The sequence below is a fragment of the Cryptomeria japonica genome, chromosome 11 (genome assembly GCF_030272615.1).
Source record: "Cryptomeria japonica chromosome 11, Sugi_1.0, whole genome shotgun sequence".
Classification (NCBI taxonomy): Eukaryota; Viridiplantae; Streptophyta; class Pinopsida; order Cupressales; family Cupressaceae; genus Cryptomeria; species Cryptomeria japonica.
The window spans coordinates 451761327-451905505 of NC_081415.1; the positions used below are offsets into that span (position 1 = coordinate 451761327).

General features: G+C 37.7%; 1 protein-coding gene and 1 non-coding gene across 4 annotated transcripts; both read left to right on the top strand.

The window, feature by feature from the left end:
- Positions 1-1282: 1282 nt before the first annotated feature.
- Positions 1283-115634, top strand: LOC131041409 (uncharacterized). Of its 3 annotated transcripts, none has more exons than XM_057974482.2 (9): positions 1283-1782; positions 3857-4101; positions 44103-44187; positions 44303-44488; positions 44573-44743; positions 44863-45078; positions 114577-114748; positions 114944-115010; positions 115227-115634. In XM_057974482.2, exons 1-9 carry the CDS (start codon positions 1486-1488, stop codon positions 115318-115320), a joined length of 1533 nt encoding a protein of 510 aa, XP_057830465.2. In that variant the 5' UTR covers positions 1283-1485; the 3' UTR covers positions 115321-115634. The 3 variants fall into 3 exon arrangements, with proteins under 3 accessions (XP_057830465.2, XP_057830464.2, XP_057830466.1); XM_057974481.2 differs by having other exon boundaries at positions 1285-1782; positions 114839-115010; XM_057974483.2 differs by lacking the exon at positions 3857-4101 and having other exon boundaries at positions 1652-1782; positions 114839-115010.
- On the top strand, positions 82306-82377 carry TRNAA-AGC (transfer RNA alanine (anticodon AGC)). Its single transcript has one exon. It is a non-coding gene; the product is annotated as a tRNA-Ala (tRNA).
- Positions 115635-144179: the final 28545 nt, after the last annotated feature.

Below are 144179 nucleotides of genomic sequence, written 5' to 3' on the forward strand. Positions count from 1 at the left end.
ATCAAAAGAAAATTCAAACTCAAAGCTTCAATCCCAAATGAGATTCTTTTAGCTGCAATGGGTACCTTTCTTATTGAGCCCAATAATATGGTACATATCCCAAGTTATCTTACAAAAATGAGCGGATGGAGGCACATAGATGGCTTGAGGTTGTCATCAAAGAAGTCTTGAATGAGAGAAATAAGTTTAGATGAAACAAAATTTTAAGTGGACAAACACAAAGGGTGTCCACCTAAATATGTTTCCAAATAATAAAAAAGAAATAAAGGCTTTTATTATAGACATATTTTGTAAGTTTATGTGGGAAAATTCATTAGGGCGACAAAGAAAATATTATCTTGATGAATGTAACCCCACTTATGATCACCAACAAAAGATATATATGGGGGCAAATATATCTTGAATGATGAATATGCTTATAGCCCAATCAAGGACTAGCTCACATCATCTTCAATGTGAAATAGGTAGATGAAAGATGCCTAAAAAGAATGTAAGGAAAGAGTGTGTATTTTGTATGGTTGGGTTAATTGTTAGAAAAACAATTTATTCTTGAGTACAAAGCTTACTTTGACATTTAGACCAAATACTTAAATACATCAGTGATTGTTGTATAAAAGAAATTGTTCAATGAGAAGATTGTGAAAACACGAAGCTCATCATCAATTTTTTATAATTGTAGGTCAACAAGACAAAAAGCTAAAATGGTAAAGGTTTGTTGCCCCATAAACTATCTTTGGCTTCATAGATGTTAAATTTTTTTCTTTCCTTCATTCTATTTTAATAGTCACCATATAATCAAACAATTTATCATAGATGAAGAAGAAGACCAAATAAAGTGATTGTGGGATAATATGTTAGCCAAAAGAAATATTACTTTGAGAAATTTAACCCCCCTTTTGTCTATCAATCAACAAAAGGTCTATTTAAGAGGCAATATCCCTTAGAAAGAAAATATTCTCATACCCTGGCTGAGGATTAACTTGCATCATCTTCATCGTGACATAGGTAGATGGAAAAGTTCAAAAGAGAAGGTATGGAAAGAGAGAGTTTGTAGTCTTTTACACAACTAAGACAATACAAATAACAAAAAATATTTTATTTTAAAATGAAAAGCTTACAATGATATTTGAATTAAATACACAAATAATTTAAAAACATTTCATTTTAAGATCTATTCAAAATAAAATGATAAGAAAATGATTAAGAGATTAGAAATTACCAAATAGATAGAATAGAGTAGAATAAAATAGAATAGAATACAATAATAAAAGATCAACAACCAAAAATGGAGTCTGCTGCCCCATAGACTATTTTTTGAACTGTGGTCGATAAAATTCTTCTAGTCTATTTTAATCTCTTTAACTTTCGTTGTAGTTACAGATCCGAAGTACGCAAAGTAAAAATGAAAAAAAATTGAAACGGAGCGGCTACTGAAGATTTGGGTGTTGCAGGAGAAGGCGGTGTGATATTGTGATCACATACAGAATGACACAAAAGAGGAGACATAGCCATGCTGAGGAAGACAGTGAAAATCAAGCACCTGTCAAGGATGAAGACGAAGAAGAACAACATTCTAATAATAATAAGAGAAAGCGAGTATCGACCCCTGAACCTCAAGACGGCGGCCTTCTTCCATTGGCTGCTTATGGCGACGACGATGACGACGAGGATAACGACGAGGACGATGAGAGGGATGAAAATGGCGCACCTCTTCATCAGAGGAGCCAACGCCTCGTCGAAATTCGCAAAGATTGTCCATATTTGGATACTGTCAATAGACAGGTATGCGTGGTTTTATTCTAATTTGAGAGCTTCCCCTTTTTTCTTATGGAAAACTGTTATTTTTATGGTAAATGTTGGATGAGGCATGGGTTGTCTTTAGTATTCACCTTGGTGCCAGCCCAGGTTCAAAACTCAGTGAAATTTGTAAACCTAGGTCATGCTTGAATGTAGCCCACAAATCCACCACTTTCCCACCCTGCAGTTTGCATCACCAAATGAATTGATATTGAGATATAACTGATTCCTGAAAATTATATTATGTGCTGATGCAGTGCACAAATTTGAAATGCATACAATTGAAAAATTTTATGCTCCCCCATGTAAGGAAATTCATAAAATATAAGGAAATTTCAAATATTCATATGATATTGATATAGCATTCTTCATAGACATTATAGAACATTCTTCATAGACATTATAGAACCTTCTTGAGTATGGATAATTGAATCGGAATTATGATGTTCTTTATATATAAATATGAGCACTGTATACTCAAGGGAGGGATCTAGTATTAAAGTTTTCCTAAAGCCTTTAAGACTGCATGTTTTGTTGTCAAACTCATTAGCAAAGAGGAATGGTTAAGTAAAAAGATAATTAAGTAAAAAGATAACTGATTATGTTCTAGTTTGACCTTAGATGGGATTGTTCTATGAGTTGTTTGTGCAAATGCGTTTTTGCATTATGAAAATGATATATCCAGCCAACTATGACTCGTATTCAACAATCTAATGACTATAGCATGTCAATTTTGTCTATGGCAGTCCTTGTATACTAAACAAGTTCTCCAATGTATGAAATGAGACAATCCTTGATTGTGATTTTGACTGTGAAGACATAGAGATTTACAATAGGTGATATATATTTTGTGATCATAATTCATCATTGGTCTATTACTTGGTTAGACTTCGACTTTGATGGGGTCGAGGTGCAGCGCCCAAATTAACACCTTAGAAACCCCATAGATCTTCATGGAAAACACCATTTTCATATATTTTTTTATAAATCCTAGTGGACACGTCTTATACAAAACAAGGTTCTAAGTTTTTTTTAAAACGTGACTGAAATTGTCCTTAAGTATGTTAGGGGATGACTAGCCATTCTCGGGCCAGACCTCTCCTGGCAGTTCCCTAACGTACCTTGCAATTTTTTTGAAGTCCTCGGGATGTTTCTAAAATTTGGCACGGAAATGGGATGGGGAGGGGATGTTTCCTAGGCATCCCCAAGTCCCCAAAACGTCTCTTATAGGGGATGAGGGTAAAAAGACAAGGAACACGTCCCCAGGGAGCATTGGAAAATCCTTTTAAAGGGCTTCATTTTACATGTCATGCTATGCCATTCTGGGGTTTAAACCTCAGTTATCAAAGCAGTGAGCACTTCATCTTTTTGCAAAACTACAAGTCAACAGATACTTTTACATTGGATTTTGAGCTTTACCTTATCTTGCATTAGCTACAAAACAGTTTCTTCTGGAAGTTTTCTTTTTGTCTCTGCAAAATAATGAAGTAGTAATATTTACAGGACAGTCCAAAATAATTAATTAGTTTTACTCATTTCAGGAGCCCATTTCGGGTCATTATTCTTGACTTGACATCAGGACATGTGTGTGTATGTGTTGGATTAACATGGTAAAAATTGTAGGTACATAGGATATGGAGGAGAACGACTGTGGCTACCTATAATTGCTTTGGCAATCCAACACACTATGATTTATCCTTATAAGGGTTCAAGGAAAAGTACTTGAAATGTATACTATAGAAAAATTTATACAAAGAAAAAATTGGAGTAGACAAAAGTATTCCAGAAAATACTTTACACAGAAACAAGTTGTAGAAGCCTAAAAATATTTAAATGGTTGCAAAATGATACTGAACTCTCAAGATTAGAATTCAGCTTACAACACAAATAAAAGACAAACACGATCAAGACCAACCTTTGAAAATCAATCAGCTTCTGTAGGAAGTTTCACTCTGAAACAGTAGTTGATTTTCATTAGAAGTATTCTAGAATAGCTACCGAGACGTTTGGCTCAAGTGACCTCAGCTTTTGTGTTTACCACATGATTTCATGTTTGCAGGTTTTAGATTTTGATTTTGAGAAGTTCTGCTCAGTGTCTCTTTCAAACCTGAATGTCTACGCTTGCCTTGTATGTGGGAAGTACTATCAAGGCAGAGGTCGAAAATCCCATGCTTACACTCACAGTCTTGAAGCAGGTCACCATGTCTATATCAATCTCCGCACAGAAAAGGCGTATTGTCTTCCAGATGGATATGAAGTTAATGATCCTTCACTTGATGATATCCGACATGTCTTGAACCCAAGGTCAGTATAACAAGTTGTCTTCTTTATTCTGTGCTTTTGCCTTATGTTTGATTTTATGTAGTTTTTTTCACACACAGTTATTCTCTGTTTCTCTTTTTATATCATCCCTGTGTCATTTCGTATCAAATTGCTTTTCTGTGCCTGTAGAGTCTAATTTTTGGATTATATACATTATATTTTGATTCATAAATTGATTGGTAAGGCCCTAAAAAATTCTCCAAAAATAGGTCACCATTAACAGCAAATGCTTTCAGAACATATAATCTATGATACTGTAAGTCTGCAAAGAAAGGCTTTCCTTACAGCAAAGATGACAACTATAAACAGAAAACATAGAACATGCAAAGAAAACCAGCCAGAGACATTTCGAGATTTCAATCAACTTCACCTCTTTTTCTGCTTTCACGTCTGAATTAGTGGCATCACCTTTAACTTGAAGCACCCCTACCACCCTCACTAGCATTTTGACTGCTCTATGAGTCTGTTCCAGCTCTGTTTTTGCCATGTGCGAGGGGCAGAGGGACAAAAGAGAATTGCAGGCGGCGAAGCCTATCTCAGGAGCATATTCTTCACAACCATGAATCGGTCAACTTCTCTTAACAACACCTTAAATAGAGTTTCCTGTCTTTGGGAGAGAGGAAGGGGCACGAAACCCTAGAAATCCCAGCTTGCCACAGGAAGGGACTGTCCATTAAAAGCCATGGAATCGATCAAAGCTAAATCCAGACCTCCATGAAAGACCTCCTTGATGAAAAACTGAGAAGTGCTTTAACTAGTTCCTGGTCTTTGAGAAGGTCCAGAAATGTGCATGCGAACATGAGAGATATGACATAATTAACCCTAATCTTGAAAGCATCCTCTAGTAAATCCTTCCTCAGAATATTTTTTATCATGACCAAAACAACATCAGAGGGCAGTTCAAAAATCTTCCCTAAATGCAGGTCTGGGATATGCACATGGCATGACATTACCCTCTTGACTGCTGAAAGAAATAATTTTGGCTCTACATCTGCTGCTGAACAATCTATCAATAATCCAAAGAAAACCAAAGAGAAAGAAGTTCAAAGGTAATGAATGATCAACACATGCTCTTTACATAGAAGCCTATGCTTGTGCGTCTGGTGAAGTGGCAGCTCATGGCAACAATGAGTGGATATGCTAAATTACATTGATATTGGCTTCACATCCCAAACAGAGGAGACTCCTTTCCAGCACGAGGCATTGATATCCATGACATTTTCATCCTCTGTGTCAATGCCATAATAGGCAAGGAAATCAGCAACTTCGTTGGCCTCCCGACAGCAATGATTGAAAGAGAAGGAAACCAATGAATCTGACAAAGGCCAAGCCTCCCTTAAGATAATTTAATTCTCTAGTTTGAGGATCCTCAATTTTGAATATTATAGAAAATCACTACTGAGCTTACCTTTGATAAGCAGATGAGCATTACCACATTGAAAGGCCAAGTGAAGACCAAGAACTGAAGCTGCCGCTTCAGCCTCATTATTGGTTCCACATTTCGATTTGCAAGAAGCCACCCTGATGAGAGACTTAATGGAGTCCTAATGATGCTTCCTATGCTAGATGCCTCTGGATTACTTTGAGAGGCACCATCAAAGTTGAGCTTGAAGGAACCAGGGGGAGAGACCCCCTCATAACTGACCTTAAAGAAGAGGGAGGTTATCCTGGAGGCCCTTTGAACAGGGCAATTTTAGGAATTAAATATTAGCCACATCATATTTTCAGAAAAAAAATCCCTTGGTTTTTGGTTTTGAAATTTAACTGTAAAAGCAAAATATTTGGCTGTTGTTCTCTGCCTTTGTTTGGAGTACTAGAATCCTTTGACACATGGTCTAAATTATTTGCTGTTTCTCATTATTTGCGTTTTTTCTCAAGCTTTAGTGATATAGATATAGATTTGTTTATGCTCAAGTTTTGTGTGCCTTACCATGTATAATAAGTTTTATGTCTCAGTACCTATCATTTCTTTACATTCTCCTTCCCTTTTGCTGCTCTTATTTATTCTCTTTAGGTGCAGAGCCTTACTGCTGGTTAGATGAAATTGTGATTTGTTATTTAATTTGTATGCTATAATCTGTGTGTGTCTTATCTCCTTCTCTTGCCTGTGTTGATGCTATAGGTGTTGTTATTTAATTTGTATGCTATAGGTGTTGAAACTTGATACAATCCCATTCATTTGTTGCTATTTCTGGATTTGTTGTTAGCCTATCATTTTTGGACTCTCGTAGGCTAACATTCTGGATAGAGAGTCTCAGTGGCAGTTCCATTTCTTCAGTTCAGTCTTGGGTTCAGTTCCAGGGCCTTAGCAGTTGGTGTGTGGGCTTAGTTGCGGGACTTACTATTTTTAGTAAGTTAATTTGGTAGTTGTGCTATGTTTAGTCAGGGCACCTGGACACATGGGGGTTATTCAGTGTTGACCCCTGCTTCTGACGGTTTGTCAAAAGACTGAATATTGAGGGAGATATTAATATTTTGTGGTTAAGTTATTTATTTAACTAATGTGCTTATATTATAAAGTCATAAAGTGACTTTATTAATTTAAAAGGCCACTTAAATATCATAAAGTGATTTCTATTAAATCACTTAAATGATTTGGGCACCCAAGTTGAATATAAACTATGCAAAGTTAATTAAATACATTTTAATGTATTTAAAATGCATTTGGGCGTACTTATTGAAAATCATGCCATTTGGGGGTTATAAGGAAATTGGAAGCAATTCAAACTCCATTATTGATTATTTGACATTGCTTGTTATTTTCTCTGTGGATTGTCTGAGACAAGGGTTTCAGAGGGTTTGCTATTTAAGAACGTTCATTCTTCATGGATCTGTGATTCTGAGGCTGTGAAAGATCAGCTGAATTATTGCAAACTGAGAGGGCTTCACACAAAAGTTTTCAGGTGCTTCATCATAAGTTATTTGTGTTAGTTATCTGCAGATTTGGAATAAGGAAGGAGGCAATAGAGTTTAGAAGCCTCACTAGTAGCATTCTTTCAGTTCAATAACCAGCCGTACAGGATTCATTGCTGGCCATATCAATTTGGTTGGCACGTGGGGCTCTAGAAAAGAGGCGTTTTGCCTGGGAGGCTGGAACGCCTACCCAAAATGCATTTTGAATGTACAATCCCCAATGCCCAGTCCTTTCAAGCTATTCTATTTACTTTCTGGCTCAAAGAAATCATTTCCTGGACTTGTACAACCTTTTTGGTCAGTTTCCCAATTTTGGCTGGCAAACACCAAATTTCTTCATTTAAAATAAGCTAAGGACCCACGGGTATGCAATTAGTAGTAGGATTTATTGTGTTAGGTATCTTATTCATAATATAGTTGCAGTTGCTCTCAATTCTAGTTCTATTTGGTTTTATGTGCATTTCTTGTTGAAATAGTAGCTAGCTTAGATACCTATCTATTGTATTTTAATGTTGTCAATGACAATTAAAATACACATGTACTATCTATTATGTAAATCGAATTTTGGGCTGGACCCAATCATGTAGCGTGGAGAAAGTTAATTGTAACTTGTAACGTGGTGACACTAAATTGTTGCTTTGGGCTAGACCCAAACATATGTAATGTGTAGGCAATAAATGGAACTTAGGGCTGGGCCCAAACTCATGTAACGTGGTCATTATGCATTGTAAAACATGCCCCAAATTTGGGCGCTAAAATAAAATATGAAATTGTATCCTAGCCAACTTGAAGGAAATGTAAAAGATGAATCTTGTATATAACAAGATTCATCTTAGATCTCAATTCAATCAATCATCACTAAAGCAAATCTCTTAAATAGCGAATTCTGGTTATGCAACACAGCGACATACTTTACTCTTCAAAGTCAGCAAATTGTCTTCAGCGAAGAGTTCTTCCAAGTATAGCGAATTGATCTTCAATCTAGCAATTCAAGTCCTCAAGGTTGGTGATGTGATTCTTAAGGTCAGCGAACATCTTTATTGAAGGCAACGAATACTTCTTAGTGATAGCAGTCATCATTGAAGATCAACGAATCATTCTTGAAGGCTGTCAACATCACTCCAAGATCAGCGAACCTCATTTCTGGGACAGCAACAATTGTATTTCAGATAAGTTCATCACTTCAGCTTGCCCTAATTTAGTCACTGTGATTAGGTTGCTGTCAAACAGTGAATCTCATTGTAAAATTATGTTTTTGTTACATAATAAAGATCTGAGATTAGTGGCTGGGTTTTTCACCTCCAAGAGGGAGGTTTTCCCAGGGTATCTGCATGATTTGTATTTGTTCTTCATTGCATTCTGATCTCTGCTGTTTATTGTTTAAATCTGTTTGCTAAAATTAACATTTCTTGCCTGGCACATGTGTTATTTTCAGAGTTCCGTGACTCGCAGCGAGTCACGCGAGTTAGCAGGCCGGGTGACCCTTGCCGGGTCACAGTGACCCTGACCCGGGCTCAGATGGGTCAGGGGGCGTGACTCGCTTGACTCGTTGAGTCAGCAAGTCACTCCCTGACTCGCCGAGTCCAAGGGTCGTGACTCGACCGACGTCACTTAAAAAAGTGCAGTAAAAAAAACAAAAAAAAACATAACATTTTTTAATGATTTTTTTTGCCATTTCCCATTTGGGACATAATTGATAGAAGATGGCATAACCAGCTTCATAGGCCCATCCATGCAGCAACTTATTACCTCAATCCATCATTTCGTTTTCGTGCTGATTTCAAAGCGGATGAGGAGGTTCTTAGCGGGCTATATTCAGTAGTACAACGGATGGGCACTGATACCACAACTACACTGCTCGAGATGGATGCATTTAATAATGCAGTAGGGGCGATCTTTGCCAACCAATTGTGCAAAGAGGGTCGGACAAAATTGCAGCCAGGTAGAAAATTCTAAAGTTTATGACCTATGCATTTTAATTTTTCATTTTATAATCTTCCTTTAAAGTTGGAAATGAGACTAATGTTTTTTTCTTTTCCTTATCTCAGATAGATGGTGGCAAATGTTTGGGCCTTCAACCCCAGACCTTCAAAAAATTGCCATCCGCATATTGAGCCAGCCATGCAGCGCTTCTGGATGTGAGCGCAATTGGAGCATGTTCGAGCACATCCACTCGAAGAGGCGAAATAGATTGTCTGTGGAGAGGTTGAATGATTTGGTCTTTGTTCATTACAACCTCCGTCTCAGGACCAGACAGATTTTGGATGCTGACTCCTCTCCGATCACTCTAGAGGAAGTCGACCCCGAGTCCGATTGGTTCACTGAGTTCACCGATCCAGTTTTCACTGATGAGGACCTTGAGTGGGTTGACTAGGCAGACAGAGAGGCTGAGGATGTGGCTATGGCAGAGGAGGAGGATAGAGCACGATCAGGCACAACACCTATGGCTACTCAGACTGGCACATCACAGGCAGAGACTATGGCTACTCAGTCATCCAGGACCTACCTAGACGCCTTTCTAGGAGGCAGATAGACTAGGCTGAGCTAGAGTCTGAGCCATAGACTTGTTTTTGTTTACACTTTACAATTACATATATGTTTGGGAACATTTGAAGTCATGGATTTTATATACATTGGACAACATTTATAACTCTACATATCTATGTTTTCTAATTCCTTCAGCTACAATTTACATTTCTACGCATGTGATGGATGTATGTTTATGTATGTGATCAAATTAGCTTCTATTTGATGATGTTATATTGTCTTTAAGCTTAATTCAATAATGGGTGTATGAAACAAGTTTTAAATCGTTAAAAATCTCTAAATTTCAAGGGTTTTCTTATTTTGCCGAGTCGTTGCCGAGTCATTGCTGAGTCCGAGCCGAGTCACGAGCCAAGTCAGCCTTGCCGAGTCAGAGCCGAGTCCGAGTCTGGGAACTTTGGTTATTTTATACTTTAAATTTGTTCAAAAACCTTGAAAATCCAAAAACACAACAGTAATAGCATTTCAGGAGAGTTAGAACAAGCAGGGTTCTTACAATGGTATCAGAGCTCTGATCCTGCCTTCCTGGAGGGTTAGAATTTTTTATGCATCAACAACAGACTGGGCCTCACAGGTATTACACACGTAGGAGACCTGGTTTACAGGGTGATCCTGATCAAACTGAAGAAATACCCTTGGAAATTATGGGGGACAGGAATGATGGTGAGCCACACACAGAGGCTGTTAACAATGAGGACCAACACACCAGAGTTATTATGAGGGGTTTAGTAACAGGGCAGCGACAGGTGGCAAATGTGTTGTAGTAGTTGACTACAGCCATATAGCAGATCACTGTGCCAAGGGGGCATAATCAGAACCGGGAGGAAAATGGTAGTGTTGTTGGTCGCCCAAGGGCAAGAGTGACTACCACGCACACCTATGATAGGCCTACACGCCCAACCTTTGTTAGAAATGAACCTGAAGAAGAGGACATGGCTGAGGAGGAAGATGAGGTGGCCTTTACGGTTAACGTGACCACACTTCATGATGAATGGGATGCATTACCACCAAGAGTTAAGGAACATCTCAACTTTGACAGGTTTATGAGTTAGAAGAGGGAACATGACAAGAAGTGGAATTGGAATGACAGGAAACCTTGGAACAAAACTAATGATCTCAAATATGCAATCAACAAGCTCATACTTTCTACTTTTGATGGCAACGGTAGAGTTACAGCTAGAGCTTGGATTAGCAAGTTGATACCTTCTTGACCCTACGTCCTATGTCAGAAGAAGATCTATTAAGTTTGCAGCTTTGCATTTGGATGGGGTAGCTCATGACTGGTGGCACCATGGGATGGTTACTTTACATCATGACCTTATTACTACATACCAAGAATTCACTAATAGATTGGTTGAGCATTTTGATAAAAGAGATCCAGAGTTGTATTTTAGGGATTTAGCTCAGCTGAAACAAATGGGTAGCTTGGAATCTTACATTAGTGAATTTCAGAAGCTTTCAGTTATGGTAACTAACATCTTAGAGAGAAGGCTGGTCATTCTTTTTGTTGAAGGTCTTTATGAGCCTATGAAGGGTTGGATTAAGGCTTTTGATCCCCCTACCTTGCAAGAAGCCATGAGGAAGGCACGTAGCATGGAACTTACTACTCCTCGTAGTAGGTTCACTCCAAACAACCCAAAACTGCCCTCATCATTTAATGACAACAAGTCTGATCCAAAGAAATCAGAAAATGTGGACCAAAAGAAGTTTGCAGCACCTTTGGATAGGGAAACACTTAATGACTTGCGTAGAAGGAAATTGTGTTTTCATTGCGAAGGTCCTTATGATCAAAACCATGATTGTCCCCTCAAGTCTAAGGGTCAAAATAGGCATATGGAGTGGTTTTATGAGGGAGAAAACATGACTGATAACACAACCAGCAAGCTGATCAAGATGATTCAGAGACTGAAAATTTAGAGAAGGGAGTTGAAAATGAAGGGGAATTTGATCTACAGGAAGCTCATATGTCTAGCATGCAGGGAGAAGGTTCTTTTAGGTTGCGTGGACTCTTCGCTGGTCAAAGAGTCATTTCTCTACTTGATACAGGTGCAACTCATAATTTCATAGATGCACGGTTGGTGGAGAAGCGTGGGATTCAAACTCAAGAGTTTGAAGGTATAAGGGTGAAAGTTGCTGATGGTAATGTGCCGACTTGTGATAGAATGATTTCAGACTTACCCATGAAACTCGGTAATTATGAATTCAAAGCTGATTTTTATGTGGTCCTTGGCATGACATGGCTTCATGCAATAGGTGAATTTACACAACCTTAGAGATATGGAGATGAAATTCAAGGTTGATGGGACTAATCATGTTCTTAAAGCTATCAAGGCCAACAACTTAAAATTAATCACTCTTAAAAGAATGGAGAGACTTATCAGACATGACATGGTGGATTGGGTAGCAGAGTGTAAACTAATGCCTACTTATGAGGAGCAACATAAAACACCTTACCATTTAGATATTTAGGAGCTTAGAGTCAAGCATACAAAGGTGTTTAGTGACATACCTCCTGGTAGGCCTCCTGATAGAGGCATAGAGCACATCATTGAGCTTGAAGAGGGCACCGAGCCTATCATGATTACACCTTACAGGCACCCAAAGCGTTTGAAAGATGAAATTGAGAAAACCATCAAAGAACTTCTAGCAATGGGACACATCAGGCCGAGTAAGTCTCCTTTCGCTTCATCAATTGTTTTGGTGAAGAAGAAAGATGGCACACTTAGAATGTGCATTGATTATCGTATGCTGAATAGAAGGACGATAAAGAACATGTATCCCATTCCTCGCATCGATGAGTTGATAGATGAGCTTCACGAAGCTTGTTATTTCTCTAAGATTGACTTGAGGAGAGGTTATCATGAGATCATTGTCAGGGAGCAGGATATTGCGAAGACTGCATTCAGATGTCATTGTGGACACTATGAGTTTTTGGTTATGCCTTTTGGGTTAACCAACGCACCAGCCACCTTTCAGTCCACTATGAACAGGTTCTTCCAGTCTCAGTTGAGGAGATTTGTTCTGGTTTTCTTTGATGACATTTTGGTTTACAGCAGGACTTGGGAGGAACACCTGGTTCACTTGGATACTGTTTTAGGCATACTTGATAGGGAGTCTTTTTACGCCAAGGAGTCCAAGTGTGCTTTAGGTATGACAAAACTCTTGTATTTGGGTCACATAATCAGCAGAGAGCGAGTTCGCATGGATCCTGATAAGGTTTGTGCCATTGTTGATTGGCCTACGCCTGAGACTTTGACTCAACTCAGGGGATTTGTAGGTTTATGTGCCTTCTACCGTCGGTTTGTTAGTGGTTTCTCACAACATGCTGCACCACTTACTGATTTGACAAAGAAGGGTGCATTTGTTTGGACACCTCTAGCACAAGAGTGTTTTGAGAAGTTCAAGCAATTGATGACTACATGCCCAGTTCTAGCTTTACCAGATTTCACCAAACCTTTTGAGCTTCATTGTGATGCATGTGGAGAGGGTATTGGTGCAGTGATTATGCAGGATCGTCATCCTATAACTTTCGAGAGTAGGAAGCTTAGGGGTCCTGAGAGGAGCTATAGTATTTATGATAAGGAAATGTTGGCCATCATGCATGCAATGGCTAAGTTCAGGCAATACTTAGTTGGCAGCAATTTTTGTGTCAAAACTGATCATAATAGCTTGAAGCATTTCCTTGGACAACGAGATCTAAATGAGCATCAACAGGATTGGGTCAACAAGTTACAGTCTTATGATTTTGACATCTCCTATGTCAAAGGCACTCAGAACATTGTTGCTGATGCCTTATCTTGCCGTCCCCATTTGAGCTCCATGGCAGCAGTTTCCGAGGATTGGAAACACTTGATTATAGCTGAGTATGCCAAGAATTCATGGGCTTCTAGCATTATTGATGGGATAGTACAGGACAACAGGTACTCTCTTGTGAATGATCTTGTCATTTATAAAGAGAGAATATTTTTAGCCCCAGATTTAGATATGAGGAACACGGTATTGAGATCACTACATGATTCACCCATGGCTGGTCATCCTGGTTACTTTAAGACCTATAGGCAGGTACGGGAGATATTTACTTGGAAAGGTCTCAAATCTGATGTTCTCCAGCATGTCAGGGAGTGTTCTGTTTGTCAGCAGAACAAGTAGGAGCATACTTTCCCTGCTGGGTTACTTCAGCCACTTCCTATTCCTGAGAGGAAGTGGGAATGAGTGTCTATGGACTTTATTACGGGCTTGCTGAAAGCGCAAGGGAGAGACAACATTTATGTGGTAGTTGATCGGTTGACTAAGTATGCACATTTCTTCCCGATCACGATTACTTATTCAGCTGCACAGGTGGCCGATCTTTTCTTTCGTGAGGTATTCAGATTGCATGGGTTACCTCAGAGTATTGTAAGTGATAGAGACAGTAGGTTCATGGGTAACTTTTGGCAGGAGTTATTCAGACTATGCGGGACCAAGCTGACTCCGAGTACTAGCTACCACCCTCAGACTGATGGGCAAACAGAGATTGTCAACAAATGAGTGGAGGGATACCTGCGAAACTACATTTCTGGGCAGCAAAAGGCTTGCGTGAAGTGGTTACACCTTTGTGAGTATTGTTATAATTCCACTCACCACATGTCTATTCGGAGGACACCATTCAAAGCTTTGTATGGTTATGATGCTCCTAGTTTTCTGGATTTATTGTTGAGCGATTGCAAAGTACTGAGTGCTGGGGATCTATTGCAGGAAAACTAGGATATCATGAGCGCTCTTTGTGAGAACATTCAGAAGGCTCAGAATCAACAGAAGCAATATGCTCATCAGAGGAGGGTTGAGAGATCTTTTGAGATTGGGGATATGGTGTATCTGATGCTTCAGCCCTATAGACAATCCTGTCTTAGGAAGAAGGGCTTTGAGAAAATCAAGCCATGTTATTATGGGCCATTTAGGATTATCAGGCAAGTTGGCGAGGTGGCTTATGAGTTGGATTTACCGACAGATAGTAAGGTCCATAATGTTTTCCATGTTTTGCGCTTGAATAAGTCATTGGGACAACATATAGCTCCTTCAAACTTACCACCCTTGGATGATGAGGGGAAGTTGATTTAGTACCTGAGGCCGTCATAGAGACTAGAGAGCGTCACCTTCGGAGGCGGGTCATCAAGGAAATTTTGGTTAAGTGGAGAGATCTGCCAATAGAGGATGCTACTTGGGAAAGTGAGAGTATTTTACAGCATCCAGCATTGAGTTTGCTTGAGGACAAGCAAATTCAGGGAGGGCGGACTGTGATTTCCCCACCCTAGTCAGTCTCTGCGACTGATGGGTTAGCCTATCATTTTTGGACTCTCGTAGGCTAACATTCTGGATAGAGTCTCAGTGGCAATTCCACTTCTTTAGTTCGGTCTTGGGTTCAATTCCAGGGCCTTAGCAGTTGGTGTGTGGGCTTAGTTGCGGGACTTACTATTTTTAGTTAGTCAATCTGGCAGTTGTGCTATGTTTAGTCAGGGCACCTGGACACATGGGGGTTATTCAGCGTTGACCCCTGCTTCTGACGGTTCGTCAAAAGACTTAATATTGAGGGAGATATTAATATTTTAGTGGTTAAGTTATTTATTTAACTTATGTGCTTATATTATAAAGTCATAAAGTGACTTTTTTAATTTAAAAGGCCACTTAAATATCATAAAGTGATTTCTATTAAATCACTTCAATGATTTGGGCGCCCAAGTTGAATATAAACTATGCAAAGTTAATTAAATACATTTTAATGTATTTAAAATGTAGTTGGGCGTACTTATTGAAAATCGTGCCATTTGGGGGTTATAAGGAAATTGGAAGCAATTCAAACTCCATTATTGATTATTTGACATTGCTTGTTATTTTCTCTGTGGATTGTTTGAGACAAGGGTTTTAGAGGGTTTGCTATTGAAGAACGTTCATTCTTCATGGATCTGTGATTCTGAGGCTGTGAAAGATTAGCTGAATTATTGCAAACTGAGAGGGCTTCACACAAAAGTTTTCAGGTGCTTCATCAAAGGTTATTTGTGTTAGTTATTTGCAGATTTGGAATAAGGAAGGAGGCAATAGAGTTTAGAAGCCTCATTAGCAGCATTCTTTCAGTTCAATAACCAGCCGTACATGATTCATTTCTAGCCGTACCAATTTGGTTGGCACGTGGGGCTCCATAAAAGAGGCGTTTTGCCTGGGAGGCTGGAACGCCTACCTAAAGTGCATTTTGAATGCACAATCCCCAACGCCTAGTCCTTTCAAGCTATTCTACCTTCTTTCTGGCTTAGAGAAATCATTTCCTGGACTTGTACGGCCTTTTTGGTCAGTTTCCTAGTTTTGGCTGGCAAACACCAAATTTCTTCATTTAAAATAAGCTAAGGACCCACGGGTATGCAATTAGCAGTAGGATTTATTGTATCAGGTATCTTATTCATAATATAGTTGCAGTTGCTCTCAATTCTCGTTCTATTTGGTTTTATGTGCATTTCTTGCCTGGCACATGTGTTATTTTATACTTTAAATTTGTTCAAAAACCTTGAAAATCCAAAAACACAACAGCAATAGCATTTCAGGATAGTTAGAACCAGTAGGGTTCTTAAATTGTGTGTATTGAAAAATGATAATATGGTCAGTTTTGGGTTTTTTTTTGATAGGGTAAAATATATTTATTTGTGTTGAGGTTACTAATTCCTCCTTTAGTCACTCGATCCTTCTAGTATAATCAATTTGCTTATATATAAATTGCTGGGTGAAGATGCACAACAAATGATCTTTATAAATTACACAGCAATTGTAAGATCCTGACTTCACACGTATATTTTCTGCAGACCACAAACAGATATATATGTGTTAGAAGAGAATAGCATAACCCTCTATATCGTATACACTAAATTTACATCAGCCTCTCCTATGACGTATATGTTCGATCAGTATTGGTCTCTCACAGCCACACCCTAGCAATTGCCCCCGATAGAAGATAAATACTTGTTCAATTTCGGTGAGGGGTTGTGACCTCAATTGAGGTGGCATACCAAATGAGGGGGTGCGATGTGTAATCACCGATAGGCGAACAAGACATAATACGTGCTAACTAAACATAAATAATTAATGAAAGCAATGTGTATATTGGTGATTAGAATGATATATATATTATTAAATGTTGAAGGCCTTAAGGCCAATTTAACATTTAATTTTATCCGACTGAAGCTATAAATCATCAACACTCCCTCTTAGCTAGGGAGGATAAAAAATATTGGGAGCAATATACAAAAATTGTATGATGCTTATCTTGGGACCATAGTTTCAAGATGTGAATTGCCTCTGTCGGCGATTCTATTCACAAACTCTTGAGTGGATTGCCTCTGTCGGTGATTCTATCCATAAGCTCTTGTGTGGATTGCCTCTGTCGGCGATTCTATCCACAGGCTCTTGTGTGGATTGCCTCAGTCGGCGATTCTATCCATGAGCTCTCACGTGGATTGCCTCAGTCGACGATTCTATCCATGAGCTCTTGTGTGGATTGCCTCAATCGACGATTCTATCCATGAGCTCTCACTTGGATTGCCTCAGTCGGTGATTCTATCCACAAGCTCTTATGTGGATTGCCTCAGTCGGCGATTCTATCCATGAGCTCTTGTGTGTGGATTGCCTCAGTCGGCGATTCTATCCACAATCTTGAGTTATTGTAAGATCGTCACCTTCCAATAACTTCAAAAAAATACAAGTGGAAATCATTTGGAAGTTGTCACTTCCTTATGATTTACACAGGGCCCATAAAATAATTATTAGTATTAATAATAATAATCAATATTTACCATTTTACCTCAGAAGTGCTCAATCTTTATTAGTAAGCTCCCTCTCAATCACAAGGTAGCTTGAGTTTCTTCTAGAGAACATATTTTTCTGAACATACGTCTGAATTTCTGACTTAAGCAAGGGAAGCTTGTAGTTTAAGTTTGAGAGGACAAGTTCTTGCAATGTGGCCATATTTGTCACATATGAAACATTGTACTTTAGAGAAGTTTCTAGGCTTCTTGAATGATCGATTACCATATGTCTTTTTGTCCTTTTTCCTTTTCAAACTAGAGACTAGAACTTGAACATCTTCATCAACGGGTTTCATGATTCCTCTTGATATTAGGTTACACTCTTCTTGAATGCAGTCAGCTTTTAGTCTATCAAATTTGGGAACTTTGGATCGAGCACTAACTCCTTGTCTAAAGTTTTCCCATGAGATAGGGAGCCCATTTAGAGTTATCATAGTTAGCTCCTTATTATCATAAATGTGACCAATTGATGAGAGCTGGTTCCTTAATTCTGTTATCCTCCTAAAATATGAAGTGATAGTCTCTTCCTTACTCATTTTAATATTAGAAAGTTGATTTTTAAGTGTGAGGATTCTGCTTGTGTTGTTAATCTCAAACATGTCTTTCAAGGCTTTGAACATGTCATATGCAGAATCTAACCTTGTAATGATAGGTAGTAGATGACTCTTTACTCCATCTACTAATAACTCCATTGCTTTAATATTGTTCTTTTCCCACTGACTCTGTTCGTCTTTTCCATCAGGTTTAGAAGGATTCTCTATTATTGTTTTTAACTCATTCTTCCTTAGTACCAACATCATTCGTAGTTTCCATGAATCATAGTTTGAGGCACCTTCAAGTCTGTCTTCAAATCTGATTCCATTCGTCATTTTAAAATACAAATTTTCAAGGAGATATCAATCTGATCTTAATCGGATCTTCCTTCAGGCGGTTAGGCTTTATAGAAGGAAACTTGGCTTTGATACCATGTTGAGGTTATTAATTCCTCCTTTAGTCACTCGATCCTTCTAGTATAATCAATTTGCTTATATATAAATTGCTGGGTGAAGATGCACAACAAATGATCTTTATAAATTACACAACAATTGTAATATCCTGACTTCACACGTATATTTTCTGCAGACCACAAACAGATATATATGTGTTAGAAGAGAACAACATAACCCTCTATATCGTATACACTAAATTTACATCAGCCTCTCCTATGACGTATATGTCCGATCAGTATTGGTCTCTCACAACCACACCCTAGCAATTGCCCCCGATAGAAGATAAATACTCGTTCAATTTCGGTGAGGGGTTGTGACCTCAATCGGGGTGGCATACCAAATGAGGGGGTGCGATGTGTAATCACCGATAGGCAAACAAGACATAATACGTGCTAACTAAACATAAATAATTAATGAAAACAATGTGTATATTGGTGATTAGAATGATATGTATATTATTAAATGTTGAAGGCCTTAAGGCCAATTTAACATTTAATTTTATCTGACTGAAGCTATAAATCATCAACAATTTGTAAAGGACCACAGTTAAATATTTTTGGCAGTGTTATAGCTAACCGAGAGGGACCTCTAGGCCCACAACCGTAAACACGTACGAATAGTCTGAGACCACGTAGATTGTATTGCTTTTAGAAAACCAAGATCCAAACTAATTGCTAACTAGCATTTCTAATGTTGTCTTCTGAAGAGAAAATTAGCCAAAACTGGCCTCACAAGCCACACATGCTCAAAACAGAAAAAAAAAAAGAACTTAAAGTACTCGAAGCCCTAGGAACATATGAGGAATTTGAATGATTCTCATGTAGTGTTTCTCTTGCTTTTCAGTAATCCTTGTTTATGGTTCTAAACAGGATGTGCTATGAGTTAGCATGAATTTGAACTTTTTTGTGAAATTGGCAAAAGAATTGGAAATGTTCATCAGACTACCTCGAAGTGCAAGTCATTTCCAGGAGTTATCAAAATTGCGAGTCTTGAAGGCTGGCACAAGAAGAAGTGTCACATGGTGTAATGTGTTCAACTGCATGCATCATTTGAAAGCGAAATCAATCACCATAGTGGTGTAATATCCCCACAATTTTTTTTTGATAATTTCTAGTTACAACACAACAAGAACCCGTTGAGGTTAGCAAATGAAAATACAACAATACTGAAAATGCAACCCTTCCACTTTCTGATCACAAAGTGCCCAATATGGGAAGGTGAGAGCATACTGCGTTGAGGGGATTGTTAGCTTTGAATCATTGGAAATTATTACAATGTTTGGGCGGTAAGCCAGCCCCTTCCGCTTATTCAGCGGGATAATGAAAACACTGAAAATCACTTGGCGGTAAACCGGCCAAGGACAAGCTAAGAAACTGAAAAATGCAATCACTCAACTGCTTATCCAATGAGAGGACTAGGAATGAAATTAACAATCAACTCTACCACTTATGCAGCGGGGGGACAGTATTGCAAAATTCAGATATAGGCGGCAAGCCAGCCTCTTCCACTTTTTCAGTGGGTCTTGCTTTACAATCCAGAAATAGCTGTTAGTACTACTAACCAGCTTTACAATGAAGAGATATGAATCTTAGAATAGAGATGACACTGTCCACTGCTGATAAGTATTACCAAGCTCAACACACTCAACGAACTCACACACACCCATAGATAAATACCAAACTATTGATTCCCATTCTGAAAATGTAATTTGCAGCGCACATAACACGCAAAAGAATTGGAAATGTTCATCAGACTACCTCGAAGTGCAAGTCATTTCCAGGAGTTATCAAAATTGTGAGTCTTGAAGGCTGGCACAGGAAGAAGTGTCACATGGTGTAATGTGTTCAACTGCTTGCATCATCCGAAAGGGAAATCAATCGCCATAGTGGTTAGTGTCACATAGTAAGTTTAGAGACAGTAAGACAAAAACACAACTGGTGTCAAGTCCAGGATTCTTGACGAGTCACAGTAGAGACAGATCTGCTCTTTTTCTTTGTTTTGTCTGTGCTAGTAGTAAACATTCTTCATTTGTGTATCATAGACACCCCTTGTTTGGAAGATCTTTATGGGGTTACGAATGAAATGGATGAAGAAATCCAAGAGGCCATGTTGTGATTTTATCAATACAACAAATGGCACAACATTGTTATAAGCAAGTAGACAAATTCAATATTAGTTTACATACTTTGGCATACACAATACATTGAAAGATTTTATTACTTTGTTGCTCAACTCATTTGTATTCTTGGGTCATTTTTTTTTTCTGAATCCATCTTGCACATCTTGAACTAATAAAAAATCTGTTGTCACACATTTAAAAGAAACTTTCTCCTAAGGGTATCCAGGGTTAAGGGACCCTAGACCTAGAAGAAATTGTTGGTTAGATGCCAATTCCTAGACTAACCAAATTGGGAAAATAAAAATATGACACTAATTTCAAAAAAATCAAATTTAACTATCTAATTTGCCTCCCATATGGCAATCTCTGTTTTTTAGCTCCAAGCATATTCCCATAGCTAGAAAGTTAGCAAACATAGATTATAGTGGTTGTCATTAACCATCCATTACACTTTTTCTTCTTTTGTCATGTTAAATAGAGTCATTGAGATACCTTTTTTTGCAATGGAGGGAAAAGGATGAGCATATATTATCTTGTCCAAAGTTTCTGCTTCTGATTTACCAAAACATTGCCTTCACATTTCTTGTTTTTACATGTTTATATGCAATCTCAAATTTCTTTTTTTTTTCTCATCTTGATTTCTTGTTTGATATTGTTTATTTGTTATTCATTGCCTGGCCCATTTCTTTTTGGTTTCAATAATTCATTAATTACCATTGAGTCCCTTACATCTGAAGTTCTTGCCATCCATTTTCCTTAGCTATTCTTATTCCTATCAAGAGAGCTGTTCTTTTTGATTTATTATTTTTATTTAGCCTCAAGTGCATTGAAAATGTTGACAGAGTTGATCTGTTATCACCTCTAAAGATCCTTGCACCTTGTGATAAGCTTAGATATTTTCTTGCAGTGCCATCAGAGTTGAACTAAACCCAATCTTTGGGAGGTTTCTTCCACGTCTTAAGTTTTTTCAGTCTGTTCCACCAAAAACCTGTTATTGGGTGATTTAATAAGCTTCCATCTTTTTATAATTTCCTCATCTTGTTCAAATGGCTTATTTGATTTAGGCTTCCAAGTGGTGACCAAATTTTGATATTAATACCTCTATGTTCCCTCATATTCTTCCACACCATATTTTTTTTCTTCCTAAAATCTTTGGAGTTCCTTTCTTGTCGTAAGCTCCGAATTATAATGGTTGGACTTATCATCTCAATGGCCTCGTAATTCACATTCTAAAGCCTTGTTATCCATGAAAATATTCTTTTTCTTACTGATTTTATGCCAGCCCATCTTACTTTTAGGTTATTGAAGAATTTTCCTTAAACAGCCCATGCCATCTTAAAATGTAGAAACAAATGGTATCTATCTTCTTAGCTGCTCTTGCATAAAGGATATGTGAAATGGTTATGAAATCATCCATGGGTGAGAAAGCATTATATGTTAATGTAATTTTTAAAATTTTCAACCCTAAAAAGGAATTTGTCTTTTGAATTCAAAGCTTTGAGCCACATACCTGGCTACAAAATTCCTTCTGGATTTGGCCTTGTTCTATAGAAGCTGATCCTCTTCATCACATCTTATCTTTAAAAATATTTCCAGAACTGCAATTTTTTATTTCTATCAAAATGATGTGGCCATTTCAACTGCTTCTATTTTCATCTCTAATAACCTTGTCACCCCAAGTCCTTTCTACATAGATCTTTAGATCAACAAGCTCCTCATTCTGAGCCAAAGAAGCTTAACAGGTCCAGTTATCCTCTCAAAACGAAGACTTGTCACTTTCCATTACATTCCATCTCAAGTTCTTGAGTGCACTTCAAAAAAATTATATTCTAAATTTCAAATTTGTGGAACTTTAGTGAATGCATTAATATTTCCTTCACATTCACTAAAGTTCCATAAATTTCCAAGCATTTAAGGTACAGTGACAGTTCAAAGAGTAGGGACTGCATTCCTTAGAGCTTGCAGTGCATGTAAACTTTCCCATACAATATATTTTGATAAAAGATTAAATACAAAATATGATTGAACAGAACAAAAGCTGCCCTTTCTCGTCATGTGCCCTGACAACTGTAATTCTGCTGAAATTGTGTGCCTTGACAATTGTAACTTTGCAAATTGTGTGCCCTGGCAACCATAAGTCAGCACATTTTTATAATTTTCTCTTTGATTATAAATTAATTTTTTTTTTGGGGATTGTGGGGGACAACTAGGCATTCCCAAATAGAGGGATGTTCCCAGGGGATGTCTCACCTGCAGAGGGGGCATCCCTGGGATGTCCTTGTTTTAGGATAAAAAGGGGGATGATTTGTCCCCATCTCCATGTCACCAAGACATTCTAGTTCCCAGGAGCTACATAAAACCAGGGGTAACATGCCTTTAGGGACCATTTATTATGTATTAATATTAATTAAAAAAATAAAAAATTCCATCCTTGGAAACCCGTCCCCTATCTTGGAAACTTGGATAAACATTGCAAAAATTTCCATTCCTAAGAAGCATATAGAAGAGACTCTTGAGCGATCATCATATGCCTTCCACATGATCTTTTCTTTCAAAGCTAACTTCATGACCTTCATGGTTTGCAAACTCAAATCACCATTACATTTTGCAGGCATTATACTTATTTGAACCTACTACCAGACTTCTTCTTTGTTCCTTTGTTCTAGTACACAATAATTTTTTATATAATCATGGTAAAGCTTCAACTATTTTACTTGGCACTTGTAATAATGACACCATGTATATTGGAACTTCTTGTCAGCATGGCATGATTAATTGAATTTTGTCTGCTAAAGTAAACCATTCCCTTTTTGATGTTGATATTTTTCTTTCTGCTAAGGTTGTTAATACATAATAGCTTCGGTAAGATAAATGATTGAATGAGAGATAAATGAAGTCTCTCATTCAATCATTTATCATATCGTTAACTATGATAAAAACATCAAGCAATTAATTCATCCTTGATAGCGATTCTATATTTGCATATGAGCAATCTATTGATAATCACATGTTCATCTATCTAATGAATTCTATATTTAGATGAATATCAACTAAACATAAATAATGATCACACCGATTAATATATACTTAATTGAATATATATTATATCGGGTTGCATGTTATATTATATCGGGTTGCATATAATATTATATCGGGGTGCATATAAAGTATATCGTAATATATATCGGGTGGCAATGAATTAATCACCGATAGTTATCGGTTGTCAAGGCTAACACACCGATAACTATCGGCTGTTAGCATTGACAGCCACCGATATACTATCGGTCATTAGCGTTGGGTTAAATACACCGATAAACTTCGGTTGTGATCACCGATTTGCATTTACCGTAACATGCCTTTTGTTAGTATAAACAAAAAGGTACGATCAAGTAATGTTTTGATCGGTCATGACCGATCAAGGCATTGCTTGATCGTGCCTCCTTTGTCATATACTTATGATAAGTGGCATTCTTGAGATAGGACATAGAAAATATTAAATGCTCCTCTCATCTACCACAAGCAAGAAGATAGTTAGACATATACAATAAGAACTTAATAATACATATCAGATAATAGAAACATAACTTGCATATTGAATGTAAATTGAACATCTTTTACAAAGGTAAGCCATTTTTTTTTTAATGTTGATATTTTTACCTGATTTCAGTTTATCACTCCCTTCCAACTTTCCTTCATTCCTCCATGAGAGGCATTCGAAGGTAGATACTTGATAGTTCAGAACTTTCAAACTTTGTAATTCTTCAAATTCTTTCTTGTAGCTCCCTCAGTTCAAAGGTTTTTGTTTTTGAATTCTCCTTGCTAACTTTCCGACCTGCAACATTTTCATAATTCTCAAAGATTTTCTTTAAAGTTCTGTACTTTCTTAGCAGTTGGAGCCCCTGCAACGAGAGCATTATCGTGTGTGATGTTTTCACACATGGCTCCATTGTTGGGCGAATTTTATCTCTAGATAAGACGTTGATCCAAAAAGTTCCAGATAAACATGGTGATGAGCAAGAAATTCTACTAAGTGTTCATGGCAAAGATAAAATGTCTTGAATCATGACAAACTCCGTCCATCAAGGAAAGAAAATGTCTTGACACAAGGCAAAATCCGCCTTCCACATGAAGAAAACGTCCCGAGCGAAGGTGAACTCGGCCCATCAAGGAAAGAAAATGTCTTGAGACAAGGCAAATCCGCCTTCCACATGAAGACAATGTCTTGAGCCAAGGCAAACTCCGCCCATCAAGGAAAGAAAATGTCTTGACACAAGGCAAACTCTGCCCATCTCTTGTAAAAAATGTCTTGAAACATGGCAAAGTCCGCTTATCACTTGAAGAAAATATCTTGAGACATGGCAAAGTCCGCTTATCACTTGAAGAAAATGTCTTGAGACATGGCAAAGTCAACTCTAGCCTTGTAGAAAATGTCTTGAACCAAGGCAAAGTCCGCCCTCCACATGAAGAAAACGTCCTGAGTCAAGGCAAAGTCCACTCTCCACATGAAGAAAATGTCTCAAGACAAGGCAAAATCCGCCTTCCACATGAAGAAAATGTCTCAAGACAAGGCAAAGTCTGCTCTCCACATGAAGTAAACGTCTTAAGACAAGGTAAAATCCACCTTCCACATGAAGAAAACGTCTTGAGCCATGATGAAGTTCGCCCATCAAGGTGAAGAAACGTCTTGAGGTATGATGAAATCTGCCAAGCCTTATGCAAAGTGTCTTGGGACACGGTAAAGTCTGCCATCTCAAGATGAGAAATGTCTTGGCAACACATGAATTCTGCCCAGCACTTAGAAAAAAAAATGTCTTGGCAACACATGAATTCTGCCCAAACATTTAGAAAAAAATTCTCAACACATGCTAAGTTTGCCCAAGAAGAGAAAGTGTAGGGAAGATTCTTTGCCAACACATAAACAAGATAGAAGAAAAAATGGCCTAGTGTGAAATTTCGCCAAGGAAGAAGGAAGGAATATTCTTTGGGAATCTTCTAGAAGGATAAAGTCGCCATCTCTAGGAAAAGAAAAACAAGGAAGAAGATATTTGAAAGGGACTAGGTTCATTGAATCTACAAAAAAAACAGAAAGATGCTAAAGAAGTTCAAACTTCTTAGCCTTATATTCAATTCAACATTTCATTTCATTTACACTTCTTCTAAGTTCAAAATTGAGGAGCTCAAAGGGCAACAACAAGAGAATTCTTTGATTTTGTGAAGGAATTGGATCGACTTTTGGAAAGATTTCATCTTCTTTTAGAAATAGAAGCTGATTTTCCACCAATTTTTGAAGCTAAAGTACAAATTCTTAGTCCAAAGTTCGAGTTGTGGACTGATTTTTTTCATTAATTTTCTGTTTCCAAGGCGGATTTTCACATTGTTTTTACTAAGTGTTGAGCAGATTCTTTCATTTATAGTCTTATTACTTCATAGAATTCAAATTTATGACAGGCCGAAGGTTGGAAAGTTCTTGGCAACACATGAACTCCACCTAGGAAAGGTTGGAAAGTTTCTTGGTCACACATGAAGTCCACCCAAGGATGGCATAAACTTCCTCAATCACATGCAAAGTCCACCCAAGGAACGGGTAAAGAAAGTGGTAAAGTGTTGGCATTTTTGAAGGAAAAAGTCAGAATTTTGGCTAAGTATAAAGAGATGAGAAAAAATTCTAAAGTCAAGATGAAGTTCGCTGTGGAAAATTTAAAATTTTCTTATCAATACATAAGTCTGCCCTAGGTGGATAAATGAGAAGTTTGGCTAAGGATGAAAGCAAATGTGGAAAGCAAAGAGAAATTCGCCCAAGTTGAGAAGGAAAAATTTGGTAGACTAAAACAAGAAAAACAAAGGTTGAAATCAAAAGGGAATTCGCCTAGGTAAAGAAAGGAAAGTGAAAAAGGTAAAGCGAAATCAAAGGCAAAGGATAAAATTCGCCCAACTATTGAAAGAAAAATTGAAAGATGATTAAAACAAAAAGTGAAAAGCATGAGGAAATTCGCCTAAGGAAAAGGGTTTGAGAATTTTGACAAAGTAAATAAAAAAGAAATTTGCCTAAGTCTTGGAAGAGAAAGAATTTGGAAAATTTTGTTAAGTGTTGAAAAAGTTTAAAATTGCAAATTTCCAAGACATCTTCTAGGAGAATTTCAAAGCCAATTTCCACGCTTGAGGTCAAAGTTGGAGTAATTTAATAAAGAATTTTCCAAATTTACAAAACAACTTTCACTTCAATTTATACTTTTTAGGGGCAAATGCTTCAATTTCCAAAAAAATTGTAAGTTAAAATTAACCTTTGAAAATTTCTTTAAATTTTGCACTCCAGGATGGGAATAAACATACAACCCCCTCATTGTCTTTTTTAACTAAGAAAGTTTTTCATGATTTTCAGGAGGTAGATATTAGCTCAAGGAGGACTTTCAAGGAAAGTGCAAATGAAGTTTGCTAGCAAGGGAGCACAACCAAAATCTAAAATCTAAAGTGGAAGAGGGTTGGTGATACCAACCTTGTATTACGAAGTAATTGGTAAATATTAACAGAGATCAATAGATCTTTATATACAAGAAGAAAGACGATGTTTCCTTAGGAAACGATCGTGAAGAATAGAAACATTCTATTCTAGCTAACAACTAACTAAGTATTTACAAAATATTACAGTAGATAACCATTAACAATAAATAGAAACTATCTATTATCGTAATACCCTCCCTTAATGGTTAATCTATCCACTACACCAAGCTGTCCTCTGAATTTGACAAACTTATCTCGACCAAGTGGCTTGGTGAGAATGTCTACAGTCTAATCCGCTGTAGGAACATACTGCAAGTCTATGATAATGTCTTCAACCAGCTGCCGTATGTAATGAAAATGAACATCTACATGTTTGGTTCGTTCATGGAAGACTGGATTCCATGCTAACTTGATAACGCCATCGTTATCAACAAACAAGGTGGTCGGTCGTGCTGGTGACATCTGCATATCCCCAAGCATCCGACGAAGCCAGACAACTTCACAACCTGCCTTAACTGCCCCTCTGTATTCGACCTCTGTAGAGGAGAGAGAAACAACCTGCTGCTTCTCACTGGTCCATGTGACGGCATCGGATCCCAAACTAAACACATATCCAGAAGTTGACTTTTTATCGTCAACAGAGCCGACCCAATCTGAATCTGTGAATCCACAGAGTCTAGGATTAGAACTCCGAGAGTAGAGAATTCCATAAACAATAGTGCCCTTCACATAATGAAGCACACGCTTTGCGGCTATCCAATGATCAGCCTTGGGAGCTGTCATAAAGCGTGAAATGTAGCTGACTGCGAAGCTGATATCAGGTCTAGTAGCAAAGAGGTAGATGAGACTACCTACTAGTTGCCTGTATGTAGTATCATCAACGGGAGGAGAATCAGACTGGGTTGATAACTTCAGACCTTTCTCCATAGGTGTAGATGCAATCTTGCAATCCTGCATACGAAACTTGTCTAACAAAGCCCTAGCATATTTAGACTGAGAAATGAATATACCAGAAGGTTGCTGCCAAACCTCAACACCTAGGCAATAATGCATGAGCCCAAGGTCAATCATGTCAAAAGACTGGTATAAACTCTGTTTGATTCCCTGAATCAAAGATGCCGAACTGCCGGTGATGATCAAATCATCCACATAAATGACCAAAAGGATGATATCACTGTCAGTAGTTTTGATGTACAAGTTTGAGTCTAAAGAACTCCTCTTGAAGCTTTGATCATTGAGGTACTTATCAATTTTCATGTACCATGCCCTAGGGGCCTGCTTCAAACCATAGAGAGCTTTCACCAGTCTGAGAACCTGATGTTCTTTACCCGCAACCTTGAAACCTGGAGGCTGTGTCATGTAGACCTCTTCTTGTAGGTCACCATTTAGGAAAGCTCTCTTGGCATCCATCTGATGGACCTTCCAGCCAAACTGTGCTGCCATGGCTAGGACTAATCTGATAGTGCTCATCTTGGTTGTAGGAGCAAAGGTCTCCTCATAATCAATTCCCTGACGCTGAGAAAAACCCTTTGCAACTAAGCGAGCTTTGTACTTATCCAAAGTACCATCAGACTTGTATTTGATTTTGTAGACCCATTTGCAGCCAATGAGTTTCTTCCCTGGTGGAAGATTAGAAAGTTTCCAGGTGTGATTCTTCAACAGGCTTTGGTGTTCATATTGCATAGCATGTTCCCACTCTGGAATACCTTTGGCCTCAGAGTATGTTTGAGGTTCAAACACATTGTGAATGTTGGCCATGAGAGAAAAATTAACTGTCCCTACAGGTTTGCTCTTTTTCCAAGCAGTTCTCCCATCGATGAGCTCATCATCCCGAAGATCAGCAAGTGTCTTGGCCCACCATTTAGGCCGGAGAGGAGAAGGACCAACATTAGCATCAGGAGATGCTCTATGATCAGGTTCCTCATCAGAAGAATCCGGATCAAAATCAGGTGAAGCATCTACAAATCTGGGTGATCCTGCAGGAGAAGCCGGAGGTGTATGTACAGGAATCACCGGGATAACTGGAGCTACTGGAGCTGCAGGAGCCCTCCCATCAGGTGGACCTAATGGAAGTCTAACTCCCAAATCATGAGCCTTCATAGGCTGGTTTGCTGAATCAGGAACAGGAGAGACAAGCATGAAGGGTCCTCGCTGCTCATCAAAGACTACATCACGACTATACAAGAGACGAGATGTCTCAATGTTGATCAAGCGGTAGGCTTTGTGAAGACTACTGTATCCAGTAAGCATAAGTTTCTGGCTCTTGGCATCCAACTTGGTGCGTGAAGCATCAAGGATCCAAACATAAGCAAGGGAGCTGAAATCCTTCAGATGACTGATTTTGGGCTTGCGACCTGACCAGGCCTCTTCCAGAGTCTTGCCTTTGACCGCCACAGTGGGTGACCGATTCAAAAGGTAGACTGCAGTGTTAACTGCTTCTGCCCAAAATTGCTTCGGAACATGTTTGTGGTTGAGCATGGATCTAGCCATCTCAGTGATTGTTCTCTTCCGACGTTCAACTACACTGTTCTGTTGGGGTGTGTGGGGTGTGGTTAACTGGTGCTTAATGCCATGAATATCACAGAAGCTAGAGAATTTATTAGAACAAAATTCCCCCCCATTATCTGATCTAAGAGCAATAATAGATTTCCTAGACTCTTTTTCAACTAGAGGTTTAAACTTCTGAAATACAGTAAACGCTTCTGATTTCTTTGCAAGAAAATAGACCCACATTTTTCTACTGAAATCATCAACAAACAACAGAAAATACCTGGACCCAAGAACAGAAGGAGTAGCCATAGGGCCGCAAATATCAACATGAACAAGCTGAAGTACCTAAGAAGCTCGCCATGAATCGCCACTTTTGAAGGGTGTGCGATGTTGCGTCCTAGCCTGGCATGCATCACAAACTCCAAGCTGCTGAGTCTGAATCTCTGGCAATCCAAGGACAAGTGCATCCCGCGCAAGATAGCGCACATTTAAGTGCCCATATCGTTGATGCCAAAGTGTACTGAGAGAAGACTGCCGAGCAACCATAGGGAGGTCCTGAGAAACACCAGAATCTGCAAGTCTGAAAAGACCATGGTCCTCAAGACCAACTACAACAACTGACTGAGTCTCTCGATCAGTGATGGTGCACTGATGTGATCTGAAGGTGACATCCAACCATGGAGAGTGTTGCAGCATCTGACTGACTGAGAGTAGATTGAGTTCCATCCCTGGAACGTGGAAGATATTGAGGAAAATGAGATTCCTCCTAGCAGACTGAATCTAAATGTTGCCTTTGCCGACAACCATGTATTCTTCCCTGCCACCAAATTAACAGAATCTGAATAAGGCTGGTAATCAGTGAACCAGTCTCGACGGTGGGTAAAATGACGAGAGGCACCTGAATCAATATACTAGGCAAAGGATTTGACATGATCTGCAGATCTTTTAGCCATGAAGGCGTAAAAGGCAGATTCTGTCTGCTAAGTGTGCTCTGCACTGTTCGCTTTGGGCTGTGAACTAGATTGCTTAGCTTGGGCAGCTAAGCGCTTCCGACATTCAACCTTCATGTGACCATACTTGTGGCAGTAGTTGCATTGAATGTTCTTTTTCTTGGAGCCTTTTGATGCAGAAGCAGAGAGTTTCTGCTGAGAAGACTGTTGAGAATGAGACTTGCCCTTATCCTTGTGAAAAGAATTAGCAACAAAGGCTTGTTCTGTGGAGGTGGAGCTGGAACTGCTACCGAACTGTTGTGTCCATCGATCTTGCTGAAGCAGAAGTGTGCAGAGATCTGCGAACTTTAGATCAACACCAGTAGAAGTGATGTTGAGAGTTTCGATAAAATGAGCGTAGGACTTGGGTAAACTTTTAAGGGTGATTACCACAATGTCCTCTTCTTCCATCTTGCGTCCAATGGCAAGCAATTGATCATGGATTTCCTAAATCCTATTCAGGTGATCTTGGAGTGATTTCCGCTCATCCATGACAATAGAAAACAGAGTGTTTTTGAGAAAGAAGGCCTTGCTTTTATCAAAAGTCTCATGTAGGCCTTGCTTTTATCAAAAGTCTCATGTAGGGTTTTGAGATGCGCCCATATCTCTATAGCTGTTTTGTCGGATGGAATCTGAGGGAGCTGATCATTAGCTACGGATAATTTGAGAAGCATCACTGCTTCCCAATTATGCTGGTCATATGCAACCTGATCAGGACCAGTTGTAGTCGGACACTAAGTAGTACCCAAAACCACCTAATCAGGACCAGCTGTAGTAGGACACTGAGTAGTACCCAGAACCACTTGATCGTTGCCGCGATATTTGAAGATGGTTAGCATCCGCTGCTTCCACGTGCTATAGTTCCGACCATTGAACTTCTGATTTCCCTCGAGCAAAATATTCGTCAAAGATGCCATGGCACAAATTTTTGTGAAAAACTAAGAAGGCACGTACTTCGAGGCAAAATGTCGGAGGACCCAGAAAAAATGAAGAGGCATCCAAAAGAGAGCTTGAAAAACCCAAAAATAATATGCTGTCAGAATCTGGATCCGTTGGCTCGAAAATTGAGGCACCCAAAAAAACGGACGATAGCCCCAGTTGAGCTCTCGAAAAACCCACCACAAATCTGTGCTCAAATTTTTTTTTGACTGAATCTGGAGGGTCAAAACCCTAGCCGAAAGTCAGAAAACGCGGGTTTCACCAAGTTGCAGGTTGCAGAAAAAATGGCGGGTTTGTACTGTGCCAAAAAATGCCGAAAACCCTCGCCAGACAGACGCAAACAAGAAGAATCCTGTTGCACGGGATGAACACAGTCCTTAACAACCTCGAAAAAAAAAGAAGATTTAAAAAAAAAAATGGAAAAATTTCTTCACGAATTTTTGTTTGAAAAATTTGGAAAACAAAAAATTTCTGAAAATCTCCAGCAAAACCAAGAGGCCCAAAAAATCTCAGAAAAGAATTCACAAATTCTTTATTCAGGCTATGATACCATATTACGAAGTAATTGGTAAATATTTGCTTAATATTAATAGAAATCAATAGATCTTTATATACAAGAAGAAAGACGATATTTCCTTAGGAAACTATCGCGAAGAATAGAAACATTCTATTCTAGCTAACAACTAACTAAGTATTTACAGAATATTACAGTAGATAACCATTAACAATAAATAGAAACTATCTATTATCGTAATACCTTGATTATGTCGATTTCAAAGACAATCAAGGAAAGATTGAAGAGAGAAGTAGAAAAGAAAGAAGAATTAAAGAAAGAGAATGAGCAATTGAAATATTATCTCCAACACTTGATCAATCCTATTGCTCAAGGAAATGTAGCGGTTCCCCCGCCTTTGGCTCTTCCACAGAAAATAGTTGAAGACTTTGAAGAGATGAAGGTGATAGCTAAAGAAACTAAGGAATGGATGGCCGACATCAATAAAGAAGTTGTCACATTCGTGGAAGAATTGATATTAGCATATGGGCAAACTTCTTCATTGCTATCTAGAATTCAAGACATGGCAGATTGTGGCACCTGATGGAAGGATACTAGCATATCTCGCAGAGGTTGCTATCAAAGAAGCAATTTGAGAAAATGAAATGAACATGAAAAATCTGAAGGTCAAAGCTCAAGAGAATTTCTTCACTTTCACAGGACCGATCCTTAGGCAAAATTTGACTAAGGCATCCACCTTCTTTTCCATCAAAGACGTCTTTTATAAACAAGAACTAGATTGGGAGAATGCTTTTTCCACCTATGCTGATGACTTGGACGCGATTGAATTTAAGATAAACATGCTGCCACATGTTACAATGGAAGAGGTTAATCCTCTTGTGTCTAGGTTCATCGAATATGCTGCCACATAAAAGGGATAAGGGTGTATTCTTCTAGAAGAAAGCTTCCTGTGACACATGTCTTTCTTTTGTTTGCTCTTATTGGATAACTATTGTAAACCCTATTCAGGGTATCTATGTTTTGATCTCAGGCATTGATCTTTGTTTGATCTAGGCCTTTCGTTCATTTTCAAAACTCTATATAAACCCCTCTTCTCTCATTTGTATGGGAGGGATTGGTGAAATTGTTGCTTAAGACTATTAAGATAATAAAGTTCATTTGCATTGCTTTGAATCTCTATGTTATCTTGTAGTTGCATGGTTTCATATTTTCTTCAACATAGAATAGAATTTGCTTTATAAAAGTTAATTAAATGAATGCAAGATTTGATAGTATTGATTGGTGAAATCGTTGCTCATACTTTTGATGAACAAATGATTTTTGTTCATTGTGCAAAGTTAGCTTGAGCATATTCTGTGGATGTTTAACTTCTACCTTCAAATAAGTATTGTTCATTTTGATGGTACTATTCATGGTATGAAAATTCTAAGCACAACCCTTGAAGATTGCACCCACTTTGTTTAGTTGTTTAAGTTGGCGAACCAAAGTGTGGTTGAGTTTCACCCAATCACTACCGTCCCTTAAATTCCTAGGAATAGTATAGAATTCCTGAATCCTTTTCCTTTTTTTCCCTTTTTTTTTGAAATCCAAAATCGAAAATCCCAAAAATAATGCTGGAAGTTTTCATTGTGAATGGAATTACCAAGTCCCCCTTGAATTACCAGCAAACATCACCAAACGAGCTATATCCAACATTAAAGTCGCTCGTTCGCAGTGTGAACCTTGGAATCACCATATGATCTTCTTTGCAATCTTAGCATGCGCGGTGATTTTATTCAAGAGAGGATAGAGTGTCTTTTGGTCATTTTATTTTGTGTTCGATGTGTCATAAAATGCACACCAACATATTGGCACGTTGAAATGGGATACTAGATCCATTGAGGAGGTTATGCACAAACTTTTAAGTTTTATTCCTATATCTTTTCTTCTTTATCTTCCTTCCTAGAGCTTTTGCTTTTATAATAAATAGGCAGGGAGAGAGTGGATCTTGATGCCTTGATGCATGAAAATGCTCAGTAGGCAAGCTATCAACAATGATTGAAAATGCATCAATGCATATGCAACTTTCAATCTATGACACCAAATCCTTTGCAAACCCAAACTTCTTTAGTATTTTAATTTGAAATTCCAAATTTTCTGTCGTAAGGCTTTTTAACATATTTAGTTTTACCGTCATTCTTTCTGGACTACTTCGTGGACCTGATGAATGGTTTCATGAGTTAACAGTTTCTAGTCTAATATTTGTCTTCCTATGACAAACCCATGTTATTTTTTGATGATCTTGTGTAATTCTTTTTTGAACCAATTTTCCCTTTTTTTGCCAAAGTTTTGTAAATTGAATTGCATAAATAGATTGCTCTGAACTTGAAGGCTTTAAAATATGCAGCATCATCCTTTTTGGGGAATAAGACTACGACTATTATTCCTTCTTTTAGAGCTGACATTTTTCTTCTGAATTTTTTCAATTTCTTCTGTCATCTCTGAATCCACAATATTTCAAATTTTGTGGAAGAATCTGGACTTTGGGCTTTTTCTGCACCTAGACCTGCCTCATTTTGAAATGCAAGGTAGGTATGTATGATGACGATTTCACTTACAAACAATTTACCTTTGGTTGTCTTCTTCCAAATTTGGGATGTGTTTCAATACATAACATTTGAAAATGGGCACGAATCTGTTCTGTATCTTGGTCTTGTAATTGATCGCCAGGGAGTACATATTAACCTTAGGAAAGTCCCAGTTGAGATGTTTGTGAATTCCTATCTTTAGTCTATTTCTTTCTATACCCCATAAATCAATGTGTTTGAAATTCCAAAAGCTATAGCTGGGGGCATGGGTCACAGCATTGCTGTCAGTGCCATGTTTAACAACCCTTTGAAGCAGAAACAGATTCTTCACAATATGTCCTAGGATATGTTTGTAAGCCAGAAGTACACCCGCTATTCTATCATTTATGGTTCTTGAGATGTGCTTATCTCAAGCTAATAACTTTAGCCTTAGGCAGGCATGCAGTGTATTATGTGTTGGTGGCATTTGCCTGGCAAAGAAACTGAGCTTCAACTGGTCATCAATTACAGCTATTTTGGAATTCAGTAAAAATTCAGGTGCATTAACACATGAAATCAGTGCCCTGCCTATAATGATATTATCCTGTAATCAGTCATAAGAAAGGAACTTTGATCACTTTTCACCAGATTTTCTCAGTTGCAAACCAGCTTGTAGTTTCAGTAAGGGCATATGTTTCAGATGTAGCAATTATAAAGATTGGAAGAGCCCGTAGGAGTGGCGCAATTGGTTAAAGGCTTCCAATTTAGATTCATGAGGTTCTGGGATCAACTCCCACTTTAATTCAATTGATGGTGGTGGCTTACAGGCTTTCACCATCCCCGGGGATTAGTCTCGCCCCAACTCGCCCCATAGGGGTGCTGGGTTGGGTCACGGGGACATCCTGGGCCATCAAAAAAATAAAAATTAAAAAATTAAAAAAACTGTAAGAACATATGACCATTTAGCCCACAAGTTGGCTTATTTTTTCAGCCTTACAGCTATCAACGAGGAACATTTTTGGATTATAATTTGATTCTTATAATAGGCATATTGTACATATTTAATTACCTATGCATTCTAGCAGACACAACTCACAAGCTTCTGCTCACGGAGGCTTATTTTTCTTCATATGGTGAATTCATTGCTGTACACAGCAACTTTTAACATCTATGCCAATGTTTTTATTTGTCTTTCACAAGGAAGACTGCTATTATATCAGATTATTATATAAGCTCTCCCTGAAATCACTCAAAGATGTTGAAGTGGAACCTTAGCCTATATCAGCTCCTGTCAGAAACTAATCAAACCTGTGATTAATTTCCATGAATTCTAGTAGTACTTCACCTGCAGTACTGACACAAAAACACTTTGATGGATTCCTTCTGGTTTTATACATGATCGCTGGTGTTCAGTAATTCCAAGAAGACATAACTACTTTCAGCACGTTGCAGGCTGTTATTTACTATCAATTCAAACTGAATTTTTTGATCCTTAAGCCAGTTTGGGAATCATTGGGTTTTTAATTGACTGCAAACAATGTTTTCCTCTTCTGTTCATCCACTGACTGATGTTCAGATTGAGGTGCTTAAAGGAGCCTTGTATGCACCTTACAAATATCATCAGAATAACAAACAGCGGGACAATTGGCAACTGATGATTTAACAATAGTTACACTTGGGCACAATGTTGAAGGAGAATTCTCTTTTCAAAGTTTTTTATGGCTATCAACTCTTCTCATCATGTGAAGTTTCACTGGCCTTCTATGTGCCATAAACCTCATCTGAATTAAATGAGCTACTACTATTATAGAACACTCTACACAAATACATCACAAAAGTAAGGGATTCTCATCTAGACTTGGGCAACATGTGAATCCTACGTGAGAAGCACAGCATGCAGCATTGGACAAGACAGCCAACATCCACAGTTTGGCTTCATCTTCACCAACAATGTGTAGAAAAAGTAAGGGATTCTCATCTAGACTTGGGCAACATGTGAAGCCTACGTGAGAAGCACAGCGTGCAGCATTGGACAAGATAGCCAACATCCACAAAGTTTGGCTCCATCTTCACCAACAATGTGTAGATACAAGTACCACTGTAAATAGAATCCATGTTTTTGTGGCCCTTATGTGTAGTGCTTCGTGTTTGAAGTTCCAAAGAAGCAAACATCTGGAAAAAATCATGATTATACCCGATTAATTGGGAGTTGGGGGTTTTGCTGATTTTCCCCCCCCAAAAATTGGAATTAATCGGTCAACCTTGGTCAACCTTATTTTCCGAAAAAATTGTCAAAAAAACTGAGCAAAACGCGTAAAAAAACGCAGAAAAAAACACATAACCTAAATGGTGCGAAAACAATGGAAATTACCCTCCGCATTTTCTTTAAACGCAGCGCTTGTTTTTCATTTAACAGAGTCGAGGGCAGATGGAAATTTCTCTGTGCGAGTCGAGGGCAGACGGAATTTTCTCTGTGCAAGTCGAGGGCAGATGTAGGGATTCACAAATTTACCAGAGCTGACTGCAAGCTGTGATTCTCAAATTTCCCGAGCAGAGCCATATTTTCTTGGAGCCAAACCAAGTATTTTCTGGGTTACCCTATATTAGAGACTAAATTCATTTTTTGTAATATAGTCTATCACTTTTTTTGTAACATTAGAAAATGAATTTGGTCTATCACAAATAAAATATATTATTACAAATTAATATATTTTATTTGTGATAGACTAAATTAATTTTCTATAATATATGCATTATCTATTACAGTATCATTATCAATATTATAGTTAATACATATACAGAAAATTTATATAGATAGTCTATCACAAATATGACTGTATTATCTTACTGTAATATAGATAGACGAAATTCTCTATTACAGTAATATAGATTCTAGATAGACTAAATTATGACTGTATTGATTTACTGTAATAGACAATTCACAATACAGTCATATATTACTGTTATAATTTAGATAGACTAAATTACCTCAAATATTACTGTCATATATTACTGTATTTTATTTAGATAGCCATCTATTACAGTAATACAGTAATATATGACTGTAATAGATAGATATCTTATTTTATTTAGATAGTCATCTATTAATACATGATTGTAAATAAAATACAGTAATATAAATAGAGAATACAGTCATATGATATATTACAGTATCTAAAATAATACTGTATTATTTAAAAAATGCATATGACTGTATTATCTTACTGTAATATAGATAGACGAAATTCTCTATTACAGTAATATAGATTCTAGATATACTAAATTATGACTGTATTGATTTACTGTAATAGACAATTCACAATACAATCATATATTACTGTTATAATTTAGATAGACTAAATCACCTCATATATTACAGTCATATATTACTGTATTTAATTTAGATAGTCATCTATTACAGTAATACAGTAATATATGACTGTAATAGATAGATATCTTATTTTATTTAGATAGTCATCTATTAATAGATGATTGTAAATAAAATACAGTAATATAGATAGAGAATACAGTCATATGATATATTATAGTATCAAACTTCTGTATTATGCCGTAAATAAAATACACTAATATATGATAGCCTATATACAATTTTAGATATCAAATTGTTCTAAAAATTGTAAATAAACATCTCTTCTTTGCTTCACTTTGAAATTAAAGAATAATTTCTAGAGTATCATAAGTTTTCTATTATCTAGAATCTAGATCAATGTTTTTAATACCTACTACATCCACCTTCTATATTGCATTGCAAGATAATGAGAGAATCTATCATATCTTTTCTTCCCTTTCAGCTAAAAGTCATTGCTTGCCCTTGCCATTTCTAGTAAGATACACTTTGCCCATTGTATTGAAGAAAATTAAGGATATAAAGCCATCAAATTCTTTGAAGATGTATGATTGAGAGAAAAAAAAAAATCAAAATTCTTTGAAGATGTATGATTGAGAGAAAAAAAAAAATCATTACTCACCATGTCCACAACTGGGAATAAAATCCCTTGTTTGGACCAATATCAAACGCATGGTAACAGAAATAGACTAGATAGGAAAATTAAGCTTAAAAGTCAAGTGGAAGACTAAAATTAAACTTATGTGTGGGGTTGAAGTGAACCATACCCTAAATACAAGCAGGGGCATATCCCAAGGTGACGGAAGGCACCGACTTCTAGTCTATGCAATTCATTTTAGGCTGTTGCCAAACTACCTAGTGATAAACTTGACTAAAGCTCTCTGTAGTCAACAAAGTAGGCTCGAATAACTTATGAATATAAAGATATTCATCAATATGAATATAAACAATGAAAATCTATTTTCTACAATTCATGTGTTGAAGTGTCTATTTTATTTGACTACAATATCTCTATGCTATGGAAATGCCCTTAAATATTAAAAAAAAATAGTTTTTAATTGTTTTTCTGCAATTTTTACGTTTTTTTGTAAATCGGATTTTTTTCCCGATTTTTTCAAAATATCTTATACTTTTGTTTTGCTGATTAGTTCCCCAAACGATTAATGCTTCTTTGGTTTGAAACTGTCCACCCATTTGATTATACATGATATAGTTAATATCAACAAATCAAAAATATATGAGACATCCTATTTGAAGGGGTGTGTTGAAATTATGCGCGAGGATTCTATTTTAAAGTTACCATATCCATCGGCAGAAGATATTCTGCTGTACACGAGGACACACACCAACAAGAAGCAGTATAGTATTTCATGCCTAATAGGTAGAAATGGTGGCTTGTCTTTACAAACCAAGCCAATCTCTCAATCAGTTCTCAAGATGCACTTTTCCCATCTCAAAGAAAATTTGGGGACAGTTTCCATGAAAGCTAGGAGGAAATGGTGAAAACTCAAAAACTCTTCAACATTATATCTATATATACATTCTGTAGAATATGTATATTTCAATATTAACTTAATGTGCCACCTAGTTCATGCAAAACCCTCAACTAGATACATATGTAAAACCTAATCCAGAAATACTCCAGCAACAACCACTACTTATTTTTAATTTTATCCCAATATGCACATTTGAATTCAAATTCACTAGAGTGAAAGAACTTACTGGGCACACCTAGCATGCAAATCTGAATTCCCTGATGATCCTGATGACACTCTGCAGCTTGCAGAGCTGAATTCGTTTGATGGTCCTGATGACAATTTGTACCAAGAACTGTTCCATGAGGGTTTCCGTCTCCAAGATGATCTGGTTGTCAAACTTGTAAGTTTTTGTCTCCAAGCCCCAAAGCTGCTGTAAACAGTGTCACATTCTGGGATTAAAATTGAGTTTTGTTTTTAATTTTCAGGAGTCATTTCTCTTTGCCTCCCAGTACTTTTTATATTCCTTGCTTCCTGCATTCTTCAATTATAGGCAATCCAATTTTCAATCAATAGCAGTTAACTGACAAGTCCCTTCTTCAATTGGTGGAGTTAAACTGGCAAGCAAATCCCTCAAGTGATGGCAATCTCAAACTGTTAATTGAAAGGTGTCAAACCAACTCAGCTGCCTTATTCCATTATTCAACTTTCCTGACTGAAAGTAACTACCATCCTATCTAAGTGTATTTGTATGCTGCTAGTCTAGTCACTCAATGCTGTGGATTGGAAAGGTGAGATTGTGGTTTAAGTTCATATCAGTTTGAGGAAAATATTACTCACTTATTTTCCTATGCAGTTAACTGACAAGTTCCTCCCTCAATCGGCAGCAATTAACTGACAAGTCCATCCCTCAATTGGTGACAATCTGAAACTGTTAACTGACAGCTGTGAGACCAACTCAGCTGCCTTATTCCTTTATTCAACTTTCCTAACTGAAAGTAACTACCATCCTATCTAACTGGTACTCCTATGTCGCCAGTCTAGTCACACAATGCTACGGATTAGAAAGGGGACATTACAGTTTGAATTCATATCACTTTGAGTGAAATGCCATTTATTTATTCTCCTTCTATCCAATCTCACTTAGCACGGCTACCAAGCCTCCCTAGCTCATCCAACACATGCGCACGCACACACATGCATAGGTGGCCCAGCTACCTTGTAATGTAATTATTAAAGTACTTGAGGAAAATGTCATTATTGCCATCACTCATGGAGATTATCTTGAGATGACTTAAAATGTACACACACAGGCAATACCCGAGGAAAAATGTCATTATTGGAATTATTCATGTATTTTGTCTTGAGATGGCTAAAACTGCACACAGGTCAAATCCCATAAAATAAAAAATTGTAATTGAAAATACCTATGAAAGCCTTAACACAAATAAATGATTGGGTTGCACTTGGGTTAGTCCCACATTTGTCGTAATTGTGAGATAAAGGTAATTTATAAGACAACACATGCTCCAAAAGCTTTGCCAATGAGAAAGAAGCTAGAGGGTGGAAATCTCGAAGTGATGGATTGCATTTAATGTTCCTGCCCCCTACAAATAAATGCTTAGATGTGCTTGTGTGCTTAGTGTCCCTTACACCTCTTAATTATCATCAACAAACATGATAAAATATGTCATAAATGTAATGACTAGCCTTGAGGGCATCATTAGATTGATTAGACAATGAGTTTCTCGTACTCTTCTCAGATCGATATAGAGTACCAGATTCCATTTTCTGAATGAGGAAAGCTAGATACCATTGCATTTAGTTTCATAATGTAGGCAAGCCAGGAGTAATAATTTTATGAACTCCAAGAGATCTTTGCTCTCAGATTTTTGAAGAGGGTAAACTTTTGAGTAATGTGCAACCTGCCAAAGACAGCTCCACCATATGCTCTCCTTCTAGGTCATCCCCTTGGTGACATAATCAGGCTCTGCTGTGAGGATCATTCACTGTTTGGTTATTCTACAGAATGTTATGCTACTGCAGATGTTCATGCTCTCATTTGTGCCTTGCTGGTTGGTGTTGTAGCTTGGACTCTAGATTATTGTAATTTCATGTTTCATAGGACTAGCAGGTTTATCTTTTTTTGGTACACATGCTTTTTCACCCACTGTTCAACTGTTTTTTTCTCTTTTACAGGCAATCTTTTTATGCACCCCTTTACTACACATCTTAGCGGGTTGTGCTTTTTTGTTGCATTAGCCAACTTTGTTCATTTGTGGACACTAATATAATTCTTTCTTTTTTAACTCCTAAAGTATACAATATGTATAACATAAAAACATGGGCATGTATTCTCTTTAGTGTGTAATTCCATTACGTAGCTTCTCTCTTAGTTTTCATGGCAAAAATGTGGGTTCTCTGTCATATATTTTAACCCTCTTTTTATTTTTAAATTACCATAATACTTCCATCTCTTTCTTATCATTTTCAGGCTATAATAGAGTATTTATATGCTAAGCAATCTTATTTTCTAAAATTTATTATTTCCTCCTCTCAGATACATTTCTTAGGGGGTAAATTGTAAACATCTGTGGTGATTTGGCATGCTAAACTTTTCTTTGCACAAATTGGCCGTGTGTAGTTATTAGGAGTTCTAATGATCATGAATAACATTTTCGTAGTGGTATAAGAGTTAGTGCTTCATGTATAAGGACCAGGAGATTGGGCATCACTTGAGGTTGAACATTTAAATGATTAGTGTGATTATTTACCTCATTGAAATTCTTTGACCTATTGGTGTATGTTAAAATGTATTTATTGTTGAGGTGGTTGCATTTATATTTTGCAGCTTATTGTTTTTGTTAAGGGAATGTGACAGATTTTTTAATGTCCCCATTTTGAGATAGGATTTAATAATAAATAAATAATAATAATAAATTAAAACATAAAATAATAAAAAAATATAGTATAATATGTAATTAAGTTAATGAATGGTCAAAAGGCATGGAATGAAGAGTTGTAACTCTCAAAATGAGATATAAGAGGGAGAAGAGATCATTTCAAAGGGGGGAAGGAGGAGGAAGGAAAGGAATGAAGCATGGAAATCAAGGAAGGATTAATGGAGGAAGAAAGGAATGGGAAGTGGATAAGGTTGTGTCACTTTCAAAGGCAAGAATTATGAAGCGTTGTACTATTTCAAAGGGTGGAAATTGTGATAGTTTGTGTCTCTTGCCAAGGGGCAGGCATGATGAAGACACGTGACCACTCCCTCACATGGGAAGATATAAAGGGGAGAAGGTTCATTTGAGGAAGAGAGGGATGGGAGATCAATTTGGAGAATAATATATTATTCTCAAAGGCAGCAATGAGAAGTGGTGACTCAATTGTTATGAAAGGTGGTGCCTCACTTCCTATGAAACGTGGTGACTCTTCCCCCAATAAAGCATAAATGAGAAATCAGTCCAAGCATTCAAGGATCACTCACACCCTCATCAATCATCTGATCATCAATCACTTACTTGTCAACTCACCAATACCTCAAAACATCCAATCAAAGGAATTCATTGAATCAATCAATCAATCATACAAATAGCATTGGAGGATAGAGAGTGGATAACTACTGCGATATTAACTCATAGTTGTGCGATCATATATTCTGGTTGTTATATGATTTACGTGCATAACAGCTATGTTTATACCTGCATTCTCCTGATTAATATATACTGCTGCTTATGATTATTCATCATAGCATAATGCTACTATATATCTACTCCTGCATATTTATAAAAAATTATGTGCTGCCGATAAGATTGTATATATATGTTCTGAACATAGATCTGATTATGGATATTCTGTAGTTAACTTGCTTTACCTGAGACTTGTGTATATCTTCTTCTAATCTGAGTGCTTCATAGCCATGATAGACGATGAGGAGGTTATCACTTATCAGTAGGGGGAACGGTGTTGGGATCACCTTACAGGCATGCCACCTCATGGTATTTGGGTCTGTGAAGGATGGACTTTCTGGGCACCCTATGGTAAACCACTCTCATGATCTCTATCATGGTGAATGTCTGTCTTAAAGAATATGCAATCATAGGAAGTAGGATAGAAGTGACAAGATTGAGGGGAATAGTGATAGGACGCCTCACCAGGTATGCCGCCTCATATGAATGGCACGGGCCACATGAGGCCAAGGGGGACAAGGCCTTCCCTTGGGCCTGGGATAGAGGGTCTCTAAGGCACTCTGTCGAGTCATTCTATCTTAGCTTACCAATGGTTGAACCTTCTCAAAATAACGTTAAGCAATCTGTGGTTGGATTTATACATTAATATGTATATATATGTTGTTACTTCCTAAGTGAAGTTATCTATTTTGATGAGCTATTATTATGAAATAATCTTTAACTTGTTTGCAGGACCTTCACCAAAGAAAAAGGTATCTCTAAACCTGTTCTGTTTGATTAGAACTTGTGACCTAGGGTAGAGTTTAGGCACTTATAATTTAGGGACATTACAAATTTAACAGGTGTTTTTGTAGGATGTTTTCCTTAATGCGTGGTTGGTTGTTATTTTGCTTGCTTGATAAGCTATGTCTCAGAGCTTGCAATGAACAGACTGATTTTATTTGCGTTACTTACCTGGTTCTAAAATTGCTAGTTTTAGTTAACTCATTTGGATTTTATTCTGCAGATCAATTTTGACAAATTGTAGCTCTAGGAAATCAAGGATTGGTTGTTGGAATGATGTTACTAGCTCATGCTTGAAAATGCAGGTTCTCAAGGGACCAGGTCGAGCAACTTGATATAAACAAGCAATGGTCTAGGGCACTTGATGGATCAGATTATTTACCTGGCATGGTAACTTCAAGTCTTGTGGATTGGATTTGAGAAGCTAATATGTCAGACTTTAAGCCATTATTTTAGGAGGGCTTGGATCTTAAAAACAACTCTTTGTTAAATGAATTTATTTCAGGTGGGTCTCAACAACATCAAGGAAACTGATTTTGTCAATGTAACCATTCAATCACTAATGCGGGTTACTCCTCTAAGAAACTTTTTTCTTATTCCTGAAAATTATCAGAACTGCAAGTCACCTCTTGTTCATCGATTTGGAGAATTGACAAGGAAAATATGGCATGCACGGAATTTCAAGGGACAGGTATTTGGAGTTCATTTAGCAAATTAAATAACAAACAGCATAGCATACACGAATGACATGATTGTTTTATGGGTTTGTTTGCAGGTGAGTCCCCATGAATTTCTACAAGCAGTTATGGTAGCCAGTAAGAAGCGATTCCGCATTGGTGTGCAGTCAGATCCTGTGGAGTTCATGTCTTGGCTTTTAAATACCCTTCACTCAGACCTTGGAGGAACAAAAAAATCTAAGAGCAGCATCATTTACAAGTGCTTTCAGGTTCTTGAACTAATTAAGTATAGGCCTTTAATAAATTAATACAGAGATTTCATCAGGTTTAATTAAAAATAATAGTTTATTTGCTTGCATTCATTTGTATGATGTGTTTATTTGAGTAGGGTGAGTTAGAGGTAGTGAAAGAGATCCAAAACAAGAAAGGGAATGAGAAGAAAGACGACATGGAGCAACAACAAAAAGTAACTGGTGTTGAGGATAAAACAGGTCCAGAAAATGTGGTCAGAGAAGTCTGTAGAATGCCTTTCCTTATGCTTGGACTCGATCTTCCTCCTCCTCCTCTTTTTAAAGATGCAATGGAGAAGAATATCATTCCTCAGGTATTGTATGGTTTATAGAACACAATTCATTTGCTCACCTGGCACCTATTTAGTTTGGTAGTGTTCTGTGTAATGTTCAAGATTATTGTAATTTTTCATGTTCCTTCAACATTCAAACTACTCAATTGGGTCCGTTTGTGCCTATTCATGAGATACTCTTCAGCCTTTTGCTTTTAAGAATTCAGATTAAATTTTAGCATTTCATGCAAATTCTTCCAGTTCTTTACTGATGTATTTGTTCAAGCTTTTGGAAGCCTACTTAGAGATGACAAGTTTCTTATAAATTATCATACTGTTCTAAAAGACTAAAAATATCTAAGTGGCATTATGTGAACATACATCTTCAACTTTCAACATATCAAGGAAAAAACTTGAGAAGCACCTTAATCCTTGCATGTTCATATCATGAAAGATGAATTCTTCAATTTGTGTTTTACCATGGCCGCATGTCCAATGAAATAAAGATGATAAAAAAAAATTATATTAATTGTTCAAACTTGAATTTCTATATGATGCTCCACATTTCCTGGTTCTAGAAAACTACTTACGGATTCACTTACATGTAGGGATTCAACAAATGAATAGTTTGTTCAATGTGATATTTACATCACCACGCTTTTTGACATAGTGAGTTCAACCATCACCTAATGGACTAGATTCACTTCTACTCTCTAAGAAAAGTGACATACATATTTCTATGGTATGTATGTAGAGATCTATAAGTATACACCTTTAGGAATTAAGAGACTAAGCTTTAAGAAGACAAGAACAATGTGAAAAAGGAGATTGAGACATGATGGCACCCATAGGCTATAAAACTTTATTACTTTGACAAGTATTCTATAGTGGCATCAAGGAGTCTCATGTTGTTACTGTGTACATAAAAACTAAGACATGTTGACACATTAATTTTTTTTTAATAATTAATAAATATACTTTTAAAAAGATTTAATATTTACTGCACTTTTGAAAAAAAAAAACAAAAAAAAAAATTACCATTATAATGAATGGTGCCTTTTTCAAAAGTAAAGTTAAAATTACATACAAAAGTAGAATAGCTCTTCAAATAAAAAAAAAATGTAAAAAAAATAATAATTCTTAAATAGTTTTGAAGTAAAATAAAATAACTCTTAAACAAATAAAAGAATTCAAGATTGATGTCTCAACATTTTTTAGATTGATGTATTTAAGATATCTATACCAGTTGATAAACTTGATAATAAAATAATGGGGTTGGATGTATATACATAACATCAATATACATATTATAGGAGATTGACTTGGGACATATCCAAATGAGGATGACCTAAATAAGGCACTTATCTTAAAAAATACATTAGAAGGTCCTTAGACAAGATGACAAACCCTAACATTCTCCCTTGGAGCTTGATTAGGGAGTTGTTGTTGTAAGGTGTGTGCCCATGGTCTCCTTTTGTTGTGTAGCACAACGCTCGGGTTTGTGACATGGCTTAACTGCCTCTTGTGGATTCTGTAAGTCTAGTGGTTGTATCGGGCATTAACAGGTCGATCGTTTGGTGCAACGACAACCGTACTTCTAACAAGTGGTACCAGAGCCTGGGTCACAGGTTCAAACCCCCTCGCTTGCGCTGGGTGGAATTGTTGCAAGGTGTGTGCCCTTGGTCTCCTTGTGCTATGCAACACATCGCTTGGGTTTGTGACATGGCTTAACCACCTGTGGATTCTATAAGTCTAGTGGTTGTATCGGGCATTAACATGTCGATCTTTTGGCGCAACGGCAACCGTACTTCTAACAATTGTGTCATTTAGACATTTGAAGGAGACTCTTGAAGTTTAATTAAAGACCAAAGGTAAGTAGCTCTTTTCACAAATTCCTTCCAATGTTGTTTACCAAGCATACAATTTTCAAATACACCACTAGGAGGGCAATAGGGGGAAATATGTAGACCATTATTTTATTTGTTATGTTGTGCTCTATCCAATAGTTGATGTGACCCAATCAGTGATGTCAGAGTACTGATATCATTTGCTTTAGCAACTATAGCAATATAGCAAGAAGGAGGAAAAGCATAAAAAGCTAGATTGGTAACAACACAACCTTTGTGGGAAGAGAGGAAATAATTGCTCCCTATTTTCCCATCATTTTCTTTGAGATGCTCAATTTGAGAATGACAATCTATGTGAATAACAAAATCTTCCACAATAATTGCATATTTCCTTGAAAAATGACATCTACATTGCTCTTATTTTTTCTTGTTGAGAAGTACCTTGACCTTGATGTTTTTTCTCTTGCGTTTGTCTTTCTTCTTGTAGGTGATCTGGTCCTTGCGCTTTAGATCCTTGATGAACTTAATTTTAATATTTAGTAGGGAGCATGTAGATTAGTTGCCTTTTACTAAACTTTGGTTAGATAATTTTAGAATGATTTTGACCTCAAATCCAAAAATTAAAACAACATACCCTAAGTGAATTTTCTTCATCTTTTTAAAAATGTAAAGAAATGAGATAAATTCCAAAATTGCAGCTTGTAGAGCAAATTTATGAGAAAACATAAAAGTGCAATAATTTGATCATAAACAATCACACTCCATCATGTGGAACCCCAACTTCTTGAAAAAGTACTATAAAATTTGCAACAATTTGCAAGATATGCATGATTCTTTAAAATGGGTATCCTTGGAAAACACCCTTTAGATTGAGATGCCTTGAAAGAAAGTTCCACTTGCTTTGATGCCGTTTAGAAATTAATAAGTATTAATGCCAATTAATGAAGAGGCTAAGGTTAACAAGATAAGAACAATGTGAAAAAGGAAATGAAAGTATGTGATGATGCTTGTTAGATATAAAATTTCATTGATGAAAATTGATGATAAAATAATGGAGTTGGACGTCTACATTGAAAGGAAGCTAAGATAACAAAAACACTTCCTATGCTTATCTATGAGAGAAATGTACAAAAAATATGATCAGATAGTTTCTAGGAAAAAAAGATACACAAAAATCCTTTACATAGTGATATACCCCACAAAAACCCTTTCATGAAAAAATCTAGCTTTCCAATCCAAAACCATTTGTACTTTTTTTTTTGATCGGTAATAGAGTTTTTTTTATTAATAAAAAAGTATGCGATTACATATATAGATTTTTTTATACTATCCACCTTCACTTAATAACAGACCGCATCTAACCACCATGCCCTGCTACTAACTGCCCTTATAAATCACAACAGAATTCACTACAATGACTAAATTCAAAACCCTTAACAAGTTGCTTCACCTGGTAACCTCGATAGAGTATACAAAATTTACAGGGCATACGTATTGACACTATTGGACAAAATTTTTAAACAAAACCTTAAAAATTTCTTTGAAAATCATTTTTTCTTTTTTGACCCAAGAGGGCCATTTACCAATTAATCATCTGGGTTGAAACTTGGGTAGTCTCTGTCCCTCCTCGCTACCGTTTCACTAGCCAAGCCCATCTCCAACTCCTCTCACATGAAGTCCTTCAAACCCTCCCACTCTATTTGTGCCTCAGTGCGTCTCTTGTCCTTATTAGATGTTGCACTCCATCGAATGACGGGACATAAAAGTGGCTCGAGGTCTCCCACTTGCAACCATTCACCATTGAGCCAAAATTCTCACTCCCGACTATGGCATTGCTAGGAATGCATTCATACCATATGTCCATTCATCCTTGATGCATTGCTGCATTACCCAGTAAACATCCTCCTTGTCCCCATCTCCAAACCCCACACCATCACCATGGAAACTATGTCAATGTTGGTGTGATAGCTGTGTTCTTCTTCATAAACTCACCCAACAGTATGTCCATGATTTGCATGAACATGGGCTCATCAAACTTAAACAAGCTACTCATCCTCTTCTCCATCACGTTGCCAAGAAAGGCCAACTGTTGTTTTGGAGTGATCAAGGTAAAATTTGCCTGCATATGTTGCAAACCTGTGACACCCGTCGCTGTCTTCTGTCATTCTCTTCTCAAGAACACCCTACAAAATGAATGAGTTGGCACCTCTGTCGAATTTAACAACCCACCTGGCATTCCTCACTATTTGCCCTTCAATTTCCATGATGAAATTTGAAAATGACGACATACGATTTCCCTCAAAAATTGAGAAACAAATCTCGATAATCCTCCCAAATCTCGTCCTTCTGCCCCTCATTAAATGTGGATGCTAGATTGGATAGTGTCCGCCACAGTGTTCCCACCCCTTAGCATGTTGGTTATTTTGAAATCTTAAAAGAAATTAAATTATTTCTAATAATTTTAACATATTTATTCAATACCCATGCCCTTCAATTTCCATGATGAAATTTGAAAATGATGACATACGATTTCCCTCAAAAATTGAGAAACAAATCTCGATAATCCTCCCAAATCTCGTCCTTTTGCCCCTCATTAAATGTGGATGCCAGATTGGACAGTGTCCGCCACAATGTCCCCACCCCTCAACATGTGGGTTATTTTGAAATCTTAAAAGAAATAAAATTATTTCTAATAATTTTAACATATTTATTCAATACCCATGTGGTCACCTCCCCTTTAATAATTGCATTAATGATTATCAGAGAATCATTCTCCAGATGAAGCTTCACAACAACTATTTTTTTTCGCCATCCTGATGGCCAAGAGTGCGGCCTATGCTTGTGCTTCATTATTCAATCCCGTTGCCAACTTCTTGGCCCCCATAACAATAATACTATTAGTCCAATCTTGCACCACATACCCAGCTCTCGACGGACCCGGATTGCCCTTCGAGTCCCCATCAAAGTTCACCTTAATCCATTCTTCGTCTGGTTTGCTCCACTCAACATCCTCTTTCTCCTTTGCTTTTGGATTAACTTGAGTTGGCCCATTAACAGATTGACAAATATATACGGCCATCTAGATTGAATCAAACTGTCTTGCTTACTATAGGGAATCTTAGATGGATTAATTTGTGCTGCTACAACACTCACCAATTCTGAGATAACATTCTCGATTCTTCCATACATTCGAGAAAGTAGTTTCATTTTCTCCTGAAAAATCCATCTATTTCATTCTTTCCATATTTCCCATATCAAAGTGGATGGAGCGATTTGCCATATGCTGCAAAATGTCAACGTTTTTCGAGCTTTGAACAAGCTTTGGAATAACTCCTTCAAGGAAGATGGAAGTGGGAAGTGCCAACCAAGGTTATTTGTAGCAAATCTCCTCATTTGCAAACTCACAATGCAAGAATAAATGATTGATTGTTTCTTCATTTTTATTACACATTACACACTTGATTGTACCCAAAAAACCAATTTTTTGAAGCCTCTCTCCTATAAGGATCCTTCCCTTTAAAGCCAACCAAGAAAATGTAGATTAAATGGTAATTGCTTGATTATTCCTGAAATAATGATACGTACACATAACAATTACGGATACGATGTTTCTAAAAGAAACAATCGATCACATATGATAGAAAAGGAAACTAGCTAATCTAACTAAGATTACGCTAATATTACAATATTGACCATTAAAGCTATAATAACAAATTATTGTTCTAATACCCTCCCTTAATGGTTAATTTGTCAACTACACCAAGTTGCCCCCTAAATTTGACGAACTTATCCGGGCTCAGAGACTTGGTGAGATGTTTGCAGTTTGATCCTCAGTTGGAACATATTGTAAATCTACTGATCCGTCTTCAACTAGCTTTCGGATTAACTGACAATGAAGCTCAAAATTCTTGGTTCGTTCATGAAAGATTGGATTTTTGGCAAGTTTAAGCTCCCCTTGATTGTCACAATAGAGGGGTGAAGGCCTTGCTTGAGACATTTGCATGTCATAAAGCATCCTTCGAAGACAAATTGCCTCGCAAGCTGCTTTAATGGTTCCCTGATATTCTGCTTCGGTCGAGGAAAGAGCTACCTCTTGCCGGTCCATGTGACTGCACTTGTTCCTAGATTAAAGACATACCTAGATTTAAACTTCCTGTCATCAACAAAACCTGCTCAATCTGAGTCTGTGAAACCAATGAGTCTAGGATCTTTGTTTTTGTCATACAGAATACCAAAGTCAGAAGTGCCCTTTACATATCTCAACAGACGCTTCGCTGCAACCCAGTGATCAACTTTAGGAGTTGTTAGGAAGTGAGAGATGTAGCTCATTGCATAATTGATGTCAGGTCTAGTGGCGGTGAGATAAATGAGACTGCCCACTAGTTGGCTGAAGATTGATTCGTCCACCACAGGTGAATCTAAATCGGTTGACAACTTCAGCCCTTTTTCCATAGGTGTAGAGGCAGGTTTGCAATCCTGCATTCAAGACTTATCAAGCAGACTCTTGGCATACTTCGACTGAGAAATAAAGATACTGCCATCAGTTTGCCAAACCTCAATACCTAAACAATAATTCAGATTTCCCAAGTCTATCATGTCAAAGGACTGGCACAAACTCAGTTTGATCTGCTCAATCAAAAGTGTTGAACTACCAGTGATAATCAGATCATCAACTTTGATGACAAGTAGAAGAATATCACAACCAGTAGTTTTGACATACAGATTAGAATCAGAAGGACTCCTTTGAAAGCCTTGATCACTGAGGTACTTATCAATTTTTATCCACCAAGCCCGAGGAGCTTGTTTTAAGCCATACAGTGTTTTCACCTGTCTGCATACCTAGTGTTCTTTACAAGCAACCTTGAATCTTGGAGGCTGCGTCATATAGACTTCTTCCTACAACTCACCATTGAGGAATGCACTCTTGACCTCCATTTGATGGACTTTCCAACCAAACTAGGTTGACATGGCAATGACAAGCCGAATTGTACTCATTTTGGCTGTAGGAGCAAAAGTCTCCTCCTAGTTAATGCTTTCTTTCTGTGGGAACCCCCGAGCAACTAACTGAGCCTTGTACTTATCAAGGGTTCCATCAGCCTTAACTTTATACACCCATTTGCAGCCAATGGGCTTTTCCCAGGTGGAAGATCAGAGAGGACTTAAGTGTTGTTCTTTAGAAGACTACAATGTTTAGCTTCCATAGCTTGTTCCCACTCAGGTATACCTTTAGCCTCTGAATATGTTTGAGGCTCATAAACATTTGGAATGTTGGCCATGAGAGCAAAATTAACTGTATGCTGTTGTTTGCTCTTGTTTCTAGATGATCTACCCTCAATGAGCTTATCATCACAAAGTTCACCAATAGTCTTGGCCCACCACTTAGGCCGAAGAGTAGAAGTACCAACATCTAAAACAAGTGGATCAACATCACCAGGAATGTCAATAACAAAGTCATTAGGATGCTGCTAAGGATTCTCCTGGGGAAAGTCGGGTGGTGCAACAACACGTCGAGGAGACTCCACAACTTTAGAGTCAAAGTCTTCTGAATCCCTCCCATCAGGTGGAGCTAAGGGAAGATGAACACTGAAATCCTTAGCCTGCAGAGGCTGATCCTTAGGGCTCAAAACAGGAAAAGAGAGCTAAAAAGGCTCTTGTTCTTCATCAAAAATAACTTCTCGACTGAATGTGAGACGATCAATGTCTACATCAATCATCTGGTAAGCTTTGTGATTAGCACTGTACTCGGTGAACATGAGTTTGTGACTCTTAGAATCCAGATTTGTGTGCTTAGCATCTGGGATCCAAACATAAGTTGTAGAGCCAAAAACTTTCAGGTGGCTGATTTTGGGCTTCCTACTAGACCAGGCTTCCTCCGCAGTCTTCTTCTTCACGGCCCGTGTGGGAGACTACTTCATAAGATAGACGATAGTGTCGACTGCTTCTGCCCAAAATTGTTTTGGAACATTCTATGTTCCAACATTGACTGAGCCATTTTAGTTATTGTATAGTTTCTCCGCTCAACAACTCCGTTTTGCCGAGGGGTGTAAGGTGTGGTAAGCTGGTGCTTGATGTCGTGATGTGCACAAAAATTGGAGAAATCAGAAGTACACAATTTTCCCCCATTGTCTGACCTAAGAGTTATAATTTGTTGACCGAACTTTTTTTCTTCTAAGGCCTTAAACTTTTGAAACATACCAAAAACCTCTGATTTTTGTTTAAGAAAATACACCCAGATTTTGTGACTAAAATCATCAACAAATAACAAGAAATACATGGACCCAGTAACTGAAGGAGTGTTTATCGGACCATAAATGTTAGCATGAATCAATTGCAATACCTTAGAAGCTTGCAAAGAATCACCATCCGTAAATGGAGTTCGATGTTTCTTTCTAGCTTGACAAGCTATGCAAACTCCATGATTAGTCATCTAAATCTTAGGTAGACCAACAACCAGATCCTCTTGAACTAGCTGAGAGAGATAGTGTATGTTCAGATGCCCATATCGTTGATGTCGGAGATTGCTGATGGAAGAACTTTTCGCTGCCATGGCGTGCTCCTGACTATCAACAGTGTCAGCAAGTCTATAAAGACCATGATCCTCAATACCCACAACAACTGTAGCATGAGTTTCCTGATCAACAATACTACATTTATGTGAACTGAACTCCACATCAAGCCGGGGAGAGTGTCTCATAATCTGATTGACAAAGAGAAGGTTGAGTTCCATGCAGGGAACATAGTATACATTGAGGAAAATCAAATTCCTCCCACTAGAGTGAATCTGCACATTGCCCCTTCTGACAACAGTATACTTTTCCCCTCCTCCAAAGATCACAAATCAATGGAAGGCTGATATTTTGTGAACCAGTCATGTCGATGAGTGAAGTTTTGAGAAGCACTTGAATCAATATACCAAGCAAAGGACTTCACATGATCTATAGGTCTTTTAGCCATAAAGGTGTAAAAGGTAGATTCCTTCTGTTCAGTGTGCTCTACAACATTAGCTTTTGGCTGAGACCCTCCTTGCTTCTTCTATTTAGAAGCCAAGCGTTGCCGACAGTCTTTCTTCATGTGACCATACTTGTGGCAATAATTACACTGAATGTTCTTTTTCTTAGAGTTTTGGGATTGACTCGAGCCTTTTGGCTGAGAGGATTTAATAGAGAAAGCTTGCTTTGTGGAGGATGAACTAGCACCACTTCCAAACTGTTGTTTCCAACAATCCTGCTGTAGAAGTTTGTTGCGCAACTTTGGAAACTTCAAGTCAACATTAGTTGAAGTAATGTTGAGCGTCTCAATAAAGTGCTCATAAGACTTTGGTAGACTTTTTAGAGTCATGACTACCATGTCTTCTTCCTCCATCTTCTGACCAATCACCTCTAACTGATCATGGATGTTCTTGATGTTCGTGAGATGCTCTTGCAGAGACATCTTTTCAGGCATAATTATGGAGAACAACTGGTTCTTCAGAAATAATGCACGACTCTTGTCTGATGTTTCATGGAGATCCTTTAGATGAGTCTAGATCTTTGCAGCTGTCTTGCCGGATGACACTTGAGGCAGTTGATCATCAGTAACTGAAAGTTTGATAAGCATCACGACTTCCCGGTTGCGCTCATCAAATTTGTCTTGGTCTTGTCCAGCTATTGTCGGACGAGATTCCAAACCCAAATTGAGTGTATCAAGGTGGCGATATTAAAAAATGGTCATCATTTGCTGCTTCCATGTATTTTAATTTCTGCCGTTGAACCTTTGATTGCCTTCCAACATAATGTTGGTCAAAGCTGCCATCTTTCACGCTTTTTGAGGCACAAAAAGCGAGGTAAACTAAAGAGGCTGATAATCTGATTGCACGAAACCCGAGGCATGGATCCCATTGCATGAAAAACAAAGGTAGATTCAGGCACAAAATCCAAGGCAGAAAGGTTTGTTGGCACAAATTCCAATGCAAGTGCAAAACCCTAGGTTGAACAAAAAAACACTCAATGCAGAATGAGGGTATAAACCCGAGGGCACGAGAATAATCAAAACCCATAAATTTTTGGTAGCACTTAGGAAAAAATTGCAGAACCTAGTTTGCATAGAACCCTAGCCGCAAATCATAATTCCATATGAGGATTTAAAAAAAATAGGCGACAGTAGATAAACACAGAGGCCACAAATCTAAAGTAGAGAAAACCGAAACCCTAGGCATCATCAAAAAACCCGTCAAAAAAATGCAAAGACATGAACCCGGATTGCGGGTTGACAAGTAGTGACAAAACACGGGCAAAAGATGGACAGAACCCCTTTCGTTGCGCACAGAGACACGAGCAGTTGCGAAAAAATACGGGTGTCGCATGGATAAAAACAGAAGTCGTGCGGATTGTGTTGCGTGAACACGAATAGAGTTGTCGCGAACAAGAAAAAAAACCTATGCGAAAATGCGGCTCAAACCAGAAAATGACATGCGTGAACATCATAGATTGAGGTTGTGCGGGCCTCAGAAACGCTGTCGGGGTCTTTGCAACCAAAAGGAGGTCGATGCTAGAAGGAGATTCGCGCGAATTTGATATATACACTTGCGAATAGGTTGTGTCGAACAAAGAACAAAACCCTTAACACCAGAAGGAGATATAAAAACCTGCAAATAGAGTTTTCAAAATCTCACATGATTTTTCAGATCACTAATTACAGACAACGATACTAAAGAAATTCAAAAAAATTCTTAGGAGTAGCCCAAAAGTTTTTCCTGCTCTGATACCACGTAGATTAAATGGTAATTGCTTGATTATTCCTGAAAGAATGATATGTACATATAGCAATTATGGATACGATGTTTCTAAAAGAAATAGTCGATCATATATGATAGAAAAGGAAACTAGCTAATCTAATATCTAATTAAGATTACGCTAATATTACAATATCGACCATTAAAGATATAATAACAAACTATTATTCTAATACAAAATGACCTTGCTTTTGGCAAACATTTTTTTTCCAACATAGACTATATGGCCAACTCTCCTCAGACAAGGCCGATTCTAAAATATTGTAACCAACCTTGATCAAATACTTACCTTGTGATCCACACCAGGCAATCTCATCTTTCCACCCTGTGAGCATGACTTTCTGCCAATTTTTTTTGAAGCAGCATTGCAGTCTCTCTATCAAGATTTAAGTCTCCAACTGATTTCCACCTCCATGCTTCTCTGCCATTTACCTATATTTTTCCAAAAAATCTACCACTTTGGATCCCTATCGATCTTTTGTAATTTGTTTCAGATTATTAAACTTGTCATCCTCCCCCAAGGCCTAAAAATCTTTCCATGAATCTTCCCAAAAAACTAGTTGACAGTCATTCACCCAACATTCAAGTGATATGAACGACAATAATAGGGTGACAAGACATCACAAAGTTCTAGATTGCTGACCCTTGTGGGGGGTTCATTATGGTCAGAATATGTTCCTTCGACTGGCTATCAAGGTATTTTGCCTTCAAAGTCTTGACCCACATTTGGTTTGGATGCTATACATGCTCCATATAAGTTTAGCCCCCATAGCATCATTCATAATTTGCCAATTTTTCAATCCAGCACAACCAACTTGCCTTGGTTTACAAATTTTATCCCATGCAAGAAGAGGAATTTTATCATGATCATGATTGCCATTCCAGAAAAAATTCCGCATTTTTTGCTCGAGCACCTTAAGGATTTTAGATTGAATTCGAAGACACATCATTGAGTAAATTGGGATAGCCGAGATTATTGATTTCTACATAAGAATCTGCCCTGCAGGCGTAAGCCATTTACTCTTCCATCCATCCATTTTGTTAAGGCACCTATCTACTAAATTTTTCCATAGATTGGATCTGCATGCTCCAGCAAAGAGCGGGATACCCAGAAACTTACTTGGGAGAGCACCAAGCTTGATCTCTAAAATTCTTGCAATTTCCCTTTGCTTCTCCAATTTAGTATTTAAAATGTAAATCTCTGATTTCTTCCAATTAATACTTTGACCTGAAGCATGATTGTCGAAATCCAGAGTGGCTTTAACATGCCGAGCTTCTCTAAAGGAGGACTCTCCCATTAACAATATGCCATCCATGAACTGAAGATGGGTGGTTGGATCGAGGCCTCAGGCAATTTTCACCTCACCCCTCTGTGTTGATCCTAAATCCTTTTCTTAGAGATAATTCTACCCAAGACCTCTGCCATAATGTAATGTCCCCATTTGGGAATTTCCTTAATTTAATCCTGAAACAACAATCACAACTTAAGGTGAGAACTGTAAGACAAAAATTACCCAAACTGAAGATGTTTTATTATGATATTTAACTTAAAAATTTAAGAATAGTTCAAGGATAGGACTTATCTTGATAACTTTCTCTGATTTGTGTACTTGAGATATGTGCCTTAATGTTATACATTGCTTCTGCTCAACTGAACCTCCAAATTGGAGCCATAATAAAATAGATTCTTCATAACTTGTACAGTAGTTCTCCCTTTCAACCTGCTATCATTTGACCATAAATCATCTTCATTTGTTTATTCTATTGTCGTTGAAATTATAAATCTGCTATTTGGTCAACTCCAAGTCTCCTATAACTCTCCACAAATATGTTTCAATCTTAACCATCAAATCAGTCCATGAATCCTTCATAATCTGCTTCACCAAGTATTCATAGATCTGTTGAAGAATTTTTCATATATCTGCTCATTGATCCTTAATATAATCCTATTTTTAATGTCACCACAAAACTATCCTTTTATATGATATTATATTGAGGAATATCCATCTTCTAAATATATATTCTTTTATTTTACTTGCACATATTTCTCTGCCCTTTTTCCAATATTTTTAATTCCTCCTAAGTGGGTCCCATCCTATTTAGTGGAGCTGCTGCTAAAAACACAAAATAATTGTGGAATCTCCAAAATCTTTCCTAATTGATGCAATCACCATTTGAGCATCCTCTTACTATAAGAATCTGAATAATTATTGTTTGGGGCCCAGCAAGCACTTTTGGTAAACTTATTCTAATATTAATAAATCTGAATTCCCTTTGAAGTCCTCTTTCTCTAATTTTGATATCTATGTCAATAAAAGACTCCCCACGTGGTATACTTTCTATGCGTTGTCCTCCAACTCCCATTTACTTCCTCATTCTAGTCCCCTTATTGAACAGCTTGCAATTTAAGGACAATTACTTATATTTCCATTGTTCCACAGCCGTTGGGGACAGGGAGACGGGGGGACGCGGGGATGAGCTTCGGGGACGGGGGCACAAAGGGAAAAAGTTTCGGGGACGGGGGACTTGTGCCTGAGGGGGGGAAATGCATTTCCGTGGCACACTATTAATATTTCTTTATTTGCAATGTCTGATTTTGTAATGAACATGTCATTGGAAATGATTTAAATAATAATTGATAAAGATTATAGAAATCTTGATATGTCAATAATGTACTACATCAATGATTGCTTGCATAGGCTCCACCGTTGCATTAATATCTAATCACTTCTTTATTGCTATCTATCTCCAATCTATGTATTCTGATCCCGTAATGATGAATAGTAAAACAATCATCTTGGCTCGAACAAAGTTTCTTCCATATGCACACCTTATTCAATCTTCATGATGTTTGGTATGAATCTTTTATATCTCTGTTCTCATTATAGAATGCAGTTGGTAGTCAATCCTGTTGAAATTAATAGCTAAGATCGGATTATTAATTAAATAATAATTAAAACATATTGTAATAACCAAATCGATTACAATTATGTAACTTGTAATAAAATCTTTGGTCCCACTTAAGCGCATGAGCTAAGGATATTGTGCCGAGGTTAAATGCAATGTGTGGACCTATTCATGTAACTTGCAATGGAATTCAAACTTATTGCATTTTGGCGCCAAAGTGGTTATAGCCGACTAAGGCAAAATAAATTACTTGTACCCCCTATATAATCAATGCATTGTAATCCATTTTAACATACAACACAAGCATTTCATCTACAATCAGTGATCTGATCTGCAAGCGATTCCAAGGCATAGCGAATTCCTTCAAGGCTCAGCAAATTATGTTCTAAGTATAGCAAAATCCTTTGGTGGGCAGCGAATTGCATTCTAGGTGAGCGAATTCATCCTAAGGAGCCGATTATCTTCAGATTGAAAGCAAGGCAAACTCTTATCAGAATTCAAGATTCAGATAAGTCAAATTGTTCATACCCTAGGTGGGTGAATTTGTACTTGGCTATCATTTGACATTAATATAATCTGATTTGAATCTTGTTGCTGGGTTTTTCCTCCAAGATGGAGGTTTTCCTAGGGTATATGTGTTTCATGTGTTAATTTTGTGTTATGTTCTGATTTCTGTTCTTTAATTATTAATCTGGTTGCTAAAGTTAACATGGTATTAGAGCTTTAGGTTCATTCTAAGTAATCAGATTAACAGTAAGCTTTCACCTTCAGTTTGCTGTTTTATTTTCAAGATGGTGACAGGTCTGAAAGTAGAGGACAGACTTGATGGGGCTCTTAATTTTACCTCTTGGAAGGTTCGTGTTCTCCTGGCCCTTGAGGAGATTGATCTGCTGCAGTTTGTAGAAGATAAGGATTTGCCTGAGCCCTCAGATCCAGAAGAGTTAAAGTAGTTCAAGAAGAATGCTCTTAAGGCCAAGAAGTTCCTAATTGATTCTGTAAAGGATCATCTTGTCCCAATCATCTCCAAGCTACCTTCAGCTAGGGAGATGTTCAAACACTTAAAGGGAATGTATGAGATCAACAACATTAGCCGAGCACTTACCCTAAGGCAGCAACTACTTCAAGTCAAGATGAGTAAGGGATATTCAATAATGTTTTTCTTCATGAAAATTTCAGAATTGAAGGATCAACTCAGCTCCATTGGAAATGAAGTTGTGGACAAGGACATTGTCATGATTGCACTAAATGGACTACCTGATTCCTGAGATCCATTCATTCAAAGCATAAGCAGAAGATCTGAATTTCCCATATTTGATCGCCTTCGGTCTGATTGCATTCAAGAAGAATCACGCTTAGCTGCAAGAGGAGTGCTCAAGGGCACTCATGGAGGTGACCATCACATGCTTGCATCTCAATGTGTCAAAAGGAAGGGTGGTCATTGGAAGAAGAACAACTTCAAAAGAAATAGAGATTTCAGACCTCCTGTTGTTCATGATTCAAGGAAGAAGCCAAGGGATCTTTCACGTATCCGTTGCTTTAGATGTGATAAGTTTGGACACTATGCTAAATAATGTTAGAATCTGCCCAAGCAAGGAGAAGTGAACCTGAATGAAGTTGCAGATTCGAAGGATAACGAAGACTTCCTCTTTATTCTGCCTTATCCAGCAATGTGCCAACTGACAACAACACTTGGTTGATAGACAGTGGTGCATCCAGGCATATCACGGGATACCGGGAGCACCTCTCAGACTTAATGGAGAAAGAGTCCAACCTTCATGTGGTAATTGGTGATGATGCTCGGTATTCAGTAAGAGGTTTTGGCAATACTTCTTTAAATTTAGAATCTGGTATCTCCTTGCATCTTAGTGATATTTTATTTGTTCCTGGAATTAAAAGAATTTTTATCTCCATTTCTACTGTAGAAGATAAAGGTTATCAAGTAGCAATTTCTGAGGGTAGAGTACTTGCATGGCCTAAGAAATCTAGTTTTAAATCTGCTCGTGTTATTGGAAATAGATATGATAGTTTGTATAAGCTTTCAGTTCACCCTATTCAAGCACTCATTCATGAGGTTCCCGAATCTAGTGAGCTAGGGCACAGAAGGCTTGGTCACCTTCACTTCCAGGCACTTCCCTCACTTGAAAAGATGGTTAAAGGTATGCCTAAACTTAGTCATTTTCATGGTGATACTTGCAAAGGTTGTGCATTAGGTAAGAACACTAAAAGTCCATTCCATAAAAGTGAAAGTAGAGCCAAGGAAAAATTAGCACTTGTTCATTCTGACTTATGTGGACCTATGTCAGTTCTTTCTCCTAGTGGATTTCTATACTATGTTACATTTATAGATGATTTTTCTAGAAAGACTTGGATTTACTGTCTAAGATCTAAAGAATCTGATGAAGTACAAAGTAGGTTCAAAGAATTTAAGGCTCTAGTTGAAAATATATCTGGTAAAAAGATTAAAGTGTTAAGATCTGATAATGGAGGTGAATATACCTCAAGTAGTTTTCATGACTATTGTGTAGAGACAGGAATTAAGAGGGAGTTCTGTGTCCCCTACAATCCTCAACAAAATGGTGTGGCTGAAAGGAAGAATAGAGCCATTGTTGAAGCAGCTAAAGCTATGATTCATGATCAGGACCTGCAGACTTTCTCATGGGCCGAAGCATCTAAGACTGCAGTGTATATTCAGAACAGATGCCCTCATTGTGTCCTGAAGAACATGACTCCTGAAGAAGCCTTCACTGGAGTTAAACCTGATATCAGTCACCTAAGGATTTTTGGAAGTCCTGTCTATGTTCATGTGCCAAAAGAAAAGAGATCTAAGCTAGAGCCATCCGGGAAGAAAGGTATCCTTGTTGGATACAATGAGTCCTCCAAAGCATTTCGTGTCTACATTGCAGGTCAAAGGTACATTGAGGTAAGTAGGGATGTTACGTTTGAAGAAAATATTGCTTTTAAGAAATCTAAAGGTTCCCTTGTCAATAATGAAAGAGAAGTTAATGATAATCAAGATATGGATATTGATACTAACCCTGAGATTCAAAGGGAGTCCATTGAGCCTCCCAAACCTATTGATCATGGTGATCCTCTCGAGCCTTGGGATCCATTTGATGGATCTAGAGATATTGCAGTTAGCAAGAAAATACCACTTTGGGTTAGGAGCACAATTCAAGAAGCAGAAAAGTTTGCAGCTCCCCAAGGAACATTTAGAGAAAACCGAAGACCTCAGAAATTCTCAAACTATGTTGCAATGATGTGCAATATAATTGAGACTGAACCATCAAGCATAGAAGAAGCAATGAACCAACAAGCATGAAAACTAGCTATGGACGAAGAGTATCAATCTAAAATTCAAGAATGATGTCTGGGATATTGTGCCTAGACCTAAAGGTAAGTCTGTTGTTTTTACTAAATGGTTGTTTAAAATTAAACATGGTGCTGATGGTAGTATTGAGAAACATAAAGCTAGATTTGTAGCTCGTGGTTTTTCTCAAAAAGAAGGCATAGATTATGAAGAGACGTTTGCTCCTGTTGCTAGATACACTTCTATTAGAACTATTATAGCTATTGCTGCAGCTAAGGGTTGGAAGTTACATTAGATGGATGTAAAGACTGCTTTCCTTAATGGTGTCATTGAGGAAGAGGTCTATATTGAGCAACCAGAAGGATATGAGACTCACAATAGAGAATCTCATGTATGTAGATTGAAGAAATCTCTTTACGGCCTCAAGCAAGCTCCTCGAGCTTGGTATGAAAGAATTGATAAGTATTTGGTTAGTTTAGGGTTTTGTAAGAATGATGCTGATTCTAACCTTTACTTTAAAGCAAAGTTCCCAAACTCGGACTCGGCTTTGACTCGGCAAGGCTGACTCGGCTCGCGACTCAGCTCGGACTCAGCAAAATAAGAAAACCCTTGAAATTTAGAGATTTTAACGATTTAAAACTTGTTTCATACACCCATTATTGAATTAAGCTTAAAGACACTATAACATCATCAAATAGAAGCTAATTTGATCACATACATAAACTTACATCCATCACATGCCTAGAAATGTAAATTGTAGCTGAAGGAATTAGAAAACATAGATATATAGAGTTATAAATGTTGTCCAATGTAAATAAAATCCATGACTTCAAATTTTCCCAAACATATATGTAACTGTAAAGTGTAAACAAAAACAAGTCTGTGGCTCAGGCTCTGGCTCAGCCTCGTCTATCTACCTCCTAGAAAGGCGTCTAAGGTAGGTCCTGGATGACTGAGTAGCCATAGTGTTTGCCTGTGATGTACCAGTCTGAGTAGCCATAGTCTTTGAGTAGCCTGTGATGTGCTAGATTGAGTTATAAGAAAGGGAAATGGCAAAAAAAATCATTAAAAAATGTTATGTTTTTTTTTTTTTTTTTGACTGCACTTTTTTAAGTGACGTCGACCGGGTCATGACCGTCAGACTCGGCAAGATAGGCGAATCACGCCCCCCGACCCGTCCGAAGAGGTCACCCGATCCGTTGGCTCGCTCGACTCGCGTGACTCGCCGCGAGTCACGGAACTTTGCTTTAAAGTATTCAATGGTGAAATGCTAATTCTTGTTTTATATGTGGATGATTTATTTCTAACTGGTGAAGATAGTCTTATCATCAGATGTAAGAAAGAATTAGCCACTGAATTTGAAATGAAAGATCTAGGTTTAATGCATTACTTTCTAGGGTTAGAAGTATGGCAAAGATCTAATGAAATTATACTTAGTCAAGGAAAATACACCATTGATATATTGAAAAGATTTGGTATGCTGGATTGTAAACCCATGCTTACTCCTATGGAAACTAACTTGAAGAAATGGAGTTTATCTGTAGCTAACTCTGATTTTGCAGATCCATCGGAGTACAGGCAGTTGATTGGATCCTTGATGTATCTAGTTAACACTAGACCATATATCTATTATGCAGTGAGTGCCCTTAGCCAGTTCATGAACAAACCGAAACATGTTCATCTTGTTGTAGCCAAGCATATTCTAAGATATTTATGAGGCACAGTTGGCTACGGGTTGAAGTATCCAATCAACACTATCATTATCTTGGAAGGATACTTTGATTTTGATTGGGCAGGAAGTGTAACCGATAGGAAGAACACTTCAGGAATTTGTTTCAGTTTGGGTTTTGTCGTGATCTCCTGGGCCAGTAGGAAACAGTCTTCAATTGCATTGAGTACTGTGGGAGCTGAGTACATTGCGTCAAGTGTGGCGTCAAGAGAAGCAGTGTGGCTTCGCAAGCTTCTTGCTGGGTTGTTTGGACAACCTTGGGAACCCATAGTCATTCATTGTGACAATCAGAGTTGTATTAAAATGTTTGCTAATCCAGTGTTTCATGACAGGTCAAAACATGTGTAAACTCATTATCACTATGTTCGTGATATGGTACAAAGAGGTGCCATTCAGCTGAAATATGTCAGCACAGATGAGTAGATTGTAGATGTTCTCACCAAGCCTCTAGCTCATGTGAAGTCTGAGTACTTCAGAGAGAGACTTGGAGTTGTTGAGAATACAACTCTCGCTGAGAGGGAGTCTCAGTCTCAGTGATGCACTAAGTTGCATCTTCCACCCTTTGTGGGCAATGCAACGTGGAGTCACCCTCTGCGGGCAATGCAAGGTGACATTAAATCCTTCTTAGGAGAGAAGGTTGAGGTGAAAGACCTCCACCCTCTGCGGGTAATGCAAGGTGGATCCATCCTCTGCGGGCAATGCAAGATGGATTTCATGGAAAGGTCCATGATGTGTTATTACAATATATGGTTACTTGCTATAATTCTCCCTAACTAAGAGGGAGTGTTGAAATTTATAGCTAAGATTGGATTATTAATTAAATAATAATTAAAATATATTGTAATAACCAAATCGATTACAATCATGTAACTTGTAATAAAATCTTTGGTCCCACTTAAGTGCATGAGCTAAGGATATCGTGCTGAGGTTAAATGCAATGTGTGGACCTATTCATGTAACTTGCAATGAAATTCAAACTTATTGCATTTTGGTGCCAAAGTGGTTATAGCCGACTAAGGCAAAATAAATTACTTGTACCCCCTATATAATCAATGCATTGTAATCCATTTTAACATACAACACAAGCATTTCATCTACAATCAGCGATCTGATCTGCGAGCGATTCCAAGGCATAGCGAATTATGCTCTAAGTATAGCAAAATCCTTTGGTGGACAACAAACTGCATTCTAGCTGAGCAAATTCATCCTAAGGAGCCGATTATCTTCAGATTGAAAGCAAGGCAAACTCTTATCAGAATTCAAGATTCAGGTAAGTCAAATTATTCATGCCCTAGGTGTGCGAATTTGTACTTGGCTATCATTTGACATTAATATAATCTGATCTGAATCTTGTTGTTGGGTTTTTCCTCCAAGAGGGAGGTTTTCACAGGGTATATGTGTGTCATGTATTAATTTTGTGTTATGTTCTGATTTCTGTTCTTTAATTATTAATCTGATTGCTAAAATTAACAAATCCCTTCCTTTGACTCTCACTACGCTCATTCTTCTTCGAATTTAATCACTATATATATCCTTATCTTCCAAGAGTAAGTCATACTCTTTGGAATAGACATTTTATTGAAGAGGCATGTCTTCCCATTTAATCGCTGCCTTTATTAATATTTATTTATATTAAACCTTTAGCAAATTAATCACTGTATTATATTATATGAATTGCTGACTAAATCAGCATCTCGTTTGAATGCTGCTTGCCTTCATTGCACCAGCTCCCATTTTGTCTTATTCATAAAATCGTTGGATGTATATTTTTTTAAATCTTCACAAACTAAATTGCTGCTTTTAAAATATTAATTACTGCTCTTCATATCGCTGAGAACAGGGAATCACATCACTTCAATGAATAAGACTTTTGGGTCCGAATAAAAGCTTTGTCTTATTAAACATTGTGCTTAATCTTCCTTCAAACACTCAAATAGTGTATTAAGGTAGTGTAATGTCCCGTATGATATGATCGCTGCATCAGATAGGTTAAGTTGATAATACAACAGCTTCTAATTACTGATACTTATCATTAATAATCATTGCTCCCTTCATTAATCAGAGTGCTACCATTAATTCATACATCTTTTTCATTTTGGAACATCATTTGTCTTTAATCTACTTATTCACAACGATGCTTTTAATACATTTGTTGAATGTCTAATGAAACCACTGAATGTAGAATTACTTCCGCAAAGACATCAAGTCAATCATATGAGGATCATTGCGTTTTAGAACATAACCATTTTATTCATCCTTAGTGAAGTTATCTAATATGGTCTTGTCCAATGAATAAGTTTAAATCTTTAATTAAAACTTATTCAATAGTTTATTGAATCCTCTTATCTTCGATTTTGGAATGGGGACATCACAGTTTCCCCTCCTTGAAGATGCTTGCCCACAAGCATCCTTAAATTTTGTCACGAGGGCTTTTGACTTTGGAACCTTGTAATTAGATTGGTGAAGATTTGTAAAGATAACCTGTCACTACATTATGAACTATACATGCAGATATATACATACCCCATTGTAAGGATTAAGCAACCACATCATAAATAATATAAGCATGTTAGACTTTGGGAGGAAGAGACGGGATGGGTTTGCTGCGAGCCATTTTCCCATCAAGGCTTCATTTCCTTGAGCACTTGCCATCTTGTGAAGTTGAGGGGAGAATGTCAAACTCTATTGCATTTCAAGCCCACAACACAAGACTTGTGAAGTTGGGGGGAGAATGTCAACACTCTGTTGCATATCAGGCCCACAACACAAGATGTGTTTCATATTATCAATCTTTATGCATTTCCTCTTGTAGGATTGGGGGGAAGACGTAGTGGGTGACTTGACTCCTCAATTGTAAGTACCCGCTTTTGCATTACTTATGAGTCCCTCGCGACCCATCTCTTACTCTTCAGGCCCTTTCCCATAAGAGGATTACAAATAGTATTTAGCATGCATGTGAAAACACGAAGTATACATGTTAATGCATGAAGACACAAAGCATACACAAAGTATACACTTGTATTAATATGGAGCATACATTTGAAAACACGGAGCATACACAAGGTATATACTTGCATATATACAAACACAGAGTATACACATGAAAGACATGAAGGATACATAAATTCATTTTGTGAGATCCTTCTTATTGATTAGAATGATTCATTGATTTAACTTTTTTCCCTACAGGATGGTAGGATCATGCTCTGATACCACTGTAATGTCCCCATTTGGGAATTTCCTTAATTTAATCATGAAACAACAATCACAACTTAAGGTGAGAACTGTAATACAAAAATTACCCGAATTGAAGACGTTTTATTATGATATTTAACTTGAAATTTTAAGAATAGTTCAAGGATAGGACTTATCTTGATAACTTTCTCTGATTTGTGTACTTGAGATATGTGCCTTAATGTTATACATTGCTTCTGCTCAATTGAACCTCCAAATTGGAGCCATAATAAAATAGATTCTTCATAACTTGTGCAATAGTTCTCCCTTTCAAACTGCTATCATTTGACCATAAATCATCTTCATTTGTTTATTCTATTGTTGTTGAAATTATAAATCTGCTATTTGGTCAACTCCAAGTCTCCTCTAACTCTCCACAAATATGTTTCAATCTTAACCATCAAATCAGTCCATGAATTCTTCATAATCTGCTTCACCAAGTATTCATAGATCTGTTGAAGACTTTTTCATATTTTTGCTCATTGATCCTTAATATAATTGTATTTTTAATGTCACCACAAAAACTATCTTTTTATATGATAATATATTGAGGAATATCCATCTTCTAAATTCACAAGAACAAAAAAGCGAGGATTGCAAATTCAACTATGAACCCAATCCACCCACTTTTGACAAAAACCAAAAAGTTTTAGAACTTTCAGCAAGAAATTTCTGTCGTATGCTTAAAATCATCATTGCTTAACTAGAAATAATAAGGAAATCACGAATCCCTATTCTAGCTAATAATTCAAACAACATCAATAGAATAACACAATCAAAGCAATAAAGATGTAAAATATCAATTAAGACTCCCTATCCCATGACTGCATATAGCTTCCATTGTTCTTCTCTTCTTCGTGGTATGATGGTTCTCAGATATTACACTGGCAACCTGCAATTGACACAAAGATTCGAAGTTTGTGATTCTTCTTGATTGTTTGTGATTGTTAAAAATGGAGATTGAATGCTCAATTTATAGATTTTTGGGTGAGATTGATTGAGAGCTTGAATTCAAGTGAGCTCACATGCTGATTGAGAGGTGGAATTCAAGTGAGCTCGCATGCTGATTGATGAAGATGCATTTCCTATTCGAACAAGGATGATTGTGTTTGTTTAGCATTTTGTAATACACCAATTGAATTGGAGGTACAAAACATTTCATAGATAAGCGATCAATCGATCCTTAAGGTCCCTTGGAACATCCAAATTAACACACTTAGTGATTAGGATTTACAAATGGAGACGCAAAAAACTTGCCCATTGGTTCTTGAAACATTGATCTTCTTTTGCCCATGTGTGTGCAAATGAGTTAATTCCCGCTCTTGTGTTCACTAAAGATCCTTAGCATCCTATATGACTAGCTACGTGGATTATTTTAACTTCAAAAGCATCCCGAATAGAGCCTCGCTGCCCGCAAGCTTTTTGAACTCCGACGGGGTTATAGACTGTAATCTTTCGAATATTGCTGCATTGCCAGCAGACGTCCATAGCCCTTATGGAGTTACTCGCATGTTCCCATAGTCAAGCTTTTTGTTGCACTTTGTATGCGTGATATTTTGGTTATATATCATTGCTCTTTTGCCTTGAGATGAATATTTGGCATATCACCTTTTCTTTTTTTATTTTCTTTCGTTGACATGTAAGTAATGAAACCTACTTGGGTGTGACAATTACAGCGGTGCTGAAGTAGAATTTTATATTTTTCACTAGTCATATGATCAACTAGGTGTCTCAAATGAATTAGAGATTTTGTTAATTTGTTTGAGATATAGCAATTGATAGATTTTAGGTTAACAAGTCTCAATAGTGAAATCACTACCCAACCATAACTAAAGCGTCTTTACAGGGTAATGTTGAAAATGAATGACCTTAGGTCCTCAAAGACTTCATGTCCGAAAATCTAAGAAAGGAGACGACCCTTGTTTCTCTTGAATGCAAACAAATGATAAACTTGGACAGTTGCCTTGTTTTATTGATGCTGATATATGCGAATGCAGAAATTTTGCAAATGCAATGCATTTGAAAAAGAAACTATATGCAATGCAGTGCTTTGAATAAAATGAGATGCAATGCGGAAAGCAAAACCTAAACTAACACTGCCCTTAGATATAGTATCGTTTAAGGTGCATGATGTTCATAGGGTTAGGGAGTTTTGTGTATGTAGTTCATTAGTCTTTGTTTGAAGAGTTGGATAAAGATTACTTTTCCAATAGGATATAAAGACTCAACTGAGTGTACATGTTTGGCATCTCTAATGTTGATTTCCTTAGTTTTGGATTTTGTGGATCATTAGAGGGAAATCCAACTTTGGAACCCATGAATTCATCTATAGCCTTATCATTTTCAAAGCAATCCAACTGTGGTAGATTCTCTTGCCCCCAATCTATCAAGTATGGGTGTATGAGGCAAATAGATTCTGGTTCCGAAGTTGTGACCACATTGGCATGTGAAAATGGCACACATACAATCATTGATAAATTGTTCTCTGTAGTATGATCAGGATTGGTGATTTCATTGATAAGGAGTTCATAAAAAACTTGTGTAGAGGGATTGGGATTATGAGGGGGACTAGGAGAAATGGTAAGTTCATTTGAGAGGGAATCTTGTGAGGAACATGGAGGATTATGGTATGGAGATGAAGGGATGGAGGGATCTTAATGAGGATCTGGAGAAATAATGGGATCTTGCTTAGGACATGAAGGTGAAGGAATAATTTGATCTTGACTTGGAAAGGGATTATTAGGAAGGATGGAAGGGATGTCCTAGGATGTCTTGATCTTGCTTAGGAGGTGGATGTTGGATGGGACTTGAAAGGACACTTTGTTCTTGAGATAAAAGGATATCATTATGAATGGAATAGAAAAGAGCGAGGGGATCATCATAAGATTCTTGGTCGGTGGGATCTTGATCAAAAATTGGGTAGGATGGAAGGGTTTGTTCTTGATCTTTATTTGTTTCAAGACTCATTTCTTTTGATTTTGGATCATCCTCTTGACACGGGTAAGGAGTTTGGATATGCATGGGAGATTCTTGGAATGTTTCAACACATTGGTCTGATGAGAAAGGATTTTGAATGAGACTCTTTGAAGTGGGTTTTCTTGGAAATGGAATATATGATGGCATTGGATCTTGAATTTTTGAAGCATGGAAAGGACTAGCATCATGACTTGGATTAGATTGGATTTGTATTATGGATAGCCCTTGGGAGGTTCCGTTATTGGATAAAGATGGTGTGGACTTCTCTTGTGTGACTTCAGGGTATGAGGAAATGGTGGAAGATATGGAGGCTACTTGAGGTACAAAGTCTTGATGGGAAGAGTCATTGCTAGACATGGGCAGATGACCTTGTTGCATGATTGGTGACACATTGACCATGTTTGATTGATGTCCAAAGGGTGGCATGTTTGTCAATACACTTGCATTCGTTTGGGACACCCTTGGTGGTGTATTTGAAGACATAGGAGGATATTCACAGACATGTGATGTGATTGAAGGCAAAATTGACTGTGTGATTGTGTGTGACCTTGGTAGTGGTTGACTTGTTTGCACAATTTGTGGTGCGGAGAGTTGTGTTGTTTGATGTATTGGTTGTTGGACTTGCATTGTTGGGCTTGCATTGTTGGATGATGAAATGGTGGATATATATGATTGATTTGGGCTTTGATTGAATGGGATTTGATTTTGGTTGAAAGGGGTTTGAATGTTGGGGTTGATGTGATTGGTATGATTTATATGTGGGGTTGAAAGAAAAAGAAGGTTGACATGACTCTAATGTTGGTTTAACTGAAGTAGGAGCGATTTTATTGAAGAATGAAGGTTGACCTGTTTGAATGGTCTCACAAGAAAAAGAAGGTTGGCCTGATAATGATTCCCTCGTGGTTATCACTTCCCTCATCATTTTTTCTAACCAATCCCTATGGTTGTTAGGACTAGTCATGTCTTGTATTTGTTGTTGCAAAGTCCTAATTTGTTGAGCTAAAATCTCTATGGATGGTGACGGAATAGGAATGGAAGGGATGAATTCTTCACCTTCCCTACGAAATACGTAATGCCATTCCATGATGTTTGCTTGATTGGTTTGGACCTAAGATTGCAACAGAGAAGATGTTTTCTCCATTTCTCTGAATGTGACAATGTTTGATTTGTTGAACTTGACAAACTTGTTTGAGTTGAGGTTGAGTTTGATTGATCCTCTAATTGTGTTTTGGACGTTTGGGGTATGACCTTCTACGATGATAATGAGGACTATGCAAGGACTTTAATGCAAGGACTTATCCAAAGCAGTGTTCCATGGGCGTTGGGGACGGGGGGACGGGGGGACGAGGGGGACGCGTTTCCGGGACGGGGGGACCAAGGGCCTAAATTTGGGGATGGCGGGGGGACGGCGGCGGGGGGGGTGGCGGGGTGGTGGTGCTCATATATATACATATAGTACTTGAAAAACTAGTTTTGAAAAGATGTATAACAGTATAACAGTAGAAGAATTAGATTTCAAATTAAACTATAGGAAATACCAAGATTACTTAGATTAGTGATACGTAACTAATTGCTAAAAGTAAAAGTAAATAAAATTTGACAAATGAAATTGTCAAATTGGAGATTTCTCATTTCTATCATATGAATATCGAAAAAGGAAAACCAAAAATATGAATAACTGATGCCATTGCAAAGTCTATAATAATAAAGATGATTACATGATTCATCATTACAATGAGTAGCCAAATACAAATGCGTGTAGCAATAGCATTACAAAAGAGACTAGAGTCAAACACAAAATGACAAAACTGAAAACTCAAAATGTAGCTAATGGAGGCCTCTAATCATCTGCGAACTCCTCCTCACTGGAACTGCTGGACTCCTAAGGATCAAGGTCCCTCAAGCTCACACCAACTAGCCCTGCATCTGAAGTGGTAGGATCATCCTCATCAATCTGTGAAGGCTCCTCTGGCTCTACATCCCATCGTGCCGCTGGACTCTCCTTGTACACAAGTGTCTTGCGGTCCATGAGACGCAAAGCACTGTGTACAGCCACAAGCTTCTCTGCTCTCTTAGAGGTAAGTCTGTTCCTCTTAAGAGAGTGGATGAAGCTATATGTAGACCAGTTCCTCTCAGCAGCTGAAGAACTGGAAACCTGGGATGGCAGACGGATGGCTAGAGTGGTGGTCAAAGATTTTGGGCCATGACAATTCCACCATAAAAGTGGGTCCTCCTGTGCCATGTTGTCTATATCCATCTTTGCCGCATCTGAATAACCTCTAAGAGTGGCAAATCTTCCCCACTCAGTGCGCATTGTGCCGGCATCTCTGGAATCAAACATCTTCTCTATGCACCTAAAGAAACCCGCCTTCACCTCATCATCCTCAATCGGTGTCATTCTACCCGGTCTAGCCTTGTACCACTTAGGATTCAAGGCAAAGGCAGCCATATGCAAAGGAGTGTTCAACTTGTCCCATCTACTCTGAATGATAGGCCGGATTTGCTCATTGTAGAATGCTAGAGAGGGGTCCTTCACTCGCACAACAGCCCTCATCTGGTCAAGCATAGAGTCAATGCACTCATACACCTCTCCAAGGTTAGGTGCATCCCCATCCCCATATCTGATCACCTGAAATACTGGAGAAATGATGGAGACAATGTATTTCGCATCAGTCCAAAACACATCACTCTTCACTATCTCCTTCACCCTTCTCCCCTGCTCTGTCTTGGCCTCAGCCCACCTATTCCACTCATTAGTCATAACCATGAGTTGCAATGCCTCTTGCAACTCAATCATTCTCTCCAAGAGAATGAAATAGGATGCATATCTAGTCTCAACTGGTTTCAAGAACTCCTTCTTCGCGAAGGTCCTGAAGAGTGCATGTGAAGTGTGGTGGTTGCAGATAAACATCTGCACATCTCTCGCATCGGTGACCACTCCTCTAATCCAGTCAATCTTCCCCATGTCCTTGAGTGCATTGTTCATGGCATGCACACAACATGGGGTCCACCAAATGTGTCTATAGGCTGCCTCAACGAGTCTCCCTGCTGCTCTACACACATAGGCTGCATCTGTCACTACTTGGACCACATTTTGTGGCCCAACCTCCTCAATAGCCTGCCTGAGGACCTGAAACTGGAAATCAGCATCTTTACGATGCCCTGTACAATCAACTGCTCTAAGGAAGTATGGGCCCTCTGCACATGTGACCATGACGTTGATGAGTGGACGATGGCTAATGTTCGTCCACCAATCCATAACTATGCTGCACCCCGATGCCGCCCAACATGCCTTCATCTTCTCCATCAAAATATTGATCTTGGAATAGCTTTTATCCAAGATCGAGGTCCTCATTTTCGTCCCCCCTGGTGGCACATAAGATGGTCCTCCCTTGGCCACCATATCCATCATCTTCCTATAATAAGGAGACCGTGTAACATGAAATGGAATGCCATTGGCAAAGAAGAAATTGCCAATGGATTCATCTATCTCATCTCTCAGTTGCACATTAAACATATCAGCAATGGGGTTGCTCTGTGGTGTATGCAACTTACGTTTCCCAGCCCTGGCAGCAGTAGAAGTGGAAGTAGATGGAGATCCAAACATCATTCCTCCCGCCTGTGAAGCATGAGAAGTATGTCACACTGGCACATTCTGGCTGTCGTGAAGTGATGCCCTAGCAGACAAAGTAGTAGGCATTGAAATATTTGTGTCATCTGGAACCCCCCAAAGCCTGTTAAACTCAATTCTGTACTGTATATTTTTGGGTTCCTCCAAAAACTTACAATGTTTCACGCCTTTTCCTCTCCAAAACAAAAAGTGTGCATTCACCCTGCTAATGCTACCGAACCATTCTCTGTCACAAATATTGCACTTCCACTTCCTTGTTCCCCCACTTGAATGTGATGCAGTGCCTTGTACTGATATTTGTGAAGCAAACTGTTTTAGAGGAGACTTAGGATCAAAATGACCCCTAGCATATGGTGCCAACAACTCTGAAGGGCAACCTGTACTAGCTGGTGCACTTGCCATAGAACTAGATTGGGCTCCAGGATCAGCCCCATGGTCACCCCCCTCATTTTCAGGTTCGTATTCTGAATCATTCTCACTATGAGAATGGATTTCCATGTTATCTTCACTCGTGCCTTGGGAGCTCATTGTGAAATTTTCAAATTGACACTGCATTTCACAAAATAAAAATAAAAATAAAAATAAAATCAGCCTTGTTTAACAATATATTTTTAAATTTTTTTCCTATTCATCTCAAAATGAGATTTGATGTTGAATCTTGAGGGCAAAATGATGAATCATTTTGCCCTCAAAATTCAACATCAAATCTCATTTTGAGTCTTGAGATGAATAGGGAAAAAAAAACCAAAAATGACATAGAACAATGAAAATCAGAAAGTAAAACAAAAAAAAAACAAGTTGAAAAACCCTACCTTGTGCTTGAAAAATCTCTCCAAAATGTAGAAGAATCTTCTTCTTCCTCTTCTTCTTGCTTCTTCTAGCTCCTATCACGCTTGCATTCACTTTTCTCACCCCTTCAATCAATCTTCTTCAAGTATTTCCTCTTCTTCAAGTTGCTGGAAAAAAAATCAGTTTTCCAAAATGAGAGTGAAATCCAAAATAAACATGCTTTTGTGTTGTTTTGGGGGGTAGGGTGGGGCCCACGTCCAATTAGGGTTACCCCTTAACCCCCCCCAAAAAGCACATGTTATAAAAAAACTTAAAAACAATAAAAAACTGTCTTTAGTTCGCGTGGGAACGCGGGAGACGCCTGGGCATCTCCCCGTCCCTTGAGAGACGCCTGGATGTCTCTTGAGGGACGGGGAGACGCCCAGGCGTCTCCCACGGAGACGCCCAGACGTCTCCACGTCTCCCTGGGAGACGCGGAGACGCGGGGGACGTCCCGGCGGCGTTTGGGTGGCGGTGGCGGGACGGCGGGGGATGTCGCGTCCCCGTCCCCCCGTCCCCGAGACGTCTCTGACGGGGGGACGCGCCCAAAAAGGGGGGGGACGCGTCCCCGTGGTTCACTGATGCAAAGTAAGGACGTAAATGAGGACTATAATGAGGATGATATTGAGGACTATGCAAGGACTATAATGCAAGATTATGATGACTATGCAAGGAGTCATGTGAAGATTATGATGACTATGCAAGGAGTTACGTGAAGATTATGACGACTGTGCAAGGACTATATGCGAAGATTATGATGAATATGCAAGAAGTTATGTGAAGATTATGATGATTGTGCAAGGACTATATGCAAAGATTATGAGGACGCTAATGGGATACAAATGAGGACTTTATAAGGACTATGCAAGACTTTGCAAAGACTTGTGTAAAGATTACGACGACGTATATGGGAACTCTATGAGGACGATAATGAGGACTATGCAAGGACTTATGCAAAGTAAGGACACAAATGAGGACTATAATAAGGACAACAATGAGGACTATGCAAGGACTTATGCAAAGTAAGGATATAAATGGGGACTGTAATGAGGACGATAATGAGGACTATGCAAGGACTTATGCAAACTAAGGACGTAAATGGGGACTATAATGAGGACGATAATGAGGACTATGCAAGGACTTATGCAAAGTAAGGACATAAATGGGGACTATAATGAGGACTATGGAAGGACTTATGCAAAGTAAGGACGTAAATGGGGACTATAATGAGGACGATAATGAGGACTATGCAAAGTAAGGACATAAATGGGGACTATAATGAGGATGATAATGAGGACTATGCAAGGACTAAGGACTCTAAGAACACCTATGGTCACAAGTATGCAAAATTTTGGACTTTGTTGGATTGTCAAATGTTTCAAGGTAGACTTTGTTTCAAATAACTCTGTTTGTAGGACAAGTTTGTTTTTCAATTCTGAGAACACTGTCTGAAGATAAGTATAGCTCGATGAATTGTGTTCTGACAAACTTCGAGAAATCAAAGATATACAAGGTAGGGCCTAAAATAGCCCAAATACTGACTCAATACTAGTCTAGCACAATGATACATATAAAAACACATAAGACAATCTTAGGCCGAATAGTGGAAAACATTCAAAGAGGCCCTTACAATAAAATACCGAAACAAGATGAATAGCTAGAGAGTCTGGCAGCACTGGCTCCACTCCACGACACACACTTCTCGGGCATGCCAGTCTCTCTTACCTTCCGAAGATCTTATCACTGAGGGATTTCTGTCTCATAATGCAAGGTACATGAAGGGTATCTATGGGGTACGATCCGCACTCCTAGAATCAATGAATGTGGGATTTGGGCTACTAAGCTGGTTCTTATTGTAAGTTTCGAGGGGTCTCGATCCAACGACGGATTCTCAAAGAAAGCCACTTAAGGCTTTAGTTAAACTTATCGGTGCAGGGAAGACCCCCACATACGTCGAATTCACTCAACACTCCAGCTGCCTGACCAGTATATTTATATAGCGGCTCGGAAAACCTGCTCGAGAGTATGCTGGGAGAGATGATATCCCCAATGCATCCCAATTTGAAGTACCTCTGTGGGGTGTTGAAATCTCCAGTCAAAGATACCCCACTACTAAAAAGAAAAGTGGGTGTCGTTCTCACCTTTCCCTCTCTCCCAAGACCCTGAAGGCGGGTGGAAAGGTACTTAATGCAATAATAGGTCCACCAAAAACACAAAAAAGTTCGTTTTCCCTTAACTATCGCAATGTCTGATTTATTCTATTCATAAGTTAGATTCATGTCAATTTTAAAGCCCAAACTAAGGTGTGAGATACGAATGTGCATGTCTATTTTAAACACCAAAGTGAAGTGTGAGATCATGCATGTCAATTTTAATCCCAAAATCAATTTTAAGCACCAAGCTGAACTGTGAGATCATGCATGTCAATTTTAATCTCAAAATCAATTTTAAGCACCAAGCTGAAGTGTGAGATCATGCATGCCAATTTTAATCCCAAAATCAATTTTAAGCACCAAGCTAAAGTGTGAGATCATGCATGTCAATTTTAAACCCAAAATCAATTTTAAGCACCAAGCTGAAGTGTGAGATCATGCATGCCAATTTTAAACCCAAAATTCAAAAGTGATTTAGTTCTAAAGGATCCTGCAATCAAATTGTTAGTGGTTTTCAAAATAATCTGGGATGATCAAGCCTTATCTGTAATTTCGCCACACGCTGCAAACAAACAATTAGTAGCAGAAATAAAAATGACAACATTAAAAAAAAGTTTTTTTTTTTTAACCCCAAAATAAAATTACAAAGGAGAAACCCTTGATGAATTTCTGAGAGCTCTCCAAAAATATGAGAATTTTAGAAAAAGACATTAATTTGCATCCTGTAGAGCAGATTTATGGAAAAACATGAATTTTTAAAGATCTAGCTTTACGTTAAATATTTGACATCAAAATCAAAAGTGTAAAGAAGATACCCTCTGTGAAATTTCAAGAGCTTTCCAGAAATGTAATTGATTTGTGCCCAGAATTCAGAATTTATTAAAAAAATTAAAATGATCATATCTCGGTCAAAACAGATGGTACGAATCCGAATTTTTTATTGTAGGCGTGTCTCAGTGTTAATGTAGATTAGATTTCTTAGTAGATAAAATAGAGGTATCTTTTAATTTTATTGTCTCACAAATGATGATCTCACTAACCTATGAATCTTGCAGGTTGCTGCAAGTATAAGGGAAGATAGCATGTCCACAAAGTATGTTGATTTCCTAAGTATTGATAATACTTCAAGTGCTGTTGATTATATCACAAATATCGCTGTGTTGAGAATGAGATTGATCTTCCAAGGCTTGCACTAATAGATTGCGGTACTACCTTCATCAATCTGTTTGTGAATTATATATATCTAAATGTGGAGGCACATCGATGGATAGACATGTCTCCACACGTGTGGAGACATGTCTCTCCACCGATGTGCCTCCACATTTAATATTGCAAATACCTATTCATAATCGGTGGCATTAACAAACCGTTTATTATTACAAACAAATACCGATTCACAATTGATAGTTAACTATTCAGTTAACACAACCAATTCACAGTTGGTATGTTAAACTGAAGAATCAGTTAATCGATATACATTATCGATTAAGGTGAATCAATACACATTATCGATTTATGGTAAATCAAAGAAGATAGTCAATACACTCTATCAACAGGGTATGAACCATGCATGATCACAAATTTACACTTGGAAGATGATGATCGATATATGATCAGCCATTAGATCATTTAATCAGATTTAATTTATTCATGAAAAGAATATGTATGTATATTAATATACATAATAATATTACACTCAATGATTATTATTATTATGTATATTGGTATACATAGAGTGGAGACATGTCTCTCCACCGATATGTCTGTCCATTTAATATTGCAAATACCGATTCATAATCGGTGGCATTAACAAACCATTTATTATTACAAACAAATACCGATTCATAATCGGTGGCATTAACAATCAGTTTATTATTACAAACAAATACCGATTCACAATTGATAAGAATCAGTTAATCGATAATGTAGGTAAATCAATACACATTATCGATTTATGGTAAATTGAAGAAGATAGTCGATACACTCTATCGACAGGGTATGGACCATGCATGATCACAGATTTACACTTGGAAGATGATGATCGATATATGATCAGCCATTAGATCATTTAATCAGATATAATTTATTTATGAAAAGAATATGTATGTATATTAATATACATAATAATATTACACTCAATGATTATTACTATGTATATTGGTATACATATATGAATTATTCTAATGATGTAAGTCTCATTCATGATCATATTTATCTGACCGAAGCTATCATCTTTAACACTTCCTCTTAGTTAGGGAGGATAAAATCTATCCAAGAGTATAACACAATAGATCCATTAATTGTGAAGGAAGATATGGTATAACCAAGAATATCAAGTCACATGATATTCACCATATCTCACAAATATCCATATTTATGGTATGTGCACTTGACATCACGTCTCATGATGCCTACCATAATGGATATCAGATCATGGCATATCCACGGATATTAAGATTCATAATATCCACCATGATGATCTCTTGTAGAGTTATTATGGTTTATTTAATGACACCAAGTCTCATGATATCTACCATAATGTCTAAGAGATATTAACTATCATGATATGCCCGTGGATATCAAGTCACATGATATCCATCATGATAGTGAAATTGATCATTGTAAAGTCGTCACCTTACAATATCAACTATATACAAGTGTTCATTATTGAAAAGTCGTCACCTTTCAACAATGTCCACTAGGGGCCCATGAAGTCATGGAGTCACTCACATGACGATAAAAGAGTTTACACATTAAACATCTTTAAATATTAGTACAAATAAAAATAATTAGAGACTCAATCTCAAATTTAATTTACATTTTCAACCATACCAAGTTTATCCCGAAAGTGTTCAACCTTTATCTTGGAGAGTGGCTTGGTGAGGATGTCTGCTGTCTGATCACTTGTACTAATATACTCCAACTGAATCACATTCCTTTCTACCATGTTTCTAACATAGTGATAAGGAATCTCAATGTGTTTTGATTTATCATGAAACACTGGATTCATGAAAGCTTGATGCAACTTTGGTTGTCACAATGGATGATAGTAGGATTCAAGGGCTGTCCAAACAGTCCTACAAGCAATTTCCCAAGCCACATTGCTTCTCTTGCTCCCATGGAGGCTGCAATGTACTCAACTTTTGTATAACTCTGTGCAACTGAGGGTTGTTTTCTACTGATCCATGAGATCATTGCTGATCCTAAACTGAAGCAACATCCTGATGTTCTTTCTGTCAACCACACTTCCAGCCCAATCTGAGTCAGTGTATCCATGTAGATCTAGGTCTACATGTTTGTATCTAAGACCATATCCAATTGAGCCTCGAAGGTATCTCTAAATGTGTTTTGTTGCAACAAGATGTATCTCCTTTGGTTCACACATAAACCGGCTAAGTGCATTCACTGCATAACAAATATCAGGTCTAGTGCTGACCAAATACATCAAGGATTCAATTATCTGTCTGTAGAGAGTGGGATCTGCAAATTCTGAGTCTACTGCTGCTTCCTTCAATTTGTGCAAATTTTTTCCATAGGTGTAGACATGGGTATGCACTCCATCATTCCAAACCTCTTCAGAATGTCAATAGTATATTTTCCCTGATTTAGAGTGATGCCATCTGCCTGCTGCCAAACTTCTAATCTAAGGAAGTAATGTAGAATACCCAAATCCTTCATATCAAATTCTAAAGCTAAGTCCTTTTTACACTAGGTAATTAGGTGATCTCCTGTGATTAATAGGTCATCAACATATAAAATAAGAATTAACATATCACCATCAATTACCTTAAAGTAGAGGTTTGGATCTGCATCATTCTTGGAAAACCCTAATCCCAAGAGGTAGTGATCAATCCTTTCATATCAGGCTCTAGGGCCCTGTTTGATTCCATACAAGGCCTTCTTCAATCTACAAACATGTGATTCAGCCTTATGTATAACAAATCCTTAAGGTTGCTCTAGATAGACTTCCTTCTCAATCGTGCCATTTAGGAATGCAGTCTTCACATCCATTTGATGGATCTTCCATCCCTCTGATGCTGCAATAGCAATTACGGCTCTGACTGAAGTGTATCGGGCAACAGGGGCAAAAGTTTCTTCATAATCAATTCCTTCTTTATGAGAGAAACCTCTGGCAACAAACCGGGCTTTGTGTTTTTCAATGCTACCATCTGCAACATGTTTGATCTTGAAGAGCCATTTTGATGATACAACGAAGTTTTCTTTAGGCCTTGGTACGATGTCCCAGACATCATTTTTTACAATGGACTGATACTCTTCTGACATAGCATCTTTCCACACTTGATGATTGAGAGCTTCTTTAACACAGGATGGTTCTGAATTTATGACCTCACTCATCAAGGCAACATAACTAGAGAATCTGTGAGGTCTCTTGCTTTCCCTGAAGGTTCCCTTTGGTGTTGTATAATTCTTGGCTTCCTGAATCATCTTCCTAGCCCAAAGTGGTCTCTTTCGGTTTTCATTACTGGGTTCATTTAAGGGAGCAATTTGATCTTCACTATCAATTTCTTTAGGAGTCTCCCTCTGAATCTCAGGAGCATGATCCTCTTCCATATTGTTAGGATGATCTTGATCTTCTATCTCAAGAGAGCTTTTCGATTTCCTGAAAGCAATGTCTTCCTCAAAGATGACATCTCTGCTAAGTTCAATTAATCTTTGGCCAGGGATGTATATTCTATAGGCTTTAGATGTTTCAATATAGCCTACAAACATTCCTTTTCTGCCTGAGGGTTCTAATTTAGACCTCTTTTCTTTAGGTATATGTAAGTAGACCGAACAACCAAAGATTTTTAGATGACTTATATCAAGTTTGATGCCAATGAATGCTTCTTCAGGTGTTTTGTTATCTAGAAGTGAATGAGGGCATCTATTTTGGATGTAGACAGTTGTTCTAGAGGCTTCAGCCCAAAATGAAGTTTCTATGTTTTGATCATACATCATAGCTCTAGCAGCTTTTACTATGGTCCTATTCTTTCTTTCTACCACCCCATTTTGTTGGGGATTATAAGGTATAGTAAACTCCCTCCTAATCCCAGTACTTACACAAAACTCCTTAAAAATGTCTGAAGTATATTCCCCCCCATTGTCCGTCCTTAATGTTTTGATTTTCTTCTCTGACATGTTTTCTACAAGAGCTTTGAATTCCTTGAACCTCATAAGGATTTCTTCAGACTCTTTACATTTAAGAAAATATATCCAAGTTTTCCTAGAGATGTCATCTACAAATATTACATAGTACAAGAATCCTCCTATAGAGATTCCAGAGATGGGTCCACAGAAATCAAAATGAATTAGTTTTAATACATTTTTAGATTTGCTATCACTATTGTGGAAAGTTCCTTTTGTATTCTTTCCTAGGGAACAAACCTTGCATGTTCCTTCATGATTTTGATTTAGCTTAGGCAAACCAATCACCATTTTCTCTATGGAGGGTAGAGCACGAAAATGGAGATGCCCTAATCTTTTGTGCCAAATCTCGTTTGAATTTGAAGTCTCATGAATTAGGGCTTGAGTGGGAGTAGTGCATAGTTTGTAAAGGTATCCATGTCTAACTCCTATAGTATGAGCCTTCTTGATTGTGGAGTTCTTTGGCCATGCTAAAACTTTGCCTTCCATAAAGGTTATCCTATGTTGGTGTTAAGCCACACCCGGACCGACGATGGACTGGTCCAAGAGGGGCCAGTAGCTCAGTGGTAGAGCACTCCAGCAGCATATGGAAGGTCCTAGGTTCGAGTCCTAGCTGGTCCATGTCTCAACATGGTATCAGAGCCAGGTCTAGGCTAGGAGCCCCAAGCACACGAGAGGTGTGGCTTAAGGGGGGGTGTTGGTGTTAAGCCACACCCGGACCGATGATGGACTGGTCCAAGAGGGGCCAGTAGCTCAGTGGTAGAGCACTCCAGTAGCATATGGAAGGTCCTAGGTTCGAGTCCTAGCTGGTCCATGTCTCAACATCCTATACCCTTTGTCTTCAAGTGCAGAAATGGAGACTAGATTTCTTTTTATCCCTGGCATAAATAATACTACTGTGAGTTGAAGAGATATGCCTGATTTCGGATTTATGGTACAGGTTCCAATCCCTTTGACTGGGTAGTTAGAATCGTCCCCAATGGTTACTTCCTCATCAGAATTCTCCACCATAGTGTCTAGGTGTTCTCTGAATCCAGTGATATGACGCGAGGCTCCACTATCAATTACCCAGGTGTTGAGGCTGGTTGAGTCTTGGCTTGATAAGGCTGAATAGAAGACAAACTTCTCGGGTTCATTCTCCACGCTAGCCTTTTCAACTTCAACAATGGAGGCTTGTTATTTTGGCCTATCCGGACACTTCATGGCATAATGTCCATACTTATCACATCTGAAACGCTGCACTTGAGATATGTCCCTCCTCTTCTTGGAAGAGCCTTTTCTATAGGTGCCCCTATCCTTCTTCCTCTTGAAGTTCCTCTTCTTCCCTTTCTTGTGAGAGTGAGAGTTAAACACATGAATATCTTCATTGGTGGTATTTTGGTCAATCCCCTTGGTGATCAATCTAGATTCTGCTTGAATGCAATCTGTCTTCAATCGATCAAACTTGGGGAGCTTTGAACGTGCACTTATTCCTTGAATAAATGATTCCCATGATGTTGGGAGTCCATTTAGAGCCATCAATGTGAACTCCTTGTTGTCAATTAGATGAGCAATTGTGGAAAGTTGGTCCCTCAATTCAGTGATCCTCATAAAATATGATGTGACAGTTTCTCCCTTATTCATCTTCACATGATGGAGTTGTCTTTTCAACGTGAGAGCTCTGCTGGTATTGTTTATTTCATACATGTCTTCAAGTGATTTGAACATACAGTATGTTGTGTCATACTTTGAAATAACTGGAACTATATGGTCTCTAACGGCATCCACGATCACTTTCATGGCTTTTCCATTGTTCTTGTTCCATTGAATTTTCTCAACATCATCGTCTGGTTCAGGTATGTTTCCCTTTATAAATGAATCTAGTTCATTCTCCTTCAAGGTAAGCATGATCGTAAACTTCCATGATAGAAAGTGGGACGCTCCTTCAAGACGATCTTTGAATCTGACTCTGCTTGCCATTATGAAGAAAGGAATGTGATTTTTCCTAGGAGCAAAATGATAGTCTAGATAATCTACTATCTCAAATCTAATCGGATCTTCCTTGACCTTGCTCTGATACCATGTCAATGTAGATTAGATTTCTTAGTAGATAAAATAGAGGTATCTTTTAATTTTATTGTCTCACAAATGATGATCTCACTAACCTATGAATCTTGTAGGTTGCTGCAAGTATAAGGGAAGATAGTATGTCCACAAAGTATGTTGATTTCCCAAGTATTGATAATACTTCAAGTGCTGCTGATTATATCACAAATATCGCTATGTTGAGAATGAGATCGATCTTCCAAGGCTTGCGCTAATAGATTGCGGTACTACCTTCATCGATCTGTTTGTGAATTATATATATCTAAATGGGGAGGCACATCGATGGATAGACACGTGTGGAGACATGTCTCTCCACCGATATGTCTGTCCATTTAATATTGCAAATACCGATTCATAATCGGTGGCATTAACAAACTGTTTATTATTACAAACAAATACCGATTCATAATCGGTGGCGGCATTAACAAACCGTTTATTATCACAAAAAAATACCGATTCACAATTGATAGTTAACTATTCAGTTAACACAACCGAGTCACAATCGGTATGTTAAACTGAAGAATTAGTTAATCGATATATATTATTGATTAAGGTACATTATCAATTTATGGTAAATTGAAGAAGATAGTCGATACACTCTATCGACAGGGTATGGATCATGCATGATCACAGATTTACACTTGGAAGATGATGATCGATATATGATCAGCCATTAGATCATTTAATCAGATTTAATTTATTCATGAAAAAAATATGTATGTATATTAATATACATAATAATAATACACTCTGATTATTACTATGTATATTGGTTTATTTGCTCCAAAAATCAAAGGTTTATGAAAAAAATTAAAACTACCATATCTCACTCAAAAATGACGCTCTAAGGCTGATTTTTTTATTGTAGAACCGTGAGATGATCATTAACCTACAGTAAAAAAATCATGAAAAAATTCTCAATCGTTTGGAAGATATGATAAAATCTTTGAACAACCTGCAATCTTGTCTGGAACCTGATCTGCACAATGTTAGTCTTGAAATTTTTGAATAAAAACCAATTAAGATCAGAAAACCTTAGAATATGAATTTAAAAGAGAGGTTTAGTTGCAAGATCCAATACCTATACTTGCAGGCATACACAAAATTCCAAAGCAGAGCGCTGTTGATTCACGTTGGGTTCACCAAAATTTCGTATGCTTAAAATCATCACCGCTTAACTAGAAATAATAAGGAAATCATTAATCCCTATTCTAGCAAATAATTCGAACAACATCAATAGAATAACACAATCAAAGCAATAAGGATGTAAAATATCAATTAAGACTTCCTATCCCATGATTGCATATAGCTTCCATTGTTTCTTCTCTTCTTCATGGTATGATGACTCTCAAATATTGTGCTGACAACCTGCAATTGACACAAAGATTCGAAGTTCGTGATTCTTCTTGATTGTTTGTGATTGTTGAAAATGGAGATTGAATGCTCAATTTATAGATTTTTGGGTGAGATTAATTGAGAGGTGGAATTCAAGTGAGCTCACATGCCGATTGATAGTTAAATTGCTGATTTGGAGTTGGAACAGATGATTGAGAGGTGGAACTCAATTGATTGAATTGTTAATTGAATTGATTGAATAGATAAAAGAGTTAACTGATTGAGAAAAAACTATTTGGAAGATAGAAAAAGAATGATTGAAGGAGATTGATTGATGACAAAGAAAGCTTAATTTAGAAAAAGCTAATTGGAAGATAGAAAAAGAATGATTGGAGGGAATTAAAGAAATGATGTAATTAATCAATTGAAATAGATGGAATAGTTAACTGATTGAAAGCTTTTTGGAAAAAAACAAAGTGGAAGATAGAAATAGGAACTGATTTAATTAATTAATTTAGCATGTGCTTGCACTTTTACTTTGATTTTCAATTTAATCTTTGCATGATATTTAATTCAAATATTGAATTTATTTTAATTCAATTTGTTCTTTGAATATATTTAGAACTTGACTTTGATTTTTGAAATCATGCACATGTATTTGAAATTAGATGAATTTGGAAGAATATGAATTTGAATTTAGAGAATTAATGAAATTAGACAAATTAATGAAATTAGAAGAATTAATGAAATTAAATGAAATTAGAACTAATGAAATTAGAATTTGGGGATTTGGAACTAGAATTTGAAGAATTAATTAGTTAATTAAATAATTTAAAGAAACTAATTAATTATTTAGAAATTGAATTTAAATAAATAATAAATATTATTTAAATTAAAGGATTAAAATCACAATTAATTAAATAATAAATATTTAATTAATATCTAGAAAAGGGTTAATGATTAATTGATTAGAAATAGAATAATTAGTAAGATGATGAAGAAATATGAATTTAGAAGAATAAGATTAATTAAATAATTAAATAATTAATCAGTTAGAAGAATAATTAGTACATAATCAATGAGACATTTTTATGTGTCTACAATTTCTATCTACCTGATCATAAGCCTTTCTATGTCAAGCTTAACAAACATCCTTTCAATGCCAACCGCTCTGATCAAGTGGATCGCTTCATGAGCAATTATTATGCCTCCTACAATGGATCTATTAGGGTGAATCCACTATGTTCTTTAGAAATGGTCAAACTCACACCATGTTTAACCTTTTAGCCATAACCTTTGATATAGCTTTGTAAACTGTTTTTCACAAGGAGATTGGTTTGAGATCATCAAAGAATGTCACATTCTCTTTCTTAGGTATAAGAGCAATCATTGTATTGTTCATATTAAAATAATATCATATCTATTCTATAATGGTCATCTTAGTTGTCGACTTAGTTAGCTTTTTAATTCATTTACTGTTTTAAGTTCAACTATTGCTTCTTTTATTAGAATGATAGTTAGCTTTTTAGTTTTTAGCTTTTTTAAGCGTTTTAGCTTTTTAGCTTCATGTTGAAGCTTTAGTTGAACGGTTTGTTCTTTTTAGAACACCATCTTGTAATTCTCTTTATATATGTTGTATATTCATGAATAAAGCTTCCAATTATTTTTCATGGTAACAGAGTAGGAGCCGGTCATTTGGGTTTGACTCCCTCACGGGAGGGCTCAAGATTTTGGGAGTTTTTTTCAGATTCGAGGGTTTTTGAAATTCAAGGTTTTCTACCTGGAATTTATTTCCAGAAAGTTTTTCTGATTTTTTTTATTGGCTCGTCATTTTGTTTTCTTTGGAATTTTTGCAAGGTTTGATTTTCGTGGCCCGTTTTTGGCTGCGATTTTTTGGGTGGCAGTTTGTAAAGCGGTGCTTCTTAAAAAAAAAAATCGTGCCCTTTCGCGATTTTTTTTCGACCCTGTGCGACCTTGTTCGCGCAATGTTTTCTAAGCCAACTGTGTTTTTTGTCAGGATTTTTTTCTGAGTTTTTTCTACTCATGTGATGCGGGCTTTGTTGGTTACTTTCGCGACAACCATCCTTTGTGTGTTTTTCCAACACGATTTTTTGGGTTTCGCGACGTTTATATCGCGTTTTGTCTGCCTGCGTCCGACCCGCATATCTCTCACACGATCTTCTTTAGCCTGCACGCATTTGTCACACGATTTTTTTTCGTTTTATTCAGTTTTTAGACTCTCGCGTCAGCTTTGTTGGTTTTTTTTGGTGCGATTTTTTTTGCTCAGGAGCTGCAATTTTCAACGAGGGTTTGGTTTTATACAGTTGCATTTTGGTCACATTTTCTCTGTGACGGCTACGGATTTCCTTCTGCACGTCAAGTGTTTTTCTACTTTTTCCCGCCATTGATGTTGCTAGGGAGTCTTGTTCGGTTTGCATTTTGTTTTGTAGACATGTAGGTTTGTTCTTTTTGGGTTTTTCATAATTCTTTTTTCCTTAAAAAAATTAATTGGATGGTTTTTTAAAAATTTTCCTCAAAACTCAGAATTTTTTGTCTTTAAAAAAATTATTCTGCCTTTTGTTAATTTTTTCCACAAAAATTATCTTTTTGGGTTTTTTGATTTTTCTCCACAAAAAATCATGGGAGGGTTTTGCTTGATTTTTTCCTCAAAATTTAGGGTTTTTTCGTGCAACGTTTTAGGGTTTTCATGATTTTTTCCTCAAAAATTGTTCGCAGGGTTTATAATTTTTCCTTAAAAATTATCATCTGTAATTCGCAATGTTTGCGTTAGATTTTGGTTATTTGGGTTTTACCCTTTTTTTCCACAAAAAAGGATGATTTGTAAATCCATCTTTCAGGGTTTGATGATTTTTTTCCACAAAAATCGTGGTTTGTTGCAGTCAGTTTTGGGTCACACTTGGAGTTGCCGGGGTGAACATCTGCAACCGTGGTATCTTGTAGTGTGTTTTGGAGTTGTTGGAGTGAACAATGCTTAGTGCTCTTTTGCAAAAGTTTTTGCGTTTTTTTGACAAAATCGTGTTGTTGCTCTTTGGAGGGTTTGCTGAGTTTTCTTCAAAATCATGGTTTTAGGCTCAGTAATTCGCGTGTGAGGATTACATCAGGTTGGACAACTTTTGGTATTGTTGGTCATTAACAATTTCAGATCCTGGGAGGGTCTTCGTAGCAACGGAGTGTTGTTTGCATTGCATTTGTGATTAAAAGACCTGCAGTGTCTTTGGTAGGGTATTGAGTACGATGACCATTAGGGAGGGTATTAAAATAATAATATATCTATTCTATAATGGTCATCTTAGTTGTCGACTTAGTTAGCTTTTTAGTTCATTTAGTGTTTTAAGTTCAACTATTGCTTCTTTTCTTAGAACGCAAAGTTAGCTTTTTTAGCCTTTTTAAGCATTTTAGTTTTTTAGCTTCATGTTGAAGCTTTAGTTGAACAATTTGTTCTTTTTAGAACACCGTCTTGTAATTCTCTTTATATACATTGTATATTCGTGAATAAAGCATCCAATTTTTTTTCAGTTCATATCCTTCAACACAAAATTGTTAGCTCTTGATTCTTCCACAACACCCCAGAGTTCATCCTTGAAAATGTCCCAATTTTTTTGAAACAAACCCGCTGGAAAACCATCAAGACCAGTATCCTTTTCATCTTCCATTGGAAAAAGGGCAGATCAAACCTTCTCTAACTTGATTGGTTCTTGAAGCTGTTCATCCAATATCAAGCAAGGAATAATATCCAAAATGTCCTCATTTGGAGGTGGATTCCAACCATCCTCCATGGACAAGAGATTTTTGAAATATTTGATTGCCTCTTTGTTAATATCTTTTGCATTATCCAACCATGGGCTCTCAACTCTTCTAATGGCATGGATTTCTGTTTCTTGATCGCCTTGCTTTGACAGAGCTATGGTTTTTTTTTGTGTTAGGGTCACCCTCTTTTAGCCAACACTCTCTGGACTTCTGGCACCAAAAAATCTCTTCTTTGGCTGGAAATTTTGAATATTGTGAGTTTAGGGACTTTTCCTCGGCGAAATTAACTTCTTCCATACCCTTCTAAATGACCTTGTCATGCAACTTTTCCAATTTTTGTTCCAATTTAAAACTTTTTCGACAAAAAATTCTTTAAAATGCACTCTATTCCATTCCTTGAAACAAGACTTAATGCACTGAATGAAGGAAATGAAAGCATTCTTACCTTCTCTAGCAAGAGCATTTTGCCACCGTTGCACAATAAGGTCTCTGAGTCCTTCTGCTTGTAGCCACATCTTTTCAAACTTGAAGGGACATCTGATTGGAATTACATCATTTTGCAAAAGATGGGAGATCGGATAGTGGTTCGACCTCAAGAAAGGTAGGATATTGGCTTCAAAAACAAGTGGATGATCCTCCCAATTACTAGCCAGGAAGAAATGATCTAGCTTCTCAGCTATATTCAAAAAACCTTGTCTGTGATTAGTCCAAGTAAATGCTCCATTGTTATATTTGACTTCCAGTAGGCCATTACTTATGACAAAGTTCAGAAAATCCATTTGAGTTGTCCCACACCAACCCCTACCACCTTTTTTTTCCGTAGCTTCAAGGGTAGCATTGTAATCTCTATCGATAATCAACACCATATGTCCATATTCCTGAATGATACTTGAGAAGCGTTGCCAAACCTCCCTTTTTTGACCAATGCTCGTGGGACCATAGACATTTAAAAAATAAATCTCTCTAATGGTAGTGTTGGGGATAAGTTTGACAAACTGCCAATGTTTATCCTACAAAATCGATTGGGCCGTAACTGTAATTGGATTCCATAAAAAACCCAGGCCCCTTTCGCTTCAACAAAGAACCCTTTCCAAAACTTCAAACATATAAGAAATCTATCCGCCTCCTCATTCCTTAGTTTCATCTCTTGAAGCAAAACTATATCTAGCTATGTCTGATCAAAACATCGCTTGATTAGATGCCTCTTGTTAGAGGCATTGCAGCCCCTTGCATTCCATGGTATGGTTTTCATGGCTGCTTGGGAAGGGTAAAGCCCTTCCTAGATGTGAGTTTTCTTTGGCCTTTTGCACTCCTTGCAATTTTCAAATTCATTTTATTTGTCTTAGGTCCCCTAGATTTCTTCTCTCCAATTTTGGCTTTGTCAATATTAGATTTAGTTTGAATTACAGTTCTCTCTTCCAAATACCTTATGAATCCCCGAGTTCTAAAACATAATCATCATCTGAAAGAAGGATGTTGGAAATACCTCTAGATGCCATACCTAAAGTAGAGAGATCCGTCGCATCAAACCCATTTTGGAGAGTAGAGTCCTTAACTATTCTAGATTGGTTGATCGTTATCATCTGCCACCACCTCCATCCCAAAGCTATCCTTTGAATTTGTTAGATTCTCATTTGTCTGCTCTAAAGACTTCAACTCATCCCTCTCCAAAGTCTTAGAAGTTTGAGCTTCTATATCTAGTTGAATAGAGTTATAATAATCCTTTGCTTAAACTGCTGAAACTACATTCTCCTCGAGATTGTCTAAAATTACTCTCTCCCGTTCTAGACTAATTTTGGGTTTTGTCTCAGTCTCCTCTCTCATTGAGAAAATGCCAAAACATCTTGGTCATTTCCATCATTCAAAGGCTTGTCACCAAGGATCCCCACCTTCACAACACTATGGGGTTCCATTTGTACTTGGTTTTCCTTCAGGATATCTTCTAGCTCTTTCTCTTGCTCTTCATTAGGATGGGGTTCAATTTAATTTTCCACCACATGATCATTTGAAGGCCTCATATCCTTACCTAACAAAGATGTCTCTCCCAAATCTTTATTGATTTGAGCATCTATAGTTGGATTCTAATCGGCTTCTTTATTGAGATTTGCTAGTTTATTTATGAGGTGATCTTTCTCCAGTTCTTTCCCATTCTTATTTTTAACACAATCTTCAATAGAATGATCTAACTCTTTACAGGACTTGTAGTTTTCAACTATATCTTCCACCTCTACCTATTGCCACTAGATACCTTCACCCGCTCTTATTTAAATTGCTTCTGGAAGAGGAGGATGTGGTCTTCAATAAATACAAATCCTTGCATACATATTATAGTCCTTTTTTCCAGAGCCTCGCTTGCCTTTATAAATCATCCAATCTTGTTACCAATGATTTTTAGGGTTTCCAACTCCCAATATTCCTGTGGTAGTTTATAGAGGCAAATCCACACCGGATTCTCATCAATGGATGTCTTATAGGATCAAAGTTAGGAGCCCAGTCTTTGATAAAGAAGCCCATTCCCCCCCATTAGAAATGGGCAATTGTTTAAAATACATTGCTTTTCCCTAGCACTTTCACAAATAACCAAATAAAATCCAAACGGAAGGGTTTTTGAAACAAAATTCTTCCCCCATTGTTCATCACACCATTTACAAACTCAATCTCCAGCCCACTTCATAAATTTTTTTCTCTCAAAGCATTTCAACAGCATCTTGCCATTCTTCATTATCTATCTAAAGAGAAACTACTCTACCTTGAGCGGTTTCGACACTCGCTTGATCCTCTATTTTCACACCAGCCTAATCTTTTAGTTTCCACTCTTTGCCTTCCAATTTGTTAAAACCTCCTCCTAATCTAGAGAAATTTTTCGAAAACCTCCACCGATTTTGAGAGCACTGAGCGCGCTTAGATTTATCTCGCCGTTTTACCAGGAGGGGTGTATGCCTTCCATTTGTTTGATCTTCCCAAGCCCGCCCTGGAGGGCGCCAAACAGGGTTGTGTTATCTTTGATTCGGTCGCCTGCCAAGAAATTGAGCCGTTCGGCAATGCTTGAAACCCTGAAACACTATCTTCCTTCCCCGGGACACCATTAGTTTCTAAATCATTTGTACTTTTAATAGCAACAATTGTTAGAATATAATTCTAGGCTCAAGTCTTCACATGAGATAATACCGACAATAAATTTGGAGAGTTTCCAGTAGCATAATAGTACGACTACCTACAAAAATAGCATATAGAAAATCTCCATCTCAAGCACCCAATCAATAGAAGGGGAACACACTACAAATCTTAGATGGTTTTCAAAAACCATGATCCAATCCCATAACCCAAAAATGGCATCAAACCAAGGGCACAAATTCCCCATGATGAGTCAACATGCTATTTTTAATAGATGCTCTCATCTTGTGATAGTTCGTCATAACTTTGTCAAAACCAACCCACCAACTTGTGCGCTTCATTTTGGTTCCATTATCTCCATGCAAAGATGCTTTGTGACACATCATAACATGTGTCATAAGTTGGTCAACATGTCAAGTCAACAATGTAACTCCTCTCGTACATGCCCTTGTATGCATCATAGATGCTCGTACATTTCTTACACACTCTTTCATTGTCATAGAGGCTCTCACTATATTAAGGCATACACATTGCATAATAACCAAGTCATAGAAGGACACCCTTTTCCACGAGGGCTTATTAATAATTAATAAATGAATAATAAATAGATCTGTAGGATTACAAGGTGTATGACACATCTATCTTAACATTCTTCCATTTGTCGTATGGCTTGCAAGAGCAAAAGGGAACACCAACACTATCAACTATCTGCTAGGGGCCACAAGACTCATAGATTCACTCCACCACTTTGACTTCTCCATGCTCATAGGTTTTGTCAATGCATCCACAACATTCACTAGAGTGCCAATCTTTTCAACCATCACCTTCCAATTCTCCACCATGTAATGAACAAAATGATATTGTACATTGATGTGCTTTGTTCATTTGTGAAAAGTTTGGTTTTCCATTTATGTGGTGGTAGATAGATTTTCTAAAATGGCACATTTAATTTTATGCAAGTTTTATTGTGAGTTAGATTTTTATTATACTTAAGGAAAAATAAGAAAAAAATAAAAAAAGGGGCATTACAAATTGTATCAGAGCTGTATCTTGCTAGCTTGTGAGTCTTCCTTCATATGCAATTTAGTGACAGAGCCAACAGATATTATCAAAGAGAACTAAGAAAAACTCAAAATTTTAAGGACAAAGTGACTGAAAAACTTTTAGATTCCGAGACAGCAGAAGTAAAAATGGTTAGGGAGAATGACAACTATGATTTTGCAAATACAATAGATAAAAAATTTGACCTTATGATAGATATGATGAGGCAATGTTACATAAGATGAATAATGCAAAAAATTCCAATATTTAAGATAGTGGGGAAGCTTCTAAGCTTAACGATAATGAGCATAAAAGTCTTAACATAAAGAATCAAGATTGGGTCTGTGGATAGATCCCTTCATCCCACTTTCATTCAAAGGTGAGAAGAAGATTCCATTGAAGAAACACATAATTCAATGCAAGATGATATCACTGCTTGTTATGTAGGATATAGAAATCTCCCAAGAGAAATTCAAGAAGAATTGTCTCTCACGAATTATATAAATATGAAGAGAGGAAGAAATGGACCAAGAATGAAGCCTAGATCCCAACCAAGACAAAATGAACATCAACAAGCTTTGGTCAAGTTTACATTATCCAGGTTTGACGGATCTAATAGGTGTACTGTTCGTGCATGTGTGCAGAAATTAGATACATACATATCAATGAAACCAATGATTGAGGACTGTGCCATCAAATTTGTGACATTACACTTGGAAGGATCAGCTCATGAATGGTGGTACCATGGGTTGGTTACCCAAGGTCATAGACTAATAGACACATATGAATCCTACAAAAGGTTAATTTAAGATAGAAAGGATCCGGAAGTCCATTTTAGAGAATTGACACAATTAAAACAAAAGAAGATAGTGGAGAAAAATGTAAAAGAATTCTAAAGATCATTGGTAATGGTATCCGATGTTTTGGGAAGAAGTTTAACTGTCCTTTTTATCAAAGGACCAATTGAACCTCTTAGAGGTTTAATTAAGGTATTTGACCCATTAACCCTTCAAGAGGCCATTAAAAGAGCTTTGAATCAGAAATTTCCATAGCTAATAAAATAAGAGCCTGCAATGCTAGTGACAATAAGATTGATGAGTGGCCAATGTTTGATATTGGTCCACCCATCCATGATTATGGAACATCCATCCCTCACCCATGTTTGTCTCATATTTTCCATCAAAACGCTCATCTTGGAGTTCTCTCTATCAAGAAGGGTGGTGGCTTAGTCTCTCCAAATGGAACAAATGAGGGACCAGATCCTATGACGTCTTTGAACATTTTTTTAAAATATGATGAACGTGAGACATGTAATAGTATAGCATGAGCATAAAGAAACTTAGCACCAGAGGCTTCAGCCTTATCTCATGCTTGTATAATCAGCAGCATTAGTTTCTCTCTTAGTCTTCTTTGTCTTTTCTCTAGTATAAGTGGCACCCTCTCCCTCTTGAGAAGCATCTTCCGTTGACACACTAGGCTGCAAATTTTCCATTGAAGTTCCTTTACTTAGTGCTTCCCCCTCCATATGCAATTTAGTTGCCTCAATTTTCTCAGTTTGAGTTATTTTTTTTTGCAACCTTTCGCCCCTTGACCAGTTATCCACAAAAGATGGCGATAGACTCTAGTATAGCTGCCCCTATATTGTTTGTGGCACAAATGCCACTCCCATACTCTACTACCCCCTGATTTTTTTTTTCCTTACCTTCTTAGTTACTGGTCCTGGTTCAGATTCAGATTCGGGTTCAAGATTCAGGTATGTGGGTTCGTTCAAATTTTTTTGGGGTGGGTTCAGGTTTGCTTTGAGTTCGTCCGTACAAAAACATATAAAAATAAAAAATAAGAAATATATACATATATGCAGCAGCAAATAAGTTCATAATACACCACTATCAACTATGGTAATAGTAAAGTAACATAGCAAAATACACCATCATATATATTAATGTTTTAGTCCAAATAACATAGCAAAATGCCAAAATACACCACCATATCAATGTTTCAATTCAAAAATAATAATGTCAACATTAACAATCAGCCATCACTGATCAAATATCATCAAAAGTCATCGAACATATCATCATCCTCTTGCTGTAGCAAATTCACAAATGCACAAATGAGATATCTTTCACCTTTTTGGCCTTTTTAGTGGTGTATTTTTAGGGTTGGAGGGTCGAGTTGATCAAAATGGACCAAAAAAGAACTTTAAAAAAAAAAAAAATGTCTTAAATCTGTCAAATTCTTCTCGGGTTCTGCCGCTGAGGTCAAAATTCGCTGCAAATTCTTCCAAATTCTCCCCGGGTCCTTCACAACAAACCCATAGGCAAACTGCAGGACCCTGGGTGTATTTGGCCCGGACCGCATCCGGACTAGCATTTGGGCCACAACAGACCAAGACCTTGGGCTACCAGGGAAGAATTTGGCAACTTAGCTTATCTTTGTCAACTCGTGTAGCAAAATTGTAATAGAGGTTTTTGGGGGTTGAATCAGCCTTTTGCATAGGTTTTGAGGATTTGGGAAGGACATTCAAATGGGTTTGAGGTTGAACTTGCTGCCCCTGCTACATTCACACTCCCTAAAGACCCCCCAGTGGCTGCCCTACTTCTAGGTCTAGTTCTTTGAGTTATTGTGATGTCCCCCTTTTGGAGGACACTAAATCTTGCCCAATATACTTGTAGAATTATTGCAGGTTATGTATTTTCAGTCTGCTGTGGTAATTTGGACAGATTCAATTGGATGTTGTTTCCCTCTTTAAATGCACAGGTCTGCTATTTATATTAATCTGATTTGCTGCCTATACTCAGATATATATGTGTGAATGAGAATCCTTTCTATTCCATCAGGTTGATTCTCTAGTTATTTATTTAATGTTTCCTCTCCTTTTCCTTCGATGCCTGCTTTATTATTGTTTGCAGATTTGTATTGATGTTCTGATCTCTTTGATAAATGTTCATATCATTCTTCCAGATTTTCTTATTATTTTGGTTTAGATCTGCTCCTAAATCTGTTTTTATCGCTTCAGATATTCTGTTTTATTCCATGGATCCTTCCTTCTCAAATGAAAACTTCTCCACTTTATATCCTCCAATGTGAGGGAGAGTCACACCTCTTCTTAAAGGTCACAAACTTTCACAATTACCACCCTTCGAACGGGTCACAACCTTTCATCAGTGCTGCCCCTTTGAAAGAATCACTTCCTTAATTCCTTTGATCCCTTCTTTCTTCCTTTTTTCCATTTTTTTTCAATTGAAGTTCTCCTCTCCCTTTTATATCTTATGTTTTGAGGGACTCACAACTTTTCATTTCATGCTTTTTGACCATTCATTAAACTTAACTAAATTTTAATTATATTAATTTTATTTTTATTCTTTTATATTTTAATTTATTATTATTATCTATTACTAAATCTTATTTCAATAACGGGACATAACAGTCCGCCCTTCCCAAAATTGCTTGTCCTCAAGCAATGTAGGTTTCTAAGAACTGAATAAATGAACCCTTGGAGATTGGTATTTCTTCTTTAATTTGGTTGACTCAACCCTTGCACCATACTATGGATATATTTGTATTAAAGCATGGGTGATCTTAACATATATTAAGATGGGGATTAGAAGCATGACACACATCTATGACCTCAAGTGCAACTTATATCTTTCTAGTTATTCACATATCTAATACATATCAAGTATGAATCAAACATGAAGCATACACATTAAAACACGAAGTACACACATGAATATACGCAAACACGGAGCATACACATGAATATATGCAATCATGGAGTATACAAGCAAATACACATGTTGTTAGATCCTTCCTTTTTTTCTTGAGCCAAAAAGTGGGCCTAACCCCATCTTTCCTCTTGAGCTAGAAAGTGGGCCTAACCCTGATCTTTCTGGTCCTATTCCAATTTGAGCCAGAAAGTGGGCCTAACCCCAATCCTTCTGCACCTAATCCATTTCGAGTGAGATGGTGGGCCTAACCCCAATCCTTCTGCTCCTAATCCATGTCGAGTCAGAAAGTGGGCCTATCCCCAATCCTTCTACTCCTAATCCATTTCATGTCAGAAAGTGGGCCTAACCCCAATCTTTTTGCTCTTGTATGCTCATTGATGTGTCGTAAACTTTCTCCAATATGCTTCAAACATTTGCTTAATATGTCACATAAATCTTGAGGATGTAAGGGTGCCATAATTACTAGATTGGCTCCTCCACAAAGCTCCATTTATTAATTGTCCCTTCTTCTCTTGCTTGGATGCTTTTAAGATCTTTCCCATCGTGCGTTGTTTTCTTACTTGGATTTCCTTTTGTTTCACCATCGACTATTGCCTTTATATTATGTATTTGGCTTTCTTTCTTCCTCTTTCAATAGCCCCTAAAGCTTGATGACTTAATTGCATTAACTAATTTCCCTCAGGCTGGCAGGAACATGCTTTGATACCACTTGTAATGTCCCCCTTTCGGAGGACACTAAATCTTGCCCAATATACTTGTAGAATTATTGCAAGTTATGTATTTTCAGTCTGCTGTGGTAATTTGGACAGATTGAATTCGATTTTGTTTCCCTCTTTAAATGCACAGGTCTGCCATTTATATGAATCTGATCTGCTGCCTATATTAAGATATATATGTGTGTGAATGAGAATCCTTTCTATTCCATCAGGTCTGATTCTCTAGTTATTTATTTAATGTTTCCTCTCCTTTTCCTTCGATGCCTGCTTTATTATTGTTTGCAGATTTGTATTCATGTTCTGATCTCTTTGATAAATGTTCATATCATTCTTCCAGATTTTCTTATAATTTCTGCTCCTAGATCTGTTTTTAACGCTTCAGATATTTTGTTCTATTCCATGGATCCTTCCTTGTCAAATGAAAACTTCTCCACTTTATATCCTCCAGTGTGAGGGAGAGTCACACCTCTTCTTAAAGGTCACAAACTTTCACAATTACCACCCTTCGAAAGGGTCAAAACCTTTCATCAGTGCTGCCCCTTTGAAAGAATCACTTCCTTAATTCCTTTGCTCCGTTCTTTCTTCCTTTTTTCCTTTTTTTAATCAATTGAAGTTCTCTTCTCTCCCTTTTATATCTCATGTTTGAGGGAGTCGCAACTTTTCATTTCATGCCTTTTAACCATTCATTAAACTTAACTAAATTTTAATTATAATAATTTTTATTTTTATTCTTTTATATTTTAATATATTATTATTATTTATTTATAAATCCTATTTCAACAAGGGTACATTACAGTTATTTCTTCCATTTCAACTTCATCATTCTCACTATCAGTACTCCCACTACTACTCCTAGTGCTGCTCATGATTTTATTTGCATAAGAATGTCAAAGAGAGCTGCAAGTTCAAAAAAAAACCCACAATGCCCTCCCTCTGTGTTGGAAAACTTGAAATAAAAGAAAACAAATACAAAATGAAAAATTACCTCTATTGAAGTAGATTTGATGTGCTAATCTCCCCTGTCAACTACTGTTCATTCCTTGACCAGCTCCTCCTCCTTCTCTTGCTGCTCTTCTCCAACTTTGCAAATGTTAAAATGAATTGTCTTTTTCTCCTTTTTGGTTGTTTTAAGCTTAGATCAGGTTTTCTATTTTTTTTATTGTTGTTTAGTGGTCTTGGTGGGTCCGTCCAGGTCTTCAAAAGAATAAAAAACTTTGCTTTTTTTTTTTGGTTTTGGTGTTTAAAACCATTGTTTGACTCTAGGGGACTACTAGATGTTCCTGGGACAGTTGGGGGATGCCTAGTGGATGTTTGGCCATCCCCTACAGCCCAACATTGTGAAAGATGCCAACTAGGGATTGGCACAAATCTGATTGGTTTGTCTCAAATGAATCTTTGACCAGCGATATAATTTTTTGGTTTTGATGAGGTTCTTTTGGTTTTAATGCGTTTTTGAGGTTCTTCAATGATAGAATGAATAATGCAATTTTGGAAATCAATACAAGAACAACTTACAACTACTGAAATTAAATTTCAGAATGTCTGATTTATTAACAGCAACTAACAAATGCCAAGAATAAATGAATTTCAACACTAACATGCCAAATTGGCCTACTAGGGGTCCGACGCCTTGCCTGGAGGGCTTCTTTATTGACTTTATTGAATGGAAATGCTGCTACAGGAGCTTCTAACGTGCACCAACTGCTCCAACATGTTTTATTCCTCTAAACAATAATTTTCAAAAACAACTGAAGGGATGAATAGTTGATCTGGAGCTTATTCTGAAATCTTGCCAGGAGAGATCACCAAAATTGCTTCCTTTTCCCCTCTAATTTGTTGATATCATTCAAATATGCTGGGGTTTCACCAAATAGACCACCAAAATGCCTTAGTTACCTCCTAACAATGATTTCGAAAGCAATAGCTGCTCCAAAACCCTCCTTATTTATTTATTTGCAACCCTAGGCTCCCAAGGATGGTGCGGCTAGCCTAGGAATAGTACGACTGGCTGTAGAAACCATTTATTTTGCTGGAAATGATGGTAAACCACCCAGATCTGAGAATTAAGCTTTATTGATGCTGATCAATCATCAAAACCTCTGAATTTGGCCCTCTAAGACCCAATTTGAGGCTTTCCTTGAATGCTGAAATGCTAGAAATGGTTGGGGTATTGTCCAACCAACCCTGGATTGAAGGTTTTCGTCCTCAATCAGAAATCCACAAGCTGTACCTGCTATGGCAGACTGCTGCAGAGAAGAAAGAATGAATGATTTCCAAAAAACATAACCCCAAACTTGCATGTACAAGCTTCTTAAGCCTCCAATCCCTAATTCGACCCCTAGAAGCATCAATATAAGATTCCAATGTAATCTTTTCTCCCTCCATAAGTTCGATGGGTACGAGGGTCAGCTCATCATTAAAATTTGGCCACCTTTTAAATTACTTTTCACCTAGGAAGATGTGCCAAGGGGTGAATTATAAAGTTTTATTAAAACATCTTTTAAATTAACGTTTTCTTTTTTTAGAAAAAGTGAGTTTTAATAGCAACTAGAGAAGTGGGGACATTATAGTCCTCCCATCCCGGGATTGCTTGTCCTCAAGCAACCGAAGAGCTGGATGTTGTAAAATAGCTTCACCTTCCCAAGTGGCATCCTCTATGGGCAAATCCTTTCATCTAACCAAGTATTCCTTGATCACTTTGTTCAGTAAAGTCCTCTCACGCTTATCTAGGATCTCAGTTGGTACCATAACCAACTTCCCCTCCTCATTCAAGGGTGGTAACAATGATGAAGTCACTGTGCCTTGTCCAATTGCCTTCTTAAGGCAAGATACATGGAAGACGTTATGAATCTTGCTCTTTGGCGGTAGCTCAATCTCATATGCCACTTCTCCAACTCTCCTCAACACACGGTATGGTCCATAAAATCGGGGCTTGAGCTTCTTTGCCCCACTCATCTTCAAAGAACTTTCCCAGTAAGGTTGGAGGTGCAGGAACACCATATCTCCAATCTCAAATGACCTCTCAATCCTATGGCGATCAACATATAGCTTCTGCTGATTCTAGGCTCGCTGAATGTTCTCCTTAAGTGCCTTAAGAATGTCTTGGCTCTCCTGAAGCCAACCCTGTGCCAATGGTGCTCTACTATCTTCGAGTGCCAAATCCATAAATGTCATAGCATCATAACCATATAGAGCCCGGAAAGGTGACATATCAATAGACATGTGATGTGTCGTGTTGTAGCAGAACTCTCCTAAATACAACCAACGAATCCAAGAACGCTGCTGTCCTGACACATAGTTGCGTAGATACCCCTCAATCCATTTATTCACAAACTCAGTCTGACCATCAGTTTGAGGGTGGTAGTTGGTGCTTGGAGTCAACTCTGTGCCAGTGAGTCTAAACAATTCCTGCCAAAAAGAACTCATGAACCTGCTGTCACGGTCACTAACAATGGACTTTGGAAGACCATGAAGCCAAAATACCTCGAAAAATACATCAACAACCTGTGAAGCTGTATAATCTGCTGCTATGTGAAAGAAATGAGCTTATTTAGTGAACCTGTCCACTACCATGTATATGCAATCTTTCCCTTGCACCTTGGGAAGTCCAGTGATGAAATCCATCGAAATACCTGTCCATTTTTGCTTTGGAATGGGTAAAGGTTGCAGTAGACCAGCAGGGTATGTATTTTCAGTTTTGTTTTGTTGGCAAGTAATACATTCCCTTACATGCTGTAAAACATCATCTTTGAGGCCCTTCCAGGTGAACCTCTCTCTAATCTGCCTGTAGGTCTTGCCATACCCCTGGCGTCTTGCTACAGGAGTGTCATGGTAAGCATGTAAAATCTGATTTTTAAGTTTAGATTCCGGAACCAAATATATTCTTCCCTTATAGTAAATCACATCATCCACAACCGTGTATCTATCATCCTGAATGATTCCGTCCATAATTTCACAAGCATGCTTATTTTTGGAATATTCTACCAAAAGTTGAGATTTCCAATCAGCTGAAATCTCACTCTGAACAAAGCACAACAATAGATGGTTTCCTAGATAATGTATCAACAACAACATTCTTTTTCCCCTTGACATATTCAATGTCGAAATCATATGCTTGGATCTTACTGACCCATTTTTGTTGCTTCTCATTGAGATCCTTTTGTTCTAAAAAGTACTTTAGGCTGTTATGATCAGTTTTAACAATAAATTTCCTTCCAACCAAGTACTGTATGAATTTTGTGAGTGCATGCATGATAGCCAACATTTCTTTATCATATGTAGAGTATAATTTCTCATTGTCTTTCAATTTCCTACTCTCGTATACAATAGGATGATGATTTTGCATGAGTACGACACCCACACCCTCTCCTGAAGCATCGCATTCAAGCACAAAAGGCTGGGTGAAATCAGGAAGTGCCAACACAGGACAAGTGCTCATCACCTGCTTAAGCCTATCAAACACCCCCTATGCCTCCCGAGTCCATCTAAAAGCCCCTTTCCTGGTGAGATCCATCAAAGGTTCTGCAAGCTGAGAATAACCTCTAACAAACCTCCTGTAATAAGCACATAGCCCAAGAAAACCATGCAACTCTGAAATGTTCCTGGGAGGTGGCCAGTCAAGATTGGCCTGGATCTTTTCTTGATGAACTTTAACTCCATCCACACCTATCACATGATCCAGGTATAAAATCTCTGTGAGCCCAAATTCACATTTGGACATTTTAGCATACAAGGACTATGATTCCATAATGCTCAACACCTCATCTAAGTGCCTCAAATGTTCCTCCCATGATCTGTTGTAAATCATGATATCATCAAAGAATTGTAAATCAAATTTACGCAAATGCTTATTGAATATGTGGTTCATGCATGACTGAAATGTAGCTGGGGCATTAGTGAGACCAAAAGGCATCACTAAGAAATCATAGTGATCGTAATGGCACGTGAAAGTTGTTTTGTGAATGTCTGACTCTTGCACCTTAATCTGATGATACCCCGATCGAAGTTCAATCTTCGAAAAATAAACTGTGCGATGAAGCTCATCCAATAGCTCATCAATGCGTGGAATGGGATACTGATTCTTAATGGTTTTCTTGTTGAGTGCATGGTAGTCAATACACATGCGTAGGGTCCCATCCTTCTTCACCATTACTACTGAAGAAACAAAGGGACTAGAACTCGGTCTAATGAATCCCATGTCCAGAAGTTCTCTGATGGTCTTCTCCATCTCGTCTCTGTAGGCCTTAGGATGGCGGTATGGAGTGGTCATGACCGACTTTGCTCCCTCTTCTAGCTCTATCACATGCTCAAAGCCTCTATCAGGCGGTACACCAAGTGGTATATCACCAAACACCACCCCATGCTTATCTAAAATCTGCTAAATATCTATATGATAAGTTTTGCCATCCTGAGATGAAGGTGCCTTAGATGAGATAAAGCACTGTGTAGCCCAAAGGATGTCTCGGTGGCTGATAATAGTCTCCATCCTGCAAGAAGAAACCTCCTTGGGGCCTCCATCTGACAATGCCCTCAATATTCTCTTCTTACCATCAGCTAGAAACTCCAACTGCATCCTGGGGTGATCTATGATATATCTGCCAATTCCTTGTAACCACTGCATACCAATAACTGCATCATAATCCTCTAATGGCAGAACATAAAAATCATCTGTCAATGTGTAGTCTCCCATTTGGATACTGAGCTGAGGAGTCCTCCTAGTACATCCCAACACTGCACCATTTGCAACCTTCACTCCAAATCCTGAAAATTCCTTTGACTGCAACCCACATTTTTCTACTAGGTGCTGATATCAATAAATTCATGGGTTGCTCTAGCATCTACCAAACACACTACATGCTGCCCTTGAATAGTCCCCTTCAGTCTGAAGGCGTGGAACTTAGGATAGCTAGAAAGTGTGGCCATAGTGACATTGGCCATAGGCTAAGCATCCATAGAATCTAGCTCAATTTGTGGTGGCTCATTATGTACCTCCTCATCATCAATGTCCCGTATGTGTTCATCCTCCACGTCTGAGCTCACCTCAATGAGATGGGCTTTGCCTTTGGCAAGGCATTTGTGACCCGGTTCTGAAGGCTCCTTGCAAGTAAAACACAACTTCTTTCTTCTCAATTCATTCCTAGATTCCTGATCAATCTTAGGAGAAGATGTGTTTCCCTTCTGCGGAGTAAATGTCTTTTAGAAGGGTTTGGAGTTCCTGGGAAAGTTTTTGTTTTGCTGAAATGTGGAGGGTGGAGGTGAGGTATCCAAGTCTAATGTAATCTGTATAGCTTCCTGTAGATTCTTTGGCTTCAAAGCCTTGACTAAACCACAGAGTCTCTCATGTAGACCCTCAATGAAAAGCATTACTACCCTCCTATCGGGTATCTCAGGCACCATCACTGCTACACGTTGAAACTCATTAATGTAAGACTCCACATGTCCTGTCTGCTTCAGTAGAGCTAAGTCCCTGTAATATAGTTCCACATCCTTCCTGTCAAACTTGGCAATCAGTCTTTCTGTGAACTCTGCGTATGGATGAGTAAGGGCATGATTCCAAGTGACTAATCCATGGTGCCACCAATCCTATGCAACACCCTCCAAATGCAGGACAACAAACTGAATGGCTTCATCTTCAGCCATAGGTTTCAAGGATAAGTATATGTCCAACTTATGGACCCATGCTCGTGCACTAATGGAGCCACTGCCATCAAATGTGGATAAAGTAAGCTTATCTGTAGCTTTCTTCAAATCATTATTCTACTGCTGTCTGGGCCATCGGTCATTTTGTCCCCTCATAGAATCTCTGCGCTGCATACAATATTGATGCAAAGGTGTTATCTTGTCATTCAAACCTCATAACAAGAGTGAGTCGCCTTGCAAAATTTTTAGTTGAGTCTTTGTCTTGTTAAAAATTCATTGGTTCAGTCCCTAATCCTCTTGTAAATTATTTCTAAATCCTTAGCATTAAGTTTCAATAGTTGTTTGAACCTCATGAACCCCTTGAACCATGTTGAATAGAGTTCATAGTGTTCATTTAGGTACCGCAGGTTCTAAGTTGTGTATAAGACATTTTCGGGCTAACATTCATATCAAGTGTTTTGCAGCAACTCTATTTCACGATCGCGGATGATGTTTCATATACTCTTTCTCTAGACTGTGAACCATTTGAACCTAGTTCAAACAGTTCAGGGATGTTCAAACAGTTTAGAGAAGTTCAAACAGTTTAGTGATGTTCAATTTGTTCGATGAAGTTCAAGGTTCAAGCTCTGCAGGTTTGATTTTATGACAATCATATAGACCCGCACACAGTAGCTCATATCTTTTTACTCAGACATTATTTCTAAAATCGCTCCGGTCAGAATGGAGGAAACTAGGTTTCAGCCAACATAATCAAAATTGAGGAAGATCCAACGGTGGAAACAAAAGTTATGGCCCCCGTACCGAGACAGACTTTGACTGTCACAAATATTTTCAGCCCGCCCAGCATATTGAATATTTTCATTTTGGTTTAAAATATTCAAGTGCCACCTATCCAAATATTATTATAAACTTTAGAGAATTATATTTTTAATGTTTATAAGTATTTTATGTTATAAAAAAAGAGTAATGGGGAAAGTGAAAAGCGTAAGTGAAAAGGTTTTTCAAGATTCGGTTATAAAACCGAATAATGATCTCATGTAGCTATTTATGGCAAAATGATTGAAAGAGCAAGGGTTATTCTTCTTTTTCTTTTCTTCCAGCAGCCTGTGGGTTAGGGAGATTAGATTTTTATTTGTAAGGGAGGAGTTGAAGCTTTTCTAAGCAATGCTTTGTACAGAAAATATCAATCTTTGAGTTGATTTCCAGACATGAATAAAAATGTAGATGATATCTTCAATCTTTGTGTTGTTGATATTCTTCTCATGACTGTAGCTGGTCTTTGAGCCTTTGTAGTTATTTGTTAATGTCTTTTCTGTTATAATCAATTGTGTATGTGGATTTATTACAAGTCTGTGTGCTTGAAAGTAAGCCATATTGGAGCAACGACTTTCTCTCTTGGTTTTTAGTCTAAATGCTATCCATAAGTGCAGAAAATTAAACTTTGATTTAATGGTCTTCATTTATATCTGTTTTGTAAGTCTTTGGCATTCATTTTCATGGCTATGGATGAATGTTATTTTCCTTTATTGCTTTCTGGTTAAAAGCATCTTAGCAATTTAATTCATTGTAAATCTTCTAAGAGGGAGCTGTACCTCTCATTTCAGAGGAAGATTATCACTTCAATGATAATCTATCTAACTGTTAGTACTTTTTGTCCTTCATTCTGGGTATTTTGAGTTTATTTGTATAGTTATCTTCGAAGGACAAATCTGTTCACTAACAAAAGGGAAAGCATCTCTGACATGTGCCGGAAGTCGAGCCCACTCATCGCTGGCAGCCATAACTGAATCTTGAAAAGTCACTCCATTTTGTGGATCAGCCAATGGTGGTTCATCTCTAGGAGTGAACCGAGGAAGCATAGGTCTATCGATTGTCCTATTATGTGTCATGTCTCTCCGTGGTGAAATAGATGCACTTCCCAAGGAAGATGGAGCCCTACTGCTGCCACGACTCTCTACAACTGAAACTAATCTGCTATGACTTCTGCGCCTAACCCTGTGATTTCCCAAATCCATCCTATCCAGTGTGTCTTGTAACCTGTTAATAGCCTAGACAATTCTCGGCTGTGCATCAACCAAGCTCCTCATAATCTCATCAGGATCCGAGCGCTCCTGTCTTCCCTCATCCCTGTTATTCTCTTGATCAGCCTTATTATTCTCTGCTGGTTGTTCAGTAACAAAGTTCAAATCCACCTGAGGTCTTCTGTGTGTGTAAAATCTACAAGTGCCAAATCTGCCCTGATGCATAGAATCACTCCGGTGACCCCCAAGCTGGTAGGATCATTGCTCTGATACCATTGAAAGATGCCAACTAGGGATTGGCACAAATTTGATTGGTTTGTCTCAACTGAATCTTTGACCAACGATATAATTTTTTGGTTTTGATGAGGTTCTTTTGGTTTTAATGTGTTTTTGGGGTTCTTGAATGATAGAATGAATAATGCAATTTTGGAAGTCAATACTAGAACAACTTACAACTACTGAAATTAAATTTCAGAATGTCTGATTTATTAACAGCAACTAACAAATGTTAAGAATAAATAAATTTCAACACTAACATGCCAAATTGGCCTACTAGGGGTCCGATGCCTTGCCTGGAGGGCTTCTTCATTGATTTTATTGAATGAAAATGCTGCTACAGGAGCTTCCAATGTGCACCAACTGCTCCAACATGTTTTATTCCTCTAAACAATAATTATTAAAAACAACTGAAGGGATGAATAGTTGATCTGGAGCTTATTCTGAAATCTTGCCAAGAGAGATCACCAAAATTGCTTCCTTTTCCCCTCTAATTTGCTGATATCATTCAAATATGTCGAGGTTTCACCAAATAGACCACCAAAATGCCTTAGTTACCTCCTAACAATGATTTCGCAAGCAATAGCTGCTTCAAAACCCTCCTTATTTATTTATTTGCAACCCTAGGCTCCCAAGGATGGTACGACTGGCTGTAGAAACCATTTATTTTGCTGGAAATGATGGTAAACCGCCCTGATATGAGAAATAAGCTTTATTGATGCTGATCAATCATCAAAACCTCTGAATTTGGCCCTCTAAGACCCAATTTGAGGCTTTCCTTGAATGCTGAAATGCTAGAAATGGTTGGGGTATCGTCCAACCAACTCTGGATTGAAGGTTTTCGTCCTCAATCAGAAATCCACAAGCTGTACCTGCTATGGCAGACTGCTGCAGAGAAGAAAGAATGAATGATTTCCAAAAAATATAACCCCAAACTTGCACGTACAAGCTTCTTAAGCCTCCAATCCCTAATTCGAGCCCTAGAAGCATCAATAGAAGATTCCAATGGAATCTTTTCTTCCTCCATAAGTTCGATGGGTATGAGGGTCAGCTCATCATTAAAATTTGGCCACCTTTTAAAATTACTTTTCACCTTGGAAGATGTGCCAAGGGATGAATTATAAAGTCTTGTTAAAACATCTTTTAAAAAAAGTGAGTTTTATAACTTTATATTATAAAGTTATATTATTAAGTCCACCAAAGCAAGAAAATGACTAAGTGTGGGTTCCCTTTGGCTAACCAATCATCTCCAAACACTGAACATTCACCTGTGGAGATGGATGACAGGTGAATTTACGCATCTGGATAGCAACTAGAGAAGTGGGGACATTGCACAACGTCCCCAATGGAAAAAAGGAAATGGTTCAATTTTGTTTTTTTCAGTGTTCCACGGGGACACGTCCCCCCCCTTTTTGGGCGCGTCCCCCCGTCAGGGACGTCTCGGGGATGGGGGGACGGGGACGCGATGTCCCCCGCCGTCTTGCCACCACCACCCAATCGCTGCCGGGACGTAGAGACGTCTTCGCATCTCCCAGGGAGATGCGGAGACGTCTCCTCGGAGACGTCTGGGCGTCTCCTCGGAGACGCCTGGGCGTCTCCTTGAGAGACGCCTGGGCGTCTCCTGCGTTCCCATGCCTAAACAAGGGAGTTGTGGAGACGTCTCCTCGGAGACGTCTGGGCGTCTCCTTGAGAGACGCCTGGGCGTCTCCTTGAGAGACGCCTGGGCGTCTCCCACGTTCCCACGCCTAAACAAACCGAAAAAGCAGGGAGATGCGGAGACGTCTCCTCGGAGACGTCTGGGCGTCTCCTTGAGAGACGCCTGGGCGTCTCCCGCGTTCCCACGCCTAAACAAGGGAGATGCGGAGACGTCTCCTCGGAGACGTCTGGGCGTCTCCTTGAGAGACGCCTGGGCGTCTCCCGCATTCCCACGCCTAAACAAACCGAAAAAGCCATATTTTAAAAAACATGTGCCTTTTGAGGGGATTAAGGGGTAACCCTAATTGGACGTGGGCCCCACCCAACCCCCGAAAGCAACACAAAAGCATGTTTCTTTTAGATTTAACTCTCATTTTGGTAAACTGATTTTTTTTTCCATCAAGCTAAAGAGGAGGAAAAACTTGAAGAAGACTGATTGAAGGGGTGAGAAAAGCTGATTGCAAGCGTGATAGGAGCTAGAAGAAGCAAGAAGAAGAGGAAGAAGAAGATTCTTCTACATTTTGGAGAGATTTTTCAAGCACAAGGTAGGGTTTTTCAACTTTTTCTTGTTTTTTTTTTGTTTTATTTTCTGATTTTCATTGTTCTATGTCATTTTTAGATTTTTTTTCCCTGTTCATCTCAAGACTCAAAATGAGATTTGATGTTGAATCTTGAGGGCAAAATGATTCATCATTTTGCCCTCAAGATTCAACATCAAATCTCATTTTGAGATGAATAGGAAAAAAATTTAAAAATATATTGTTAAACTAGGCTGATTTTATTTTTATTTTATTTTGTGAAATGTAAATCATTTTGCCTTCAAGATTCAACATCAAATCTCATTTTGAGATGAATAGGAAAAAAATTTAAAAATATATTGTTAAACTAGGCTGATTTTATTTTTATTTTATTTTGTGAAATGTAGTGTCAATTTCACAATGAGCTCCCAAGGCATGAGTGAAGATGACATGGAAATCCATTCTCATAGTGAGAATGATTCAGAATATGAACCTGAAAATGAGGGGGGTGACCATGGGGCTGATCCTGGAGCCCAATCTAGTTCTATGGCAAGTGCACCAGCTAGTACAGGTTGCCCTTTAGAGTTGTTGGCACCATATGCCAGGGGTCATTTTGATCCTAAGTCTCCTCTAAAACAGTTTGCTTCACGAATATCAGTACAAGGCACTGCATCACATTCAAGTGGGGGAACAAGGAAGTGGAAGTGCAATATTTGTGGCACAGAATGGTTCGGTAGCATTAGTAGGGTGAATGCACACTTTCTGTTTTGGAGAGGAAAAGGCGTGAAACATTGTAAGTTTTTGGAGGAAGCCAAAAATATACAGTACATAATTGAGTTTAACAGGCTTTGGGGGGTTCCAAATGACACAAATATTTCAATGCCTACTACTTTGTCTGCTAGGGCAGCACTTCAGGGCAACCTGAATGTGCCACATACTTCTCATGCTTCGCAGACGGGAGGAATGATGTTTGGATCTCCATCCACTTCCACTTTTGCCGCCAGGGCTGGGAAACGTAAGTTGCAGACACCACAAAGCAACCCCATTGCTGATATGTTTAATGTGCACCTGAGAGATGAGATAGATGAATCCATTGGCAAGTTCTTCTTTGCCAATGGCATTCCATTTCATGTTACACGGTCTCCTTATTATAGGGAGATGATGGCTATGGTGGCCAAGGGAGGACCATCTTATGTGCCACCAGGGGAGACGAAAATGAGGACCTCGATCTTGGATAAAAGCTATTCCAAGGTCAATATTTTGATGGAGAAGATGAAGGCATGTTGAGTGGCATCGGGGTGCAGCATAGTTATGGATGGGTGGATGGACATTAGCCATCGTCCACTCATCAACGTCATGGTCACATGTGCAGAGGGCCCATACTTCCTTAGAGCAGTTGATTGTACAGGGCATCGTAAAGATGCTGATTTCCAGTTTCAGGTCCTCAGGCAGGCTATTGAGGAGGTTGGGCCACAAAATGTGGTCCAAGTAGTGACAGATGCAGCCCATGAGTGTAGAGCAGCAGGGAGACTCATTGAGGCAGCCTATAGACACATTTGGTGGACCCATGTTGTGTGCATGCCATGAACAATGCACTCAAGGACATGGGGAAGATAGATTGGATTAGAGGAGTGGTCACCGATGCGAGAGATGTGCAGATGTTTATCTGCAACCACCACACTTCACATGCACTCTTCAGGACCTTCGCGAAGAAGGAGGTTTTGAAACCAGTTGAGACTAGATATGCATCCTATTTCATTCTCTTGGAGAGAATGATTGAGTTGCAAGAGGCATTGCAACTCATGGTTATGACTAATGAGTGGAATAGGTGGGCTGAGGCCAAGACAAAGCAGGGGAGAAGGGTGAAGGAGATAGTGAAGAGTGATGTGTTTTGGACTGATGCGAAATACATTGTCTCTATCATTTCTCCAGTATTCCAGGTGATTAGATATGGGGATGGGGATGCACCTAACCTTGGAGAGGTGTATGAGTGCATTGACTCTATGCTTGACCAGATGAGGGCTGCTGTGCGAGTGAAGGACCCCTCTTTAGTATTCTACAATGAGCAAATCCAGCCTATCATTCAACGTAGATGGGACAAGTTGAACACTCCTTTGCATATGGCTGCCTTTGCCTTGAATCCTAAGTGGTACAAGGCTAGACCGGGTAGACTGACACCGATTGAGGATGATGAGGTGAAGGCGGGTTTCTTTAGGTGCATAGAGAAGATGTTTGATTCCAGAGATGCCGGCACAATGCGCACTGAGTGGGGAAGATTTGCCACTCTTAGAGGTTATTCAGATGCGGCAAAGATGGATATAGACAACATGGCACAGGAGGACCCACTTTTATGGTGGAATTGTCATGGCCCAAAATCTTTGACCACCACTCTAGCCATCCGTCTGCCATCCCAGGTTTCCAGTTCTTCAGCTGCTGAGAGGAACTGGTCTACATATAGCTTCATCCACTCTCTTAAGAGGAACAGACTTACCTCTAAGAGAGCAGAGAAGCTTGTGGCTGTACACAGTGCTTTGCGTCTCATGGACCGCAAGACACTTGTGTACAAGGAGAGTCCAGCGGCACGATGGGATGTAGAGCCAGAGGAGCCTTCACAGATTGATGAGGATGATCCTACCACTTCAGATGCAGGGCTAGTTGGTGTGAGCTTGAGGGACCTTGATCCTTAGGAGTCCAGCAGTTCCAGTGAGGAGGAGTTCGCAGATGATTAGAGGCCTCCATTAGCTACATTTTGAGTTTTCAGTTTTGTCATTTTGTGTTTGACTCTAGTCTCTTTTGTAATGCTATTGCTACACGTATTTGTATTTGGCTACTCATTGTAATGATGAATCATGTAATCATCTTTATTATTATAGACTTTGCAATGGCATTAGATATTCGTATTTTACTATTTTCGTTTCCCTTTTTCGATATTCATATGATAGAAATGAGAAATCTCCAATTTGACAATTTCATTTGTCAAATTTTATTTACTTTTAGCAATTAGTTACGTATTACTAATCTAAGTAATCTTGGTATTTCCTATAGTTTCATTTGAAATCTAATTCTTATACTGTTATACATCTTTTCAAAACTAGTTTTTCAAGTACTATATGTATATGTATAAGTATATGAGCACCACCACCCCGACACCCCCCCCGCCGCCGTCCCCCCGCCGTCCCCAAATTTAGACCCTTGGTCCCCCCGTCCCGTCCCCGCGTCCCCCCGTCCCCGACGCCCGTGGAACACTGGTTTTTTTTGCACAAAAATGGGCAGGGTATGTTCAGGAACTGTCCCCACATCCCCATATCATCCCAAGTACTGGTATGGGGGTACCAAGCTTGGGGATGCGTTCCCGTGGAACATAGATAAAATTATCATGGGTTGCAAAACTCATGAAGCATTCCAATTGATGTGTTTGATGTAGGAGCATTCGGGTCTCCCATAAATCCCACTCACCCAAAAATGTGTTCATTAAAATTTTTGTATTCGTATGGTTGGATTATTTGCTATCATGTGTTGTGGCTAGTTGTTGGGTGTTTGTGGTCATGTGATTCCCTTTTTTTTCTGTAGTTCCAAGTGGGAACTTTCCTGTGTAGCATTCTTTTGATCACAATCCCGATTGTTTGCTAGGCCTGCATCTTTACAGTATTTCAAGATTAAAAAAAGAATTGTTCAAAGTGAGGTCTGAGGTTTTCAAGCTGTAGTTTTTCATTACATTATGCAACCTTCCATAGGCAAGAAAGCAAAAAACAAATACAATAGCTTGCAACTAAATAAAGCTTCTGGTTTAGCCATAACAATTTGCCTATTATTAGGCAAATCAGAGAGGTATATTGCTTACCATTTCTAACTTTATGTCATCTAATATATGGGAGAGATTTTTCTATGTCAAACTTTATAAGTATACATGCATAGTCAAAAAACAGACTGCTTCAAAGTGAGTTGCGAGGGTGTGTGCAAAACTAACCAATATTATTTCCAATCCTCTTCCAATTATTCTGCTCAAAATTCTCTTGAGTAGGATATAATGGATTTCAAATAGAAACACAGGTATTAAGATTCTCTATAGATTCCAAAACAGCACAGGATGCTTCATGGATAGGCCTGCACTTTTTAAAGACCATATTCATTGGAACTTGAATTAGCATCTTGTCTGTTTTTTAAGACAACAAAACAGTGATAATAGCTTCTTTGTTTATAATAACCTCAATCGGTGCAAGATGTTTTCAGTTATAGGCAATTCCCACCTTGAAGCTTTTAGGATTGGAGGAAAGATGCATAAACTCACATACCAAAGTCCTTGACATAAACCTTCAGAAAAAGTTACCAAACTTGGCAAAGTAGGTGTAAAAATGATGGCACTTGCTTGGAAAATACTCAACAAATTGTTGGCGAGCTTGGGAAATAAAACAATTAAACTATTCCACATTCTATGTAAGAATGATGTTTATCATTTTATGATTTCAAGGAGAATAGTCATAGCAAGCATTACACAAGCCACTTGTGAAGAGTATTGTGATTATGCTTCAGAGTGAGTATTTCACCTCTTCAAATCGAATTCCTATCCTAGGAACTGTATTGTATTGCTGCAGTGATGATAGGATAACATATGGAAGTTTTGAAGGTGCAATGAAAAAACTCTTCTCTTGAGGGAGGAAACATGCTAATTGTACTATGTACATGATGATTTGAAGGTGCAATGAAAAAACTCTCTCTTGAGGGAGGAAACATGCTAATTGTAGGAGGAGGAGCACTGTTGAAAGACCCTATACCCTCTGAGCAGAGATCTAGAAGACCAAGAAAATAATATTTAGAGATCAAGAAGAAAATAACTGTACATTTCTGTTGCAGTGGAAGACAGTTCATCCTGGAGGTGAGCAGCACTAACTGCAACAAAAAGATGAATGTCAAGTGAAGGCAAGTATTTTCAGTAGTTCAAGTATGATATGATATATTGTTGATGAGGGAGGAATGCAATAAAAAAGCACCCAACAAGAAATACAGGGAATCTATCACTTTTTGCAGCATTTCACATAATTTCATAAACTGTGACAAAGGCAATTCTGATATTGTATGTATTATGGTAGGAGATTTATTTTCATAAACAGTGACTAAGGCAATGCTGATATTGTATGTATTATGGTAGGAGATTTAGGCAGGCACAGTGTCCCCAACTAATTTCAATTGATTACAGCAGATGTTAGCAACAATCTGGTGCCTATTGTGATTTGTAATAACGATTTTTTTTTTTCAATAATTTACATTAAAAGAAATCAGGTATGTGGGCTAAGCAAAAGTTTGAACCTATCCAATATAATTCATGTTTGATGCTCACAAACTTTGTCTACACTGCAAGGATGTGAGCTGCAAGCAATCTTTATGAATATCCGTTTCCTATTCATCTACCTGCAATTTGAGTGTATGTCTTGTCATTTGTCTTTTCAAAGCTAGCATTTAAAATTTAAACAAGCTCATCTTCTTGCTTCTGCAATATATGTAGTAGAAATCCAAGCTTCTTTCTTCTGTTTTTAGCGGTGACATGCCATGTCCTCCACCTTGATTGGTCTATGCTTTCATTTATGATCTCCTTATATTCCTTATAGCATAATCTTTGTTTGTCTGGCACTACTAGAACAGTTGGTCAAAATTGTCGGATGTCTGCTGTTTACAGTGAGACCTAGGTACAAAGCATGCTTTAGACATTTGGGCCTTTGGCCATCTTGGTTGTAGTCTTCAATCCTCTATGAGTGGTTTCCAGCTTGATGTGAAAAATTGGGATAAGCTAATTACCCATGATCAGAAAATATATATGGTAGGAATCTATAAGCTTTTCCAATTCTTCTGGTTGGATAGAATACACTTTTGGTTCTGCCATTCAAGCCTTCCATGTTTAAGGTACTCAGATTTTTTTCTGATTTTTGAAGGTTTTATATTTTGGGAAAAACATACTATTAAATGCATAGTAAATTAAAAAAATGTATAGAATGTTACCTTTGAAAATCACACTATATTTAGTATTCCTAGGTACATTGTATGTTTAAAACAATTTGTAATGGGTCCTTGCTATGTATCAGGTTCCTCTTTTCAACATACTAAAGAAATTTGATGGTGAATCTGTTACTGAAGTAGTCCGTCCCCAAATTGCCAGGATGAGATATCGGGTCACCAGGCTGCCACAATATCTTATCTTACATATGCGACGATTTACAAAGAACAATTTTTTTGTGGAAAAGAACCCTACTCTTGGTGAATATCTTGAAACTTAAAATTTATTAATATATGCTGTTCTTTAGGGTGCTCGCTAACAGATTTATATGATGCGTTTTTTTTGCCCAGTGAACTTTCCTGTAAAAAATCTTGAATTGAAGGATTATATTCCTTTGCCTGCCCCAAAAAGTAATGAAAAATTACGGTCTAAGTATGACCTCATTGCAAATACAGTTCATGATGGGAAGCCTGGTGAAGGTTCTTACCGAGTGTTTGTACAGAGAAAGTCAGAAGAAGGCTGGTAAGGGTGTATCTGTGTCAACTGATCTTGTATTTAATTATTGCTTTTATTTGGTATGCAAACAATGGCAACACAGCCTGCTAGGTTTGAGCCTTGATCTCTCCAAATCTCTGCAATAAAAGCTCTTAACTTCTTGATGATCAAATTAATGTACTATATGCAATCATTTCACAAGCATTGATTGCTGGATTCCATATTATTTGTGTTCTTCTACAGGTACGAAATGCAGGATCTTCATGTTGCTGAGACTCTACCTCAGATGGTTGCACTCTCTGAAGCATACACACAAATTTATGAACAACAGCAGTAAGGACTGTTTGAAGTCTTTATCATACATGCACGCTGATGTTTTAGGGGATTCCTTGCATCAATTGTAAGATGAATTCAATTTTTCTGAGAATTCTTCTGGCATAATATTCTCTCTTTGATTCTCGTGCACTTTCATCCTGACCTCTGGCATTTTCGTCTCATATCCTTTATATGATTATCTTAACTGAATCATTCAGCCATATCCATAAATCTGTTTTTGTAATTTTGTATTGAGGCAAATATTGTATTATTTCACATGATTGCCAAAAATATATTTAATTTTGTTGAAATAAAGATGAAGTTTTCTTTGAACATTGATTGCTTTATTTTCACATATGGGAAAATAAATCTGATTCTCTGGCCAAAATTATGAGGAATTAAAATAAAGATAGATATGGTGTTTTCAGTAGGAATTTACTTCCCAATACTGAAATGCATTATTGAATAAAAGCAATTAACATATAAAAAGAATCAAGGCCACAGGTAGGCCGTCTAAGCATCTTCTTACTTCGACCTGGTATCGCATTTGCCCCTAGGCCTGTGCTTACAACTCTTGATGTCCTTGCTTCTTAGAATTGTAAACAGTCTTGCGCTTAATATGTATTATTCCTAGGAATGCTATTTACTATTTAACTATATCACAAGCTGCAAGGTGGCTATGAACATTGACTAATTCCATTCTAATGTTAGCTTTAAATATCTTCTGTTCAATTAATATAGATAAATTTTTTTAGGGTGATCCAGGATTGATTGATAATGGAAACTACAAATATGGTGCGGGAGGAGTGCAAAGAAGAATGATGGGAGGAGCGAAGGGAGAAGCAAAGAGATGGATTCAGAGTGGGAAAATGGGTGGAAGAACAGATTGGAAATTTCCGATCGAGGAACTGTGGGCAAGATTCGGACAGAGGCAGCAGAGAGATGATGGGAGATCTTGGTGTGATATGACTCTTGAAGGGCTGGCTGATCTAAGGATTTTTGGACCCTGATCAAGAGATACTTTGTGGAGAGCAGAGGATCGAGGAAACCCACACTAGGGAGAGGATCGAGGAAACCCACACTAGGGAGAGGATCGACTGATGTGGCAACGTGGCTACAATTACTTCCATCAATTCCCAAACCAGAATTATAGGAGACCGGACAACCAAAGCTAGGGTAGGGTGAATGATCTATCGAGAAATCAAGGGTTATGACATGGAAATGTGAGATCACTTGATTGATCTGAGGACTAGCGACATAATAGAATGGGAAGATTTGATCACAAGCCCTCGATGAATTTCTAGAAGCCCTAGTATGGTTGGCATTGGCAAAAGAATAATAGATGGCAAAGGCTCCACAATAATGGTATTCGAAGGGAGGTGGATACACGAATGGGCAAAGGGATGATGACGGAAGGAGACAGCGTATGAAGGCATATGTGGGGCTATCTCAATGGGCAAAAGAAGATGCAAGGACATTCTGATTACAAAGGTAAACCTTCAACCCTTGGAAAATGTATCTCTTTATTTTGGGAGGATAGTTTTGTAGGGAAAGCTATTGAAAGATTAAAAAAGACAAGTTTCTTCATTAGGTGGGCTGGGGGGTGGCCTTCGATGGAGAAATTGAGGAGATGGTGTGAGTGCAACTAGGGATCTAATGCCAAGTTGAAATCACTCCCAAATGGATTCTTTCTAGTGGAATGTCCGTCAGACTTAGTTAAGTGGAAACTAATGAACTATGAACCATATATGATGGATGGAATTGAGATCTATATGAAAGAATGGATTCCAAACTTCAACCCCTAGAGGCAGGTGATTGAGGCGGTTCTGGTGTGGATTAGATTGTATAATCTCCCATTTGAATATTGGGAAGCAGAAACCCTAAAGATAGTTGGGGAGAAATTGGGGCAATTCATCATGGTAGATGTGAATTTGGAGGATAGAGATTTTGGAGTTTATGCAAGATTGTGCATCAGATTGATGCCCTTCGCCCATCTTCCAAACGAATTGGAAATTCACACGAATCAAGGGATGTAGAGACAGAAGATTGAAAGGGAATATAGTTTGGTGATATGTGAAAAGTGCAAGGCGAAATGTCATGAGGAAAGGATTGCAAGAGACAATTGGACTTCGCCTCTTGTGGGTAAGTAAGAGTATGAGGGAGCTATCGTCTCATGAGAGGAAGAGGAGAAGAATACTGGAAGGGGAAAAATCAAAGGAGTGGTAGTCTAATGGGATGGAATCTAGTGGAAAAGAAGAAGGGGCTAATAATGAGATTGGGATCAACATTGGCTACCCTATGCTACTTGAGAGCAATTGGCTGCCTTCTGATGGAGTTAAAGGATGTAAAGTGCAAAACAAGGGTGTTAGAATAGATATAGTAGATGGTGCTAACAACCCAAAGGGAAGCAAGAGTGATTACCATAATGAAATTGTTGATGAGGTATTGGGGAGACCTTCCAACAAGCATTTGTAGAAGGGGCTTTGAAAGTAGGATTAGATCAGATTCAAGAAGTTGGATGGGATGACAACAAAGACAAAGAATTAGCATAACTTCTAGAGAAAGGATTCAACCTACAATTTGACAGTTCTGATAGTTCAGAGGACCTAGATGGGAACAAAGATCTGGAAATGGATTGGGGGAGTGAGTTTGAGGAGGAAGGTAATACTTTGGAAGAAAGAACTATAGAGAAAAGTCAGAAAGTAAGATTATCAAACAAGAAGTTGGAGGTAGTTGGCAATGCTAGGGGTTAGTGGAAATTGAAAAACAGGAAGGAGATATTCCTTCCCGAGGAACAACAAGGTTCCTTACTTGGAATGTTAGGGGCATTAATGCCCTAACATATGGTGTATGATCAAGCACCAAATTGACCAAACCAAAGTTGATCTGATCATGTTGCAGGAAACAAAATGGAGCTTAGAAGAAAGTGAGAAGAGATTAAGTTTTTGGAGACATTTGGATGAATCCTTTGTTGGTGCCACTAGTGCCTTTGAAGGTCTTGGCCTTCTGTTGAATTTGATCATACTAAAAGGGGAAGTAGTAGATTCAAATCAGAATCAACATTTGTTCAAGATGACAAATTTATAGGGGAATGTGAGCTTTTTTATCTTAATGTCTATGGTCCAATTTTGACTATCAATAAGAGGGATATGTGGCTTCAACTCCCTAGCAAATTGTAGGGGTTGAGTGGTGAGAAAGTGGTCGTTGTTGGGGACTTCAATGCCACCTTGAATAACTCAGAGAGATGGGGTGGGGTGCTTCACGTCACACAAGTTCAACTAGATTTTCTATTGTTTGTGGAATACAATAACTTAAGGGATGCCCAACCAAAAAAATGGCATATTCACATGGACCAACAAAAGGAAAGGATTCATAACAATTGTAGAGAGTGTGAATAAATTTTTGATCTCAAGTGGCTTGGAATTCTTGAAGATTATTCTGGAGACCATCATTCTCTCCTTGTTAGGATTAGATCTCTTCCATGTACAACTTCAGCTTTTCCCTGACAAGGATCCTTACAGATGCCCATTTAAATTTGAGAATATGTCGCTGCGAGACCCCAACATAGTGGACTTGATTATTACCTAGTGGAATGAAGTCAATTTGGGCAACAACTATAAACTATATGTTCTCTCAAAAAAAAAGTTACATATGAAGAATAAAATGAAAAAGTGGAACAAGATGCATTTCAAAGACATCTTTGTAGAAAGAGAGGATTGGAAAGGAATGGGAAAGTGATTAAGGAGGGTATGAGTGCGGTATGACTAAATTAGGAACTTTCAGAGGTGTTATCCAAAGAGGAGATATTTTGGTGGCAAAATTCTAGGGGGTTTGGCTATAAGAAGGGGACAAAAAATACAATTTATTTTCATAAAACAACCATAGCTAACAGGATTAGGAACAAGATCTATGAGATTAGGAAAGAAAATGAGGGAATGGCTCTTACCTCAGATGAAATCAATTAGGAAGCAATCACCTTTTTTGAAACACTATTGAACAAGGAAGAAGTGACAAGTAAAGCCAATAAGGACAAGATTTTGGGAAGCATCTTGAGGATCAGTAAACTTGAGTAGATTTATACAAGACAATCACAATAGAAGAGGTTAAAATGGTGACCTTCAAGTTGAACCCAGACAAAGCCCCTAGTTTGGATGGCTTTCTGGCTAGTTTCTTTCAAAATTTTTGTGATATTGTTGGTCAGGATGTTTTCAAGGCGATCGAGGAGTTAAATGTAAGATGTCAATGTCAAGGGCCCTAAATCACACCTTCTTGGCTTTGATCTTTAAGAAAAAAGATAATCCATGAGTGAGTACAAACCTATTGCATTGTGCAATACATTTTATAAGATAGTTACAAAACTAATGGCTAAAAGATTGAAGAAAGTTTTGGAGGATGCCATATCTGTAGAATAGAGCCGGTTTTTCTACTGGAAGATCTATAATAGAAGGCATCATCATTTCTCATGAAGTGATCCATTCGACAAGAAAGACAAGGTCAACAAATATGGTAGTGAAGTTGGATATTCTAGCCTATTATATGGTGGACAAACAATTTCTACTCGATGTAATGAGAATATTTGTGTTTGATGAGAAATGGATACAATGGGTCAACAAATATGTCTTGACCCCCAGATTCTCTATTCTTGTCAATGGCTCATCACAAGGGCATTTTGCCATTAAAAGAGGTCTGAGACGAGGGGATCCTTTGTCCCCATTTCTGTTTATCATCATGGTGGATGCGCTTGACACAAATATCAAAAGACTTAGAGATGATGGGTTGTGGTCTAGTATGGAGGTGGCTCCTAGTGTTTTAGCAGTAACACATCATCAATTCACGAATGACACCATACTATTCGGCAATGCGAATAGAAGGGAGGCAAGGGTGATGAGATTGTTGTTGACATCATATTGTGTGGCCTCCGGTTAGAGAATCAATTGGAAAAACTCAAAGTTTTGTTTCTCAACATTTTACCAAGCCTATAGAGGGACATTGCCAAAATTTTGGAGCTCAAGGTTGCGAACTTTCTTGGTCGCTTTCTAGGTATGCCTTTGTTTGGGGGAATAAACAAGAAGTGCTAAATAGCTCTAAGAACAAATTGGGATCTTGGTAACGAAAATAACTTACCTCAGTTGAGAGACTAATGATGTTAAAATCAATCTTATCAGCCATCCCAATTTATTCTATGTCATGCATGGGGATTCCAAAGTCAATCGAGGAAATTTTGATTGAAATCAATCTTATTGACCATCCCAATTTATTCTATGTCATGCATGGGGATTCCAAAGTTAGTTGAGGAAATTTTGATTCAACTTATGAGAAGATTCTTCTAGAGTGGGACAAGGGATCAAAACAAATTTTCTCTAACTTCATGGGATAGGATTTGCTTGCCAAAGGAGGTTGGAGGCGCAGGGATGAGACATATGAAAGCTCGTTTGGGCCATGCTCACAAAAGAAAACTAGACTTGGATCAAGAACCCCAGGAGAAAATATCTTGACTCTGATCAACCAGTCAAAATCATCACAATTAGAGACCCCCCAAGAGACTCAACAATTTGGAACTTTATTTTGGATAGTAGAGAGATCATCACCAAGAATGTAACCTAGGAAGTAAGAAACTAGAATAATGCTTCCTTTTGGGCTAACTCTTGGGATGGTTTCCCCTCTTGATCATAAATCAGGATTTGGCGATGATCAAGGAAGCAACTTGTAAAGCTTGGGGATATAAGGTTAGAGATTATATTGTCTCATATGAAGGGAGAGTGAGGAAGTGGAATTAGAAACCACTACATGACATTGATGCTCCAAAAGACCAAAAAGAAAAAATTAGAAAAATATTGGACCAAAGGTCACTTGCTCTCGCTAGTGATGAGGATGCGATCAGATGGAGTGGTTAGAAATTTGGGGAATATAAGCGAAGTTAGGATACAAAATCAAATATGTTGCTTTGAGTAGACAAAGTAGCCTCTGCATCTGCTCTGGAACAAGAAGCTTCTGCCCAAAGATGGTGGTTTTTTCTAGATGACAATTTAAAAAAGTCCTCATGGAAGACAGGCTTAGGAAGTTTGGTATTGTGGGCTTGGGCAAGTGTGGCTCTGAAGAAAGTATTGATCACCTCCTCCTCTCTTGCACTTATGTTGAATATTGTTGGAAATTCTTCATGGATAAATTCAATTGGCATAGCCCCATGCCTTAGGATTTCAAGGAGTGGTTTCAAATGTGGTTGAATCTAAAGGAAAAAGTGTTATTTGGGGGCATATGGGTTATTCTCTTTTCAAGTATTATATGGGAGATTTGGAAGGAAAGAAATAGGAGGATTTTTTAGGACAAAGAAATGAGTAAGGAATCTCTCTTGGCAAATATTGAAGTGTTGGTAGTTGAATGATGTAATGCAACAACTCGCAATGTAAAACTATGCAAGAACCTCTTCACTAATTGGGATGTTGAAGTAATGAAGGTTTTCACTGGGCTGAAGTACCCTTTGTAAAAGGGACAAGGAAGGTTGATTTTCCTTTCAATCCCCAGGATGGTATTGTCTGGAGAGCTTGATCCAAGGTGGGTGAAGATAAACTTTGATGGAGCCTCTAAGGGCAACCCTAGGATGAGCAAGGCTGGCTGCATAGCTAGAGTCCACAAGGGTGCAATTTTAAACTAGAGATCAGTTAATTTGGGAGTGACTACCAACAATGAGGCAAAATTTAGGGCAACGCTAATAGGATTTGGGATCTCAATGTTTCTTAGGTGCATTTGGAGGGAGACTCATTGATTACTATTAACGCAATTAGGCAACGAAAAATTCCTATTTGAAAGCTACAAAATTTCCCATGTATATAGGGAAGGTAACACAGTGAAAAATGAGTTGGCCAAATTGGTCGTTGATCAATCTTGACCTACAAAAGGGTGTGTTTAGTATTGGCAAGATAATGGCAATTGCTTGCGTGGCATCCACTCTAACATGTGGACTTGATGGATGGGACAGTTTCATTCGATCATCATGTTTGGATCAGTTGGGCTCGATTTGGTGATGTACACCATCAGATTTGTAAACACCAATATCCTATTTTCTCTTGCAAAGCAAGACACATGGCTTATGGCTATGAATGATGGATGATGTATGTATTGATAAACTATAAGGTGGTTCTTTGGTGTTAGCTTGAGTGATTTCCTAGCGAGTTGGGGGACAAGACTGAAAGGACAATAACTTTTAAGAATTGAGGTGTTCAAGGATTGCTTTTTTATCATGCTAAACCTTTGGGTTGACACCTTCATAATGATCCAAGTTATGATTTTTTTAGTTAGAAGTGTGTAAGTGCTTTTAAATATTGGTTTCAACTATATGCAATGCATTCGTTTCTGTTTTCCTTTGCTCGATAATTGTGGAAGTGAGGTGTTTGTAAGATGGACAAGCTTATCCATTTGGTGTCCAAGAAAAGACAGATGGTCTTTCTTGGAGAAATCTTGGAGAAGAGGATAAAATGCATTTTCAAGTTTAGTCATGACCTAGTCATCCATGTGAAAATGGTTCTTGGCGAGCAATTTATGAAGATCAACCATCACCATCGTCTGAATAAAAATATTTTTGCCATGTTTTTAGCCACCCTCCTTAATGTAGGGGAATCTAAGGAGATGGGTAACTCTTTATGCCTTGATCAAATAGAGAGGGGGTTTTTGGGTGAGATGGCTGTCATTTTGGAGAATGTGGAGGAAGGCAAGGGGATATCACTCCCTAAGGATTACTATGTTGTTCATTGCCAAGGTTGTGAAATTGAAAGGTTTTTGGTTATCACCTCGGTGGTGCCTGCCTCAATTCCACATAGAAGGCTTGCGGTTGAGAGGAGTGTCCTACTTTTGTAGCAGATTATTGAGTTGGTGCCGAATGACGGGGATGGATGGTTTCATAGGTACTGGAAGGAAGAAGGTTTGGTCGAAATTGAGGATGAGGATGAAGGGTTTGGGTTAGAAATCAAAGAAGAGCCAACACAATTTTATACTGTTGATGTCGTTGAAGTGTAATTGGAGGAACATGCTGCCTACGAGCCCTTGTGTCTAGTGTAAGTCTCGTACAATGCGGTAAAGCGACTTGGGGTAGTCTCTACTGGTTTCTTTGTATTTGTGTTTTTTTCATAGTTTGCTTTTCTCTTTTGATGCTGATGAAAGTTGGCCTATTGCTTGTTAGTAATAGATATAATCGTTTGTTGCATTGGTTTAAAGATATCTAATGGGAGGTTTGGTCTGTCTCTATTTTGTTCTAGAGACATTTTGGGTAGTGTTGGTTTCTGTTAGGATTTTCGTGCTAGTTTGGGGTAGTTGGAATGACCAAACAGACGATCTTTCTAAGATTGATGTAATATTTTTATTACTTTAATATAATTGGCTTCAACTCCTTAGTTGCTTTTGATTGATAAAATAATAATAATTGAAACTACAAATTTCATTGATATTTGAATGTCATTACACAAAAGTGATTTATCAATTCATAAATATCAACGACAAAAGGACCTTCTATGAGCATGTAACATGATGGGCCTCAACCATTTGAATATAATTTAGATTAAGATATTTTATAATTTAAAAGCTCAAGTCTATGGCTGATATTCTATGCTTGTTCTAACCTTCACTAGCTATTTTTGCCTCTTTTGTTTATGCTCTTATTTCCTAAAATGATATTGTACTTCCTTTATATAGGTGGTTGTAGAATGATATGTGCCTGATGAAAACATTGTACATTTATCTAAGCAAATGCAATAAGGATCAGTGCTCCCAATATTTAAATGATTTGATCTACAATCAGCCTTAGGACAGGGTGCTTCACCTTTGGCTTTTTGTAGCATCTTGGTTCAATAGTATAATTTTGTACATGACCCCTCTCGGGGATCAAATTCAAAATAAGGGATTTTGTTGCAAGTGCAAAATAAGGTTCTAATAAATATTGTATGATTTGGTATAGGTCCTCAAGATGAGTAACATAGATGTGGTGATCAAATTTTCATGAAATTTGTATGTTAAATATAAATGCTTTATAAGGCTTGTGTTCTTGACCACACCTTAAAATATGCAAGTGAGAAGAACTTTGTCATGAAATACAAATGATTGTGCTTTTGGTGATAGATATGAAGGTTGAACAAACAAATACAAATTGTATGAGATGTGTAATGAATTTCCCACTCTTGATTATAAAACAACTAGCAAAAATTGAAAATATCTACAAAATAAATAAATGTTAAAAGAAAATATTTTTGGTTGATACATGATTGCTTGTAGGCTTGAGATGTCATTGCATGTATATTTTAGGTAATTTAAAGATGATTCCCTAACTAAGGTTAAATAGAGAGAAACAAAAAAGGTTCATCTTAGTTGAAGATATCCACATGGACTATTGAATAGGCCTTGCTATCTAGTTTACTAAATATTCTTCATACTTTATATTTCTAGTGATTCTTCTAAATATATTGTTCATGATTACTTCATTTTATCTATTTACATTGTTAGTGTTGACTTTCTCCATTTTGTTTGTACTATGTTTTCTATTTATTGCCCTTCATAATACTCATATAAATCTACAATGTTAAATACTGGCGATCAAGGTCTTTCGGTAACTCCACTTGATATGTATTTGTTGGATTGGACTTTTTAATGATTTTATAAGGCCCAAAATTCTTCTTTTTCAATTTATTATATGTTCTAACATCAAATATCTCTTTTCTTAAATATACCACTACTTCATCTTGTACCTCATATATTGGGTATTCCATCATTTCTATCGTAGGATTGTTTGTTTTATTTGTTAGTGTGAGTATGTTTGTTAGAATAATTCGGAATGTTTGTTAAAAAAAAATTAAAACTGCGAATGTCATTTAGAGCACTCTGTTCACTGTCATCACTTGTATATATACCCTTATGATAATGAATTGATTATTTGATTGCTCTGCAATATCTAATTTGGTATCAGAGCATCATTCGTTTCCCGTGCTTGCTCTTTAGTGATACGATGGATTCAAGTGGAGAGGAGTGGCGATGGATTGGTTCAACTCGATTGCTGGAGTGTTGGGTATATGAAGCCCAACAGTCACATGGCTGTTTGTCTTCCCCAGAAGACTCTTCATTTCATATTTGATATGTTTATATAAATGGTTGTGTGTAGCCCATACATAATGTACTATGTAATTGGATACTGGTTAATAAGAATTCTCCCTGCGTTTCTGGTGGACGTAGCCACTTAATGGTGAACCACATTAATCTTGTGTCTTGAGTTCTTTGTTGTGTCTATTATTCTTTCTGTTGTTTTTTGTTCATTATTATGTGTTTTCTCTGCTTGTTTTTAAACCAACAATTGGTATCAGAGCCACGATTAGCTTGAGCAGAGATGGGATCTGATTGGATAGTTGATCCTAGAGTTGGGTGCTTTTATGTTATCAATAAACAGGTTGAAGTTTCAGATGATGAGGCCGAATCAGTCATCGAAAAATTTCTTGGAAGTCTAGACTCGGTAGAGAGTGATGTCCAAGTGGAGGTTGAAACCAAATGTCATTGGTGGGATGGCTGGAAAAAGGAGGAGACTTTGGCTGAAGAAGAAGAGGGTTTGTTGTATTCGCTGTTTGAAGAAGAGACTGGTTTGTTTCCCTTCCAAGATGAGGAGGATGCCTCCCGGGGTGAGGAGGATGTAGTCTCGAATCTAGCGAATGAGGATGACCCTGAAGAAGAACAAGCAGATTGCAAAAGTGATGATTTATTGTTGCAGATTGCAGCAGTGGAGGCAGAGTGGAATGCATTGATTGCAGGTATTGCACAAGTTTCTGCACAAAATACAACAAATTCATTTAGTGAGGGAATCGTGAGAATTGGGAGTGACGTTTGTATGCTATTCACACCTGTACGAAAGTTTTATATTCGGGAATTAAAATATGATAATGGTGATCTAGATATTCTATTACGAGGGAGCACAAAAGCAAGAGACTTTGATGGAGGAGTGTATTATGCATCTGTTGATAGTAGTGTTCCTGATTATGGATTACCGGATGAAGTAGTTAGAGAACGTATTTTTAACTCTGATCTGACTTGGAGAAGATTAATTCGCAGTGTTCATGAACAGAGTTTGGCGATATTAAAATCTTCTCAAGAGTTGGTTGTAGTATGAGCCTTGGAATGTAGATGCAAGGAATGTTACAGGCTGTGCCGGTTGGACTTCATGGGGGAGATTGTTGGGTATATGAAGCCCAACAGTCACATGGCTGTTTGTCTTCCCCAGAAGACTCTTCATTTCATATTTGATATGTTTGTATAAATGGTTGTGTGCAGCGCATACATAATGTACTATGTAATTGGATACTGGTTAATAAGAATTCTCCCTGCGTTTCTGGTGGATGTAGCCACTTAGTGGTGAACCACATTAATCTTGTGTCTTGAGTTCTTTGTTGTGTCTATTATTCTTTCTGCTGTTTTTTGTTCATTATTATGTGTTTTCTCTGCTCGTTTTAAAACCAACATGGAGGACCAAGATGATCCCTGCCATCTATCAGCGGAAGCAAAGACAAGGCTATCACTGCTAATGCATTCTTGCTTCAGGTGAATCGCTTCTATGCATCATGAAGGGCCGATCTTCTATGTCTCAATGAAGAGAGATTGCTGCTATAGCCACGTGAGCTGAATTAGTGTGCGCTTGTATACTCATGAGTTTTTGACATATTTTCTCAGCTTGGCCTTGTTTTGGGCATATTCACATTGGAGCATTTGCAAATTGAAGATCGATTATTTCCAGCCCAAATAAATTTGTTTGACAGGTGATCGAGCACATTCATTGCCTCTCTTTGCCATTAACACAACATTGATTCAACTCAACATTTAGGGTGCGATAATCATTTTGTAACTAGTGATTCCTTTTTCAGAAGGGTAGATTCGATATAAAAGGTTTTCTTGCACTTTCATGTGATCGTTTTTTCTCCACCATAGCTTGTGAATATGTTTGAGTGCATCAGCATATTGTGCACATATTTATGAAGGCATTGTGTGTTTACATTTGCCACCGAGCTTTGGCTAAAGAGGATCAAATTAGATTATTCAAAAAAAAAGGAAAACAGTTGATGAGGGCTTGGACGATCCAACCATTAGCAGATGAAGTCCGGTTTCATGAGATGTTTCATGTAGGCTATCAAGGGCTTCCTTGTGGTCATCTTGCTCCTTTCTGCAAGAGGTTCATCGTTTCACATTCATTATATCTAGTCTTTCCTTTTACATTAGATAATGCATTTTTCAATTATAATGTTTTAAGACTAGCCTCAAAGCTTCAATAGATGCCATCAATTTAGGGGGAACACTCATGCATTAATTTTGTTCTTATATTATCCTCTCTTCTATCATAAATCATTGATTTGAATAATGAGATTTAAGACAAAATAACATTTGTATCAAGTTGTCAAAATGGCGAGCAGTTCTCCAAAATTTCTTCTTCTCGACTTTCAGTTGTTGCGCAAAAATAACTATTCCGCGTGGAAAACCAGACTCAAAACTCAACTTGAGTTTGAGGAAGTTTGGGATGTGGTGAGAAGCACCACAACATGACATAAGATAGATGTCGATGACCAGAAGAAATTTTATCAAGCTGATAGAAAGGCAAAATTGATCATCTTGTTCAGCATGACTGATGAAGTTCAGAGTTTCATCTGAGACTCGTCCACAACCAAAGATGCATGGGACAAGCTCCAAAAGGTGTATGAGGCAAAGAATTTAAATCAGATCTTGAATTTGTAGAGTCAACTACATAGCCTAAAGATGAAGAATGGAGAACAATTGGAATCCTTTCTCAAAAGGATTGCAGAGTTGAGAGATTCCTTACAAGCATTGGGAGAAAAGACTGAATATGCAATTTTGGTGCCTATTGTTCTATTGGGCGCTAGCTTCTAAATATAAAGTTTTTGTGACAACTTTGAATGTCACAGAGACGACCCACCTTTGAGAAGTTAGTGAATCTACTTCAAAAAGAAAAATCTAAGGCATGAACATGAGGAGGAGGATCATGCCATGACCACTCATCATAAAGGCAAGAAGTCTATGAAGCAATCTAGTGGACCACCCAAATTTGGTAATTCATCCAGACCTCAGAAGAAGTGTCCAATATGTGAAAGAGTTGGACTTGATGTGAAAAATTGTTGGTACAACTCCTTCAACAAAGGCTCATCCAACAAAACACATCCAAAGAAGCCCTTTCAAGGTGGAAAACATCAATGGGAGCAGAGGACCAAACAAAAGCAACAAAAAAATGTTGTTGAAGCAGATGATTCTCCAAATGAGGAATGTGTGCTATCAACCCACACTTCAGAAGATGGTTCACAATCCACCTCTATGTGGTATGTGGACTCAGGTGCTACAAAGCACATGACTGGACAGAAGGAGTGGTTTCACACATTGAAACCCCATCACGGTATAGTAACTCTTGGAGGTGATACCACCCATGACATGAAAGGTATTGGTGACATCTCTTTGACGTTTGACATTAATCATTGCAGGATTACCAATGTCTTGTACGTGCCAAGACTAACCAAAAATCTCCTTTCTATTAATCAATTTCTTGATCACAACCTTTGGATTGAGTTTGATAGCTATCAAGATAAAAAGATTTGTCTTATCAAGGATTAGTCTAAAAATGAAAAGATTGTTGCCAGTGCTATTGAGATTGGCAAAATGTTTAGGTTTGATACAATTGCTAATAATCAAGCCTTACTGACTAAGGAAAATGATCTTGCTCTGATTTAGCATCATAGATTTGGTCATTTAAGCACTAGTTATCTACTAAAACTTAGTCAAAAAAGCATGGTCAAAGGGCTTCCGTCAATTGAGAAGTTTAGTGCTATTTGTTCTAGTTATATTGCTAGAAAACAACACAGAGCACCCTTCTATCCCAGTAAGCATTGTGCAAGCCAACCTTTGCAGTTGGTGCATACCAATCAGTGTGGTCCCATGGTCCCTGGTCACAATGGATACAGGTACTTTCAACTTTTTGTTGATATCATACAAGAAAATATGGGTATATTGCTTGTAGCATAAAGATGAAGCTCTTTCATATTTCAAAGAGTTTTGCACTCAGGTGGAGAAAGATACGAATCACTGTATTTGTGCCCTCTGCTCAGATCGAGGGGGGAATACACCAGCACAAAGTTCTTCACAAATCTGAAGGAAAATGGGATCCAATGTCAACTGACTACAACATACACACCTCAACATAATGATGTTGCAGGACAAAGAAATCACATCATCGTGGAGATGGTCCAAAGCATGTTGAAAGATTCCTTAATTAGAGCATGCCTATTGGGGTAAAGTTGTTCACACATCAGTTTATCTTTTGAAATGTGCACCGACCAAAGCCCTTAATGACATTACTCCAGAAGAAGCATGGATAGGGGTAAAGCCTTCTATCTCACATCTTCGTGCTTTTGGATGCACTGCCTATATGCACATTCCTAAACAAAAGAGGAAGAAACTAGATGAAAAACATTGCAATGTATTCTTCTCGGATGTAGTACTTGTAACGTCCTAAATTGTACCCCCTTACAATTTTGGCTGCATTTGGGTCCTCACTTTAGCGTTTGCGCCCCTAGTCCCAATGAGGACCTGATTTTGCTCATATCATGCAAATTTGACTTCATATTGACCTTGTACATCATTCAAACCCTTTGTCCAGGCCCCTAAATTGGGTAGGACCAGGGCATGGCACCTTGGTCCTCCTAATTAGGGCCTTGCTTTGGGCCCCTTGGTCATTTCAAAAGTTGAGTGAGTTTTCTAGTCTCGTATCGGCCCATGTCAGAAAATTAATATGTTTTTTGACTAGCAAGTATACAAGGAGGCTTTCCCCTTTCTTTTTGACAATCCACACACATGAAATTCAATTCGACATCAAGCATTCAAGCATTCAAGTCAAGTGAGCAAGCAGTTAGTCTTCCTTCAAGCATAGGAGCAACAATAAGGTCAAGATTCAAGCATTGGAGTTGACATTCATGTTCCATGTTGTTGAAGACTTTGTAATACCCTAATTTCGTGTGGAGACAAACAAAACTTCACAAGGAGGTATATCATTCGCATTTTCAATCATTATTCAGCACCTCCCTCAAAAGGAGAACATTTCCATTACTGCAATTCAATTATCTTTCATTTCTATTTCATGGTTAATTCCAAAACTGGGGTTTGACTTAGGCAAACCCCTTTCCCCTTCTTTTTGTGTGTAGAAAGTAGGTACAGAGCTGTGATCTTCAAAATAAGCATTATTTATAGTGACAAATCGATCCCCCATTGGAGTGCGAAAAGTTCGGAGAACTAGGACAACCGATGACACAATCTCAAAATTTTGGGACCTTTTTTCTGGGAACAGGTCCAAATCCGCTTGCATTGCTCAAATCCAAGTTTGTGGCTCAATCTCATGACTATAGCTTACTGTTTATGCATTTATACTTCAATTTCTAGTACTTTTACCCTAATTTCAGCAATTCAACTTACAAAGGAGGGTTTATTAATTCACATCATCAACCCCCCCAATCTAATTAGAATTCTCGGTCCTAATCCTTGCTAGTTTGTGACTAGATCTATTGGATTAGAACCCTCTTTTGAATGTAATGGTCTTTAAGCCACAAAATTAGCGGTTTCTTCCTTTTATGGTGGAAACCCTAATTTTTCACTATTACAGTACCGAATTTAAGGCATATCACCTTATTGATCCTAAGACAAAGAAGATATATATTAGTAGAGATGTATTTTTTGATGAGAATAATAATGTAAGTACTCCTCACACATCATCATCTACTTCAGATAGTGCTCCTATATTCAACAAGGATGGTAAAAATGATGAGAATGTTTATAATCAATCAACACCCACCAATATCACAAAACCATTGCCAAAGTGGTATACTAGTACCATTCAAGATGCAAAGTTGGATGGAGTTCTAGACACTTCAACTTCAGGTCCGAGAACTCGCAACATGGCTCACAATAAGGTAAATTTTGCACTAATGACTTCAGTTGTTGATAATTTTGAGTTGTCCATTGTTCCACGAGGTACTTCTTGAAAAGAGGCAATGGATGCAGAGTATCAATCTCTGATGAAAAAATACACTTGGGAGCTTTTTGATCTACCACCTAGTAAGAAAGCAATTGGATGTAAATGGATATTCAAAACTAAGTATAAAGAAGATGGTAGTATAGATAAACATAAGGCTAGACTTGTAGCCAAGGGTTATGCCCAAAGAGAAGGGATAGACTATGAGGAAACATTTTCTCCCATTGCAAAAATAAAAAAACAATTAGAATGATTTTGCTTTAGCTGCACAATTTGGATGGAAAATGTACCAAATGGATGTAAAAAGTGTCTTTCTTAATGAATATCTTAAGGAAGAGGTCTATATGACCCAACCAAAGGGATATGTTGCACCTGGTAAAGAAGAAAATGTTTGAAAGCTAATCAAGTCCCTATATGGTCTCAAACAGGCCCCTAGAGCTTGGTATATCAAAATTGATGAGCATTTACTAAAACATGGTTTCACTAGGCATCCATATGATCCAAATCTCTACTTTAAGGATCAAGGAGGGGACATTGTAATCATTAATTTATATGTTGATGACTCGATTATCATAGACAACTTAGAAGAAATGGTCGAGGCAACTATAATACCCTAAAATTGGTCATCTAAACCATGGGCCCCTAATCTCGACAATATCACCAAGGTCCTAACCAAAGGCAATTAAATCAATCTTGAGCACATTAATTAATTCTTTAATCATCAAATGTCACATGGCAAGTGAATTATTCTATATTAATTAAATATTTATTTAATTAATTGAATCATTCCAAGAAAATCATTTTGATCAATTATCCTTATTAATTTATTAAATATCCTAGCATATTTAATTAATTAATAAATTTGTCATTTAACCATGCAAAAAAGGAATTAATTTATCACAAAAGAGGAATTAATTACAAAGCAAGAGTTAAATTGAAAATAAAATAAAAGAATTGAATTGAAAGAGAAATCAAACTTGAGATATTATTTCCTTCTTCTAAATTGAGAACTTGAAATCAGAAAAACAATTAGAAGGAATTTAATCATTCTCTAAAATTGGAACTCACAGCTTTTGAGAAAAAAAAGTTCAGTTGCATTAAAAGACTCTTTTCTTGAATAAATCAAAGAATTATCTATTTTTATCACAAATGCATGTAATTAATTAATTTTTATTTCTAATGCAACTTGAACTTCTTATCTAAATGCATTTCAATTAAACTATAATTGGAATCTATCTCAAAGTTAACTGAACCTGATTTCTCAATTATTTCAAGTAATTCTAAATTGTGCTTTTTCTTGATCTCTCTTGTGAATTCTCTATAAATTCAGCCTTCAGCTCTCATTCAAATCACCCCAGAGATATTTGAGAAACACCTTGGAGATTATTATTATTCTGATTTTGCTTTGGAGTCATTGAAGATCTTGTGCTTGCTTTTTGAGATTATTTGCATCTTAGTTTAGCTTTTTCCATATTTAGTTTATTCCATGATTGCTTGAATCCATATTGTTTGAATTCACTATTGCTTGAATCTTTCATCCATCTTGCATCCATATAGCTTAATATCATGCTCATATAGATTAAATCCTTCGTCTTGGTCTAGCCTAGTCACTGGTATTGCTTATAAAAATATAAGAGCAATCTTATACTCGCATCTTTTAGAAGGCAATTAGTCGCTTTGTTATGGTTTATTATTTATTTATTATTAATTTACTAACCATACATATAATGACTTAATTTAAGTGTTGTGCCTGCAGCTATCAGATCTTATTCCCTTTTTCACACACGCATTTCTGGTGTCCACCGTAGGGCAGAAGATTACATTTTTCGGCCTCCAAGATTGACTTCTTATTTTTATTTTTTTTTCGGATTTTTCAACTTTTCGGATTTTCGTCCGTACAGGTTCCGTGATTTGTCGTACGACATTTCCCATACGCCCAAATGACAAACTGTAGGTGTCGTACGATCATGTACAATTTATCGTACAATCTGGTAAAAATTGTCGTACGATTCTATATTTTCTTGGTTAAAAAGAAGATTTCATTCTTCAATTTTCTCATTCAATTTTGATTATATTGACAATTGAACCTGGCTGTTTATCTGTCTATCTGAGAATTTTTCACAGCCTAATTAGTTTTTTGTAGAACGCTTGTCGAAGAATATGCTTGTCGCACAAAGACAATATGACTACTGATTCGTTGTCTTTGCAGGTTGCCTGAGGAGATTCGAGCAAACATCGTGTATTCTTTAAATTCATTTTTAGGCACCTAACTTACTATCTGGTTAAAGAACAAATTTGTATTTCGTGTTTTAAGTAAATTCTGCGAGGTAGGAGAGTATGCTCTTGTCTGCATAGACAATCAAAAATCCAAACCCTTGAGGCATTTTCTTTAAGTTTGAGATTTGTACATCTTTAGCAGGCCTGCCCTCCCAAGGAGCTAATACCTCTTAAAGCCGTTACGACCGATGTGAGGGGAATGACCCAAGTGGGAACGGCTAAACGCCATGTACTCCAACCCACTATAAAATAAACGTGATTTGATGAAAATCAAGTCAAAGATAGTGCTCAGGAATAGCTCTGCTCAGTACCTTCGGGTATATTAAACCTTGGTTTTCAAGGCTGGGAGACCTCTTAATTGAGTTTATACCTCGACACGCCGAACGAACCCCTTACTAGTTCCAATTCAAATTAGAAGCTACCCGGTTCACCTCCAAAAAGGGGGGATAATCTTTGTGCAAGAGAGATAGTAACTCTCCCAAGATACTTGTCATTTCATGCCCCCATTAGTGTTTGGAGTCGGCTAATACAACGTTGAGGATCCATTGCGTGAGACTCGACGTTCGTATTCTGATTAGCTATTGGGTGTGTACTTGAGTCTACAAGAAAAGGTTTTCTTCTCTCACCAATTTCTGTAGGGTTTGCATGCTGTGATTGGAGTTATTATCCATACTACGTATTTTCTGTGTTTTCATCCCTGAAACTGAAACTGAAATACCAAAACTGGAGAAAACAAGAAACAACTTAGTGATCAAAAACTCTTTCCGTGTCAACACTAGTCTATCCCAGTCGAAACTCTGTCCAAAACTAGTCCATCCCAGTCGAAAATCTGTCCAAAACTAGTCTATCCTAGTCAAAACTTTGTTTGTGTCACAAACTAGTATACCCCAGCGATAAAAAAAACTCAGTCCACCTCTAAACTGCTTATCGTTAGTCAAAAATCAAAACCCAGTCCATCTCAAATCTGGTTATACTCAATCATTGAAAACTTTGAAATTTACCTCTGTCTAGCAAACAGTCGTACGATTCCTTTGATTTATCATTTGGTTTCATATCCTGTGTCGTACGAAATTCCATCAGTCCTAACAGTCTGTCGTTCCATCTTCAATCATGTGTCGTACGAATCCTGATTGTCAGTCGTCTGGTTTTGAGAGTTGTTGTTTCACCTTACATCGTGTATCGTACGATAAAACATTATATTGATCAATCTATCATTCTAGACATACCCATCCGTCGTACGATACAAGGCAGCAACTCATACAAAACACTGTTGTTGTCATCCTGAAGCTATTAAATTGTCATCTAGTCCTGAGAAACCTGTCGTACGAATCTCTGATTTTGTCAATCCAGAACAGTCAAACTTGCCTAAAACAGTCTACAACGAGCATAAAACTGGTTATCATCATCTTGAACATAAATAGATCAAAACAGTGTACCTCTGCCATTTGTGTTGCACGATTTTGTCGATCATCTTTCAGCTAGTTCAATCAACTACATATCAAACCTAAGTCACTTAGATAAACGTCTTATACATGATAGATCTTTCCTGAAACCAGACTGAGTCTTAGTCACTTTTCTCGGATCAACCTAGATAAACGTCTTATACATGATAGATCGTTCCTGAAACCAAACTAAATCTTAGTTGCTCCTCTCAAACAATACGTTAACTGAACAACTAGCTTTGAATTTGATCTTGACTTCTGAATCGCAAACAACTTTAGGTCACACCAATCAATAAAAATGCCTACTCAAACCAGGAGTTCTCGTAAGAAAGATGCCAAAGGCAAAGGGCAACCCTTTTCATATAAAGATAATCCATTTTACGAAGAGGATCCCCTGACTGATAAACCTTTATCTCCCACTATACCTAGAACAAAACAAAATGACGAAGACAACCTTAGTATTCATCAAACCGATAATGATTCCTCATCAAGTGAAGCTGAAGATTCTGAACCTCTAGAAAAAGATATTCATAAATGTCAAAATGATAAAGATTTCCGAAAAATGATGAAGGCTATCATGGCTAGAGAAAAAGAAGACTATTTTCTAGAACTAGCAAAACAAGGCGCCAAACTTCCTACTGGATATGACGTTCAGACTCTCGTCACTAAAAAGGAAGAATCACCTATAATAATGGTCCATGGACAATTACTAGCTTTACAGACTGAGATCACAGAATCGAAAAACAAGGATAAGTCCCCAAAACAATATTCTCTGGAGACAATATGCCCATTTCCATTTGACAAAAACCTATACATGCCTCCATTACCTTCAAGAGTCGAGATTCCAAAATTTGACAAATATGATGGTACTTCAGATCCTCAAGATCATGTCAGAGAATTTTGTGCTGCTTGCATGGAGTTCATGCATGATCAAACGTATCTCATGCGCCTTTTTTCGAGGAGTTTGGGAGGACAAGCTATGGAATGGTTCTCAAGTCTACCTAAGGGGATAAATTTTTTTTAAGAACTAATCCAACTGTTTTTACAACAATACTCCTACAACATTTGACATCCTGTTACTATGATCGAACTTTGCAATACCAAACAAAAAACAGGGGAGCGTTTTCTCACTTTCCTCCAACATTGGAGAAAGATGTTCTCTAGGTATTCGCGACCTATCCCAGATGCTGAGAAAATGGATATATTCGTCAACAATTTGATCCCTGAATTGAAATATAGTATCCAAATGCAAGTACACCCATCATTTAACAAAATGGTAGATAATGCTATCCGAATGGAAGATGTGCTTATAAAGAAATGAGATATCACGCCTTGGAAAGAAACACAACCAAGATCTAGCTCTAAAGAGAAGAACAAGTATTGGAAGTATGGCAAAGACAACAATAAGAATGTTGTTAATGATGGAGTAGTAGACACTGTTAAAACCAACTCAAAGTCCATGATATTCAACTTGGCTAGTGGCACACAAGCACTCAAAGCAGCTGAAACAGCAACAGAAAATCCTCCGAAGAAAGAAAATGAGTGGTTCAAAGAGAAACCTTGGCTTTCAAAACCTAGACGCGAATTCACTCCTCTGGAAGAATCATACGAATCCGATTTCAAAACTCTATTGGCAAACAACCTGATAACGTTACCAGATAATTCTAGGCCATATGATCCGGAAGTCAAACCAAAATGGTGGAGAGAAAATGAATACTGTGACTACCATATGAATAAAGGTCATAACACAAACAACTTCTTGAAGCTCAAGCATGAGATCCAAGATCTCATAGACGCTAGTAAAATTGTTGTCGGGAATCACCTGACAAATGCTGATCATAAAGCTTTTAAGGACCCCTTACCTATTTACGAACAAGGTGATTCCTCAAAGACCAAAGGAGGTGCCAATGTAAATTATACTTATACCAGCAATGACAACGTTATCAACATGATTGAGCCTTCCCAATCTGAATATTGCAATGTGATCATAATCCAAGATAAACAAAATGAATCACGATATGCAAAGGCTATGGCCCGTTCTCAAAAGAAAGTAACTCTCCAAGGAGCTAGTTCTTCAACTTCTGCTCCAACAACGTCAAACCTACCAGCCTCGTCAAACAAACAAAAAGAATCAACATTTGATAAATTTAAAAGGCCAACTTCATCACCATCCTCTAGATATAGCATTGTTGAACAGTTGAAAAAGACAAATGCTCAAATTTCCATCTTTGAATTACTAAAAATCTCTTCTTCTCACAAAGAAATCTTGGACAACGCCTTGCTCACCACTAATGTTCCAAAATATTTAGACATTGATCGGTTTCAGTCTATGGTGGGTCATCTGACTTCACCTCACTATTTGACCTTCTCTGAAGAAGATGACAATTCGCTAAATCATCCACATAACCAGCCATTGCACATTGAAGCCATGATCTATAAACACAAAGTCAAACGTGTTTTGATAGATGGAGGTGCGGGGTTGAATATCTGTACTTACAGTCTGCTTACACAACTAGGATTTTCTGAAAATGTCATTGATCCGGGCAAGAAAATAATAATTAAAGCCTATGATGAAGAGGAAAGGACCTCTAAAGGTCTGGTATCATTACCAATCAGGGTGGGACCTATAGAAAGAGATGTCATTTTTCAGGTACTTAATCTTCCTTTGTCATACAATATCTTACTGGGCATGTCGTGGATTCATGAAATGATGTCAGTTCCATCTACATACCATCAATGCTTAAAATTTCCTTATAATGGAGTTGAGGTCAGTATTCTTGCTGATACAAATGTCCCCTGTAATGCATTGACAAAAGGTGTTGATACCTTTGTGCCTCATAATAGAGAAACCTCTACAAATGAAAGTTCTGAAGCCCTAATGAAAGACTTTTAAAAGAAATTGAAAATTACCAATACTAGCATGGATGGATACAAGATAGAACCAGTACTTTCATTAGTTTCTCTCCTCCATCGTCGAAACAGTTGGGCAAACCATCAGAGGCTATGAAAACACAAACTTCAACTCCGAATATCATATATGATGGTCTTTTTGTACAATCTTCTACTTCCCTGGTAGATGAAATAGAAGAGGATGTTGTTCGAAAATGGCTTTTTAAGGAAGACAGTGAAAACAAAGAAGTACGATATTGTGAGATTTCCTCAACACAATATGGTCTAGGCTACAAAATGATTCAACGCATGGGATATTCAGCTACTGGTCCCCTGGGAAAACATCAAGAGGATATTATTGAACCGATTCAGCTGCAAACAAAATCAACAAATGATAAGGCTGGACTGGGGTACAATAAAAAAAGGACATCAAACCAAAAACATGCTTCTAAGTCTAAGTGGCAGAAAAGGATATCATCTTCAACATTACAGGAAACAGACACTCAACAAACTCAAGCAAAGTGTGTAAAAGAAAAGAGGAACCGACAATCAAGGAAGAAGAAACAGTTAGCACTCAAGCTCCGATGGTGTCAGCTACAACAATACAAGGAGTTTAAGTCCCAGAGGATATAAGAGACGAAGTAGAAAGATTCATAGAATTGTTTGCACCACTGAAAGTTCCAGTCACATACACTGGTAGGCAACAAATAGACAATTCAGAGACTGACCCAAACGAGTATGAATGGGGTCCAAACCACTTCTCAGATACATCCAGTATAGAAACTCCATAAGAGTCTAGCGGTATCATAGATGATACTCAAGAGCTTATGTGCTTAAAGCTAGAAAAGGAGGTATAGGAAATCAAACTAAAAAGACAAGCGGACTATGAACAAGGGCTGAAGGAAGAAAGAATACCAGAAAGTTTTTCATCTATTATATACCCCTCTAATAAAACAGAACAAATCAGGTATGGGATTACACAAGAAGAATTAGAAGCTACAGAAGAAGAACCAGTCATCAGTCCAGAGGAAAATGAATGGAGTAGACGGCAGGGAGTCACAAAACCATCAAGATCATGTCAACAAGTGTGTCAAATACAAATGCTAAATGAGCCAAATCTTGAAGGAACTTGCAACATTAAAGATGTTGGTGTTGATACGATACATACATTCACTCAACCACTTGAAGAAGACTTGAAAACTTCATCCAATGACTCCGAGGACTCTGACAATAGTCATGTTTATGACAATATCTACTCAACATCAAACTTTGAATCCTCTGATATAAATGGCTAGAATCTGTCTACTGATCTTGTTAATGTCGAACCTCGATATGAAGTTCAGCTTGGTGTAGAGAACGATACTACAAGTAGGTCTATTGGATTAGGTTGACTAAATATTAACGTGCACTTTAATAATCATGTTCTGAATTTTCCTGGTCTCGAGACATTTACGCAAGGTATCCTTCTGGAACTCGACTTTTCGATCCTAAGGTGTGATAACAATACCGTGAACTCCCTCGAACCTGTCCACACTCTATCCTTGGTACATCCTGAATTAATTGACTGTAGTCTACAAGACCAACCCATGAATGTACCTACTTTTGCCAATGACTAAACGCTAGCCTATTACCTAAATACAGTTGAACCCATGTACTCTTCTGCCAGCGAACATAGTGAAAACATGACTAAAACAGATATCAAGTATCTTAGTCGCAAAAATCAGAAAAGGAAAAATTAAAGATCTGATGGCGAAAACCACATTGTGGCTGTATCAAAATCTAAAAAAAAGAAAATAAAGGACGTACCTAAAGGTAAAAACCTCTCTGAGGTGCCTGAAGGTGAGATACTTGATATACTGCCAAGTCACTTCCAAGAGAGGTCTTCTATATTAATCGAGCCAACTCAGCCAGTGAACATTGGGAGTCAATAAACACCACACATCATTCATGTAGCTCAATCACTATCAACAGAAGAATTGAAAGATTTCACTCATCTCTTTTCAGAAAAGATCAATTTTGCATGGACATACTCTGATATGCCAGGCCTGGATCCTAATCTTATCATGCATCATCTTTCTATCACACCAGGAGTTAAACCAGACAAGCAAAAACTCCATAATATGCACCCTCACGTGACACTACTAGTCAAAGCTGAGTTAGAAAAACTGCTAAAAGCTAGATTTATCAGAGTTATAGACTATGCGGAATGGATTTCAAACATAGTACCCATGTCAAAGGTAGACAAATCTATTAGGGTTTGCATAGACTTCAGAGATCTCAACAAAGCTTGTCCGAAGGATGACTTTCCATTGCCAAACATTGATATGATAGTCGATATGGTTGCTGGGTATGAGATGTACTCACCAATGGATGAATTCTCTGGTTATAATCAGATCAAAATAGCTCTTGGAGATCAAGAAAAGATAACTTTCACCTGTGCATGGGGAACCTTTTGCTGGAATGTCATGCCATTCGCGCTGAAGAATGCAAGAGCAACATACCAAAGAGCGGTAACTACTATCTTTCATGACATGATGCATAAGAATATGGAAGATTGTGTTGATGACACTTTAGTAAAGACTATGAAGAGATCCATGCATATTCAAGAGCTAGGCCCTATACTAGATAGAATGAAAAAATTTAAACTCCAACTAAATCCAAAAAAGTGTGCACTCAGAGTGACATCTGGTAAACTACTTGGCTACATCATTTCAAAGAAGGGAATCGAGGTTGATCCTGAGAAGGTCCAAGCTATAATGGAAATGCCGCCTCTGAAGAACATCAGTCAAATGAGAAGTTTATAGGGACGTCTTCAATTAATCAGACGCTTCATTTCTTAGCTGGCAGACAAAGCTCAACCTTTCACAAAGTATTGAGGAAAGGAGTAATATACAACTGGGATTGAGAATGTGAAAACACCTTCAGCAGATCAAAGAGTACCTGTCCAATCCACCAATACTGATGCCACCAATTCAGGGAAAACCATTGATCTTATACATATCAGCCACTGATTCATCATTGGGGGCACTTCTGACACAACAGGATGAAAAAAAAAGAAAAAAGAGCTATATATTACATCAGCAGAACATTGGTGTCTTATGAAATGAACTACACTGTAATAGAAAAAGCATACTTGGCATTAGTCTTTGCATCACAAAAATTGAAACATTATATGTTGGCACATTCCATCAAGCTACTAGCTAAGATTGATCCGCTCAAGTATGTTCTCAACAAAGCAACACTCACCGGAAGATTGGCAAAATGGGTCATGGTTCTTATAGAGTTTGATATTGAATATGTGGAACACAAAGCCATCAAACGACAGGTAATTGCAGATCAACTCGTTGAAGCTCCACTTGAAGACATTCAACCACTACATATAGAGTTCCCAGATGAATCAATAATGCACCTTACTCAACAATCCTGGAAGATGTTCTTTGATGGATCTTTCATCCAAAATGGTTCCGGTGCTGGAATACTATTTATTACTCCTCAGAAATACTCAATCCCAAAGGCTTACAAGATTCTATTCCCTTGCACAAACAATATTGCAGAGTATGAAGCTTTGGTAAACGGGATCAAGCTAGCTATTGAATGGAAGGTTCTAGAGCTACATATCTATGGAGATTCTCAACTAATTATCAATCAAATCAATGATACATATCAGACTCGAGATGAGAAACTAGTGCCTTATACTTGAGAATGGTTGATGATCTCAAGAAGTATTTTACTTTTGTATCATTCCAGCAGATTCTCAGATCAACAAACAGAGCAGCAAATGCTATGGCCACCTTGGCGTCTATACCTGATTTACAAGAATCTAATTTTTGCTTTGAATTCCTAGTGGAAGAGTTACATTACCCTGCCTATGATTCTCCCGATTCCTATATAGTCTGTTCTATTATTGGACATGACTCATCTCGATATAACCACATTTACTCTTATCTGCGTGACCAAATTATTCCAGAAAATCTTACCCATAATGAGAAAAGGAACTTAACTCGAAACGCTTCACGGTATGTCATCATTGCTAACGATTTGTTTAGGCGAAGTTTGGAAGGTACATTGCTTAGGTGTCTAGAAACTGAAGAGTCTAAATGTGCATTATCGGAAGTCCATGAAGGTATTTGTGGATCTCATTCGAATGGTCTTACTTTAGCTCGGAAACTACTAAGGGCTGGCTACTACTAACCAGACATGGAGAAGGACGCTATAAAGTTTTCTAAAACTTGTGAAAAATGTCAGCTACATGGAAATCTCATACATGCTCCAGCAAGGGAGCTCATACTCTTCATCACACATTGGCCTTTTCAGCAGTGGGCCTTTGATCTCATTGGTCAGATCTATCCTGCATCATCCAATGGACACAAGTTTATCATAACTGCCACTGAGTACTTCACTAAGTGGGTAGAAGCAGTTTCGCTCATCAAAGTAACTAGTAAACAAGTAGCTCTGTTCATTCTAAATCATATCATTTGCAGGTATGGGATACCTTCGTCCATCGTGACTGACAATGGAGGATAATTCAAGAATAAATATCTGGACGAGCTCTGTGAGAAATTCAAAATTAAACAACACTGGTCATCTGTATATTACCCTCAAGGTAATGGACAAGTTGAGGCATCTAACAAAAACCTGTTGACTATCTTACACAGAACAGTAAACAAATCTGGGAAGGATTGGCATCTGCAGCTCAATCCTGCATTATGGGTTTACAGAACAAGTATCAGAACACCTACTAGGGCTACACCTTTTTCTTTGGTGTATGGGTCCAAAGAAGTATTACCTATTGAAGTATAAATACCATCTCTAAGAGTTTCTTTGCAAGGTCTTGTTATTGATGAAGACTGTAGAATATCTAGATTGCAAGAACTCGAATTGCTGGATGAACGTCAGCAAGTGACGTTTGATCATCTTAGAGTGTATCAAAAGAGAATGTATAGAGGATATACAAGAAGGTTCGACAAAGAGAATTTCAGGTTGGTGACCTAGTTCTGAGAGAAAGTCCTAAAAATCAACAGTTTCGAGACAACAAAGGGAAGTTTGAACCCAACTGGTTGGGTCCCTACATCATTACTGCAGTATTTGGCTCTGGTGCCTATAAGCTCTCAACATTGTAAGGAGAATAGTTCCGTGAACTGATTAACACCATCCATTTGAAGAAATTATTCACTTAGCATTCTCTGCTCCAACAATCTGTACAGCTGAAAAATGTCCTGAAAAATACCAAAAAAATCATAAAATGTCCTGAAAAAAAAAGAAAAAAAAGAAAAAAAATGCCCTAGTGAAAACCTGGTAAACAGGCACCTTAGTAAAAAATAAAATGAATCTTTGCCAAGTAGGTGAAAACCTGGTAAATAGGCGCCTTTTGTACTCAACGCTCCATCTGTCAACGCAACGTTGGCATTTCCCACTTTCATGTATCTTTATTATCGCTTGTACATATTTTAGTCACATTTGTGACATCCTGGTTCATTGGAACCCTCATGGCTTGAAACTGTTCAATGTCCTAGTCTTAGGTTAATTGAAAGAGCACATTATATGTCCTAAGCAGTATCAACCAAGTCATCTTTCCGTCAGTGAAACCTGGTCGTCCACTCTGAGTCAGTCACCTGTCTCCTAACTACTGAAGATTTTTATCACTGGGTACACAAGCAAAACAACATTACTGAAAACAATCACTAAATAGTTTGAGATATGAATGAAAATTTTCTTTGTATGCTATCTTTTATATTGATTTTTGATTATTATCCTTCTGAGTAACTTGAGGAAGTCTATCTTGACTAAGAGAAGCAAGGATTGGGGGCATAATATTTTCTTTGTTTTCTGCTTGTAAGAATGATTCTGATCATCTGGAAACATCTAATAAGTTGGGTGTTTGTAATAAGAGCCTTCACATCAAGGTGAAATCGCCACACATACCTCGACTCCGCTTATTTGTATGCTACAGGGAGGTTCCCATCATTTCTTTGTTTGTTTTGAGCGAATTTCTTTATCATGCAATCTGGGTCCCTGCGAAATCTGTCCAAGGATATGAATAAAAAAAAGGGTCATTGCAGACAAGATAATTAATATTGCACATGAAAAGAAAGAAACTCTAATCTACCTGTTATGTATGTTATGCTCACTGATGAAACTTAAGCATTTTAAATCCAGTGACTAGGTTTAGGTTGCATTTCATTTTCCATCTCATTTTGCATTTCATTTTGTATTTTGTGAATTTAGAGTGATTTTGGTATG

What these genes read in the sequence shown, in the direction of transcription:
- LOC131041409 (XM_057974481.2), top strand. Translation starts at nt 1,486, where the DNA reads ATGACACAAAAGAGGAGACATAGCCATGCTGAGGAAGACAGTGAAAAT. An exon ending in TGGATACTGTCAATAGACAG is followed by an intron (nt 1,783 to 3,856) that starts GTATGCGTGGTT and finishes TCATGTTTGCAG; the next exon opens with GTTTTAGATTTTGATTTTGA. An exon ending in AGAAAGTCAGAAGAAGGCTG is followed by an intron (nt 115,011 to 115,226) that starts GTAAGGGTGTAT and finishes GTTCTTCTACAG; the next exon opens with GTACGAAATGCAGGATCTTC.